Raw genomic sequence first — 144,179 nt, 5'->3', positions numbered from 1 at the left:
GGCAATTGGGGGAAAGGGTCATTGGGGCTGATTGTAGCCCAAGCCTGCAGGTTCCAAGTTGCTGGTGGGACCCAGAAGAGGGTGAGGGGTCTGGGCCAAGAGCAGGGCTGACCACTATACATCCTATAATAATGAGAGCCCCTTTGCCAAGGGTAGAAGTAAATTTGCACTAGAGAGGAAAAGTTAATTGGATGGAGTGAATGCTGAAATGTAATACAAGCCACCTTCCAAGCCTCCTTGTGAAAAGGAGCTGAGGAACATGAACTGCAAGGAGCCAGTGACCAGGGTCAAACATGATGATCTGCAGTTTTCTGAGCCTCAGCTTCTTGGCTACATTACTAAGTGAAGCCTGAGCTCTGAATATGGGCCTAGGAGACACGGGAGTTTTACTAGATGAAGATGTTTAAGGTTAGAGCAGGGCTTGAGATACAAGATCTGCATCTAGAACCTGACTTGAACTCCCTCCATATTTAGCTGTTTCTGGGTCCTGATGGGGCATGAGGACAATGCATGTGGTTTTCTAGGCGTTGTCATTCTGCAGAGATGGTGGTGGAGCAGGGGGTGTTTTGACAATACCATTCTGCACATTCTTTTTGCTGAGAAAAATAAGATTCACTGATCTCTCAAATGATTACATTAGCAGAAGGAGGTGCATTGTTCAGAGCTGGATAAAGGTGCCTAGTTCCGTTTAGTCTAAGAATCAGCTGAAGTCATCTTCAATGTCCAAATGTTGTTCCAGACACTTTGGCAGCAGCCTGGAGTCACAGAATTAAATTCACTTCTTATTAGGAACACATTCCACTTTTCCTCTCTTGGTTTTTACACTTGCAAATGTCAGCTCCTTGCCGTTCCCTATGCTGCGGTTCAATGCTTAATGCACAGTTTCACCAGGCAGGAACTGACGCAGCCAAGACAGAAGTGGAGAGTGTTAAACAAGAGCTGCCTGCCAGCTTTCAGGGAGAGAAGGTCACACTGTACCGCCATCACTTCTATGCACTACATTTCTCTTGTAAGCAGTTGGGCTGCCTGCCTCAGCTGATTGCCAGACATGTATGGGTAGACTGGGTGAAAACTATCTAAAATTCTGTCAGCTATGCTGCAGCCATCTGAAATCCCGCAGCACTGGCAATTTATAATATGGTAAATAGAAACAATGTCCACCACAGGGGAGCAGGGGAGCAGCATTTCTCACCTTTTGGGGTTGCCTCACAGCACAGCCAGATGGACAGCGTTTTAAGGATAACCCTTCAGTTGCCTCAACAACCAGAAGTCCTGTGGCACCTTATAGACTAACAGACATCAGATAAAAATATCTGTTAGTCTATGAGGTGCCACAGGACTTCTTGTTGTTCTTAAAGATACAGACTAACATGGCTACCTCCGTGATACCTTCAGTTGCCAAAACATCTCAATATTTGTAGCAAATACAAAATCAAGTAAAATGCACATGAAACCCCACATGCATTTAGGGGTCAGGACTTTGAACCAATTACATCTTTTGTAGGTGGTGCAAAGATGAGCATCCATGACATGGTAGCTATGCCCCTGGGGAAATATTTTCAAAAGTGCTTGTGTGACTTAGGAACCTGATTTTTAATGACATGTCAGATACGTTTACACTTAGGAAAAACTTCGTAACGGCCATGCTAATGGCCAAATCAAAGAACACTAATGAGGCACTGAAATGAATATTCAGTGCCTCATTAGCATGCCACCTCCACGGCACTTTGAAAGTGCTGCGTTTCGCTCTCATGCAGCTCGTCTGCATGGAGGTCCTTTTTGAAAGGACCCTGCAAACACCGAAATCCCCTTTTTCCTATCAGCTATCAGGGGATTTCGATGTTTACAGGGTCCTGTCCAACAGGATCCCCATGTAGACGAGCTGCGTGCGAGCGAAATGCGGCACTTTCGAAGTGCCACGGCCAGTGGCATGCTAATGAGGTGCTGAATATTCATTTCAGCGCCTCATTCGTATTCTTTGATTTGGCCATTGGCATGGCCCTTTCAAAGTTTTTCTTGAGTGTAGACATGGCCTTTATGTCCCAAGTCACTTTTGAGCATGGGCCTTAGTTGGTTTTGAAAATGTTGCCTAGTTCTAAGTGAAACACTGCCAATTTCATGTATGTATTCTCTTTCGAGCATCACCTCCACCCTGCACATGGTCTGTGGGTAATCTTACAATTACGTCAGTAGCATCCTTAAAATCTGTTGTGTCCTCAGCATGTTGAATTAAAGATATAGTCACTGAAAGCAAAGAATACATAATGCAGAGGAAATGCCAGGAAAAGATTTTAACTCGATCATCAATCTACGTCCGACCCTGTAGATCGTTCAGTAGCCCAGTCTTCAGCCACTAGACCACTGCACCACAGGTAATAAATGAGAAATTTCAAAGGCTATTGAACCTGGAAATTTCCACAGTGGGTCAGCACAAAGTTATTTGGCCCAGGTGTTTTGGTAATTGCATTACATTGGGAAAAATCCACAGTACATATCTGGCTTCAGACTCATCTGCATAGTATTCGTGCAGTGGGCTGTCATAGCAATACATAGAAATACCCATGTAATTTATTTCAAGCTTCTAAAACTGGCAGTGATAGAAGGCAGGATGCAGGAGTGTATGGGTTGGGGTTGAGAGAGCTGGGGTGAAGTTGCTTATGCAAATTCAATAGCTTACCAAAACCCAGACTCACTCAAGGGGAAGTCAAAATAGGAAATTTAGAAGATACTGCATTATTCAATGAAGACAATTTTTAACGTATATACACAATTTCTATTTCTCTTCCCCCCTGCAAATTGTCACTTGACACATGAAAAATGCAAACACAGAAAATAGCAGCTGGTGCCTTTTCAGCCTTATTACTTATTATTAATTATTCTTTTATTGCAGTGTGCCTCCTGTCAAGAACCAGAGCCCCATTGTACGTGGCATTAAGCACAAAAATGTGCCCCAGAGAGCTTATGTCGCTTGGAGGTTTTGTATTTTTATATATGTTTATACTGAAACATTTTTTTTGAATGCTGTCTCAGATATTTTAAATAGAGAGAAGGGGTAAAAATATTTTAAATAAATAAAGCTGAACAAACAACAACTAACTTCACTCTTTCCCACCAAAAGATTACATATCAATACTATGTGTCTACTTCGTTACATAGTATCTCTGAATTTCCCTCCCCCGCAAATACCTAGGCATTTGTATACAAAGACACATGGGAAGTGTTTGCAAACCATTTAGATAAACCTGGGCCCCTGAGTGAGACCCTTGACATTGACAGAAAAAACATTGTAGTTTTATGTGCCTGGACAGAAACTTGGCAAAATTTGGCAGTTTCAGCTGCATGCCATTTCTGAGGTTATGCAGCAGGAAGCTGAACTCCCGGGCAACATCTACACTACAGAGATCTTTTGAAAGTGTGTGTCCACACGCAAAAAAGTGGATCAAAAGAGCGATCTGTTCTTTTGAAAAAGAGCATCCACACAGCCCCTGTTCATTTGAAACAACAAGCCAGGGATTGAAAAATCAGGCCCCACGAGGAATGCTTTTCTGATAAAAAGGGCCTGCGGAGCATCTACACTAGTTTTCTTTTGAAAGACGCTTTTGAAAGAAGGCACTCTTCCTGAAATGGGAAAGGAAGAGCGATTTTGAAAGAAGCACCAATTGTTTCGATTTACTTTCAGAAGAACACTTTTGGTGTGTAGATGCTCTGTGGGATCTTTTGAAAGAGCCCCCTTCTTCTGAAAAATCTTTCAAAAGAACTTGCTAGTCCTGCTGTGTACACTGCTTGATTGATGCTGCCTGGTTTGCTGGTCCACAAGTTTTCTGCTATTTCAGCAACATCACTAGATAACACTTGCAGCCCTTCTGTGTTTCAGAGAATCTAAAACATTGCTATGAGCCAAAACCAAGGAATTTTATCTTTCTGGGCATGAAATAAGGGGTGGTGGACAATGACTATATTGTTTCTCTCTCTCGTTCCTGCCCACCCCCACCCCAGAAGATACCCAAATGTCAAGAAGTTTCCACAAAGAACTCTTTCTGACCACGTGACATTCTTGGAATGATATTTGGGGTTAGAGTAGTTAGGGATCTACCTAACGACTTCTGTGGAGGTAACTAGCTCCCACTATAGATTATTACCAACGCATTCTGTGAAAAACTGGCATTCTACAAAATCTATCTGCAATGTATTTTGCAACATTTTTAAACAGGCATTGCAAACAAACAATGTTCCAAACAAACATTCCAACATCAACATTCCAATCAAAGTTATCATATAGCACATGTTTATTTGGATTGTGTTAACACAAAATTCAGGCAATTGGAGGGGGCAAATAAATTCTCATAAAAACAATGATTTTTGCTGATTATGAGCATCTTTGTTAGATGACCAAAGGTCTATTACAAGCCCTGTCACAACTCTGAGCTGTTTCCACATTTACAGAAAAGAGGAATGATGCAACACTAATAATGACACACTAGGCATTATCATTATACTTCTTGCACTTGCTAAATTCATACATTTACTAGAGTCATAATTTTAACTCTGAATTGTGACAAAGGGTTAAAATTACGGGATTTCATTTGAAAGAACTCAGTGGGTGTGAAAATGGACCTCTTCATTAAAGTCTTTTTGAATTATTTTGTAATAGTTAAAGCCAGAGTGGCTCCACTCTTTAGATGCAATTTGGGAATATTTTTGTGAATACATGGGATGAGTTTGCTCAGAAGCAATTGTGAAATAATCATCTGTGAGTGTTTTGACAACTCCCTGCATGTTTGTTGAAATGCTTCTGTAACTCCCAAAATTTCTAGATTTAAGTACAGATAATTATTCACAAATCAACACCCTATTTAAAAATGTTATGATCCCATCAGAGACCCAGAAATAATATCACGCGATTTATATGACTGAAGAGCTTCAGATTAGGATCTCTTTGTCCTGTATTGTCATTGAAGACAGTAAGAGTGTATCCATTGATTTCAGTGGGCTTTGGGTCAGCCCCACAAAGACTAAAAATGGTTGGAGTGAAGAGTCCAGTAATAAGCCATGGATGAAATTTGTTTGCATAAGCCATTAAGCAAATCCTTAGCAATAACAAGCACATTCACAAACAATCAGGTCAGTTCACAAAGAGTTTCCAGGCAGAAAAGAGGGCTAAACTTACTGTGTAATTTATTCTGTTACAACAATGACATGCATTGAGTTGGTGATGAGACAGGCTGTCTTGGCAACTGCTGGTCCATGATTATGAGGACTTCCTTCAGCATCCCTGTAAGTAGCTGTCTTTCAGCTTGTTTGTGCAGCTTCTATTCGGTTGTTGTGCATTTGATTCAATTTACCACTTACAGCCATTACTGTGAGTCATGAACCTTCTTAATGTGAAATGTGAGACTCTTCCCTTAAAGATGTAGGCCCAACTGTAACCCTGTGCTGTCAGGTGAACTGCACAGCAAAGAAGCGCTAATACTAGTTGTCTCTGCTGCGTCAGTGTGCTGGGGTGTGTGTGTAGGGGGCATGCGCCCCTCTGTGCAAACAGAACGCAGCTAGGACTCTACAGAGGGAGAAGGGAAAGAGGGAGGCTAGGGAACCTCCAAACCACTCTGATTTTCTACCCTCATGCCCTCATCTAATGGCAAAACTGTCACACATGAGGAGCTTTGGAACAGAGCAGGACAAGATGACCTCCTAAAGTCCCTTCCAGCCCTAGGATTCTGTGATAAGAACCAATTGACATTCAAATCAAGAGAAGGAAGTGGGGATGGCCAGGCCACACTCTCAGAATAGCATCATCCAGCATAGTCTGTCAAGCTCTCAAATGGAACCCACAAGGAAAACACAAAAGAGGAAGACCTCGGACAATGTGGAGAAGATCTGCTGAGACTGAAGAACAACTGGGGTACTCCTGGAGTCAGCTAGAAGTTTTGTCCTGAGAAAGAGTGAAGAGGAGGGGACTTGTAGATGGCCTGTGCTCCACTTGGAATACAAGGGTTCAGTAGTAAGTAGTAGTAGCCCTCAGAGAGGAGGCCTAGAGCAGAGAGGCACCAGTTGTTGCATATTCGCTGAGGGTACATCTTCACCATAGGGAAGGTAGACCCTGCTGAGTTCAATTTAGTGCTCCTAGTGGGAACACACTAAATCGAACGTAGCTGCTCCAGCACCATTACTCATACCCCACGCCCCCGGTTAGGAGGAAGGGAAGTCGAAGGGATGGCACGCTCCCTTAGGGGAGAGGGCATGGAAGCCCAAATTAAAGCACGTCAATTCTAGCTACATCATTGACGTAGCTAGAATAGTAACATAGAGGAAGCCGTGCTAGCCTATACACTATCGAAACAAAAAGCAGTCAAGTAGCACTTTAAAGACTAGCAAAATAGTTTATTAGGTGAGCTTTCGTGGAACAGACCCACTTCTTCGGACCATAGCCAGGGTCTGGCTATGGTCCGAAGAAGTGGGTCTGTTCCACGAAAGCTCACCTAATAAACTATTTTGCTAGTCTTTAAAGTGCTACTTGACTGCTTTTTGTTTTGGTAGCTAGAATTGTGTACCTTAATTCCTTTTTACGTTGTAGTGTAGACCTGCCTTGAGCCAGCTGTTCAGCTGGTAGAGAGAGGTACCTGAAAAGGAGCATATGTAACACCACTGATTTCATCGAAATTACTACTGATTTACACCAGCATCAATGAGAAGAAACAGGCTCTCTATGCACATGATTTCAAGCCCACTTAAACTTCTGTGAGGCTTTCCCAGAAGAGGTGTGTTTCTTACTATTCAAACAGCCTGATTTTGGGTACTGCTGATAATATAGATTTTTATCCATCAGCTTCTCATGTGATCTTTCCCAGCTATGCAGCAATACCAGCAACAGCCAACATAAAGGGAAATCTTCAGGCAAAATTTCCAAGCTTGATTAATACTGTTTGTCACCCTGCAAATCCACTTGCTTAGAATACAGGGCAGTTGTTTTGGCTTTGGATCCCTCAAACAAAATCCGTCAGGTTAAATTGAAGCCACTGGAAACAGGGTATGAAAGCTTAATGAAATTCAAATCTCTGAATGAGTCCCCCTTGCTATAGTGGTTAACAATGGTCCTGTGCAGCTTTTGTAAAGAATTCACAGGGTTAATGACTAAAGAATGGAGTTCTTGTAATCAATATAGTCCTCTGGCTCTATTGATTGGAATCGCCTGCTTATTTTGCAGCTAAGATTTTTTAGCCATTCAGAACAAAGACACCCTAGGGGACCATTAAGTAAACAGGCATTTAAGACTTTTTCGTTACTAAGAAAGTAGTTAATTATTATTAGTGCCTAAAATTCTCAATTTAGACAGAACATCCCAATGACCATAATATCGAAGTAGTATTCTGTATGTTTTCTGTGAATGGAGGCTTATTGGTGACCACTTGGAAGTACGCACTTCCTGTACTGGGCAAGATCCTGAAAAGTAATAAGCAGAATGTTGGAACTGAGGGCACTGAGCATCTTTTAGGAGGATCTTGGCATTTGGCAGGATCAGACCCCGTGAGCAGGGTTCAATGTTTATAAGGTGATGTTCGCCATATAACATGAAACTACCAAGGAATCCTCATCGATCATTCATTGAAAATTGACATTTGAAGAGCCTGAGGGAGGATTACATGATCCTTAGATGTGATCAGAGATCGGAAAAAAGCTCTCCCCTCCCGTGGAAACACTTAACTAGTTTTCCTTTTTACCTCCCGGGAATGGAAAAAATAGCCTACTCGAAAAAAACGTCATCTGCCTAATTTTCAAAGGGAGTGTCAACTGCACAAATTAGATGTGAAGACGGCATGCTGAAGAGCACAGCACAGCTAAAGCAATATACAGTAAACTCTTTCATACATGGCAGCCCCGGGGCTGGGAGGTTGCCAGATATTCAAATATTCTGGATAATAGAAAGATATACCTAGGAATTCATAACACTAAAGAAAAACAAGATATCAGGAAACAAACAAAAATATATGCAGAGTACTTTATTTACCAACAACAGTAGCACTGTACACTGTAAACTTATATTGTATTTATTTGTATTTACTTTCACGATACTGTACTTATGGAAACACAACTAAAAGTTATTTATGGTTAAAATGCTGGTTACTTGAGAGTTCTGGATGATAGACTGCTGGATATGAAAGAGTTTACTGTACTGAGAGAACCAAGACGCCACTTGGAGATGTGCTTCCATATTGTTTTGATTGACTGATGGCTGCCAGGCCATTCCAAAGATTCTAATGTGTACAAACATCAATGTTAGTACACATTTCAATAGTGGGCTGTCTGGAAGTTTAGGGTCTCAAAAGCAGGCCCTCATTCACAAGATGATTCAGAATATGAATCAGAATATCAACCAGGTCACTGAAACTGGCTCCTCTGAACTGTGAAAAGTGTTGTTTGTCCAATGGTTTTGGTTCTTCTCCTCTTGTAGATCTCACCTCCAAATTCAGTTCCTCATTTTGGATTAAGGATATGCAGAGCTGAAGATGGGGTCCTTTGTTTACACTCTTGCATCTGTAAAATATTCCCAGTTTAGCCAATGACACAAGCAGCATGTTCACGGATATTCATGTACAGGACGAACCTCTCTGATCTGGAACTCTCTCATCAAACTCCGTAATCTGGCATGATTTTAGTAAACTGGATGACCGCTTATCATGGGTGTGGCCATGTTTCCCACACTCCCATGAAGTTTGTTTCCAGACTCCAGTCCTGGTTCTCAGTGTTCTGTGCAGTAGTTTAGCTGTAATTTACCCCTGAATGTCTCCCAAGACCCATTAAGCAGTGGAAGTGTTGGTAATGCTGCTAGAGAATATTGACCTCCTGTGGTCCAGCAAATTCTCTCATCTGGCACTGATTGGATCCCAATGGTGCCAGATTAGAGAGGTTCAACCTGTATTATGATTGCTTAGTCCTGAGGTTTTATTTTAAACTAAAGGTACATTCTTCGTTCTATTTGGAGGAGAAAAAAGGTGTACATAATGAGACTTCACTCAGGAGCTGGCTCGTACAAATCAGATACTTTATGATTTGATGTCATTACAGTTTTTCCTATTTGCTTTTCCAACATTTCTTGCTTGTTACCCTTAAAATCGTGAACCCACTGCATTGTACAATAGAGAAACCACATGGGACTGCCACTACCAGCACATGTGAGCTCTTTCATCCATCTTAAAAATTAATTAGCATAGCCTGCTGCTACCAGGGGACCCTGTGATAGAAAACCAGATGCGGTACACCCCTGCACATGCATTTATTCACCACTGGTGACACTCAGATAAGATCTAAATAACAGGTTTCTCTTTAACAACAAATTCCTACATGTAGGTGATGAAGTACAATTTGGCAATCTTTCGTAGTATTTACCACACTTGGTTTCCTTGATACTAACCCTGTTTGTACATTCTCTTCACCTTTCACTTCCTGGGATTTCCATGTTGACTCAGAAACATCATTTGTACAGTGAAACGGCTTTAGCCTGCTTGGTACAACTGGTTGGATTTTTGCTGGGGCTGACTTTATACTGCTACAGCTAGGTGAAGATGTTACCCTACCTGAATTTCGAACTTTTACATACAGATTCCAATTTCATCTCTGTGCCTGAGGACAGTGGCTGAAGTACCTTTGTTCAGAATCTCACTGCCTTTTGTATATATCTTATTAATTAAAGGTCTGAATTCTGAAGTTTTGACTCACGCATATTTTCTGTTTAGGGCTCAGTGTTAATGTTTCCTCAGCACAGGTCCTGGATTTGTCAGTGTAACAAATACCAACAGGCAAACCTCAGAAGGTACAGTACGAATTCATAGTGGAATGTGCCCAGTATCCGAGAGGCCTCAGTCTTGGTCATGGCTATGATTCCTTTGTGCTGCTCTGGTGGAGCAAAAGGAAGAGTAAACCTTGTTTTTAACTAACTAGCAAAGGATTCCCCCAGCACAGGGGGAGTGCCTGGAGAGAGGGCACATCTGGAGACCCACCGTACTTTGCTGGTCCCATGAGGGTGAAATTGCCCTGGAGCGTCACTGCAGGTGGTACAACTTAGAGCAGCACTGAGGCAGATCTAAACATTGTAGGGGCTGAACTGGTCTGCTGCTGGTGTTAGGATCAAGAAGCCAGAAAGGTGGCTTAGAGTCTTCTTTGCCATGCAGTCTCATTTAAAGATGAACTTGACTTGACCACAGCTGAAGATAGAGCCCAGAAAACCAGAAGGCAGAGAAGGTCATGAAGGAGCTCCCCAAAGCTTTCTGAGCCTCAAAACAGAATCAGTTTGGGGATACAGGCTGTGGTTTTGGTTAGCTCTGGGCTTGTGTTATCCCTCGTCCCAGTGTGGAAAGTCTTTAAATTATACAATGAAAGTAACACACTGGGCACACGTACATTTTTTAAGTCTTTGACATGCTCAGTGGGAAGTGCTAATTCTTAAGATATAAAGTGAGGTGTACCTTATTAACCACAAATCTCAATGTCCAGTGAATGTGCGTAATATTTCCAATTTCCAATATTATCTTAGTTTGTAGAAATAAGAGAGCTACCACATTATACCTTTGCATTCATAATAATGCAGCATTCTTACTAGGAGAAACACATCAGTGATCAAATTTCTATCTGTGACCTCATTCCTCTTTCATCAGCAACAACAGCTTACAAAGCCCAACCAAATAACAATTTACATAGGCTTGTATTCAAGCCTCAATGTTATCTGATTATTTTTAGCAGTGATTTTTATGAATCAAAGTAACAGCTAAGAAAAAGGAACATTCATTTTCAAAACAATGTGAGTTTCACTAGCATTTTAAAGTAGAACATTTCTCTGATGGCCTTTGATTCAATCCAGGCTGAACGAAAGACATTTCATCACCACAGAATGCATTTCTTTATTTGCTTGGATCTATGATTCTGTCAGTATTGAGAGAAAAGAAAAATCAATGCTGCACTATAAACCTTGGGCAGCCTCTGGCCAACGTGGTCAGCATGGTGTGAGCAAAGGAAATGGCAGGGGAAAAAATTGACCGCTCAGCAATAGTGTAGCACAGTAACGGACGCAGCTCTGGGCTAATAACAGCTTGCAATTACACATGGAAAGCCAAAGCTTGTAGGGCGTTCAGTACGAGGGGGATGTAATACAATTTATTGAACCACCGGTTAGAGTTCTGCAGATTCTCAATAAAAAAATAAAAGCTGTGGACCTGTACTGCTTAAAAGATAGACTTATATAGTGCTAGCAGGTGAAGGAGACCTGAAGAAAGTAGAAAATCCTACCTTTTTGTATCTTGAATAGCTTGCAAATGGGAGGACGCCACCTATTTATGCTTTCTAAAAATACACCAGGATCTCTTAAAGGGAAAGACAGGTTTGGTGCTATCAATATCTGAGGCTTCATTTATCAATCTCTGCACTCAGACACTCAGTACAGGGGTGCAGACAATTGAGCTATATCTACTCTTGCATTCCTCTTTTGAAAGAGGAATGCAAGTGTAGCTGTACCCTAGCTGTGAACTACGTGCTAGTTGGTTCTGTTTTCAGTATTTTAGTACTGGTGCATATATTACAGACCCCCTCATATGCTTTTACAGTGTATTTAAGTGTTTCATACCTTGTCATAAGGCTTAATTTAAAAGGGTCCTTCTGAACTGTGTTTAAACATGTAATAAGTATTTAATGAAAATGTAAAAATAAATGAAAGGAAGAGAACTGCTGGTAATCAATGCACTTCCATCCAGTTTTAAGGTGGAGAAGAATATCCAAGACTGCCATTTCCCTCTCTCTCTTGGTTTTCCCAGTGTACACGTTTATCTGGCACTGAGCTCATTACTAGCTGAAGCAATGTGCTGTAAAATGGAGTCTTTCACCTCAGGGTGTAAAGAGATTTCAGGAGACCCCATCCCCCACTTCTCTCTTTTATAAGCGATTGTGTGTATGAACCTAATGTCTTGAAGACACTCACAATTTTACCTGCTGATCTGGCTTTCACAGAATATAAATGGGCTTTTCACATATAAACAGCCTTTGAAACGTGCAAGAATCAGTCATGTCTCCTTTAACATATAAAAGAAGTATCTGAAGTTCTTTCATTGGCTATTGTACAGGTTGAACTTCTCTAGCTCAGCACACTCTGGTTTGGCAACATCCAGGGTCGGTCCAGCATGATTTTAGTTAGTCAGATGCTCGTTTACCATGGGTGTGGCCAGTTTTCCTGTGGTCTCATAAAGTGTTTACTGCCACCAGTCGTGGCTCTCAGTGTTCTGTGCTGTTATTTAGCTGTAATTTACCCCTAAATATCTTCTAAGAGCCCAGTAATCAGTGGTAGCATTGGTAATGTGGTAGAAATATTGACCTCCTGTCGTCCAACAAATTCTCTCATCTGGCACTGGTCAGGTCCCCAGGGTACCGGATTAGAGAGGTTGAACCTATAGTCAGGTTCAGATTAGAAGACAGAAGATCACTGAAATTGCTACGGAGCTTTAAATTTCCACACACCAAAAATGCCATATTCTGGGAAACATACATTAATGAAGTTGTGGGGTGAAACTTATTTTACTATTGAGGATGGCAAAAAGTACATAATACAGGAGAAAATACAAAGTTAAAACTGAGCAACTCTGAAATGCAAGGAAGTAACACCCCACAACAGTTTATACTCTGATAAAGAGGAAAGTTGCAACTAAACATTATTCTTAAGGACAAGACACCTTCTGGCTTCAAAGCATTATGGCAGTCCTAATGGCCATGGCTCTCTAGTTAAAGCTGAGCTGAGTTTTGCATATAGAACAGGTGTTAATCCTCTTTGTTGTATATAAATGCTTATATCAAATAGACTCAATAAAAATAATACACTGTGCCCACCTAGCAATATAATATTTTTTTTGTTATTCTCTAGGAGCTTAAGCCTGCTCTTCTAATGTCAATGGGAGTTTTGTCTTTGAACTGCATGGGAGTGGGATCAGTCCCTACTGCAGTACATGGGAAGGAGGTCGCATCCTTTTAGTAAACCTGATGGTTACAGGAGGAACACACAGAATAAACCATTGGCCAACAATAGGAAGGCCTGCAGCTATCAAAAAACAAATGGAGGAAGCAATCAATTATTCTAGTGAGAACCTCAACATTAGCATCCAGAAGGTGTGTGAGAATAGTTAGCTATATGCAAAACCCTCAACTCATATTAACTTGCATTGTGAACCTCACCCCAAGCACTTGTACAAATAAGCAATCACGTTACACACTTTGAAAAGAGCCAACAGCAGAATTTCAGCACCAACAGCTGTTCTGATAAATTTTCTCCATTGTACATCATTTATGCGGAATTAAGTAACTCAGAACAATCTCTGGTATGGACTATTTAGAAGTTTACTCCACAATGACACTTTCAAATGATCTTTTCAGCCTTTATCCAACGTTTAGAGTAATGTTCAGCAGGTATTTTAATATGCCTTTTCTTTAATTTTTTTAATATGGAGGATCCTGCACTTTTAAATATATTATGCTGATTTTAGATAATAGGCCCCCGTTATTGGGCTCAGATTATAAGATATATTATTTAAGAGAAACAAGAGTAAGATGAATGTCTGATCATTAAGTGCTATTGTCCTGTAAGGTGGTATGTATTGGGAAATAATGGTATGTCTGTGTAACTATATGGGGTCCTTAATTGATCAGAAAACTATATTGGATCATGTATATGAAGAAATTGGGTAAATATGTTAAGACTACAAATGTTTTATACACAGCACATAGATCTATATCAACAACTGCTTGCCAAATATACCAGGTGAAGATCTGGTCCAGAAGTTTTTTTCAATAAAATCCTGCTTTTAAATAATAATTAATAGTTTGCCCCTTTCAAAGTTTTGTACCTCATCCCATTTCCTCAGTGCAGTTAATGGCCCTGATCCTGCAATTTGTGGCTCTGTGACTTGACTTGTATGCCTGTGAAGAGCCCAAGGGACTGCGGATGAGTACCAGGTTCCACCAGAACAGAAATTCTTGTAGGATCAGGGCCTTAAGGGAATAACGAAACAATACCAAGATTAGCAGATGATTGACTTTAATGCATCTTTTCTCAATAACTATTCTAACAGAAATTTCCCAGGGAAAAAAGAGAAGTATTGCAATTACCACAGTTACGCAATTAGGAAAACTACCTTGTCCTTATACTGTCAGATCGCTGTACCTTATAGGCTGCGGCACGAGAGACAATAAAATTGTACATCCTGCTCTTGGGCTTGCTGAACAGCGTTACAGCGGCACAGCATTCTGTGTGGAAGCACATGCTGAGGTGGGGCTAGGACTGGCACAAGGCATCGCTAGTTAGCATAACAATATTGACGAGCCTGGCAGCAGAAGGGAATCTCTCTCCCCGGACGACTTCTTTTTTTAAGCCAAAAGGACCCGGGGTGGGGGAGGGGAGAAGAGGAGATGAATGCTGACCAACTGCAATGTCACCTGTGGAGAGCCATTAGCCTCTCAGCATCCAGCCCCCATTTCTACACGCTGAATCAAATTAATCTAACAAAACCAGATGACCTGTGAGCTCTGTCTGCCTTACAGCAAAGTCAAACATGAGCGGGAGGCAGAGAGGAGAGACATGCAGAGGGAAGGAAAACAAACAAAAAAGCCACACACTCCCTGCAGTCCCTCACCGTGGCCCTGTGCCCAGCCCTATTGTTTCCTGCCACATCCAAGCACCTTGCTCACCCTTTTTCTTTTCAGTTGGACTAACCCATTCCTTTTCCACCTTGATCTCTGTTGACCACCCCCACCTACACACACACACACACACAGCCCCTGACCCGGAGGTGTTAGCCACTCCACAGCTGCCGTTCTTCTCACATTAATCTATATGAATCGATGGACATTTCATTAGAGTAATCAAGTGTGGATGCATCCTGCATTTATATTCTGTTTCTCCCCCTTCTCCAACTGCTTTCACAGGCTAATTGGTCCTACAGAAAAGACTACATGGATATTTTTCCCTACAGAGGAGTGTCAAGTGCAGTTTTTTACTGCTGGTTGAAATACCTATCAATATAGCGTTCGTATAAAAGCCTTTGCCCATCAGGGCTGCATAGCTGATGATAAATACATTACGCACTCTCTGTTCTAATGCATCCTATTCCCTCTTTTACACCTTTGTCCCGTACAATGGCAGCATTTCTGTTTGTCTCACTCCAAGAATTCACCATTGCCATCCCTCTGTGTGTTTCAAAAATCATTGTCAGAGTTAATACTTATCTTTCAGGGTTTCTTCTTCAAATCCAAGCAGTCTCTTTGTTCAAAAACAATTATGTTATAGGAATAAAGCAGGTTATGTTATTAATCAAGTCTCCTTTTGTTTGTATTTGTTGTCCTGTGATATTTTTTGATGCTGGTGCTCAGGTGCCCATGGGAATGGCATTGAAACTGGAATTGGTTTCAGCATCCCATGCCAACATGATGGAGCAAGCTTTCTTATTTCCATACCTTCAAGAGGCAAGATAAAATGTAGTACTGGACAAAGGCTGATGGGAAAGATCAAATGGATAGAACAGCTGATGCTCTTAATTGGTGTTTATTACTGGAAGTGGGCAATTGGAATGATTTAGAGTAGCACAGCTCAGATCATCATTAGAAGTGGACAAGAAAGGCTGATATTCTCTCAGGCTATGTCTACACTACAGCGATCATTTGAAAGAAGTTCTTCTGGAAGATCGCTTCTGAAAAAACATCTTTCAAAAGAGCACATACACACACACAAAAGCTATTTGCTCTTTTGATAGAGAGTGTCTACACAGCCCCTGCTCTTTGGAAAGAACTGGGCAGGGGTTGAAAAATCTGGTGCCACGAGGACTGCTCTTCTGAGAAAAGGGCCTCAAGGGCATCTACACATGTTTTTTTTTTTTTTAAAAAAAAGCTTTTGAAAGCAGGCACTCTTCCTGACCCAGGAGGAGAAGAGGGCTTCTGGAAGAAGGGCTGCATTCTTTAGATTTTGGATCAAAAGAGCTCATTTTGTGTTGATACTCTGTGTGTTCTTTCAAAAAAGGGCCTGATTTTCTGAAAGAACTTGCTAGTGTAGATGCAGCTTGAGAGAAAAAAGTTTTGGGGAAGAAAATGAAATTTCTCACAAAAATCACAGGATGTCACATTACGGGCTAGATGTGAAACCTGAGAAAAAAATCTGCAAATCAGGCTGGGCTCCCTGTAACTTATTTTATGAACTAATGAGGGTTTTGAAAGTATTGTTGAGGGCATGATGGCGAGAACAAGCTGGGTGAATGAATGCAGAAACCTGAGAGAACACTATTTCCTGTATACTACACTAGGCTTCTGAAGTATCCATCAGGGATGGGGGCAAGATGGAGCGTAAACATCTCAGGGAGCGCTTCACTTCATGGCAGTACTTTTTCCCTCTGAGATTTCCATGGCTATGGTCTGAAAACTAATATACAACATGCACCACAGGAAACTTACACCACAGTTAATCTGTGGAACTCATTGCAAGGTCATATCAGTATGTCTAAGTATTCAGAAAAAGCAAGGCAGCACCTTGCACGAAGAACTGTGTCCTAGGGACACAATCTAGCACCTGAATATTTGAAAGGGCTCGTTAAAATTTAGTATTTTTGGATTTAAGGTGGAAGGTTCCACAGCACATTCACTTTCACAGATCAATGTTTTTATAGCACACTGCAGCTGTCTTTGATCTAAAACCCATTGCTTATTGCCAGGTCCAAGTGATTTGGCCAACGTACCAGCAGAGGAATTTCTAGGAAATGGAAATAAGTGTATTTTGAGTCAGATGCTTGTGTAATTTCTCTCCTTCTCTGCATTAATAGTTGTGCTCTCCTTTACCCATCTCTCTGCATGCTATCCAGGAAAGTGAAAGAAGCTTGACAAATTCTGTGCTGCAGATACAGACTTTTTATGCCACGTGGATGGAAGTGGAACATTTTCCAAGACAAAAAACATCATTTTACTTTAATGGCTGTGTTCGTTTCCAATGGAAAGCCCCAGGAATTAGAGCAGTCTTTAGCTACAGAAGTGGTAGAATAAACATAGCAGCAATGCAAAGGTTCTCTGTGTTTGCACTGTCAATATGCATAGTATTTTGCCCAGAGGAACCATTTCTAGGACTGAGAAGGTAGCTCAATGGCTATGATCTATTCAGTCTTTAGACTCTGTTCTTAAATGCTTCTTCGGAAACTAGCCTGAGACTGACAATTTATTTCCTATATGCCATCCAAGAACTCTCTGTTGGCAATAAAGTTGAGATGACAGTGGAGCTGAATTCAAACCCGTGACTTGCAGTATAGCTGAAATGTTCTGTAGCTCATAACCAACCTTCCAACTCATCTCAGGGGCTGCAAATATCTACTCTTTTGCTTAGCTACAGCCTCCCTTGCTCTCCTCCTTTCCCCTAACTTCAGAAATTTAGGGTTGGCTGAAAACACCCCTTCTTTTCTTTCCTGTCTCACAGCTGGCAAAATGCCCACCCTCTCTATAATAGGCCATTTTCTCAGATGGTGGCAGTTGGCACTAATACATTGATAGCAATAAAGCTTTGTCAATTTAAATCAACTAGGGATACTGTACAAAAAAGAGGACACTCATGTTGTAGGTATGTGTTACAGTATATCTAGTACATTGGTACAATGTGAGTTGGAAGATAAGAACTTAAGAATGGCAGTTACTGGGTCAGACCAAAGGTCCATCTATTCCAGCATCCCATCTGCCAACAGTGGCCAGTGCCAGGTGCCCCAGAGGGGGTGGACTGAAGACAATGATCAAACAACTTGTCTCCTGACATTCATCTCCAGCCTCTGACAGAGGCCAGGGACACCATTCCTACCCTCCATACCTGTTGGTACACTCCCTCTCAAGGGTGTCTTCTTTTTTGAAAGGTCAGATACAGTCACCCTACCTCAACTGAGAATCAGGTCCCAACTGCTAAGCTCTTTGCTGATGGTGTAAAATATTTGCAGAATGCTCAGAATATTTTGCAGTGACATGAATTTTCCATTTTGACTTCCTTCAGCTTCTCCAGGTCTCACACCAAACTTTCAGTTCTGCTTGGCAAGTAGCCTGGTATTCGCAGGAAACAAATGACTGCTTTTTGCTCATGGCCGAAGTCATGAAATTGCAATGAGGAAGAGCAAACCTGCTGAAGGGGAGTGACCTCTCCCAAATGCTCAGGAACAGGTCTTACACAGCAAAGACTAAAAAGAAAGTATGCATTTGCTTCTGTTGCCAGAATTCTGTCTCCAGGGAGCACTGCATCATGCAACATAAACTGCGTGAAAAGTTTGATGTGAAAGATGAAATGGGACTTTTGGCAGTTTTATGGAAAGATGAGCCCTGCCCCACCGCTCCCCTGAACATATATTTCACCCTAAGCAAAAATTAAACCTGTGCTGTTGTGCTGTTGAGAGGAAAGGGCTGCTAAAGGTCAGAGGGTAAACCTGACTTGCTGCGAGCACACATTTTTGCAAGCTGAATCTTAATCAAATGGCTAGCAGGGCTCCCCCTGAAACAACTGAGGAGAGCTTGGAAAGAGGAGCAGCTCCTGGTAGGAAACAAGGCGGTCAAAAGAAATACTAAAAAATTCATCTCAGAATTGATTCATTGGCTCTTTTTTCTTTACTTGTGCTCAGAGCGACTTTTCTCCCTTTCAGAAAGGGAGTCAATTTCAGAGATGAAGGGAGGGTGGCAGAGAGATATAGTAGTCGTAGTGGCTGTCAGGAGCAAAGCCTCTCAGGCCTTCCTGTTACAAAAGGTGGATCCCTTGGAAACTAGCTTCAGAGCATTTCATAGTGTGGATGTGAAACCATAAATTGCTTGGGCATTGGATCCACGAATTTTAGCAAACTTTGGAATGTACCTGGGTTGAATTTCCAGTGTAGACAGAAAAGTAGGAATCCATTGTTTGTGTGATGATTTGGGTTCTTCCTAACAAAAGCTTAGCATACTCTTCTCATTGGATTAGATCGTCCCCTTGTCTTACTTGGCTGAATGGAAAAGTAAGGCCCGCACCTCATCTTCCTGGCTCTGGGGCCAGCCCTCCTGTCCTGGAAATGCCCCTTCTCCTGCACAAGGTGTGAGAAGAGGACTAAATTGCAGTCATGCTAGGCCTACAGCAAATTTCTATGCCCACCCATGCAGATAAAGGAGGAATTGTGACATTGAGTGACACTTCCTTCATGCAACTGCTTCTTGGGGTGGAATAGTTGCACACAACTCTAGCGCAGTACTTAGCCCAGAGTAGCTTGCCTGCTCTTTGAAGTAAACTGTGGGTGGTCCTGAAAGAATGGGCTAACTTGATATGCATGGCCAGCTCAGGTAGTTAAGCACATATGAATAAGTCTTTATCTAAATATAATTCTGAGGGTGTTGTCCATCACCAGTGACCGTGCAGGGAAAAATGGAATATAATGTACTCCCTGCATCAGCTACGTATACTATGAGTAGCTGTGCAGAGGTGAGACCACTCTCCATGGGGCTGCTGCATCCTCTCCCTCCAGCACACTTGGGTGGGAGGGGGCAGAGAATTGGTGAGCCCTCCCTGGTTCCATGCTCCAGGAGATGGGAAGTGGATGCAAGGTGTGTCAGGTACAAAACCATAACAGGGTACATCTCCCTCTTGCTCTAGAGCACAGGGGAACTGGGAAGCAGGTGGTGGGTCACTCAGAATTTGCTTCCCAAACTGCTCCTGTGGAGCTGCCCCTCACCTTGGGCTCATTGTGAAGCCCCAGTTAAACCATGTCTCATTTACACTGGTACTAGCACAGTTTCTGCAGCGCTTGGCCAAAAGAATGAGAAGTCCTGAGGCACCCTATAGACTGAGAGATTGATTGGAGCATAAGCTTTCGTGGGTAGAGACCCACTTCACAGATGCTGTGCTCTCCACAATATAGCGGAGAGTAAAAATGAGGACTTCCTTGAGGGCTGTCTGTCTGAAGTGAGCCCCACCGTGACAGGGAGGGGATATAAGAGGCCCTCTGGGAGAGCTTCACCCATGGCCTCCTGTGACCCTCCCCATGCTACCTCCCTGGGTTTCCAGGCCCCAAGAATCACCCACTCCCCACCCAGCCCCACACACCCATCCAACCCTTACGCCCTCCACCAATGATGAGGAAAGTGGGGTGGGGGGCCAGGGGGGCTTATAGAACACAATATTTAGTGCACTTAATGCCTCACTTAATTAGAGCAGAAAACACACACCTTGAATGTGAACTGTGGAAGTGTCCAACAGGAGTAACTGTTTACATGTGGGGAAGATGGGGGAGCATTAGCTCTTGGAGTGGGTAGGCATCCACAGAGTCCATGCAATCCCCTCCCACCATAGGTCTGGGGACCATGTCAAGGCTGGGAAGAGGATGGGAGAACAGAGAGGTGGGGGGTGGGGGATTTGGTGGGCTGAGGGTCAGCAGGGGAGGCCTGAGGGCATGGTGGGGGCTGGCCTGGGTGGGGGAGTGGCCTGTGTGCTGATGGCAGCCATTATCCAGCTTGCCAGGTTGAGGTCCGCCTGGGGGAGGGATGACAAGGTGGGGCAGGGGGATGGGTGGGTGGGGGCAGCATGGACAGTGGAGGCAGGGGGCCAGCCATGGGTGTCTGGGCTGCCTGGGCCCATCAGTCACCCAACAATGAGGCCAGGTGGCCCACAGGCTTAGCCCAACTGCGAGTCCCTCTGCCGCTCATAGGTACACCACACTGCCTCACCCTGCACCTGCCATTCTAGCAAGTCATTGTGGGTGCTCACAGCACCTGTATATGCCCACAAGGCCTTGTCCTCCCCGCTGTGGTGGGCTCTGCAGTTGTATGGCTGCCTCCAGGCCAGTGATGTGAGCGGCCCCTAAGGGGGTGCTCAGGGGCTGGTAGGTGATGGTCCTGGCTCAGGGCTGGCTGGGCCTGGAAGGCTGTAGGATGGGCTGGCATGGGCCTTTGATGGTGCAGCTGTAGGGAGGAAAAGGAACATGGTGAGTCCCTCCTGCCATATGGCTCCCAAAGGCATGCCCCACCACCCACCATGAGTGGCAGCCCCTGCCCCCAGAACACATCTGCCCTACATGGCATTCAATGCTGAATGGGAATGTGGCAACCCTACCCAGTGCCCCTGCCCTCCGAACCAGTGGTTGTCTCACTGCTGGGGGTCCCAGCATAGGTGGTGAGGTAGCAGGGCACACAGCAGCCCTACCCCATACTTCCTGCATACTTGAGGGCTGGGGTGCTGTCCACTGGTGAGCCTGCATTCACCCACCCTGCTCCCATGGCATGGCCTCCCACCTGCCTGTTCACTGCAGCCTGGGTGTGTACCCTTGTGGTACTCACCTGATCCCCCAGACAAGCCTTGGGATGCACTGGAGGTTTCCTTGCTGGAGGGTCTGGAGTCCAGCAGGATGATCAGTGGCCCCTTGGTCGAGGGGTCTGAGTCCCTCTGGGCAAAGGGCACTTGCTGGAACTTCAGGTCCAGTTCCTGCTCATTCTGGGATGGTGGGGTCCAACTCACTGGTGTCCAGCATTCCCTTACAGAGGGAGCCACTGTCATCCCCCCAGGAGATGGTGGACCTCCTCATAGAAGGGGCATGAGGCTGTGTCTGCCCTCCAACTGCCACCTCACATCCCATGTCCTCATATAACCCTGGCAGAACTCTTTCACCTTTGCCCACACTTGTTCCAAAGTGTGGGCAGGGCAGCTGCGCTCTGCCAGGGCCTGGTGAAGTGGGCATAGCTGGGGCATTGTGCCACCTGGCTGCAGTATCCAGCAGCACTGACCTGTCACCCAGACTACCAGCAAGTCTTTGATTTTCACCCTGGACCATGCTGGTGCTTGCTATTTTTTTGGCCTGGGGTGGAGTCTGCGACTTCTTGGGGGATTACCTGGAGAGTCCAGGTTGGGGGGTGTCTTTGGACACCTGGGCCATCACTCTGGCTGCTGCAGGTGGGTGCTGGAGTGTGGCTGCAGACAGCATGGAGGCTGGGCTGCTTCCACGGTATCTACTTCCTGGAATGGGGCTCTCTGGGCCCCCTGCACCTTTAAGGGCAGCTGGAGGACCACAGCACAGAGCCCTGATTGTGGTGGAGAGAGCTGGCTGGCACCATGGAGGACCCTCTCTGCTGACAGAAGCGTCTACACTGCACTTTTGTTGATAGTACTCTGTCGACAAAGTGTTAATCCTCAAAGCTGAGAGGGATAACACTGTCCAGGCAAGTGCAGGGTTTTGTCAAGATTCTGTCAACAGAATGCTTTACGTGCGTAGATCCTCCTTGAACTTTGCCAACAGAAGGCCTCTTCTGTTGACAAAATTCTGTAGTGAGACCCAGGACTTCTTGTTGCTTTTGCAGATACAAACTAACATGGCTACTCCTCTGATGCAGTGCTTGGGTTTTTCATTGTCATATAAAAGCACCTGGAGGCACTTTCCTCACACTATATAAAATCAAAATAAATAATAACTACAAGTCTGCTTCTGCTGAATTTTGGATGACTTTTGGGCACGACAGCTGTTCATATTAAATACAAATGGGAATGGTGATTCTAAAGCATGATAATTAAGATTTTTTTAAAAAATTCACTCCTCCTGGAAGAATGTTTTATCTGGGGCACAAACACATTTCAGGCATTATGCAGCACCGAGAGACACAGAGGCACAGAATTACCTAAGCTCTGGGAGTTGCAACATCTAACATTTTCCTTTTTAAATGAAGATAACCATTAAGACTTGTAGAGAGACTCAGCACTTTCTCCATGCCTCCAGAGAAACAGAGAATAAGCATCCTGGTCTAATTAACTAAAGAATCACCTCTTCACAACAGTGACCCACTGTATAGCACTTTCCCAAAGGCAGTGGTGAGGACAGTCGGAGTGACTGCAGGGAGATAGCTGTTGACCTCAGGCCAGGGCAACTTTAATTTGCAGAATATGGCAGGTCCCATGAGTCTCTTCTGGACAGTGGCGCAATCAGCCTGCACTAGCAGGCTGCCTCTGTCCAGCTGCATCCCTTCCCTGCAGGACCCAAGGACATGGTTAACTAGGTGCTTCTGCAAAACAACATACCTTGAAATCACAAATTGGAAAATTAAGCAAGACGAGAATGGCTGTCTGTGTGTAGTACTTGCTCATATCAAAGCCTGGCAGAAACCTCAGGTGTTCTAGATGCGCCTTTTAATGCTGCATTATTTTTAGGGAGGGCTATTTGGAAATGTTATCTAAAATGGCGCTAGCTTTTGAAAACACATCTTGGCTACATCTACACTAGCATTCCTCTTTCAAAAGAGGCATACAAATGAAGGAAATTGAGAATGCAAATAAGGCACAGCTTTACATATCTAGCACCTCATTTTCATATGCTTTCAAAAGCAGAAATGCAGTGTAGACATGGCTGTTTTGAAAGAATATGCAAATGAGATGCTAGATTTGTAAATCTGTGCCTCATTTACATTTTCAGTTTCCTTCACTTGCATGTCTCTTTCAAAAGAGGAATGCTAGTGTAGACATAGCCCTTGTGTGGTTGTTTTATAAAGCAACTTTTGGAGTGTGCTTCACTTGAGTAATAAGTTAGCAAGTACTCAGCAGAAAGGAACTATGGATAAAAACAGAATTTCTCAGCTCAATAGAGAGCTGGAATTGAAAACCAACTAATGTTCAATAGGGGCCGAATTTGGATCTCACTTGCACCAGTTTGGTGTAACTCCTTTTACGTCAGTTGAGTGAGTTTTGGATTCCCATGGAGAGCTCACACTCAATCACCAAATGTAGGCTACGTCTACACTAGCACAAATCTTCAAAATGTCCAGGATCCATTTTTTTTTATGCTTCTTTCATGAAATACAAAGAAAAACATGTTTTACTTTAGAAAGATCAGGAATGTCAAGTGTGGTATGTGAGCTCTTACCATTTAATTGATGGGCAAGGGGTTAATACTGAACCTTGAACAGAAACTTTTTTTCACAAAAGTGTTCATTAAGCATTGGAGTTAAGGAAGTCCTACCGAGTCCAAATTCTAAGATTTAACCACAACCAGCTAAAATGTTTTCAAACACGACTGCTTTTGTCCAGACTAAAAATTAAATAATGTTTAATGTCATGATAATTTAAACACATTTTCTAACACAGTGAATTTCCTGGTATAGACAGGAACGTAATCCTTCTAGTTATAGGGAGATGGGCATTGCTTTGACTTTTTAATGATAAAAAAATTGAAGATATGATCTTCTTCTACCTTTAGAAGTCCCATGCTCCTTTGAGAGAAGACAAGATGCAAAGTTCATGAATATTACAAAATAGTTTGCTAAACATTTTTTACATTTAAAATTACAACAAAAAGAAGACACAAAAATATTTCTTCTATCACACTGTCGTCTTAGTCAAGCCAGAATATAAAAAAAATTAAATGGGCAACAACACAAATTGGAGGGGTTACTCAGATAGTGAACTCACTATCACCTATGTTCTACATGTGTACAGCAGCTTGTACAATGGGGTCCTGATCTGTAAATGCAGCTCCTGGATGCTGCTGCAATATACATAAATTAATAGCAATACATAACAGATTAATATAATGCTGAATACAGCACCTTTCAACTACCCCAGTTTGGTAAGGAGTGAAGAAATAAGAAGACATATTCCATGCTAAGCTAAGACTCCAGCCATCACTGACTTCAATTCCTCTAATGAGAACTTTTCTTCCTTGTATCTGTCCTGTATTTTAAGGCCCCCGATCGTGCTTCAGAAGGAGATGTTCAGAAGTCCTCTGTGAGGGTGTGCAGCCCTTAGGGGGAGACAGTTTCCCTTTTTCCTTCTTTATCTCTTTTTCTGTTCCATTCCCCAATCTGTTGAATTCAACCCCAGTGATACCCCAGTGTTACTGTGTCACTTAACACGAACCACCTTTTTTTAAAAACAAAGGAATGAACTATTTCTTTTCTTATGCGGAGCTTTACTGCTAAGAGCATTTCACCTTTGAGGAGTTCATGATCCCCACACCAGCTTCCTGTACAATGGATCTCAAGGTGCCTGTGATACACATGCAAATTGAAATAGCCAAGGACAGTGAAATAAACACATGCTTGATGCCAAAAGAGCATGTGAATTCACTGAAACATTTTTACGAACAGCATTGGGCTACTGCCAAAAAAAAATTATACTTCAGCTTTACTTATTGACATTTGCACAACAGCTGACCAGAACATGCAGGCACACAAAAAGAACACAGCTGATAACACCAGAAACTGAAATCGCTCTATTTATCTAAAGCAAGGTGGGAATAGCCAATAAGCCAGGTCCAGCATCTTGAGCCTTGGTGCCTCCTGTTCCAGCTGCAGGGTTAGAGCACAGCGCATGCTGAGTTAAGCGTGAGTGAGGTTTTTTTGGTTTTGCTTCCTACCTTGGGAAATGTTGGGTAACTAAGACTTTATTTTGCTTTGTTTTTGTTTTTTTACTTGGGTGGGGCCCTGGATTCATTTTTCTGTGGGTCAGAGGGCCCTGCCTGAAGAAAGGTTCCACACTCCTAATCTACGGCCAACACAACGGAAAAGGAATTTAGTGAAAAATGCATTCTAAGGAACACATTCAGGGCTGTTCAAAATCAAAGGTGGTAGAATATTTATGATTTTTAAATGGCCTGTACCTGGGGTCACCATTAGATCCCATCTGCTCTGTGAGGAATATGATACAGTAGCTTCATCTCTTGCACATCAAGGAAGTTGGGGTCTTCCTTGCATTTCAACAGCTGCAATGGATGCATAACTGGACTAATTGCTGATGTCCTTGTTGCCTGTCCTGTATTTCACCAATACACAGAATGAAACTCGATACCACAAATGTGGTAGTCATAGAAACAACACTTATCAATGTAAAGTTTTAAGAGTAAATATAAAATTACATTTGTTAAATCTGTTAAATCTGTTAAATTTCAGGCCATTCTTTAGTTCCAGCAGAGTTGATCATAAAGCATTGTTTCCTCCCACTCCCCAAATCAACAACATAGAGCTCGATGCTATTCTTCCAGACCTTTCAGTGTGTTGATTGTAACAGAAAAACATAATCCTCTGGGAAATAGGGAATTCGTTTAGAACTTGTACAGGAACTAAAGGCAAATGCCTAAAGGCAGCCTGATGGCGAACAAATAAAGACATTCTGAAGCAAAGGTTCTAGAAGGGGCAGTGGAAAAGATTACATTAATCCTTGTCCCATTACAGACCCAGGCTGGCCTTCAAAAAGACACTCTTGCGCTGAAGAGATGAAAATATTCCTAGGCTTGGATCTGTTAAGAGGCTCTTAGTAAAATGTCACTGAGATGGTTTAGAGAAAATGGATCCCCTTCCTTTCATCTCTGAGAGGTAGGAGGTGGGTTGGTGGTGGTGGTAGGGGCAGGGAAAGAGAGGGAAAGGGGTTTGAGTTTGCTAATGGCAACAAGAAAGGTTCTAATAAGGTAGAATTCACTGAAACAATTGCACTCAGAATCTTAATGCTCAGTCTTAAATTTATAGATTTTTACCAATCTTTCCTGCAGAGGGTTGGTGTGGCAAATATATGTAAAAAGCAGACATCACACCACCTGCTTGCTTTTGTGTATCATATATCCCTAGTCACAGACTAGGCTTTTCATACAGCCAATGACATTTTAAAAGGGCGTCATTTCCCCTCCCACTGATCAGATGATCCTATTGGTGACTGAATATTCTGGCAACTACAGCGACTTCTTCCATGAAAGCCAGTTTTAGGACAGGATTTTAGGGATCGTTAGCTGTGATGTGGCCCCTGCAAACAAAGAGAGCCAGATCATCTCGCTTAACTGGTGAGTGATCAGTGGGCCATTTTGGGAACCTCAGGCTGTGTTTGGTTGAAGAGCGATGGGTGAGTGGGTAGCGAATGGGCTGCAATCAAAACCCAGATTAAACAAACCATGGGAAAATATCTACCTGGAGCAAAACATTGTCTGGTGCCTCTTTACAAAGATTTAATCTGAAACTCTGAATCTATATGTAACCCATGTGCGCTGTATGTAACCCACACACCTTCTGGAGGTGGCATACTCCCTTTTTAGTGTCACAGACCACTTATAGAGAAAATGAGTCTGCTCTACAGCCTTAGCTAATAGGCTGTTGGCTTTTAGCTCATGTGGTAGAGGCTCACAGGAGGTCCCAGGTTCAGTTCTGCCTGTTAGCATTATGCAAACACCTTAGGGAAAATTGGAATCCAGATATAGATCCTGACCCAATAAATTCTACCTGTTTCTGATCATGCCTGATAACTAGTTCTAGTGTTATTGGCTACTCCTTTGCTCTTTAGCTTATGTTGAGCGTAAATTTGGAACAAGCAGAAGTTTCCCTCAGCCAACTAAGAGGATTTTTTTAAAGGAACAATGTGTAATAATTCTCATATAAAATTTAGACCACAAATTTACGCACCTGAGCAAAGTACTGCTCTCAGCCACTATTTTAGTATCTAGTCCTACAAGAGCAAGGACCAAAGATGATTCTGTTGCATTTGCCCAATGGTGGCTTGACACCACAGGATGCAAGCTACAGTAAAAATCCAATAGTTTGGCACTCCCTATAGTCCGGCATCAAAATGGCAAGAGCCTAGTGAGTGAGCCTCTGCAAAAAATGAGTCACGAGGCGTCCGTGGCAGCAGCCAAACCAAAGGAAACTGTAAAAAAGGGTTAAAAAAACCTACATCATTACAGTATACTGTATACAGTATATACAATAAAAAGTTAAAACACTTTATATACAGTGTGTATATATACACACACACACACGATGTATATACGTATACACTCTCTCTGTGTGTGTGTGGTGTGTGTGTGTCTAGTAAAGTCTAGTACTTTGCTCAGGTGTGTAAAGTCTATATAGATAGATACACAAACACACACACCAGCTTATAGTACCTCCTGACAGCCCGGCATATCTGATAATTTTGCATCACCACAGTCCCAAAATTCCAGATTATCGGAAGTCTACTATAATAGTAAGAGTCTGTTTGGGAGCTAGAATCAATAAGTGCAATGCTAAGACTCCAACCCAAATACCCAGTGACAGGGAATTTGACCAGGTGTTACGCAGAACTCTGCAGTCTCAGTTGGGATGACTTGGGGGTTGGGTGAAACCTTTAATTCCCATTCAACAGGGCTGGAAACCCCAGAGCTTGGCTTTGAGTCTCACCTTTGTACAAACCCTCATACTAAAACCAACGCTAAGTAAAAACCAAAACCCATTGAAAACAAGTAAAGCAAACTAAACCCCAGAACAGTTACAGAATGTTTTTAGGAGCCCAGGCAAGCTGCTAACAGGATGGGGAAAAGGGGGTACTTGCCTCGGGGCCTGGAGCTCTGGCTGCTGCCACAGCTACTTTGGCAGGGGCCAGAGCTCCAGCCCCTTTGAAGGGATGTGGTAGCACTGCCCCACTGCTCTGCACAGCTCTGAAGGTGCCAGAGTGGGGGTCAGTGGGAAAGTCTGGGTGGTGTTAAGGTCTGACTGCCCTTTTCCCCACCTCTTCTGGGGCATGGAACTGGGCCCCTCGCCCATCTTGCCCTGGGGCCTGTGGTGGCTGGTGCACATGCTGAGCTCAGATTGAATTTTTTTTTTAAAAAACTCTAACCAGATGAAATTGGCAGGAGAAAAAGGGGGCCTTTTGCTCCTGATGCATGTGAGGTGGCTGAACACAATCTTAAATGATGCAATATCTTTTGCTATTGCAAACAACTCTAGTTTAAACACATACTTATATGCATTTTAAAGTTCAAATTTCCTTATGCTCTTAAGGCCAAATTTTAAATATAAATAAAAAGAGAAGACTTGTCCTGATTTGCTGGTCCAGTCTGAGTTGCTTCCCCCCAAGTCACATGCCAAAACTTCCAAGAAAAGAAAATTTGAAAATATATAATATTTGTAGTTGGTTTAAGAGCTAGAATTGTCACACTCTGCAGAGAAGCTAAGGTCTGGATAATTTCTAAGTTAAGAAAAATAAATTATCAGAACATGTGGTTTTCATTGTTTCTGCCTTGCTACTTTGAACTCACATTTGACAAACTTTGCATTGGCGAAAAGACTAAAAGGGGAACAAATGTTTGAAACGTGAATTGAATCGCTTTTGTAAAGCGATCAATACAGTTATTTTTGCTATTGAGAATGATGCCAACCTCTTACATAATGCCCAAAAATACAGAGTGCTGTCCAAGCATTAACTGATCAATGATCCACTTAATGATTCAGGATCCCTAATTAGTAACAGAAAATATCTGAAGACCCAGTTGAGGCATGCTGCTGGGGGAGGCGGAGCCCCAGATCTGATGCAGCCGCCTTTGCGCTGATACTTTAGGCTTGTGGGGATCACCAGACACTCATGTGGAATCTTTGACAATCTTATGGGGGCATTAGAGTGAAGTGCTCAGGGTTCCCTCTAATTTTTTTACATCCATGTGCAGAAGAAATTCTCTTATGTGCACCAAGGCACATGTGGACACGTACCACCAGCAGAAACACATGCTGCCCACTGTGGGTGATCTGTTAACCAGCTTACAGGGAACACTGCTTGCGATAGGAGCTCCAGAATGGAAACTTCAGAGTTTTCACCTCCCTCCAACACCTTCATGTGGGTTCTCCCAGGCAGTGTGGGATTTGGCCTGTCCATACCTATTCTGATGACCCAGAATAGTATCCACCCAGCTTTTCCTTACAATAGTCACAAAAAATAAGTAACAGTGAATAGACACAGGATGCAGATCTACTAAATATTATTATTGGTATTATAGTAGTGCCTGTGAGCCTCAGTCATAGAGCAGAACCCCTGTGCTGGACACTACAAACACAGAACAAGAGATGCTCCAGGATCTGGGAAGCACTTCAACGCTACAGTAATGAGCACTTCAGAAAATGCTAACATTCTTGCCATTTTACCACCTGGCTCTGTGATCCTCTTGGTTCTCAGAAGCCAGTAGTTCTGAGACTTCACCATGGACACTGTAGAAGACAACTATGGCGCACAAAAATATAACATGTCAACAGCTGAGCAGAAATGCAGGCGAAGCTGATCTTGTTGGGACACCTGCTGGGAGAAGGTGAGACCGAAAAATGATGCCCAATCCCAGTGCTCTGTGAAGTTCCACAGTCCCACCAGGTGATGTAACCCTGCTCTGCTCCCAGTGCCAGTGGGGGTCTATGTTTGGTGGGGTCAGTGCTTTGCCCTCAGCTTTGCATTTTAATGCAGACAAGGACTAGCGTTTCATTCCTAAAAACTTTAATCAGAAAGTTTCAGAGTAGCTGCATCTACACTTGCAAGTTCTTTCAAAAGAAGAGGGCTCTTTTGAAGAGCCCATGGAGTGCCTACACATGAAAAACATTCTTTTGAAAGTAGATTGAACGAATGTGGTGCTCTTTTTGAAATTGCTCTTCCTTTCCAGTTTCAGGAAGAGTGCCCCCTTTCAAAAGCTTTTACACTTCTTTCAAAAGCAATCATGTGTAGACATGCTGCAGGCCCTGTTTTCCAAAAGAGCGGGGACTGTATGGATGCTCTCTTCCGAAAGAGCAGATCGCTCTTTTTTATCTGCTTTTTTGTGTGTGGACACTCTCTTTTGAAGGAAGTTCTTTCAGAAGAGATCTTTCAGAAGGGCTTCTTTTGAAAGATCTCTATAGTATAGACATAGCTAGCGTATTCAAATAATGGTGTTTTAGATTTCATCTATATTTAGATTGTTTCACAAAAAATACATTATTTTACTTGTTCAGAGTAAAGCAGGAATCATTTTTAGCAACAATATATACCCAGTTATCAGAATGCGATGAGAACAAAAAATTTTTCTCAATAGGCTACTATGTGATAGTATCAAATTCAGCTTATTGTAATGCACTAGATACACATCTAATAGTTGAACATCTTCCCCTGCAATCCTCATTTAAAATATATTTTCATGTAACTAGAGGTGGAACATGGACATTACAGAAAGCTGGTGCTAGACACGGTATAATTGGAGATAGCAGGTTGCCATTACTTGGTGAAATGACTTGCACAGATCGTTGGTTGGCTAGCTGATATTTTAGGTTTAAACAAGACAGACCCATGTTTGTAAAAGATATTCCCAACCTCTAGAGACTTGAGAGCCAAATTCACTGCTGGTGCAATTCCTCTGAAGGCAGCAGAATTTGGTTCAGATTCTGTGTTGTAGATCATACTTTGCCTCCTCTGAGGAATAGGCAGATATGACTTAGAAAGAGTTTGATCACCCTCCCTTCACTCTTGCAAGATGTGATCTTTGGAGTCACACAAATAGTGGATATCCCATCTAGAAAGCATCTTAGCATGGTGTATAATAGATTTGCATGTGGTGTCTCTCTCAATTCCAGGAAGCAATTGTACTGCCTTGTTTCTGTGTGCAAAGGGCTAAGAGGAGAACAGACCGATTATCTACAAATATCTGACAATCAAAGCTACTAAATATAGTTTATATCTTCATTCACTAAATCTGGATCTTTGGCCAGTAGAAAGGGCTGAGCAGCTTTTAAACCCATCTTTCTGTCATCACTCTTCCATGTCTGTAATGGAGATCTGCATTAAATTAGAGATGACTCTGAAGGGCAATTCTCCATTCTAAACATCTCAAAATATTTGGGGTGCTCAAAATGCAGAGCTGAAGGTTGAGTTGAATTTTGCATCTTGGGCCCATCTTTAGTTTTCATGAGGCAGTAACTGATCTGTATAGAGTGCTTATACCTCATATGGGGAATAATAGCATGCAGTGCCTCAATATTTTATCTGAACAGTTCCCTGTTTTTAATGTTTTATTAAAGTCAGCCAGAGATGTTGTGTGATGTTATTTAATTGCTTAGTTGTAGTTGCTCCGATGTCCAAATATCCTTGAGAAAGACACACTTTCAGGTTGGTTATTATCCAAAATGTAGACTTGGTTTTACCTTTTCAATTTAGTTTCACGTGTTAGAATTTAAATCTATGGTTGGGCCATTAGATGCCATTCATCTGTGAGATTAGTTCCATATTCTAGCTATTGATCCCATCAGAGTGAACATCTGTGGGATTTAGCCAAGACTATCTAGTGCTTTTCAGGGTCCCAAAAAAGACTTACTTTATTCATTCAAACCAGGAGTGAGATGGAGTAAGATATCTTCATTTGACCTGCTCTGAAAAGAAAAAAATATCAGATCAGACACTTAAGCCTCTTATGTGCATTGCATAAGTACACCTCTATGCACATATGGAAAGAAAACAGCTATTCTGAGCTACGTTTGTCTGACAGATATTCTATAAACAAAACAGTTTCTCAGTATTCTCGGTGCCTTGCTTCGCTGGGGGACTTAAAATATTATTTAACTATTGCAAACATCAGGCCAGCAAAATTGGAGGTTTGTGCTCTGTGCTGACAAGGATATAAAAGGACTGTCAATGGGGAAAATAATTTTGATTAGAGATTAATTGGAAGATATTACACAGGAAGAAAGGTTATGAAATGCTTCCATCTCAAACATTTCCAAAACAGCACCCTTTAAAATCAACGGGTTTAATCACTGAAAAAAAAATCACCAAAAATATACAAGAAGTGATTAGTAGGAAACAATTGGTACGATTTACAACAGCATTACCCCAGTTTCACATCATTGCAACTCCGCTGACACCAATCCCAATTTTTGTGTCACTAGAGTAATGTATGAAGACCTATATCCAAACCAATGGGGGTGGAAGATAGAATTACAGGCATTTTTCTGAAATTTCCAGAGCAGAACAAAATAGATTCCCTTTATTTTTCTCCGTAATCTAGACTACAAAATCACCCATATAAAGTCTGTACATTAGCGTACAAGTCTGTGAGAAAACAGATCTAGGAAACTAATACCCTCCTAAACCTATTGTACTGAATCAGAGATAACTAAATTTTCCTAAAAAAATTCTTCTGTGCTATTTCCTCAAAAGATTTGGAGAACAAGTTCAAAAAAGAGAACTCTAAGATGAATATGTACAATATTTTAGTCTCTTCCCCCATGTAATAAAGAGAAAACAAATGCTCTCACTTCTACAACTCTACCACATCAAATTAATAATGGAAAACATCACATCAGAGCAGTCTTTGTGCTCAATAGCCTGTGGCACATTTGGACTCATCAATAGATGTTCAACAATATTACAACTTGTTTAAATCTTGGTAAAGTAGTGTTATGTACTATTGTTATTGACTTTCTTCTTCTAATTATCACCCAAAGGTGACAGATGATAGTGCACTAATGACCACACTGTTTAAGAGCTGAATCAGCTTTGGATCTCAACTCATTATATCTTAGCAGAACTATAGTCGAATGCTCTAGCAGCTTAAGGCTCAGAGCCTTATCTAATTGTCAAGTATGTTGTACAAACCACTATGTGATTCGAAGTGTTTCTCCAGAGTCTCTAAGATTTAGGCTACATCTACTGAGATATAGATTCAATTTTATTAAATCTGATTCTATAATGCTGGGCTTTATAAATTCTATTTTGAGTATCCTCACCTCCCCACAAAGTTGAGTTAACGCTGCCACACAATCACCAAATGTCAACTGTTGCAGCAGTGCATTGTGGAAACCTATCCCACAGTTTCCTCAGCCCTGTAGCTTTCTGGTATTTTCGCTGTTGCAATATGGGAAAATATGCCCCACAAGTGGTTGTGGGTGTGTGATGTCATTTTCCCATTGCATTGCCCTCATTCCCCTCCCATGGAAAGCAAACAAACAATCTCTTTTTGTGAAGGAAAGAAGGAAAAGTAGGGAATCCCAGGTGAAAGAAAACCATATAGGCTGGCTTCAGAAGGTGACTGAACCACGTAAACTGGTTGCTCAGCTGGGGCTGCCCCTGTACACATGTGAACTGCAGAAAAGAAGTTTCTCAGCTTCTCACACACGCATGACCCCCACAGCCTAGGTGCTACGTGGGGCGGTGGGGCAGGGGCTGGCACCAGCACTGGAAAAAAAAATCTGACTCTCCTGCTATACCCTGTGCAGTGAAGAAGCCACCACCTCCTGTTGGAGATATTTTTCCATGGGTAGGTGGGATCTCCATGCTGATAATAAAGAAATTAATTCAAAATGGGCCCAGGTATCCATTTCAATTTCCCAGGTTTCCAGGTGCTGAATTCAAATTCACAGGCTTCCTGTTACATACTTCCTGTGCACCTGTAGAGCAGCGGAGATGGAAGTGACCAGAGCGGACAATCACGAGGCATTGTGGAATGCATATGGGACACCTCTAAAGGGCAATAAAATCAATGTAAATAATTGCCGTTTCCACACTAGCATTAGTCTGACCTTTTAAATTCGAAGTTGGTGCTACCTGACTCACTTTTTGGGTGTAATAATACTGACCTTAGTGCTCCCTAAAATCAACCTAATGGCATTCACAGTGAGGACAGTGACAGTGTAAAATCGAGCTAACTGTCTTGAAATTGACTTTAATGCAGACATAGATCTCTCAGTGCTGCCAGTGCACACAAGTTAGAATCAAAACTTTTACAAGCACACAAAGCTACAATGCAGTTGTCTCATGAAAAGGAAGGTTTTTGCAGTTTTTTTGTCATTATACAGGGCTCTTTCTTCCAAAAAAATTAACATCAAAACTCCCTTTGGCTTTAATAGAAGCCAAACACCTGTCTGGACTGGGCTGGTTGACTTCAGCTCCCACTGAGACAATTCCACTGTGAGAAGGGAGACTGTAACAATAATTCTATAGTGGACTTCAGAGTTACGTGAACTTTGGGCCAAGATATTTAATGTCGGTAGTGAAAGTAGATGGACTGGGATCTGTCAAAATGTGGCCTTGCTCACTCTTTGCAAAGTGATTGGCCCACATAACTGTTATTTCTACTTGGCAATTTTTAAAAACGTCATCCCTCATTCTGTGTTTTCTTCTGCTTACTTAACTTGAAAGCTTCTCACTCACACCCCCAGAAGTTGCTCCCATAAAAGATATTACCTCCTCAATCTTTTCTCTCTACTTCCCTCATAAGCTGTCACTGAAACACCTGATGTAACCCTTACCCATGTGAGTATTATAGAATGCTCATCTAAAAATGAGAATTACAGGGAACAGATGGGCCCCAAAACCTCTACTGATATCATTGTGGGACCTCCTGCAGCAAGCCTAATGGAGCAGTGCAGAATGGCAAGTCATCTGCAGTGGTGGGGACCTGTGATAGCCCAGCCCAGTAAGAGGCTCAGTTACAGCAACTGAGAATATGTTAAAGAAGCACATCTCTAATTCCCACTTCCTTAGTAGGGCTTTCACAGCAGAATTTAGAGTTGCCTCCACCTAAAGACTGTCTAAGGGAAGTGTTGAGAAAACCATCTGCAAGGTTCCTAGCTCCTTCAAAGGACTATTAATATATCTCTGCTCCTTCACTGTGTCTCCTCAATCTTGAGCTGAGCTTTTGCTTTAGATGTGATGTTACTGTTCAGTTATTTACTTGCTTTATTGCCTCAAACTCCCAGTGAAAGATGCATATATCATGTGGAATGGCACTGTCCATTCCCTGTGCCATGTTTGCATGGTGCCATGTCATGCTGCCAGTATAGCAGGTTGTAAAATGTCAGGCTCAAGAGCCCCTTCCAGAATATGACATCAATGAAAGATTTTCATTCCCAGTCATGGGGCCAACAGGGACCCAGGGTTTCCTGAGACCCAGAACAGTTTTATTAAAATAAACAAGATCCTTTTCAGAAAGGTAGACTCAAGAGAAAAAACCTAGACAAAGCAACTCATCAAGTCTTAAGAAAAACTTCCAGAAGCTGGTAAGCTGATGTGCTTTGAAGTGTGATCAATTGCACCAAAAGCAGTAGATCACCACACTGCACAGGATGATGGTGAGTTTGGCATCACTGAATGCACCAATTATGGAAATAGCTTTGTTAATATCTGTGGACTGATTCTCTGAAATTTCAGTGTTCATTTCTCATTTGGTGCTTGGTGGTGGGGGGATTCACCAATGGCTGTGAATAAGGTTTCAACACAAAAGCATGTGGTTAAGTATCATTTATCATTCTGGTTTCTGAATGTAGCACTATTTCATTTTGTTTGTATAAACTTAGGTTTTAAATGAGTACCCACAAGAATAATTTGGAACGAGAGAACTTTCCAAATCACAGCTAGTTTATTAATAACTAGCAGCAATTGAATATGTGTACCTGGAGTAATGTGCATCTCCAATTGAAGTCAATGTGAACTGGCTGGGTGTTTCTAAAACTTACTCCTGAATGAATGGCAGATGAAAGTTTCAGTGTGAGGGAATTAACAGAGCTGTAATCACCTGCTCATCCCTAGTTTGTATTTGATAACTATTTAGGTAACTCCTCCAATGGCACCACTCTGGTGACAGTAGGACCTCTCTGCTTAAGGGAAAAAATTATAGGCATGATCAATAGTTGGTTTATCCCTTCACCCTTGCTAGCTTGTCCATTAGCCCCAGTGTGATTATTTTCCATAACCAGCATTTGTTCAGCAAACTATTTTCTTTTCCAGGACATACATCATTCAAGAGCATAGATGCTACTTAAAGGACAGATGTACCTCACATATCCAAGAGGCAATAAAGTAGTTGGAGTGCCATTGTACATTCATAGTATATGAACTGGGGGGGTCATAGACTCCCCCTAGGGAAGTAGAAAAAGTCAGAAGTCCAAAGGAAACATGTTCATTTATTTCATATGAAGCTGCTGCTGGAGTTTTATAAGCACCATTTTAAGATCCCTTTCAAGGGAAAAGAGGCCACTAAACAAGATGCTTAAATGAAGTTTCTCGGCTCTGGGTTATAATGGAGCTGAATTTCTCACCCATACTAACTTCAGCAGGTACTTAGGACCAAACTGAGGCTAGAGAAAGCTTCAGAACTAAGTTACACTTGCAGGTTATAGCCAAGTTCCATTGCTGATATACTGACTTCCTCACCAGACTGAGTTTCTAACCAGTGCTACCCCCCAGGCTAAAGATAAGACTTTGAGCTATGCTAGTCCCTGAAGCCAGAATCAAGTCACCAGTAAAAAGGACATCTGATTACTCTCATCTCCCATACTGGAGTGAGCTCCTTAGCCCTAGACACTAGCTTTATAGTGTGCTAACCCCACCCCTAATGAGTTGTAACCAGTCATCTCCCTCCACCTGTCCCTAGTGGAGTCTCACAGCCAGCACCACAGATTGCAGTTTCTCCTAACTGAAAAAAAACCAAACACATTATTTCCAGTCTCTCTGTTTTCTAGATAAGGGCAATTAGAAGGAGGTAGGAGAAATCGAGCCTGCAGTTTGTACTTGGTAGTTGGGTTCTAACTTCTCTACATCTCTTTGGTATTTATTAAGTAATTGTAATACACATCACATGTGATACCCCTTTAACTCTTTCTCAGACAGAGCTTCCATGCAGTTTCTGTAGTAACAGGGAGATAGCCATGTTAGTCTGTATTCTAACAAAACAAACCAGCAGTCCTGTAGCACTTTGAAGACTAACAAAATAATTTCTTAGGTGATGAGCTTTTGTGGGGCAGACCCACGTCTCTCTCCAGATCTGAAGAAGTGGGTCTGCCCCACAAAAGCTCATCACCTAAGAAATTATTTTGTTAGTCTTTAAAGTGCTACAGGACTGCTGGTTTGTTACGCAGTTTCTGTGATAGCTTGCTCTGTCAGAAAGCACTTTTTCATTGTTAACTTGCCAGGAATTTAGGGAGATGTGCTTTGCAGAAAAATCATCTAAGAAAGTTAGCAAGAAATGAATAGTAAAAGAAAACTAATTAAGGCTGAAGTGATAGCATGCTAGCAAAGCACATGTGCTTACCATGCGCCAAATATGGTGGCTAGTGTTTAATAATTAGGTCTGGGGACTTTTGACTGAAGAATGTTAAGGGTTCAGTTCATTATATTGGTTAGAAAAAACAAACACAACCACTTTTTATTTTCTATAAAAGAACATTATGAAGCCACCCATGAACACAGGTGCATTATTCTTAGTACTGAAATAAGATTAGGAATCATTGCATCCTGCTATCCTTAGGTCCAAATCATTGGCCTGCTCTTGCCAATGTTTAGTAATTTATATAACTAAACCAATGACATCACTACAATGTTCTCATGCAGACAAATTTGCAGTTTTCCTGTTCAGTGTGTTACTGTGACAAGCACCATCTCACCCACCACCAGAGACTAAGCTGGGCACCCAGGGACTAGAAGTACGAGTCTGTAAACACCATGCTATGTACACTGGAGTGGTCAAGGTATAACACATGGCTGCGTCTACACCATATTCCCCTTTTGGAAGGGGAATGCAAATGCGGCCAATCCAAAATACAAATGAGGTGCAGATTTACATGTTGCTGGCCTCATTTGCATAATGGCAGCCACTCACTGTTCTGGAAATTCTGTTTTTGGAAAAAAACACCCAAGCAGTGTAGACAGGGTTCATTTGAAAAGAAACCTTGTTTTCAAAGAACCCTTCTTCCTGAAAAATATGAGGAAGTCCCAGCTGAATCCCTGACAAATTCTTGCTTAGATGACAACTGACACACCATGGATTGAACAGGGGACCTGGAGAGCTAAAAACATTAGTTTGTCCAGTTGGAGTTACAAGCTACTCTATTAGGCTGAGTGCTACAAATAGACCACAAGCATCTTTGGAGAGGCATATATCACGCATACTGGTAAGTGGGTTATATTGCCACAGAGGATGTAAGTTTGTTACAGTTCTCAGCGACAGCAGTTAGCCAATAGTTCAAACTCCATGTGGTTCTATGGACCTTGGTTCAACCCTAATTACAAGGAAAATAGGGGCTGTCAAATCTGCAGGATCAGATCCCTCATCAGGAAAGTGAAACTATAAGGCATACTAGAGACAGGTTTAGAAATTAGGGTTTACTATATGACCTGCTATCTAATAATTAAAGTCCATATTGCTCACTTGCTGGCAATGAGACAAACAGGATAATATGTCCCATAGTTCTAAATGTTTGCTTCACTGTATTTCAAACTTTTTGACCTAATGTGATTTTGTTCACTTTTCACTAGAGGCAACATTTGCCTCTGTGCAGAGTGCTAGTACAAGGCTTATATGTCACTTGAAACCCACTTAAACCTTCAAAAAAGGGCTCAAGTGGAAATTAAGTGTTGCAGAGGTTTTGTGCTGGCCTTTGGCACAGGGTTGAACTTCATCTTAAGTTCATAAATGTGTTACATACATAACCACTCGGTTTCCTCCTAAAAATGGATTGCTTTTCTGTAAAACATCACTGAAGACTTTGGAAAAAGACATCAATCTTCCTTTTCTCCTTGTATTCCGTCTTTCATTTAAAGACACTCAAGAGCTATGTCCTGTGAGCCCAGCAAATTCTTAGTATTGAAATGCTGCCAAATTTCTTTCTCTATTAGTTTATTAGCACAGCCTAGAGGTTAGTAGAACTAGTTCTAGAAACTCTGGAACGCTTGGGGGGTCAGGGGCTCAATCTGGAAAATAAAAAACTATCCAGAATGATGGTTTTGGAAGGATTGATCTAGAAATAGGAACTGCTCTCACATTCCTTTTTCTAATGAGCCCAGTGAATTTGAACAAAAATCTTGGTTTGGAATCCACCAAACCTTAGGTCCATTTGAGCCCAGATTCAAACTTCACAGATGGCTCTTTTGAATATAATAGCAGAGCTCAGATCCTGCTGTCCTCCCATTCTCAGGAACTGTGGGTCCTTGCAAACAGCTGCACAAATGCTGATGTTCAGACATTTCATAAATCACAGAGTTTTGCCATTAGAACACATTGTTTGCAAATTTAGGGAAGAAAAAGGATTATTTACGTTCAATCAGCAATTTATCTGCTCTTCTGCTTTTCTTTCCCCATTCATAGTAGATTTCTAAATATTCCTCCACCCTCATTTCTACATGCCTCATATCTAAAGCATACAGTTGCCAGCTCCATTCTTTGTGCCAGTCAATATTATTAATTACCGGGCCAGAAGAGTTGCTGTGGAGTGACCTAAAGCAGCCCGACCCACAGGAACTGAGCATTTTCTCTGCTGCACTCAAAGCTCCTGTCAACATTGGGAACCTGACCTGACAATTAAATCTGGGGTTTCTGTGCAGCAGTCCAAAGAACACCCACAAAACGAGCACATCATATTGTCATTTTAAACACAGAGGGGGCTTCCAGCTTTTTCAAACTAGCCTTGTACAAATATACTCAAGGGCAATTACACGTTTAATTTGCATGCCTGGCTGCTGCAGCTGTGCTCGCAATGCGTGTAACTGCATGTGTGAAGGGGCAGTTAAGTATGACTGTCCATACCCATAATTACCTGAATCTCATATGCAAATTTTAGTGCACAACTTTCACATACACTTTTGCATGTCAAGGTTTGAAATTGTGGCACCGAGACAGATGCTTTCATTGGAATTCACAACAGAGCAATGATTTATGCGTAAGTCATAACATTTTGGATAAAATTATGAATCAGTTTATCTCGAGTGTTAGAAACCTAAGGTCACTTTCAAATTCCCCCAGAAGCTCACTGTATTCTACACGGAGCAACCACATGTCATAATAAACATGAAGCTTGTAAACGGCTCAGACTGTAAATGTCAGGCGGCAAAGCTACCTTTAAAGATTAAATCTCTGCTCTCTTCGAAAAAGGGAGAGGATCCAAAACACTGAGCTCCTCATAAACAAAGTGAAGTTTACCTCCAACAAAACATATCTAGCAAAGCCACACTTGGTGCTTTGCAGTTGGAGTTGCCCTCGATAAAACGTGGGTGTCATTCGAAAAGGGCATCATTTCCAATGAATTCTGAAAGTGTCACACAGAGTATTGATCGATCAAGTCTTTCCGCCAGCGTGACCAGGGCCAGCAAAGAGCTATCCCTGTGATCCAATTTTCAGAGCTCACAGACACCTTCAGTCCTAGGCAAATGGCACCAGCAAGTGGCAGGAGGAGCTGGGGGAAGGGGGTAATAAAAGAGGGTGGCGGGAAAGCGAGAGAGAATCTTTGCACTGCAGTCTGCTTGTCTAAGCATTATATGTTCTTAGCTACAAGCGTGGCATTCCCATTGTGCAGAAAGGCTGCTATATTTCTGGCTTTTGTGTAACTAGCAATGCTGAGCCATTTGGAAGTCAAAAGTAGGTTCTTATCAACAAGACATACCCAGATAAGATCATATTCTTTATCATTACATTACTGTTTAAACAGTTTCCTGTTTCTGTGTATGTGTACATATAACGCAAAGATGGGCAAGTGCAGCAAAAGCTACAATATAATTTCTTTTTAAATACAAAAGAAGCAAAATCAAGGTATTGGAATATCCTGAACATCATAGTCTAAAATCTGTAGCATGTGCTACATATATGAATTTCATTACCTTTTCTCTGGAAGACTTGAATCTTTGAGACAACATTCCTGTTTTTGGAGGGTTCACAGTAAAAGTTTTGTGACTTAATAAAGCACTGATGACCTCTTAATGGAGGCAGGATACCACACTGATGGATGAAGAACCTAGACAGTGTAAGACTCTAGTTTAGAGAATGCCCAGGCAGGGTAAGAATTTACATAGCTAGCTTACTGACTTCCATACAAAATGGAGTAGTCTAAAAAGGAAGCCATTTTCTTACATTGAAAGAAATCTGGTACGATGTTCAAAAATGAACACAAGAATTACATCATGTATATATCCCCAGATTCCTCCTGTTACAAAGTCTGGGAAATGTACCTAACTCACCCGCTCCCTCTAATGGAAGAGATAATTTGTCTGCTTTGTTCTGCACTGATTTGTGGGAGAACGTATTCAGCACATCACATTACACCCTCCATTCAAGTTTTAGTGTTTTCTGTGAGCAGACCTGGTACAACAGAGGTCAGAAACCTCCAGGACAGATGCTGAGAGTGGCACATGAGCCAGTTTTCATTGGCACACAAGGTGGGAGCTCAGCCTCTCTCCTCCTCCCTCATGTTCAAAGTCAGGATGCCTGTGGATGTACAAAAGACCAGCTAATGCTACCAACCACCACCAAAATGAAAAGCTATGTGTCTTTATTTATTTATTAATGAAGTTGTGGTAAGTAGGATTATGAGTGACTTCAAAAAGTATCACTGGCACTTGTACTATGCATAGAGATGAAAAGGTCAAATTTTGGCACTCCGCCTTGGAAACGTTCCTGACCCCTGTGGTACAGGTATATAAGAATTCTGCCTTGGCTGAGTGTAGAGCAGGTAGAATCCAGATTGAAGCAATGTACTTATGACCAAAATACATGCAGTACATTGGGGTTTTTTGATGCTGTGAAGCTTGGCAGAGCTGTCTCTGGCATTTTACTCCTACCCCATCCTCTGTATTGGGCAGCAAGGGTTTGAACACCAGAAGGATGCCATCACTTTCATTGTACTTTACATTTTGGACCTTGGGCCTGAGCACTGCTCCCCTTAATTAATCACACTGTTCTTTGAACACATTCCTCACCACTGAAGCAGAAATCTATTAAAAGCAATCACTGATGCTGAGAAACTTTCCAGATAACCCTCCCCCTTGTTCTGTCTGTCGTTTTTTCTAATGCCATCTTCATATCAAAATGCTAGATTATATATTTAAGCTTTCACAGAACTTTCAGTATACACTCATCCCTCGCTATACGAGCACAATTGGTTCCCACCTTTCTGCTCGTAGCTGAAAACTCGTAAGAGAGACTCTAAATTCCCATTAAAATACATGTAACAGTCTCTGATTGGTTCCTAGTGCTCTTAACTCGGCAAAGGAGTGGCAGCATCTGGCACTGCTTTTGAAAGGTAGGTGAAACTTGGGTTGGGTGGGGTTGGAGAGGGTTAAAGGCTGGGGGCAGTTTGGGGCCCTGAGCGGGAGGGAGGGTTAAATCCTGGTGGTAGGTTGGGTCCGGGTTGTGGATGGGGGTACGTGTTAAGGCTGTAGTGGGTTGGGCCCATGGGATAGGTGGCGGGGTTAGGCTGCTGCAAGCTGGGTGTGTGGGCTGGCAGGGGGTCAGCTTGCGGTGGGTTGGGGCTGCAGGGCCAGCGTGGGTGTCAGACTACGGCGGATTGGAGCCGCCAGGAAGGAGGTAAGGCTTGTATTAGCGGGGGCAGTTCACTCATCTAGAGAACAAAGGTAGGTACATGTGTCCCTCGTTTAAGCGAGTACTCATAAGTAAAGTACTCATTTAACGAGGAATGAGTGTAATTTCAATTGCATGCATGTTATTGCGGAATAAAGCACTTGCTTGTTCACATTCGTATCGTATTTATATTTCATGTTGTGGTTCATTTTCAATGGGATGAGGTGCATATTGCATTGGTTACAATAGCCTGAAAGTCTTTGTCAGGTGATGTAGATTAAAGGACAGGGTAAGCAATACACTTCAGTCCAATATGCAATGGGGCAGATCCTCAGCTAATGTAAATTGTCAGAGCTTCATTGAAGTGAATGGTTCAGTGAAGTCAATTGATCTCTTGACAATTTACAATCTGCCCTCTCCTTCTTTCAGATGAACTGGTAAGAGATGAGTTCTTAATTCTAACCTATCCCTAAAGGTGCGTACAATGTGGTGAAACTTTGCTTTCCTTTAATGTTTCCAAAAGGCAGCTCCTGCAAAGAGCTTCCTGCAGCTCCCTGGAAGACATCACAGAGGGAAGTCGTATACATTTTTGGGGCTTGTTATTAATTCAATTATCTGTTAAGGTCTGGTTCTGTTTGACTACTCACATTGTGCTGCTTTATTTTGATTGGGCAGATATGTCCATTGTTTTCCAGTCCATGACTGGAGGAGTATTCAAACATAAAGGCTGTGGCTACATTGGCCCTCCCTTTTGGAAGGAGTATGCAAATGTGGCTGATTAGAAATGCAAATTAAGCATGGATTTAAATATCTCATGCTTCATTTGTATACTCATGTGGGATCACAATTCCAGAAGAGCTGATTTTGAAAGCCAAAACAGCAATATAGACAGGGTTCATTCAAAAGAAAATCCCACTTTCGAAAGCACCCTTCTTCCTAATTTGTTTTCAGAAAGAAAGGTGCTTTCGATAGCAGGATTTCCTTTTGAATGAACCCTGTCTACACAGCTGTTTGGCTTTTGAGATCAGCTCTTCCAGAATCCAGATCCCGAGCAAGTATGCAAATGAAGCATGAGATACTTAAATCCATGCCTTATTTGCATTTCTGATTGGCTGTATTTGCATGACCCTTCTGAAAGGGAGGGGCAGTGTAGCCACAGCCAAAATGTTTGTGTTTCAGAATATAAACATCTGCTTTTGTGAATATTAGAGCAAGCAGCTTTCAGGCTTTAACTAGTCCTTTTCACAAAGCCCTTTGCTCCGCTCACACAGGTCAGCAGCCGTTCAGCTTGATTATTAGGGGGACATAGCGGTAAAGCTCCTTCTTCTTCTTATCCCTGTCCTTATCCTTCACATGTATTAGTTTAGAAGGGGGGAATATCCATTTATGACAAAACTCCTCCCTTTGTGAATGAATGAATGAACGAATAGCTGGGGGTTTGGGGATAGTTTGCTCCAATTATGGAACTGGCTAGTTTTCAATGATCAAAAAAGTTTATACCAATGGCTAAATTTTTAGAGATTCTGAAAACCAGTAAAATCTTTCCAACTCTTCATCCTCCCACTAAATTTTTTTTTTGAGAGGATCTTTAGTAAAATAAATGTCAGATGCACAGGTGGCAGAGAATAGCATGTAACTATATCAGGGGTGTTTCAGCCAGATCAGCTCTGTATGTGGGTTTAATTTTTTTTAGCTCTCCTCCCTGCCACAGAAAGACAACAGTAAAATAAGGCATCATTATTATCTCAAATTTTAATGAAAGGTGAACAAAACTTAGGCACCATGGCGTGAATTAAAGGAAGCTATAGAGCCTCAGTTATAAATTTCCTGTCTTCACTGGTGTATACAATACACAATTTAATGTGAACAAAGGAAACAAGGGTTCTGACTACCTTTACACATTATGGCTGTGGCCACACTAGCCCCCTCCTTTCGGAAGGGGCATGGGAATGGGGGATTTCAGCAGATGCTCATGAGGTGCTGCCATGCATAAGCCCCGACTTCCCCCCAAACAACCCCACTTGCTCTGTGGCATTAGCGTGTGGCATCGCCATGGAGCCGCATTACCAGCTGGGCAGAGTGTAGGGCCCTGCTCCTCCTGGAGGAGATCAAAGCTACAGGCACCATCATTCTTCGTTACAGTCAGGCCATGCAAAGAAGGAGCTCCGTTTCTGCCCTGAAGCTGTTGCCCCTTCTGACCTGTTTCCAGAGAGCCAAGAATCTTCCCTGGACTCATGTTCTTATGGACAGATTCGACAGTGCTGCTTTGGAAACACAGGCCACCCGTGTAGCCGGGAGCTTTTGAAAGGACTCCCTGATTTTGGAAGTCTTTTGAAAGGCCCCTGGCTACGTGGGTGGTTTGCGTTTCGAAAGCGGCTCTTTTGAATTGCACGCAGCTGCCATTATACTAATGAGGCACTGCATATTCATGACAACCTCATCAGGCTCTGCTGAAATCCCTCATTAATATGCCCCTTCCAAAAGGAGGGGACTAGTGTGGCCACAGCCGATATGCACTGCATATACAAAGGCCTGAGTAGAAGCCAGATATGCCCCTCATATCATGGTGTGTGGTGTCCTAAAAAGCCTATGAAGGATGCAAAATAATATTCCTGTGTAGTAATTTTATGTATACAATGTCCCCTGCTGGGCTGCTCAGTAATGAGACATTGCATGACCACCCTGCTGAAAGTGTGCTAGTGATGGTTAGACAGCACATCTTTAAGGCACACCTGTTAAGAAAGAAGAATGAATAATGTGAGCCTAAGGAGACCAAAAGGAACTGTGCCGAACTTGTTATTCACTCACACTGAAAGCAGAGAACAAATGTATTGCTATCAGGGCCTTTGTGAGCAAGACGCGGTCTCAGTGACGGTAGTTTAAAAGCAGTCTTCTCTCAGAGATGAGGCTAAGGAGCCATTCACTAAGCTTGAGGAACATGCAAATACTTGAGGGGGGGCGGGGCTACAGATGTGGGGAAGCCAGAAGCTGCTCTGCTTGTCTCTCTGGGCCGCAGCTATGCTGCAGTGAAGATCAGCTCTGCCTCAAAACACAGTGATGGAAGAGCAGCCACAATACAGTCCTAAGTGGACAAACTTAAACCCACTCGCAGTCTGCTATAAGGACAACTGCTACTGCTTCTGCCTCTCATGAGTAGAAAGTCACTTGTGATAGCTTTAGTTATCCATCTTTGGCAGAGCTTTGGAGCCTGATGTTTAACACTGGTCATGAAAGAGTTACAACACAATACCCTGAACAGAAAGTGTTTTCAACCATATATGAAACCTTTTACATAAAGGAAAAGTCCAACTGTTGTGTAGAAAATCCCTTCCCGTCTTCAGTCAAATCTCGCTACTACTAGGCACCTAGGCATTTTTGATGCAATCTCCTGCAACCTTTACTTTAACAAAGTGGCACAGCGGGCACAGAGAAGGCAGCTGCCAGGACCTGGCTGGCAATCCACCCATGCAACAAAGTCCAAGAGGGGATCTCCTAGCTGCTAACAGAACTATTTAAAGTCATGCGCCAGCCCTGAATCATAAACTCAAGGTTCAAAGCATTGTTAGGCCGATGGCCACCTAGCTTATCTCAAGGTGATAGTCACCTCTGGCTTTTCTGCAGACTGCAAGACTACTGTCCATCCATCTCGAAGCAGCTTGACACTGGTTTCTCTACCCATTTTACAGCCAACGAACATTTCCTATTGATTTATTGATTTCTGTCTGCCTGGGGAAGGAGCTCAGAACAGAGTCTATGTGCTCTTGCAGCCTCCTTCATAGATTTTTTTCCTCTGGCCCCCTCCCCCCCTTTCTATCCAAGCTGTATTAGCTGGCTGTGGTGAAGCAGGAATTAGACCATGCGGGAGCCCAATTTGCTAGTGGCGAATGTGCCGGGCTCCAGATGTAACATCAGTTTTTCACCTCCCCACCCCTTGTACACATCATCCCTGTCTTTGTCTCTTTTCTTCCTTTTTCCTTCATGTTTTCCTTTATTCAGCCTTAGATTAAAAAAAGAAACAAAAACAAAACAAACAAACAAAAAAACCAGCCTCCAAGCAGATTGTAAGGAAGATGAGCAGTTTAACTAAGAACCTTTTACTTATATTGCCCTTTCCCTATTCTTATCTGATGTTGCAGTATGTGAGAATATTAGGCTCTGATACAGATATACCTATTCACATTGGAATACAGAGAATTGTCTTTGTTTCTGAGCCAATCAGAGTTCTAGTTCAATTTCAGTGTGATTTTAAAAATACACATACAGGTTGAGCCTCTCTCGTCTGGCACCCTCAGGACCTGACCAGTGCTGAATGAGAGAATTTGCTGAACGATGGGAGGTCAATATTGTCTAACAGCATCACCAACACTTCCACGGCTTACTGGGCTCTTAGAAGACATTTGGGGTAAAATACAGCTAAATAACAGCCCAGAACACTGAGAGCCAGTACTGGGGAATGTAAACAAACTTTATCGACCACAGGAAACTTGTTACAACCATAAGGGATAGTTCAGCTAACTAAAATCATGTCTTATTACAGTTGGTGCCAGACAAGAGAGTTTCAGCCTATACTTTTTATAAACATCACAGGGGAGTGAAAGGCTCAAGAGATTTGAATCAGGAACAGAGTATAAACTTTTTTTGAACCTTCTAGTTGCCAGATCAAACGCCTCCTGGGTTAGCGGTGACTGAAAGTCCTTACCAGTTGATGGCTGTTCAGTTGCAAGACAATTCCCAGTGTACCAATGTCCACGTGATATCACATAAGCAAACTGGGTTATCATTCCCAGCAGAGAGGCTAAAGGACTGAATGGACAGAGAGACTGAACTATCTTCTTGCCCATAGAAGGTTCTTCTATGTTAGGGTTTAGGCCATGTCTACAGTAGCGACTTACGGTGATACAGCTGTCTGATGCTGTAAGATTGCTTGTGTAGCCACTCAATTTGAAAGGCAGAGAGCTCTCCTGTTGTTGTAATAGAACCACCTCAAAGAGTGGTGGTAGCTGTGTTGATGGGAGAAGCTATCCTGCCAACACAGTGCTGTACACGCTACCATTTATGCGGGCAAAACTTATGATGCTCACAAGGGTGATTTTTCACATCCCTGAGTGACATAGGTGTTGCTGACATAAGTGGTAGTGTAGACATGACCTTAGTAACAATGGATAGTGCTGAGAAATTCTCTCCATCAGTGAACATAGTGTACCTCTCCCCTGGGAGCAACATCCATTGGTTCTACTCTGCCTGCTTCAAAGAGAGTTTTGAATGAATAATGCCTGCAGGATTCGGTTGTAGATTCCCATTTGGCCCACATTCAGTTCCCCAAGAGCTGATACCTGTTGCCTGTATTAAATTGACTCACAAGCAAAAAGAAAAAAAATTCTAAACCCCCGTAATACTTGAGCTTCACAATTTTTTTTTTGGTCCTCTATACTTATAAATGTCAGTCTGTATTGGAAATAAAATTGATCTGATGAAATTGGTCTGTCCCACGAAAGCTCATCACCAAAGCAATCATTTTGTTAGTTTTTAAAGTGCTACATTTCTGATGCTTTGTTTTATAAAGGAACACAGTGAGCCAAAAATTCCCTGGCCATTTGAATCATCTCTCACAACTTTTTACGTTCTTTCATAAGAAAAAGACTTTGCCGAGTCCAGAGTCAGTGGAATATATTTGCTTAACACTCTTGTAGGTTATATCTGATCCTATCCTTGAAGTATATAAACCACAATGGAAAAATATGCCTGAATAACAGCCACAGAGCATTACAAGAAAAATATATGCTCATACTTGCCCACAGTTTTATCACAACTGCTTAAACTACAATCGTTGCAAATCATGGATGCAAATTTATTTCTATATCATATTACCTCTCTGCACTACACACCTCTGTCTTTCCCATTTGTACTAGGAAATACACAAGACATCTAGAGGCATGTGTTTGTAATAAAGCATTTTCTTTGCTCTTTGCTAGACTGGGGAAGGAGCTCAGAACAGAGCCATATCTCTTAAGTTCTTATGAAATTATTTTTAATCTTTTATTTTTAACTGAGACTTTGAAACAAACTCAAAGAAATTAATATTTCTAATGGAATAAAATGAAGGGGTTGTGAGAAAGATTTTCCAGAAATACTCCTTTGTCTCTTCCTAAGAAAAATTGTGCAGGTTGTTGATGATAATTCCAGCATCTGGTGGCTGAGCGGAGGATTCAGTCAAGTGCAGGAGGGATTAGGAATTATCATTTGGTTTATTTATATAGTTAAATGCAGTTTGCTGCTAGGACTGTTAATATTGTTCTTGTTATGGTATTTCTTTGTCTCACTTTCAGCTGGAGGAAATTTATGCTTTTAGATCCACCTGAGAATAAGGTGCTGTGCAAATCCCACCTAAGATCCTAAGCTTATGTGAAAAATATCCAGGTCTCCCAGCAAACCAAAGAAGTAAAACTCTCAACAAAATCACACTTTCCTTATTTCCACAGCTGCTCTCTCCTAAGCAATTTTTATGGCTAGTCTAGGTCCATTAATTGCTATACTTTAACATTTGGTTTGTTGATTGCAGCATTTTTGGTAATGAATTAATTGCTATGGAGACTCTTTACACGTTATTTCTCTCCTAACATTATGACCCAAAAAAGAATGCCATGGGGTGTGTCTACACTAGGAACTAACTTTGAAGTTAACTTTGAACTTAGGCACTACATCAAAGTAGCCAGCAGAGTCTACACACATTTTCCCTTACTTTGAAATAGGGAGCCCAACTTCGAAGTCCTTACTACATTCCTGGGAATGGAGCAGTGCCCCATTTCAAAGTTTAACTTGGAAATAGGGTGTGTGTAGATGCTCAACTTTGAAGTTGCTTACTTTGAAGTTATTTTTGTAATGTAGACACAGGCATGGATCTGATTTGCAAAGTGCTGAGTGAGTGCCTACTGCTATCACTGACTTAGGCTGGAGCTATGATCACTCAACTCCTCTCAAATATCAGGCCTTGTTCATGGCTAAAGTGGCGATGTTTTCTCTATGAGAACTATTCAACATGTAGAACAAGACCCATTGTAGGGAGCAAAGTAGAAAAAATAAACTTTAAGTGTTAAGCTCTCCCAACTAGTAGGCTTGTGTTTGGATCTTGGGTATGGGTTCAGGACAATCTCGATTTAATGCTGGTGCAGAGCTTGGGAAATGTAGGCCTAAGTCTGATCCCACAGGATCAAGGATGTCTTATCCATGGGATAGTTCAGGGTGGCTGCCTCGGGCCCCACAGGATACATCAGAAGTAACCCACTGAAATCTGTGTAGTTACTTTACAATTATAATTACATGGAGAAGATTAGAATCTTGCTATCAGCTGCTTGATATTGCAGCCGGAGCACACCAGTAAGTGTACTGCAAATAAGAACAATTGCTAATCAGGAAAAGTGGGGAGCTTACAGTAGTCGGAAGTGATGGAGCTGTATGGGTCATGGGGACAGGCAATTAAGGAGATGGAGCCAGGAAACTGGGATGGTCTCACAATCTAGCTGGAGTGTAAGGAGGGAAGAGGAATTATTGTGGAGAGATCAGAGATAGGAGAAAAGGTCAGATGAGACCTCTAAAGGAACGGAATTCATGCCCAGACTTTTGGGGATTTGTACCTGGGACAAAAGCACACTGTGATCAGTGGACAGATTTTCACTGATTTCAGTGAACTTTCTATCAGACTTTAATTACTGCACTGAAACAGGGTGGAGTGTCTCTCTCTATCTCACTCTGTTTCCATAGCAAATTTAATTTCTGGGAATCCACTAAAAACTTTGCTTCTACTAAGCTGAGTTGGACTTGATATCTGTCAGTCAAAAGCTCATGGTCTGGAGAGGTAAATAATGGCTGCAGAGTTTCAGACTATTCAATAAACAAGATTGACAAATCCTGCACTCTTCTTACTGGGGAAGCAGTTTGTTTACCATGGACAATTCACCTGAACATGAATTTCCTTAGCTAAGGCTCAGCTGGCAGCAAATAGTGCTCTATGTGTGAACTTTTCCATTGATTCGCTCATTCCGTTTTTGTTTTCTTGATGGAAACAGCTGGAATTTGAGCTTCTTAGGAGCTACAATGAGCTACACATAACAAATCTCAACTCAGCTCTAGGAATGTGGAGAGATACAGCAAAAATAACAGTAAAGCTAATTCTGGAACAGAGCAGAATGAAATGACATACTGAATAAGTACTGTTGGCACAAGGTTTATTGGTCACACTCCACCCTATGATAGGTATCGCAGCTCAGATGAGGGCCTAACACAGCAGATCATATAAATGAACTTTAAGGCACAGCTTCTCTTTATACTTTCACAATTATTGCCTCCGTGAGGCAAAATCTCTGCCAGAGTTCCCCTTGGGCTGCATGCTGCCCTCAACGTACCTTGCAAGAGTCGACTGAAAAATGGAATTTTCACTCTGCAAGGAATTCCAACTTTCAATACTTGTTTTTGTCCTAAGCCAGGATGAAAAGTCAAATATCATTTTTTTCATGGAGCATAAAGCTCCAAAACAATTGACTGACAAATGTTGAAAAAATGTTTTTGATCTGAAAGAAAGATTTTGACATTATTAAATCAACACAAAACGTTTAATTTTGGGTCATAGTTAACCCGCGATCATCTGAGAGAGTTGTAGTTTGGGGTTTCTCTTGCCTTCATCTCCCTTGTGGGCCTTGCTTGATTGTCCACTTCTATCATGATGCACCAGGGTCTTTACCCATGGCTGAGCTGCCACAATGCATCCACTCACTCTCCTGGACCAGTGGCTGCACTGGGATAGTACATCACCCCTTCCAATAGGATGGCTGGACTGCCAGTGAACTTCTGTAACCACCCACAGATGGACTTGAATCTGGGACCTCTGGAGCTTAATGCATGAGCCTCTGCACTTTGAGATAAAAGCCAGCTGGTTCTCAGCAAAGACAGCCAAGGTGTCTCATTCTTTCTCTATGTAAGTGGTCTAGTTGCCACAACATGGGACAATGAACCACACACAGTTGGTGTGTGGGTTACACATGCTCTCTTCTGTGTGGCTTAGTGGCATTAAGACTGTTCCTGTGTTCTCCAGGTAATGTATTGCCAGCTGCCAGCTGGGCAGTGGACTTGCTTTCTGCATTTCAATTTCTTCAAGATCCTTATTTTGCTTCTACGTTAGTGGAAAGAGGGCTTTGTTATAACCATTTATATTTCCCTGGTTCCTGAAATTGTGGGCAGAAGACATAGATCAGACCCGCCGATACAAGTAATGTGAGAGATCAGAGACATAAATCAATGGGAACAGTCTGTGCGGGCCAAAGCACTAGGATGGAGAACAAACTGCTCCCTCACATTACCAAAGAATGAATGGGTAGTGGACATGCACACCCAGTTCTCTGGTGACTTTGAATACAGCATAACAGAAGAAATCATGTTATCAACTAGATCTAATAACAAGTACTAAGATTTAGAAGGTGCCAAGATTATTAACTGGATTGAACCACTCTGGGCACAATTCTTCAGTGAATGCTGTGGTCCTTTGAGTAGACCATTGACATCAATGAAACTATTGTCCGTGAAAAAGGACTTCACAACAGAGCCCTTACTTTCTTAAGTCACTCAAGCTGTATTTCTGGCACTTTATTCATGCCATCTGAGAAATTCAGTACAGAAACACCAGAAAACACTGAAAACAAGAAGATGCAATTTCTTGGCTCAAGACTATTTTAAAACAAAGTAACTGCTACATCTGCAAACTGGTAATGGTTTTGCATATACATTTATGTTGTCATAAACACCTAACACACTGATACCAAAGAATGACAATCAGAAGTCTTTATGATCAAAGTAAGGTGATATATAGCTCCTTTGTCAAAGGATTTCAGCTCATTTACGGAATTGCTCTATTTTATCCATAATGCTTTAAGAGGATCTTAGCTTGATTTGGTTTTGTTGCCTATGATGTATCTTCCCTTGCTTTTAGTTTTGCTGGTCCTTCTCCTATCACTCTTAAGCCGTGCGTACACGTGCACACTACTTCGAAGTAGCGGCACTAACTTCGAAATAGCGCCCGTCACGGCTACATGTGTTGGGTGCTATTTCGACGTTAACATCGACGTTAGGTGGCGAGACGTCGAAGCCGCTAACCCCATGAGGGGATGGGAATAGCGCCCTACTTCGAAGTTGAACGTCGAAGTAGGGCACGTGTAGACGATACGCGTCCCGCAACGTCGAAATAGTGGGGTCTGCCATGGTGGCCATCAGCTGAGGGGTTGAGAGACACTCTCTCTCCAGCCCCTGCGGGGCTCTATGGTCACCGTGTGCAGCAGCCCTTAGCCCAGGGCTTCTGGCTGCTGCTGCTGCAGCTGGGGATCCATGCTGCATGCACAGGGTCTGCAACCAGTTGTCGGCTCTGTGGATCTTGTGTTGTTTAGTGCAACTGTGTCTGGGAGGGGCCCTTTAAGGGAGTGGCTTGCTGTTGAGTCCGCCCTGTGACCCTGTCTGCAGCTGTGCCTGGCACCCTTATTTCGATGTGTGCTACTGTGGCGTGTAGATGTTCCCTCGCAGTGCCTATTTCGATGTGGTGCTGCGCAACGTCGATGTTGAACATCGACGTTGCCAGCCCTGGATGATGTGTAGACGTTATTCATCGAAATAGCCTATTTCGATGTCTCCACATCGAAATAGGCTACTTCGAAGTAGGCTTCACATGTAGACATAGCTTTAATCTGTCAGTTACAGTTCCTCTCCTTTCTCTTCAGTTACTTTCCTTGCAACCTATCGTATCCTGTTATATGAATGGCTACCACTGGTGATGATGTCCTGACAGATCCTCTTGTTCCTGATAATAAATGGTGTGTTCAGACATGTAATTCTGACCTTGTGTATAATTTCCCAGGGCAAGTTTTGGCAAAAGAAATGGTTTAGTCATTACATTAAAATGTAAGTCATGGAAATGACAACAGAAATAACAGAAATTCTCTACCGGGTTCTGTAGTATTTAAATTATCCCTCTGTATTGCGACATTGTGAGTTGCTGAATCTAGTAAACTCACTTATATGTACCCTGTTTTGTAAGGTAATATTTGAGCAGTTGTACTGTAAGGCTCTGTAACTTACTGGTGAGAGACATTGACTAATATGAAGTGCTGATCACCAGCAAAAAGCATTACAGCCTGCACCCTGCCCAACAGGAAAGATCCAGTGACACCAGACAGACAACTGTGGGATGATAAAGATGACACAAGGTGATTGTTGTTTTGCCCTCCTTCCCCCGGGTGAAGACAAGTCATGTAAGTGGATTGCTTTCAGCAGCTGAGCTTGCAGCTCACGGCATGTGTACACTTAAAATGTTGCATTGGCATAGCTGCACTGATGCACCTGCTCTTTAAATAAACTGACAGAAGTGATCTCTCCTGCTGGCATAGTTAATCTACACTCATGGGCTCCCCCACTGACATAGTGCTATCTTCAGGTGGGTTTGGTTGGTACAATTATGTTTCTCGGGGGTGCTGAATTTAGGGTAGATCAGACCTCAGAGAACAAGGGAGAACAGGAATAAGAGCCCCTAAGAGGAAGGAGCTCTATCTCTATGCTGCTTAGTGGCATAGACTATTTTAAAACAAAGTAACTGCTAAATCTGTGAAATGGTAATGGTTTTGCAAGGTTTACATACGCTACATACCTGTTCTGCAGTCTCATTAGAAAAGGTCACATGCTGACAAAGCAAGATTCTCAGCTGTTGACTTCAATGGAGAGAGATCCATTGATACCTGCTATGGATCTGGCCATTTGCCTAACAGAACAAAGGAATGAGTCTTAAGGGGCAAGGTTTACATAAACAAGAGATCTCCAGTGTTTAGACGCTTCCACTCCTTTTTGAAACTTAAGATTGGAACACTTTGTGAACATGTTTGACAGTCTGAACTTTGCAAATATCTCTCATTTTTGTTTCCTGCTTAATAAACCCTTATATAGTTCATTATAGAGTCGACTACACATGTTGTCTTTGCTGTGAGTACTAAAGGATAATTAACCTGAATTAAGTAACTGGTCCTTGGAGACTAAGAGTGACCTGTATAACACCAGATTACAAAAGGAGATGTCTGAACTGGAATTCGTTTGCAAGTGTGACACATTTAACCTGGGGCTTAACAGAAATCTGAAATATTTTACGCATTAAAAGGACAATTTTCCCACCATTGGTATTTGCAAGAATGGCACCCATCCCACTTACCTTAATTTACACTTTCCAGAAGTCCTATTATAATAGGTGAATCTCCCCAACTTTAGATTTTTTTTTGTTTTCTGTTTTTTTTCCTCCTTCTTTCTCTCCCCCCAGCTGCTATATATACACCCTGTTTTCTCATTTTTGCTCCAGAATCTAATGAAGTGGATTTTACCCAGGAGAGTTTATTACCTAATGAATAATATTGTTAGTATTTCATGTGCTACAGGATGGCTTGGTTTTTGTTTTTTGGTTTTTGTGAAGCTACAAGACTAACACGGCCACCCCTCTGAAACTGTACATGGTTGTGATTCTCAGTGTAAGGGACCACCTTTCGCAACGATATGCTCACCTGAGTGACCCGAAGGATCAAAGTAGCTGGCAAGACCATCTGTGACTCCTTGACTAGGTCATTATGATGCCAGAAGACTTAACACTTTAGCTGTGTCTACACGTGCACGCTACTTCGAAGTAGCGGCACTAACCTCGAAATAGCGCCTGTCGTGGCTACACGCGTCGGGCGCTATTTCGAAGTTAACTAACCTCATGAGGGGATCAGCGTTCAACGTCGAAGTAGGGACCGTGAAGACGATCCGCGTCCCGCAACGTCGAAATTGCCGGGTCCTCCATGGCGGCCATCAGCTGGGGGGTTGAGAGATGCTCTCTCTCCAGCCCCTGCGGGGCTCTATGGTCACCGTGGGCAGCAGCCCTTAGCCCAGGGCTATTTCGATGTTGGCTTCACGTGTAGACGTAGCCTTTATGATTAGTTGGTGAAATCTAAGTATAGAACTGACGGCCAATTTGGCGTGTCGCCCTGCTGCCTACCAGTCTTCCTGGAGGTTGGTACTCATGCTCTTGAGTCACAGTAGGTAGTTTTATACAACACCTATAAACATTTGCCAAAAACAAAGCATGTGCCCTCAACCTAGCTATACAGCCAACTACCTCAGTCCTGTCTTGCAGTGACAATGACACTTGCCATTCGCTATCTAGGTGTATTCTGAGCCCAGCCCATCTGCCTCTTACTGATGTTCTCAAATGCGGAGGGCACTACAGAGTATACATAGTATGTTCTTACTGACGTGTGTGTTGTGAGCTGCCTGCCTATTTATGTGACATGCATCTTATGAAGTGGGTATTTGCCCACAAAAGCTTATCCTCCAATAACTTTGTTAGTTTATAAGGTGCTACAGGGCCTCTCATTGTTTTGGTGGATACAGACTAACATGGCTGTCCGTCTGATACTTGCCTATGTATTTGTAATCCACTCATTTGCTTGATGGGGACAGATAAGTTCAAGTGGTACAGGTGTAGGGTGAGAGGATTTTTGTTTTCCCTGCTGGTATTTTTCCTTCTAGTAGTAATGCTTATTGTAGGTATTTTGAATGAGGCACGCTGGCCAATGACAAGTAATATCTGCAAAGCATCAGCTGTGTTTTTGCCCACAATGGCACCTTGCTCATTTTGATGTCTCCCTCCTTTCCTTTTCCACCTTTGCTTAGTGTACCTGATGCAACAACTCACACGTAGCATTGCTGTGTACCAGAATCAGCTTGGCTGCTTCTTAAGACTAATTCCTTTGCTCTGTTAGGCAAGTGGCCAGATCGATAGCAGGTATCAATGGATCTCTCTCCATTGAAGTCAACAGCTGAGAATCTTGCTTTGTCGGCATGTGACCTTTTCTAATGAGACTGCAGAAAAGGTACAGACCCATTCGTGTTGCACTGAGGCATGTATCAGTGCATAGCAGGTGGCATAGTGGTTTATTCTAGATGTATCTCTGACAAGCACAAGGTTATCCATTGTGTACATGGCTGTTCTATATTTTTTTTTACCCATCATATTCTTATGACTTTCATTTTCTGTTCTTTTTGTGTGATTCATGCCACCTAACACATAATAATTTTGTGATGTTCATCTGTGCCGGGTTTAGTGAAAAGTTACCATGGGATGAAGTTGGCACGCATTTATGTCCTTCACTGGTGTGGCAGCGGAGCTGTCAGAAATCATACAAACATATTAATAACTTTGGAATATCAAACAGAGGGACAGCAGGGTGTACTCTGTATTTTATACTTGCTCAGGAGTGTTTTGTTGAAAGAAGGACTTCTGTGCTGTACATCAATGAACAAGAGCTCATTACGTGTTTCTTACAAGATACAAGGACATGTCTTCTTCTTATCTCCCAGTGGGAGTGGTGACCCTAAAACACTACAGGCAGAGCCACATACTTGTCAGCTGGCTATTGAAAATGGTCGGTGAGCAAGGAAACAGAACCTCTGCTGAGGGCAGTAGAGGAGTGTGTGACACCCCGTGAAAAAGTAAAGATTTTAAATCAGGAGGGACTGGGACCAATGAGCAGTTCTACACCCATCTCTTCTTTTTTGTGTAACTCAGCGGTGTCCAATTGGAATTCAAAGACCAACACACTCGTGGTTGTCATCTTTCCATGTTCACCACATTAGATACAAAACTTTTTAGAGCCAGGCACTCCCAGTTTCTACTCCTCGCTGGCTCTAAATAAACACCCCCCCAGCCCCGAACCAGGCATTCCCAGTCCTCTCACTCTAACTGAATGCCCTCCCCTAGAGCCAGGAACCCCCAGCTCCTCCTGTTCTAATTCTATGCTGGCAACTCACCAGAGCCACCGGAGCCTCCACCAGAGCTGTCACCAGGGGCTGCTGCTGGGGCTGCCACTGGAGCTGCCACTAGGGATGTGGCTGCAGCTACCAAACACTTCTCCCATCAAACAGTAGGATGCGTGCGCAGAGCAGGCAGATGGAAATCCCTGCATATGGTTCTCAGGAGGAGCTGTGTTTAAAGGCTCCAAGAGCCATATGTGGCTTGGGAATCACGGGTTGGCCACTGCCATATTCGCCACAACTCAGTATCCTATTCACCACAAGTACCAACCGTATTGGACACCCTTGGTTTAACTCTCCTCAGGTGCTTCTGCCTTTGAAAAAAATTACGCTGGGACAGGCTGCCAGATTTTGGTCTGTTAAAATTTAGGGGAGATTGTGCTATGCTGAAAAGTGTGAATGGCTGCCAGCAGTCATACAACTTATCAGAAGTGATAGGTTTGCTAGAAACCCTTCATTCAGGATAAAAGGAAGAAGCAATTAAAAAACACTTTGTGCAGTGATAGATGAAGCAACAGAAGACACTGCCCAAGCGTCTGGGCAGCATGGCAAGGGCTGATCAGAAGCCAAGCCATTTTGGCAAAGGGGTTTCCTTAGGGACTAATTGAAAACACCAAGACTGGGGGATTGATTGATCGCAGCTGTGTACAGATGTGTGTGTGAAAATAGAAAGCCAAGCAAACAGAGAAGGAATGGCTCCAAAGGAGCAGAAACAGGGTTCCTGGGGGCACAAGACTTGCAGGGAAGGCAGGTCAGAAATTGGAAGCAAAAAACCTGCTCACTATTGTTTGTTTCTACCGCATTCAGGGAAACAGGATGTTGTGTGTATTCTTTGCAAATAAACAGGACAGCACCAAAAAATGTCTGACAATCAACCCAGGAAGAGCCACACAGACCTTCCTGTGCTAGCCAAAAATGGGAAACAATTGCCCTGGAAACCTGCTACCCTCATATTTTACAATGGGAAGGTCCATGTACAAGAGTGATGTTTTCTAATACAAGACAGTGAGCTTCTCTGTCACCCTGTTTGCACTTGTGAGAACTTCAGCATGGTAATGAAAAAAGTGAGGAAGAGTTTTTAAAATGACTAAAGGCCAAAATGTAATGGCTGCTGAATGCAGGAATAATGATGAAATAAAGTGGGGAGAAAGAGATCTCAAAATGGTGGACTTTCATTTGGTTATTGTTATTCTTTATGGGCGTGTCTACACCAGGAACTAACTTTGAAGATAGGCACTACTTTGAAGTAGCCAGCAGAGATTCCGCCCACATTTTCCCTTACTTCAAAGTTAACTTCGAAGAGAGCCCGATTTTGAAGTCTTTATTCCATTCCTGGGAATTGAATAGTGCCCTACTTCGAAATTTAGCTTCGAAGTAGGGTGTGTGTAGACCCTGAACTTCGAAGGTGCTTATTTTGAAGGTGTACTTCGAAGTAAGCAACTTCAAAGTTATTTTTGGAGGGTAGACATAGCCTTTCTGAGATATTGTAGCATCTAGGAATCACAGTCATCAACCAGGATCTCATAACACTAGATGCTGTATAAATACAGAACAAAAGAATGCCCCAAAGGCCTTGCAATCTAAATGTAAAACAAGAGACAATAGGTAGATACAACCAGATGTATGTGCGATAGGAGCATAAGGAAGCAAAGGCAATAATTTAATTTTAACAGACGAACAAATTTAATTTATATGCACACATGTTATATGAAAGGCTAGAACAGAAATTATCGACAATCTGAAGGAAAAAAAAGAAAAGTGCACATTCATTGATTCCAAGGCTGGAATCTAGTCTGACCTCTTTTATAAAATGGGTCACAGAACTTCACCCCAAACAAATCCTTGTAGAAAAACATCCAATCTTGTTTTAAAAATTGCCAGCAATTGCCTGTTCCCACCAAAAAATTTGATCAATCATTTCAGTTGTTAATTACCCTCACCGTTAACAATTTATGCCTTATTTCCACTTTGAATTGGCCTTGCTTCAACTTCCAGCTCGTGGATCTTGTTATACCTTTCTCTGCTAAGCTGAAGAGCCCATTATCTAGTATTTGTTCCCCATACATGTACTTAAAGCTTAATTAAGTCACCCCTTACTTTATCTTCATTAAACAAATAATTTGAGTTCTCTGAGCCTGTCTGTAAGGCAAATTTCCTTTAACATTCCTGTAGATCCTCTCAGTACTTCCTCCAATTTATCAACCCACTTGTACTGTGGACATCAGAATTGGATCCCGTTTTCCAGCAGCAGTCATCAAACATAAGTAAAAGAACCTTTCTACTCCTACGTAAGATTCCTGTCTAGGCCCCCAAGGACTGCATCAGCCCTCTTGGCTACAGCATTGTGGTGGGAGAGGCACCTTTGTCAACTACTGAATATTCCAACTTTGGAAACCCACTTGTGCCATACTACCTGTACAGCCATTTCCCTAAGTTCTAATTGTTTGTCCTTAGCCTCTGAGCTCCTTCAGACTAGGAACTGTTGATTCCTAAAGGCCTGGAATTACCAAGCGCACTGTGGACACTGCCACAAACAACAACCATAAGAAATGAAAGACTAAAGACAAATGGGCAAATATGAGAAAAAAATATATCTTTTAGCTCCTGGCTTCATCCTTGGAAAAATACCCTTCATCATATTCCCTAACTGAGCTTCAAATACCTGGTAGCTACTGAAGAGAAAATATGTTAATGAGCTAAAAGAACTTGCTGACACCTGCATTACCTATAGCCTATGCTTGAATAAATGCTGGGTCCTATAAATCTTATTAATTATTATCCAGCCTGAAGATTACTGTTACATAAAATAATCAAGAAGAGTAAATCAGGTGGCAAGATAACTGAAACCACCCACGTGGAGAATGACTGAGCAGGAATACCAGTGGCAATTCCACAAGTGCCTAGTTGTCCTTGATCAATGTGTGTGAAACTCCTCCCAGACAGAGTGCCAACACAACCTCCATGCATCACTTCAGTTCCAGTTAAGCCTGTATCCCATCCTCCTCCACTCCAGTCAGTATGGGTGGCCTGCCAGGCATCAGGGCTACTTGTTCTCTCTGGGAAGAAAAAGTGCCTGGACTGCTAAAATGATCAGCCTTCCAGTGAGTGACCACGGAGGTATGTGTATCCTGTCTTGTTCACATGTGTAGGACTGTGTTATCATCTTTCCTTAACAGAGTGCTCTGTACATCAACGTGAGATATTCTGTACCTGTGCAGTGACCACTGTTTCACATTACATAAATTTGAAACTATCCAGCATGAAAACTAAATAGAAAAATACTTCTTTCAGCCAAACATAAAGCCCAGTTATTGCCCCAGATTATCCTCCACCTTCAAATCTGTTCTTAACTCTTCATAGTACTAGGTACCATATTCCATTTTTGGTAACACAGTATTTTGTTAGGGATGGAACCCATGCTATTCTTGCTTTAGGTCTTTTGATTTTAGATGTGTGGCACATTAGGGAACAATCCAGGTTGTTCATATTTGATTTGATTTACGTAAAAAGCTTTTGAAAGAATGTGTTTTTTAACACTAGCTATTCTAATACTTCTTGTCAATCTTAAATAGACAATAATGGAAACACAGACCAGTTAAGATAACATGGTTCAAGCACAGTACTCTGTAAATCAGAACATTTCATGAATTCATATCCTTATGTTTTATTTTATTACCGTGAGATTATTTTTGCCAATGTCAACTAGGTGGATTGGGAGGGGGAAAGGGAATGAATGGTAATCCCTCCTCCACCAATAAAACAAAATCCTAATTTTCTGTCTTTTATCTTTCATGCACCTCTTTGGCCTTGTCAAAACATATCGTTCAGTTGGAGACTAAAAATATTTTCCCATCGATTGGGGTTATTGATTTTTTTAAATCTGTACTTTGGCTTAGAGAGCTTGGGTGAAGGGTGAAAGTTCACCAGCTTAGTCTGCCGTTTTATCTGGACAGCAAAAGAATGTATTGGCAGCAGATTTGATTTACCTTGTTGGTCAGCTGTACTCACTCCAACCATTGCAGACAACCAGCAAGCAGATTTTCCTGTCTATTTTATTGTATGGTGAACCTCCTGAAGGTCCAACCTTTCTATTGATTTATCTCTCAATTTCCAGTAGCCCATATTTTTGTTCTTATTAATATACATGTATCAGAAATCAGATTCTCTTCAAAGATGTATGGCTCATTTATGAGATTTTTAGCTAATACGACCATATGTTTTATATCATTCACTAATCATTCTGATACAAATGTAAGTCTACACATTTTAACATACCCTGACTAATAAACAAAAGTAAATCTAAAATAACATGGTGTATCTGATACTGTTGGACTAGAATAATACATGTGAACACAGAGGTTAATGAAATATAATGATTATGGTGTGAATTATTCTTTTCTCTTAGAATTCTTTGAAGGGGTTAACAAACATGCAGCATGGAGGTTAGGTCCATAAAAGGCTATTAGCTAGGAGGCAGGAAAGGTGTCCCTGGCCTGTGTTTGTCAGAGGCTGGAGATGGCTGGCAGGAGACAAGATGCTTGATCATTGTCTTCAGTCCACCCCCTCTGGGGCACCTGGCATGGCCACTGTTGGCAGACGGGACGCTGGGCTAGATGGACCTTTGGTCTGACCTAGTAATGGCCATTCTTATGTTCTCTAGATGGTTAAGATGCATGGTGGAATAGCTACTCATTTATTTTGTGGTTTTTTCAAACTCATATATTATGAAATATACACTGTATAAGTATCTCTTACATGTATATTTTCCTTTTTTCCATTTTGGGATATAGCGGAATATAGAAAGCAGTCACTGCTATTGAACAGGATTTGCTTGGTTGAGATGTTTCATATGTTCAGACTGAATTAGAGTATGTGGGGGAGAGGATGAGGTTTTCGCTCTAGAAAAAGATATTCTTAAAACCGTTTTGGAAACCATGTACACCCAACCATCATGATGGATCACAGGCAAGCAGGAGAACAAGAAAAGTCTTAAAAAATGTTTCCTCGATATTTGTTGAAAAATATATTTGGCATAAACATTTTCGGTCACTGTAACCATCATAAAAAAGGAAACCTGAAAGTTTTGATTTTTTCTCCCTTCTGTATCATAGGCAAGTCCAGGTTCTGGCTTCAGAAGATCAAGCTCTGCAGAGTCACTTTTATCTTCAGTTTCACTTTTGTTAGGAGATTTATGACCAACATCTCCTATGTTCTTCATTTTGATTTTGCTCCACAGTCAGAGCAAGTGTGTCAGTTGTTTTTTCCCTTTTTGGGCCCACATGAATAGTTATCATGCTGGATGTTATACCTCCGTGTACTTTTCTACTCCACAAAGCACATGAGCAACCTGTACCCTGTACCCTGGATTGTGTTTTACTTCTTTGTTGTTGTTTTGTCCTTTAGTGTCATTGCTCATCATGTGCTTTCTTTTACACTAATGGCTTAGGCTGTACAGCAGACCCCCGACTTATGTGGAGATTGTATTCCTGAGCAACCTCATGTAAGTCAAATTTCGTATTACCCAGGGGAGCCAGGAAACTGACCAGTGCTGCAGCTCCCTGCTGCTCACAGAAGTGGGCAGACTGACCAGGACAGCAGATCTTGTCAGTTTCCTGTCCCCTGTGAGTGGCACCTAACTGGGAGCTAGGCTCCCTGCCGTTCAGAAGCAGCTGAAGTGTTGGTCAGTTTCCTGCCTCCCTTAAGTGGCGGGCAGCCTGGAGCCAGGCACCAATTCCCCACCAGCCTCAATTGTGTAAAACCGAGATACGTGCAACTTGAGTGCAGGTCTCTTGGGGTTCTACTGTAGTTTTTTCCTACAGGCAATGGAAACAGATATAAAACACAATTGATCGCAAGTGACAGAATTATATGTCACACAGTCTATGTCAGTCATCTTCTCTAAGCCATGATCACGGGATTCTCACAGGTAACATATAACACAGTGCATCTGTTTGGCAGTAAGGGGCATAATAACCATAAATGAATTTTATATTTTCCTTTCAGCCACTATTCAGCAGACGAGTAGTGCTGGTAAGCAAGCATTTGCTTAATGCTTTGCATCTCTGAGGCCTGAGTTATCAACTGGAGCATTACTGGTACTATTATTAGTTGTACAGCTGAGTCACAGGCATTTTGTGTTTCTATAAACTCTTACTTGTTCTTAAAATTCAATTTATCTAATATACGGACAGCTTCTACTATAATATTATAAAGCAATTCTGCAGGGAGTTGCTAAATTTGTATCTCTTTCATATACCTAATAAAGGGAAAAACTAGGATGATATTTACCTTTTTGTTTGTCAAACTTTTTACAGAATGTGATTGCACACTATGTACCACTGCATCACAACAACCAGTGCCAACACATGCTATTTCCTTTGCCTTGGCAACAGTTGGAAGCTGGACATGACAATTCACACCATGCCAAACAACGACTGCCTGATCCCTCAGAAGGTAGTGCATTCTATTGTTGTACTATATGACCGGACTGTTGTGAGCAAGACACAAGAAGTCATTCTTCCACTCTACTCAGTGCTGATTAGACCTCAGTTGGAGTACCTCGTCCAGTTCTGGGAACCACATTTCAAGAAATATGTGGAGAAATTGGAGAAGGTCCAGAGAAGAGCAACAAAAATGATTAAAGGCCTAGAGAACATGAGCTATGAGGGAAGACTGAAAGAACTGGGCTTGTTTAGTTTAGATAAGAGAAGACTTAGAGGGGACATGATAGTGGTTTCCAAGTACCTCAAAGAGGGTTACAAAGAGGAGGGAAAACATTGTTCTTCTTGGCCTCTGAGGATAGGACAATGGGCTTAAACTGCAGCAAGGGAGGTTTAGATTGGACAGCAGGAAAGACTTCGTAATTGCCAGGGTGGTTACAAACAGTGGAATAAATTACTTAGGGAAGGTGTGAAATCTGCATTGCTGGAGATTTTTAAGAGCAGACTAGATAAACACCTATCAGGGATAGTCTAGACAGTGCTTGGTCCTGCTGAGAGGTCAGGGAACTGGACTCGATGACTTCTCAAGGTCCTTTCCAATTCTAGTGTGCTGTGATTCTATGATGCAAAATACAGCTATAAAATGCTAATGTAATATTGCAGTCTATTGAATGATATTGGGAATACTCTTCTGGGTTAGTCTAGCTCATCTGCAATGCTTCACAGAAGCCAAATTTATTGGTGAGTACTGATATAATGAAAGAAAGTTTCTCTGCATCTGGAATTTGATCCCAAATATTACATAGTTTCCTTTAGGGCTATAACAGAAATGTTATTTATCAATGTCCTTTTTTGCCCAAGTTTTTGGGACATTCCACAACATCTAAAAAACAATTTAAAATATATTAGAGTAATTAAATTAAAAGATCCCTGTCAAAGAGCTTAATTAATAAAACCAATCAAAATATCCAGCTGGGTGAGTAATAGATATGAAGTCAACAGTGGTCAAACTGAAAACACCTCTGGTTGAGGCTACCTTTAGCATACATTGAATCACTACATGTAAATACGCGTGCTAAGATTTTAAAATATGCTTAGGGGACTTAGGCACCTGAATTCCATTGCCATTAGGGTGCTTTAAGTGCTTAATTCTCTTGGGCTCCTTTGAAAAATCTCAGCCACGTATCTTACATACATATATACCACACCATGAAAACACAAAGATAGAATTTGCTGTGGGTATTGTAATAGAAGTTCAGTGACCTTTCTGCTTATGAATATTCATTGTACCAACAGCATAAAACATCAGCACTCATTATCCAATGTTAATTATAGAAAATATACATTAAAAAGGTCAGTGTATATCCTCAGACTCACTCTGGCCGTGTCTACACTAGCCCCAAACTTCGAAATGGCCATGCAAATGGCCATTTCGAAGTTTACTAATGAAGCGCTGAAATACATATTCAGTGCCTCATTAGCATGCGGGCGGCCACGACACTTCGAAATTGACGCGGCTCGCCACCGCGTGGCTTGTCCAGACGGGGCTCCTTTTTGAAAGGACCCCGGCTACTTCGAAGTCCCCTTATTCCTATGAGCAGATGGGAATAAGGGGACTTCGAAGTAGGTGGGGTCCTTTTGAAAAGGAGCTCCGTCTGGACGAGCTGCGCAGTGGCGAGCCGCGTCAATTTCGAAGTGCCACGGCCGCCCGCATGCTAATGAGGCACTGAATATGTATTTCAGCTCTTCATTAGTAAACTTTGAAATGGCCATTTGCATGGCCATTTTGAAGTTTTTGGCTAGTGTAGACACAGCCTCTGTGTGACAAAATATACTGCAAATGATGTGGCTGATTATACAGAAGCTTCTCTTCCATTTGAATTTGACAAATGCAAATGGATCTCCATATAGCTTCACTTTTTTTTTTTTTTTTTTTTTTTTAGTAAGTACAAAATTCTGTAGCCTGGAAATCATAAGGAAGGTGTTAGCCAGAGGTCTCTTTCCCAGGATCATGGGTACGTGCAGTAGAGGTCTGCAGCATTGCATGCTGTCAGTCAAAATTTTGCTAGCAGTGTCATCCAAGGTCAAAGTCCCAGTATACCAAAAATCAAAACAGGCACTGACATATCCACTTTTCAGACAGCGAGACGTATTCTTTCCATTGTTCCTGGGTAATAAGTAAAACTGCAATCATTGTCCAGGGTAAAAGAGTTTTATTTTAAACAGGGCTTCCAAGTGTTTAAAGCATAATGAGAAAACAAATGGAAATGATACTAGAGGTAGAATAGAAAAAATAGAACTAGGATATTTCATTTTAGCTAATGGTAGCTTAGTGGTTTTCAGTAATGGCTCACAGCAATGGAATCAGGCCATAGAAAAGCTATAATCTGCTAGAGGGAGTAGATCGTTTAGTGCCTCTGGGTTTTCTTTGCATATGAGACAGCATAGCTTGAGGCACTTGGAAGAAACCGATGCAATCTCTGAACGCATCTATTGATTTATTATTCAGACTGATATTTTTGTTCCTTAAATTCATTAGATCTGTTTAAGTTACCTTCAGAATGAGTACGGAGTTTGGCTCTGCAACATAGCACTTATATTTGAAACACTGGAGGAAACAATGCAGAATGTGAGGGATATACAGTAATAGAGGACCACTGCCTTACATTGCGCATTCCTCTGCCAGAATGTAAGCACTGATGAGGGTCAGGGAAGGTAGAAGTGGATTTCAACCTTGCTTGTACTGCTTTGCCTTTATCTTGAGGGATCAACTCTAGAGGAAGGAGACAGGGTCAGATTATGGTAAGCTGCTGCCCTAGGCATACCATGGCTTCTGCACTCAGTGTTCTCATCTTCCACCTGGAGAGGCAGGTGGACTCCATCCCAGACAGGCAGGATCAGCAGCATGGGGGTCCCTTCTTCCTGCAGCAGCAGGATGCTCTCTTCCCTTCCCTGGAAGGGCAGAGTGACAGCAGGGGAGACTTCCAGTATTCCTCCAAGCAAGTGTGGCAACTGCTCGGATGAGTGGGCTGGATGTGCTGCTTGCGTCTTCCTCCATTCACAGAGTTCACTGCTGGGGTGGTATTGGTATGAGCTCCCAGAGGAATGGGCTGTGGTGTTAATACTTCACTGAAAGGCATGATGCAGTTCACCTCTCTACCCTGCCCCCTTCTGCTCTTGTTTCAGGCTATCTGCGGACTGAGACCAATGTCACTGCATCAGTTACTCTCAGGTCACATTTTTAAGCTTTTCTTTGCAATCATGATGATTAGAAACTGTTTTTGAGTGACAGATGAGAGTCTGGTGTAATCACGTGACTACAGGAGCTGGAGCTGGAGACAATGGCATACAATGTTTGAATCTTAATCTAGCCCTAGCAAGAGATAAATTATACTTCACCACCACTCTAATCCGAGTCCTCTCCACTGAGAATGCCAACAATACTGCAATTTAGTGATAGTTGTACTGGCTTGCTGATTAACAATGGACTGAGCTCACTGACTCCTTTCAAATAGGCTAGTGCATAACTATTGGATGATAATGAGGTTCAGACCCTACCAATCTGGACTAAATGTTAATGCTGAGAATCCCATTACCCGTTTCCTGAGCCAGACAGTCTGTAAACGTGAATTCTTAAGCAAGAACAAAACTTTAAAACAAAGTTTTAGCTGCAAGTGATGACAGTTTTTAATTTTGAAATCCGAGCCTATTAAGGCAGAACTGGATTATGGGTGTAGTATTCACAGCTCACAGAAATACAAAATGTATTGAATTTTAAGCTGCATGGGCTGTTTGAGCTACCCAAACAAGAACCACTTTCTTATTCCAAACCAATGTTCAAGTGGTCCCTCAAGCACACATTTTAAGTGAGGCTCTCTACCTAGTTTTCAACTAGACCTAAAAAGTTTATGCTCAAAGCAGTTTTCACAAAAATATATTTTTGTCAACTATCTGATTTGCCATAAAAAACTGACTTCAATGTAATTTTTATCAATCATTCATGGAACTTTCTGATAGACAGGCAAAACTACCATAATGTGGGAGAACGTAAGAGCATAAGAACATATGAATGGTCATACTTGGTCAATAGTCCATCTAGCACAGTATCCTGTCTTCTGACAATGGCCACTGCAAGATTCTTCAAAGGGAATGAACAGAACAAAGCAATCATCAAGTTATCCGTCCCCTGTCATCTAGCCCTAGTGTGTGGCAATCAGAGCCTTCGGGATATCCAATGCATGGGTTGCATCCCTGATCTTCTGCTGATAGCCACCATAAGCATAGTTTGACCTCTGTATTTGAGGAAGCAGCTCCACTCATGCAAGGGGACTGCATGTATGGGGAGGAGCAAATTCTGTACCTGCCAAAGGCTTTCAGTTTGGGGGGCAATGCCCCCCACTCTGTCCATGTTGTCTTCCATGAATTTATCTAATTCTTTTTAAAATCCAGTTATAGTTTTAGCCTTCAACACATCCTCTGGTAATGAACTCCATCGGCTGACTATGCATCGTATGAAGAAGTACTTCCTTTTGTTTTTTTAAACCCCCTGCCTATTTACTTAAATTAGGTGACACCCTGGTTCTTGTGTTATGTGATGGAGTAAATACTACTTCTTAATTTTCTTTCTTCAAATCATTCAGGATATTTCAGTTGTCTCTTTTCCAAGCTGAACAATTGCAGTCCTTTCAGAGGGGCTGACAGCCACTGTAGGCTCCAGGACAAGGTGGAAAAGGGGAGCTGTGGGCCAAGGGTGTACTGGGTGGAGCCTAGGGCAGTCACGGTCACAGGGAGAGGCAGAGCAGCGGTGGCGTGGCACTTCAATGGGGCCTGGAACTCCAGCCACTGCTGCTGCTACTTTGTCAGCAGTGGTGGCTGGAGCTCTGGGCCCCTTTGGAATGCCAGGCCTGGGGGCAAATGCCTCTTCCACTCCATTGTTGGGCCTGGATTTTTAATCGCTTTTCATACAGAAGTCATTCGATACCCTAACTCAGAATTGTTACTCTGCTCTTTACTTTTTCCATTTCCAAGACATTTCTGGAGATGAGGTGAGCAGAACCACACACAATATTCAACGTGTGGGTATACCAGGGGTTTTTATAATGGCATTATAATATTTACAGTCTTTTTATCAATCTCCTTGCTTATGGTTCCCAACATTGTTAGGTTTTTCGACTACTTCTGCACATTAAGCAGATGTTTTCGGAGAACTGTTCATGATGATACCAAGATCTCTTTTTTGATTGGTAACAGCTAATTTAGACTCCATCAATTTGTATGTGTTGTTGGGATTGTGTTTTCCAATATATATTAGTTAGCATTTGTCAACATTACCTTACACCTGCCATTTTGTAGCCCAGTCATCTGGTTTTGTGAGATCCCTTTGTAACTCTTTGCAATCTGCTTTGTACTTTATTGTCTTGAGTAATTTTCATAGAATCATAGAATCACAGAGCTGGAAGGGACTTCAAGAGGTCACCAAGTCCAGCCCCCTGCTTCAAGCAGGATCAACCCCAATTAAGTCATCCTAGCCAGCACTTTGTCAAGCTGGGACTTAAAAACCTCTAGGGATGGAGATTCCACCACCACTCTAGGCAACACATTCCAGGGCTTCACCACCCTCCTGGTGAAGTAGTTTTTCTCAATATCCAATCTACTCCTTTCCTTCTGTAACTTCAGACCACTAGTCCTTGTTCTGCCGTCTGTCACCACTGAGAACAGTTTCTCTCCACCTCTTTAGAGAACACCTTGAGGAGGTTGAAGACTGCTATTAAATCACCTCTCAGTCTTCTCTTCTGCAAACTAAATAAGCCCAAATCCCTCATCCTCTCCTCATAGATCATGTGCTCCAGCCCCTTAATCATTTTCGTTGCCTTCTGCTCAACCTGCTCCAGCACATCTGCATCTTTTCTATACTGGGGGGGGTGGGAAACTGGATGCAGTACTCCAGATGTGGCCTCACCAGTGCCAAATAGAGGGGAACCGCAACTTCTCTAGATGTGCTTGAAATGCTCCTCCTAATGCACCCCAATATGCTGTTTGCCTTTTTGGCTACAAGGGCTCACTGTTTACTTATATCCAGCCTTTCATCCACTATAATCCCTTGGTTCCTTTCCACTGTACTGCTGCTTAGCCAGTCGGTCCCCAGCCTATAACAATGCTTGGGATTCTTCCAAACCAAGTGCAGGACTCTAGATTTCTTTTGGCCCAATCCTCCAATTCATCCAAGTCACTCTGGATCCTTCCTCTGCCCTCCAATATATCTACCTCTCCCCCTTGGTTGGTGTCATCTGTACACTTGCTGAGGGCTCAATCCAGTCTCTCATCCAGGTCATTAATAAAGATGTTGAACAACACCAGCCCCAGAACCAACCCTTGGGGCGCTCCACTTGAAACTGACCACCATCCATATATTGAGCCATTCACTGCTACCCATTGGGCCTGACCATCAAGCCAGCTTTCTATCCATGTTATAGTCCATGTATCCAATCCATACTTCCTTAACTTACGGGGAAGGATGTTGCGGGAGACTGTATCAAAAGCTTTGCTGAAGTTAAGGTATATCACATCCACTGACTTCCCCATGTCCACAGAGCCTGTTACCTCATCATTCAAGCTCATCAGGTTGGTCAGGCAGGACTTGCCCTTGGTGAATCTATGTTGACTACTTTTGATCACTTTCCTCTCTTTGAAGTGCTACAAAATGTATTCCTTGATGATCCCTTCCATTATTTTTTCAGGTACTGAGGGAAGACCGACTGGTCTATAATTCTCTGTATTGTGCTTTCCTTTTTAAAAGATTGGCACTACATTTGTCTTTTCCCGATCATCCAGAATCTCTCCCAGTCTCCCAGAGTCTTCAGAGATAATGGCCAAAGGCTCAGCAATGACCTCTGCCAATTACCTCAGTATCCTTGGGTGCTTTAAATTCAGACCAATGGATTTGTGTATATCTTGTTTTTCTAAGAAGCTCTTAACTCGTTCCTTCCGCACTGAGGGCTGCCTTCCACCTTCCCATATTGTATTGGCTAGCACTGTAGTGTGGGAGCTGTCCATGTCCGTGAAGACTGAGGCAAAAAAAGCATTGAGTACTTCAGCTTTTCCTACATCATCTGTCACTAGGTTGCCTCTCACATCCAGTAATGGCCCCACACCTTCTCTGATCACCTTATTATTGTTAACATACCTATAGAAACCCTTCACATCCTTTGCCAGCTGCAGTTCCAATTGTGCCTTTACTGTCCTGATTACTGGCCAGCATTTTCTAGCCGTCTATTTATACTCCTCCTCAGTCATCTGCCAAAGTTTCCACTTCTTATATGCATCCTTTTTGAGGTTAAGGTGATCAAGGATTTCCCTGTTAAGCCAAGCTGGTTGCCAAACATATTTACATTTCTTACTATGCAGTGGGTTTATTTGTTCCTGTGATTTCAGCAAGACTTATTTAAAATATTACCAGTTCTCTTGAACTCTTTTCCCCTTCATTTTCATTTCCCAGGAGATCCCGCCCATCAGTTCTCTCAGGGAGTCAAAGTCTGCTCTTTTGAAATCAAAGGTCTATATATTATTGCTCACCTGTCTTCCTTTTGTAAGGATCCTGAAATCTATCATCTTGTGATCACTGTAGCCAAGGTTGCCACACGCTTCTATTTCTGCTACTAGTTCTTCCCTGTTTGTGAGCAGCTAGTCAAGCTGTGCACAGCCCTGGTAGGTTCCATCAGCACTTGTACCAAGAAGTTATCCTCAACATTCTCCAAAAACTTCCTGGATTCTCTGTGTGCTACTGTCTCCCTACTAATGTCTGGATAATTAAAGTCTCCCATGAGAACTAGGGCTTGTGATTTGGAAGCTTCTCTGAGTTGTCTGAAGAAATCCTCATCTACCTCATCTCCCTGATCTGGTGGTCTATAGCTCACACCAACTACAACATCACCTCTATTGCTTCCCCTCTCTAAGCTTAACCCAAAGACACTCAACTGGCTTTTCTCTCTCCTTATACTGGAGCTCTGAGCAATCATAATGCTCCCTCACACAGGCCATTTCTACACAGGCCACTTCCTTCAGAAGTGGCATGCTAATACAGGGAGCGAAAGATGCTAATGAGGCACAGATGCAAATTCCCCATGCCTCATTAGCATAACTTCACATGATTTGGAGTCTGGAAGACCGTTCTTTCGGATTCCAAAATGCCTTGTAGAAGTGCGGCCGCTGGGATGCGCTTCTGGAAGGAAGTCCTTCTTCTGGAGGCCCCTTCTTCCTGAAAATTTTTGTAGAAACGGCCATAGAGAGCAACTCCTCTTCTTTTTCTCCCTGCCTGTCCTTCCTAAACAGTTTATACCCTTATAATTTTGCCCAGTCTGCAAATTTTTCCCCCCTCACTGTTTGGTCCCTTCCCCTGATCATTTATTAGACCCAGGATGGCTGTTTGGGGGAACCCACTATTTACTTCTTTCGTCTGTGAAAACTGACCATTTATTTTATTCTTTGCTTCCTTTGGCCAGTAACTGATGCTTGAGAGCACCTTCCTTCTTATCCCATGACTGCTTAGTTTACTTAAGAGCTTTAGGTTGCTTAAGAGCCATTTTTATGTAGGTAAATATTTTGTGATATTCATTTCCTCCAGGATGATAAATTTAGTTACATTATGGTCGCTATTACCAAGTGGTTTGGCTGTAATCACCTCTTGGGCCAACTCCTGTTCACCACTTAGGGCTAAACCAGATGGCTTCTCCCCTTTTGGGCTCCAGAACTAGCTGTTTGGACAAGCAGTCATTAATGGTATCTAAAAACTTTATTTCTGTCTCCTGTCCTGAGGCAACATGAGCCCAGACAAGTAATTAACTAGAGCGCGAAAGGTGAGGCTGAAACAGAAGAAAATGACTCCCTCCACAGGCTCACATCTGTAAAAATGTCACATGAAGGTCTGCTTAGGACTTGATCACTATGCCTAGCTCCCTGGAAACATTGTCCATTTCACTGACTTCCCCAACCCTAAACATCTCTGCCAAATGTTCGCAGTCATTGAGAAAGAAATTGCCTTTCCCTGCTGCTCCTCCAGATGGATAGATGCCTTCTTATATATTTCTTCTGAAGCTGTTGCTCTGAGGAATCATTCTGGAAACTAGTGGCAGGAGAGCCTGGACACAGATAGGTGGACAGATTTAATGTAGCTTCTAGATTCTTTTCTTAACTTTCTAGTTTCACTGGCAACTTCTTGCAATTGTGCAGAGATGTCAGACTTTTCTGTTGCCTCATCTGTTCTTCCTTATGGTGTGGCTGGATGCTGCTGGATCTGTCCCAGGACACATGAGCCAGACAGTTAGAAAGGGCAGCATTTGGAAAGTGACTCCTCATTTCGTCTCTTCCCTCTATAGCAACAGCCTGTTGGATCTTTGGACAGAGGACCCAAGCACTCCTGTGGAGGGATATAAAGGCACATGTGGAACTTTTCACAAGAGTAAACCAGATTGTGGATTTGCAGGTGTGAGGGAATCAAAGGAAGCCTCATAAACTGGTTTCATAAGACTGCACAGCTGGCATTGGCAAGATAAATGTTAATCATGAGAAAAGGAAAGGAAGGATTAAGGAAAGAAAGCAGGGCAAGTGTCTTGCAATAGGGAGGTTTGGCCATCCATCCAAGAGCTTGGCACCCAGCTAGAAGATTAAAAGAGCTAAAACAGTGTAACAAATCATCTGCCAATTTATTATGATATGATTACATATATTTCATGAGCTGTCACACGGTATAACTCCATTAATTAAAATGGAATTAATACAGGGCATCTTGCCATGGCTTGCAATATATCAGGGGATAATTTGGAAGATGACTCATGCCATCACTATAGGACACAATCAGAGCTGCTTACTGTTGAGACAGGCTGGCGGCATATTATTTGGCTGTATTCATAATCACCTGAGGCTATTTGTGGAACAACAGTATTATTTCTCTTTAATAGGTACAGTTATTAATATATAAGCACAATTAAGATTTTTAGTACAAACTGGCCACTCTTATTTTCTGTTAAACATTTATTTTTAAAATTCTACTGTTAACATACAAATAGAGAGGATCTCAGCTGTGGATTCTAGAATCACAGCCATGCATTGCAGAACGGGAAGAGAAGAGACACTTTTTATAGAGCATTGAGTACTAGTTGCACATTTTATTGCTCTGAGGAAGTATACAGGGACATTTCTATATGGCTGCATCTACACTAGCAAGTTTTTTTCAGAAAAGCTGAGCTGTTCTTAGAAAAAAACCTGTGGAGCTTCTACACACAAAGGCCATTTCTACACAGGCCACTTTCTTTGAAAGTGGCATGGCAATACACGGCCTGAAATATGCTAATGAGGCACAGATGCAAATTCCCCATGCCTCATTAGCATACGGTCACATGATTTGGAGTCTGGAAGACCATTCTTCTGGACTCCAAAACATCATGTATAAGTATGGCCCTGGGCGAGCTTCTGGAAGGAAGTCCTTCTTCCAGAGGCCCCTTCTTCCCGAAAATTTTTGGGAAGAAGGGGCTTCCGGAAGAAAGACTTCCTTCCGGAAGCTCCCCCAGGGCTGCGCTTCTACACGACGTTTTGGAGTCTGGAAGAATGGTCTTCTGGACTCCAAATCACATGACTGTATGCTAATGAGGCACGGGGAATTTGCATCCGCACCTCATTAGCATATTTTAGGCCGTGTATTACTGTGCAACTTTCGAAGAAAGTGGCCTATGTAGAAATGGCCAAAATGTGTTCTTTCAATCTGAAATCGAAAGAAACATGGACCCTTTTCCAGTGACCCGCTTCCTCTCTCAGATGAGGGAGAGCACCTTTATCTGAAAGACTCTTTCAAACAAAAAAAAAAGTGCATGTAGACATCCATGCAGAATGTCTTTCGAAAGAGCAGTCCTCATGGCACCAGATTTTTCGATCCCTGGCTCATTCTTTTGAAAGAGGGGGGCTGTGTGGATGCTCTCTGTTGAAAGAACGGATCAAGCTTTCAATCCACTTTTTTGTGTATGGAAATGATCTCTTGAAAGAAGTTTTTTCGAAAGATCTCTTCTGGAAGAGCTTCTTTCGAAGGAGTGCTGCCGTGTAGATGCAGCCTGAGTGAAAGGGAAAAGGAAGAGGGGTAGAAACATCATCTCTGAAATATCACTAATCACAAACACTCATTAATCATGAATCAGGCTTAAAAAATCATGAGATTGTCTTGAAAACCATAAGAATTTCAAAATTAGTCAGTGTGGAGTTCTTTTGATTTGCCTTCTGGTTTCTGGATCTTCCAAATTCATGTTCTCAATCTTTCCTTCACAACCATCAGGGCTACAAACCTTATGACACTCCTCATGAAACCTGAGAAACAACCTCAGGAAGAGTCACATATTTCTTAAACAAGGAGTTCTATCAGAATAAATAAAATGCTAATCTCTCTCTCTGTCTCTCTGAGGTAGGATATGTGAATTACCAGAGGAAAATAACAGGGACAAGAAGAAAATAAAATCAGTCCAGTAGCACCTTAAATTTGATTGATTATGTGGGTCAGACCCACCTCATCAGACAAGAAGTTATTGTGGAACAGTTGGTTGGATATGGGAAAATATCCATGTTCCTGGAGAAAAAATAGGATGTGTTTTTCACATAATTAAAATTAATGGAGCTACACCAATTTACCCCAGGTGGGGACCTGATCCATTAATGTAGTTCTGTTTAAAATAATTGAATATGGCACTAGTATATTCAACTGGTATGTTATGTCCACAGAAAACATACTGTAAACAGTATACATTGTAATGGCTAGAAGAGGATATGATCTCTGAAAACTAGAAACTGAGTCTGAAAATGAATTGTCACACGAAGACAATACACAATGAAATTGCAGGTCAGTGAGAAAAAATCTCATGGTTGATGGGAATATTGTTGAATAAGAATACATTTCCTACCTCAAAAAAGCAAAACAAGTTAGGCTGGAGAACATTCAGAACGATCACTGTAGTGAGGGTGCTAACGAATGGAGGGCTCTTACTGTTCTTTTGAAAAGTAGCATTCAAGAGGACTGACTGGTTCATAAGTTTGGTATTAAGCTACAGAGCTTTATATTTCTTGATCCCTAGCTCAATTTGGTCTTAATTAGTAGAGATCACAAGTGGATACCTCTCAGGGCGACGGTTGTTTTCTGTATGAAAAGAGATGCTGTCTCAATCCATTTTCTAGCCACATTATCTGCTGCACTGCTGGCCAAAATTGGTATCATTGCTAGCAGTCTTGCTAAAGAAAGAAAGCTTGAAGACTCAATGGAGAATGAAGTAGCCTCTCACCAAGAGAAGTAATTACCTCCCTGCTCACAAAGGCCGGTATGCTGGAAAGCATGCATGAGGAGCCTGCATTGCCGTGGTTGATGCTGTAAGTTTTTCTATGTATGAAAAGAGGCTGTCAGTCTCTAGGGTTGTCAGCTAAACACCTTTCATGTGTACGCACTTAAGAAAATTAAAAAATAACAATTAGGATAACAGCATTTTACAGCTAATAATTTGCATTACATCAGCTACGAGAGGCTGCTCAACAGACTCTTTCAATACGTCTATGTTCTCTGAGCATGTTTACTTTCTAAACTTAAAACCCCCACAAGACTTACAAAATGCAAGACATGAACACCACAGATCATATTCCATAAACTCTCAGTCGTGAATCGAGTGGAGTGACTATTCATAGCAAGTAATTTATCATACTAAATGCACCCCTTATTCTAATTGCAAATGATCTGTGAACAACCTTAATTTTCTTCATTATATTGGTATATAGATTGATCACCATGCATTCATAATGCAAACTGTCATTCACGGTGTGTTATTTGGGGTATATTTCTGAGTCACATTGAATTGTTTTCTGATGACAGAATGGATGCTGAAACTTTTATAAACAGAAAAAGTGCAATCAGAATGAGGTCAGGATAGCTGCACTAAAGTTTTCATTGCACATTTTTGCCCAAATATATTCCCATGAATACTTCCAAGAGTTTCACTTTCCTTCAGTTAACTGGCAAAAGAAAAGTCACATGAGCCAAAGTTCATAGAAAATTCATGAACTGGTTAGAGGTTAATTTTCATGTTTAGTCTGAATAAAAATTCATGACTACTTTTTTGCAATATTTGTCCAGTTCTAACCATGGCCTTCTGATAAAGAAGGTATCCGAAACCACAGCTTGATAGACAATCCAGTGTTTCTTACCTTTGACAGAGAAATTATTTTTCATTGTTTTTTCATCCCCCACTTGATATTTCACTGTCAGCATGTAAGTTTTTGGCACTGCAAAGGCCCACAGTTGATTTTTATGTAGTGATAGATAGTTACAATATTTTTTCTTTCCTTGTATGCAATTTTTATGTTCTCCTACAATCTAAACATGGTAATAATTCCCTCTCCCAATTTTTTCCTGCTGTTGCATTATGGGACGCATTGACAAAATTAACATGATTGGCTTCAGGTTCTTAATTATTATAAAAGCAACATGACACAGACTGCTGTGTGCTAAATGTGAAGTTCAAGCATTTATACAAGTATTTTCCTCAGTGTTACTGTACTATATTTAAAGCAAACTGTTTAGAAAGTGGAGTAAATAGGCTGTAGAGCAAGAGTTAACAACATTTCCTCTTGGGACCTGTCTATGTAAAGAATAAAATTGTCAGACACATAGAAGAACATGATTTGATGGGCAAAAGTCAGCATGGTTTCTGTAAAGGGAAGTCGTGTCTTACTAATCTATTAGAGTTCTTTGAAGGGGTTAACAAACATGCAGATGGGGGGATTCAGTGGACATAATATACTTAGATTTCCAGAAAGCCTTTGACAAGTTCCCTCACTGAAGGCTCTTATGTAAATTAGGTGGTCATGGGATAGGAGGAAAGATCCTTTCATGGACTGGAAACTGGTTAAAAGACAGGAAACAAAGGGTTGGAATAAGTGGTAAATTTTCACAATGGAGGGGGGTAACTAGTGGTGTTCCCCAAGGGTCAGTCCTGGGACCAATCCTGTTCAACTTGTTCATCAATGATCTAGAGAAAGTGGTAAGCAGTGAGGTGGCAAAGTTTGCAGATGATACCAAGCTGTTCAGGACAGTCAAAACCAAAGTAGATTGTGAAGAACTTCAAAAAGATCTCAGCAAACTGAGTGATTGGACAGCAAAATGGCAAATGAAATTTAATGTGGGTAAGTGTAAGGTAATGCACATTGGGAAAAATATCTCCAATTACACATTCAATGTGATGGGGGCAAATTTAGCTACAACAGATCAGGAAAGGGATCTTGGAATGATAGTGGATAGTTCTCTGAAAACATCCACGCAGTGTGCAGCAGCAGTCAGTAAAGCAAATAGGATGTTAGGAATAATTAAAAAAAGGATAGAAAATAAGACAAAGAATATCTTACTTCCCCTCTATAAAACTATGGTACGCCCACATCTTGAGTACTGCATGCAGATGTGGTCTCCTCACCTCAAAAAAGATATACTGGCGTTAGAAAAAGTTCAGAAAAGGGCAACTAAAATGATTAAGGGTTTGGAGAGGGTCCTGTATGAGGAGAGGCTAGAGAGACTGGGACTTTTCAGTCTAGAAAAGAGGAGATTGAGGGGCGATGTGATAGAGGTATGTAAAACCATGAATGGTGTGGAGAAAGTGAATACAGAAAAGTTATTTACTTGTTCCCATAATATAAGAACTAGAGGACACCAAATGAAATTAATGGGTAGTAGGTTCAAAACTAATAAAAGAAAATTTTTCTTCACACAGCGCACAGTTGACCTGTGGAACTCCTTGCCGGAGGAGGCTGTGAAGGCCAGCACTCTAACAGAGTTTAAAATAGAGCTTGATAAATTTTTGGAGGTTAGGTCCATAAATGGCTATTAGCCAAGGGTAAAGTATGGTGCCTCTAGCCTGTAGTCAAAGGCTGGAGACAGATGGCAGGAGACAAATCGCTTGATCATTGTCTTCGGTTCACCTCCTCTGGAGCACCTGGCACTGGCCACTGTTGGCAGACAGGATACTGGGCTGGATGGACCTTTGGTCTGACCCAGTACGGCCATTCTTATGTTCTTATGTGGACAGGCAAAGCACTCTAGAGATGTGTGATTTGTCGAATGCTCTAAAATGCTTTGTTCTAGCAGTCCCGTGTAGACCCTACTGAAATGCCCTGAAAGATTACTTGAAAGGGTTTTTTTTTAGCATGCCAGCAGGGCCTACCCAGGCAGTTAGAATGCAGCACATCAGAATGTGCTATAGTTCACACCCCTCCAGCACTTTGCCGCACTGGGTAAATAAGCTCACATTAAACTCGCTCCTTTGCACTTCTTCTGGCTGTACTTGAGGGGTAGCTAAGGACTCCTTGTGATACCAGAGGAATCCTCAAGAGCTACAAAGTTGGCATAGCTGGCTCTATACCATCCATCTCCAGCCTTTGTGGGACTGGGACATAGCAGGTGGGGTGGAGGCGGGGCATGACAGTAAAGGTGGTAGGGTAGAGCACACAATGTTCCAGTAGATTCTCAGCAGGTACAGAGGCTCCCTGCAGCGATGTGACTTAGAACAGCTCTGAGGCTGATCTAAGTTATGCCCTGATTTTTATCCATTCTCTTTGATTGCATAATATATGTCCCTGTGCTGGTGGAGCTCCACTGTCCTCACTGTGGTTGCTCCACTTATAGTACACCAGTGTGAAATCAGTATCATGATCACTGTGGGATTTAAATAGAGTTTTTGTCTGAATAAGAAAACAGCAGATGCTGCATATTTAGAGCTGGATTGAGCATCAAACTCTGGCCAGTCTCAGCACTGTGAAAGCCCATAAAATTAAATTTAACTTTTTAGTTCTATAGCTCTTCAAGAATAATACATTAATATTTCTGAACTGGGTTGCTTTGGTATTAATCAGATATTTTGGATCCTTGAATAATACATAGTAGATTGTCTGGAGCTGATCTTTCAGGGCTGACACTTCAGTACAGATATTTAACAGTTCTAAGGGTTTGTCTATATATATGAATTTGCATCAGGTAAGCCTAAAAGAGTTAAACAAAACAAAGAAGCAGAAATGTAGCACTTCAAAGATGAAAGCTCATCACAGAATAAATCATTTTGTTAGTCTTTGAAGTGCTACATTTCTGCTGCTTTGTTTTGCTGGAGTACAGACTAACATGGCTACCTTTCTATTATTAAGGCCATGTCTACACTTGGCCAAAATTTTGAGATGGCCACGCTAATGGCCAAATCGGAGAATACTAATGAGGCGCTGAAATGAATATTCTGTGCCTCATTAGTATGCTGCCGGTCACAGCACTTTGAAAGTGCCGTGTTTTACTCGCGCACGGGTCGTCTACATAGGGGTCCTTTTCTAAAGGACCCTGCAAACATTGAAATGTCCTTGGAATAAGGGAATTTCGACATTTGCAGGGTCCTTTCAAAAAGGACCTCTGTGTAGACGAGCCATGCGTGAGCAAAACACAGCACTTTCAAAGTGCTGCAGCTGGCAGCGTGCTAATGAGTCACTGAGTATTCATTTCAGCACCTTGTTAGTATTCTCTGATTTGGCCATTAGCATGGCCATTTTGAAGTTTTCCCCTCGTGTAGACATAGCCTAAAAGGGTTTAGTCAAACTGGTCCATCTTTTATGTGTGTGCTTATGTAAAAGTGGTTACACCAGGCCTGTAAATGTACGGCTTTAAGCTAGATCAGTATCTGTATGGATGCACACACAGTGTCACCAGTTTTGCTAAATGAATAAAGAAAACACACCTTATGCAAAACTATACTTGTATTTCGCATGCAGACTAGGCTTCTTCCACTCCCGGGTGCCACCACCACCACCGCCCACTTCCTGATGCCCTGGCCCTGAAGCATCTATGCTTACCTCCTCTTAGGAGCCTCAGCCCTTCAGAGACCCTTTCTTGCCTCCCCATCCCATCCCTTAACTCTCCCTGCTCTACTGGTGAGCCTCACTCTCTGCTGACAAGGTCATCCTGCTTCTCAGCCAGTCCCTGGCACTGAGAGGAATGGCTGTGGTTTCAGCAGCTGGCAAGCAAGGCCCAGCATGCTGCATGCAACATTCTTGGCACACGGAGCAGAAACAGCAGTCACCCGCAGTATGCCCTCAGCCAGGACATCTGTGGCCGCAAGTTGTACCTGCTTAAAGTGGTTGTGCCCGGGGACAAGTGACCCCTTTAGTTCCATAGCCTATGTGTAACTCCTCGTTCTTTGCAAATATTTCTCGTCCCAGACCTGACAAACGTACTCCACCAAACATGTCTTATAGTGTACTTATCCCTAAAGAGTAACACGTAAGGTGTCCACAGCGAGCTCATAACTTGTCAAGATTCATCCTCTTGTTGAAATAATACATGGGCAATATTTAAGAAAATATGTATTTCTAATGAATATATGCTTTATGGACTCGAAGTACATACCAGGCACCAGGATATAATTTTTGTCAGTGATATTCCATTTGGGTAAAGGGGAATCCATATTCTGCCCTGTTTGGCTGGTGATGCAATTCAAGACTTGATAGTTCAGACATGTGCAATGCTAAGACTTTGAATGGGAAACCTCAGAGACAAAGATGAACAATCAAAACCACTTAGAGTTTAAAAAGAAAACTTGAAAACAAGGCAAGTGTTAATCCTGTGTGTGGAGAAACAAAATGCTGTTTTTAGTACAGGTTGAATCTATGTAGTCCAGCACTCTCTCATCCAGCAACATACATAGTCTGGCATGTTTTTCGTTAGCTGGATGAGTAATTATCACGAGTGTGGTCAACATGGTCCCAGAAAGTTTGTTTACAACCATAAGTCCTGGCTCTCAGTGTTCTGTGCAGTTATTTAGCTGAAATTTACCCCTAAATGTCTTCTAAGAGTCCAGTAAGCAGTGGAAGTGTTGGTAGTGCTGCTAGACCATACTGACCTCCCGTGGTCCCACAAATTTTCTCATTTGTCACCAGTCAGGTCCCAAGGATGCCAGATTAGAGAGCTCCAACCTGTATAACGCAGAGGAGGAAGTAACACTCTGTCCCCATTCACTGAGGAAACTCCATGTGGGAGCGGGAGGCTCTCACGAATATTTGGATCTTGGTTCTTGAAAAACCAGCCAACTCAGTAATAGACAAGTTTGGTGAGGGGAGGGACATCAACGTTGGCAGATAGGGAAAGTAACTCTTGGTAAGTGTACACCAAAGTGCTCACTTTTCATTTTGTTTTGTATTTTAACCGCATGTTTCCATCACTCCTTCTTTTTTCTTTATTATCTTTATTATCACATATCAATCTACTCATGCTCATGAGTGATGTCTGGTTTAGTGATTTAAGGTAAAACTGAGATACACTGTACCTTTGGGTGCAGAGCATCTGGAATTCCTATGAGTAGTCAGCAGCAGGGGCTAGATTTCACACATAAATCATTCAAATGGACCTGGGGACTGGGACACACCTACTTTTCAACCAGCAAGGCAACAACAGGTCTCCCAAAGCTCAGAGGAGAGTGCTTGATGGAATTTTTTTTATTTTGTTTTTAAAAGTACTTTACACCCTTAATAATCATACAAACCACTGTCATGCTTTATTATTTACTATATTTATGTAACATAGACATGTACTGCTCATCGGTGGCCAGGATCAAACCTATGCCTTCCAGCATTTAACACAGCAAGATAGATAACGCCCAGCCAGGCACAGGCAAATCTCCCTGATGTTGAAGGCAGAAGGCAACAGGATGACTCAATCCTGGGTACCATCACACCTCCTTAATAGCCCTTACATCTGTATGAGACCTTCTTTGTAGTAGATCATGTACCATATGCTAGCATAGACATATCTCATAATTTGTTGTTTCTATGGATAAGAATGATTTACTCTATCTCTAGGCAAGATTTCACAGGCTCTGGTGAATTTTCAGTTTCATTGAGCAACTCGAGTACCATAATAGCTTTGAAAGTACTAGAAGCTGGGCAGCCAGATTGAAGACAGTGAGATTATTTAAGAAGCTGAGCTGTTGTTGTATATTCGGGTTCTTTCTTCCAGCAGAAAGAGTTCATGATCTCTATACTCTGACTATTGACATTTACCTGCCCTTTCTTTCATTCCCAATTCTTTTTTTTTGCTGTCATTCATGACTCTGATTCCAAAGTGACCTATTACCTTTTGTCTTTTATTCCTGTACACTTTAGCAAAAACATCTTTTATGTTGATGTCTGCATTCATCTGTCTTTTAGATTCCTCTAGACCGTTATACAGTTTTGACCATTCTTTATGAGGAATGACAACTCAGCTGTGTAGATACTTCTAGTTCCCTACGCAGCTCATCCAGTGAACCTCATTCCTGACCTATAATATCTCATTGTTCCCTGTCAGCCTTGAGCAGAGACTGAGGACCCTGAGGCACTTTGGCGAGGTTCACTAAATGCTAGCATGAGATCACTGTGCACATTCACACCTATAACTTAAAGGCAAGATCTGGACCTGTGATCCAGAACTGAAAGATTCACACACCTATCCTTAGGATTGCTTAACACAAAAATATTTAGAGAAGGTTAATCAGAAAAATATCATCAAGGTGAGCAAATCAGAGAGCAGAGGAGCAGAAGGGGGAGAGGGGGAGTCAAGAATTAGATAAAGCCCCTCCTTCTGCCTCTCTGCTCTCTGATTTGCTCACCTTGATGATATTTTTCTGATTTGTCAACCTTGATTACTATGTTTGATTCTCTGTGGCCTAAATATTGAGTCTGTTCTGGTATGGCTATGGTCTGAAGAAGTGGGTCTCTCCCACGAAAGCTCATCACCTAATAAATATTTTCTTAGTCTTTAAAGTGCTACTGGACTGCTTTTTTGTTTTGCTTGGGAAGAGTGTTAAGAAATAGATTAAATCCAGGGCTGAACTGACCCAGTTGCTGAACTCTTACTGTGATGCAGATGACTCAGTTTGACTCCCTCTTCTTTTGTCTGGGCTGCAAGATTTAGGGGTATTATGGTTGCTTAGTATGAGTTTAAGCCAGTACAGTCAGAAGTTTAACCAAACAAGTCTAAGTCACCCGCCAACCCGTACCACAGTCTTAGCACCTGTTGCATGGGCAACTGGGCCTGCAGAGATGAGAGTGAAACACTTTTGCTCACATAAGATGTGCAGGTGAGTGGTAAGTTATCCAATCTGCATGTCTATCAAGACTATGCATTTTTACAGATGTAGGAGTTACATATGTGCGAAAGTCATGCAGACCTTGCGGGCAAAGCTGAAAGTGTTACTCATAGTACTAAAGCCTTCTCACAGCTCTACAGTCAAGACATAATGTTGCAAAGGACACCTCAAAAAAAACAAACACAAAAACAAAAACAACCCCCCCCCCCATATCAGCAATGGTCTGAGTAACTGTAACAATACTCTGCAGGAACGTTCCTTGTTTTCCTGATTTAAAGTATTTTTGTGATGTCACAAATTAACGGCATCCATTTATGGAAGAAATGACCTTGAATCATTGTTTCATCTTAAGAATTGTAATGTTGTACTCATCTGTTTACAACCTCAAGGATTACTGAAAATGAAAACAAACTAAGAAAACACAGACCATTGACCAGAACAAGATCTGCCAACGTTTCCTTCTTTGGTCTTTACAAAAACAATACAACATGAGTATGAGGTGTTGCAGCCTCCTGAGCATTCCAATATTATGTTAAAAATCTACTTTGCTCACCTGATTTACATACTGCATGTTGAATAGCCCTTGCAAGGTATTGTGCTTCATAGCAGACTTCGTATTTGGAGAAATGTAGATTAATAATACTCCTTGCTTAAAAAATGAGCTTCAATATTTGTGCGAATCATACAGTGAAAAAAATCGATGTGCTATCGACTGCTGAGGATGATCACATTCATTTTGCCCTTTGTGGTTGGTGAAATCCATGCTGCAATTACAGAGACAGGCTGGCAGCAAAGAGCCTCAGTTGGGCTTTCAGCTCTACATTAATCCAAAACTCACCATTTTAATGCAGATATAGATTGCCATGAGTCAATAGCTGACTACTTGAATTGTGAAGTAGCAGTTCCATGCTATATTGTCAGGCCTGGCTGTTATAGCATCTTCAAGTATTTTGAGATTTCAAAGTGTTGCTCTATGAAGTAAATAGCACAATGGACACCAAAGTGGAGGGATACTGGTGTTCTAATGCTTTTAAAATAAACGTTGAGACGTAAAATAGAGATACAATGCTTGTGAACATGAAAATAATCTTGAACCATTTTTATACTGTACAAAACTGCCTGCATACCTTATTCCGAGAGCTCAGTTTAATGCTATACAAATATTGTATGACGTGGAAAAGGCCTGTTCACTGAGTTTTTGTAATTTAGGACCAAATTCTGTTCTAATTTGGACTGTTGTAAACTCCGAGTGAGTTCACTGAAGTCAATCACATCAGTCTAGATTTACAATAGTGTAAATGAGATCAGAATTTGACCCCATGAAAGATTTTGTTTTCAGAGGTCAGTCTGTACTTTGCACCTGCTTTTATTTATATGAAAAATTAGGGCGGGGGGCCCAACTAAATTGAAAATAGCCCTTCAGTAATGAAGAGGTTGCTGCAGGAAGATAGGATTGTAGTTCATGTACAGCAGCTCCCTTTCACGTGATTCTGTGAAGCTGAGCTGTTTACTCCTGATGCAGTCTGTTAACATCTTCACCAGCAATCACGAAATGCTGAATAACAAATCCGTGGCCATCTACAGTTTTACAGTGCATGCCCTAAGCTTGATTCAAGGTCCATTCTTTCCAGTGGGAAGACTCGCACTGACTTCTATGCCTAACTGGAAGTTCACCGCAGTATAGTGCACAAACTTGTTTGAAACGAGAATCTTCATAAACACTTTGCAACATGGGGCCGATGATGCAGAGCTGAGAAGGTCTGGTTCCATGGTGTGCAGCAGGGGGACAGGCGCACACAGGCTACATCTATGCTATCCACTAAGCAGCAATGCCTCAGCTCACGTGTACATACTTGAGGTAATCCGGTAAGTGCTAGTATGAGGATAAATCGTAGCGCAGATGGCAGAAGCAATGGCATGGCTGACCTGGGCAGAGTAGAAACCCAGCTTAAAGTGGTGTGGATGTACTTGGTCCAGCGCACCTGTACTGCCACTGCTCATGCTACTGCAGCTGCACTCCCCTTTATTCTAGTGAACCTGCTGTCCACCGACTGTGAATATGCATATGCAGTTCGGGGAATCACAGCCCGTCCTGCAATCCACCCTTCTGAACAGCCACAGAGTTCATTCACTGTAGGGAGTTTTGCCAGGGACAGTTTGTGCCATTACATCGGAAGTGGGCAAATATTTTGAAAATTAAAGGGCCAATGTGTCAATCCAGCATTTAGACACTCTCCCCTTCGGCTTTGACATGCAGCGTCCTCATCTCTTGCAAATGTGTTCGCAGTTCCTGGGATGCAGGTGGAAGCAAGCAAGGAATGCATTGGGCCTGCACAGGGAATGACTGAGCCCATGACACGCAATGCAGCATGTGAACCAGCCCTTGCTTCTGTGGGTAACCTGGTTGTGCAGCAAAATTTCCTGTGCATTTATGGCCATTCAGAATATATGATAACACTAATACTAAGAGGAGATATGTAGGGCATTGCCCTGGATCTCTTACTGCAGGATCAGGTGAGTACAATAAAAGATGGCATTTTTCTTTGGTCTTGTTTGAAAAGTATGCTTGTTTCATGTTGATAAGCTGTCATGTGTGTCCAGATTCTTAATGAAGAGCACTGCTCAGACTGGGCACCTACAAGGCTTTAGGAAGGATGTGAAAACAATAAAAGAAGATTCATTCTGGTCCTATGTATTGGTGTCCTGTGTGGCTATCGTGGCACAAAATAATCTACCTTAGCTGTCTACCTTTACATGTTTACAGGAAGTTGAGAGACTGAATATATAGACTTTTGCTGATGACCTGCGGATGGTGTGTTCTGTTCTTTGAAAGTCTAATAAAGTTCCCAGTTTAACACCAAGTAACCAAAATGTTTGTGAATTGAGACATGAAATATTTGCTGTTGGGAAATTCATATGTCCAAATGTCCACCAGTTTGGAATTTTGGGGGATTTGTAACAACAGTAGCTTGCTCTACAAACAGTACTGCTCTTTTATCTTATTTCACCAAACAAAACCTTTTATGTTTCGGTCATTTTAGATATGTCAGCTACTATTGCTGTTACTAATGGACTTAAACTATAGGGCTGAATCCTATGCACTTTTGCCTCCCACTGAAGCTGATAAGAGAAGAGAGGACACACTCATGTGAATAGTCCTGCTGCCTTCTGCAGGGTGACTTGCATGAGGAATAATGCAATTAAATAAGGTTTGCAAAATCAGGCAAAGTAGAAAATAATTAGTATCGTTAAAAACCCACACAAAACCTCTTGAACCATGACAATTTAACACTCAAGAGCATACTGATAAATAAAGGACACGTGCTTTTGAAAATAATTGAAATACATATACATAGGTTAACTCTGACATCTTGGCTGAGCAGTATTTTAGCTAGAAAGGTCCCTGTGAGCCAAACCTTTGAGGTGCTCAATATTTGTTTCCTTTGTGCCCCACAGATTAGACTCAAAAGCATTCACTGCTCACTGAAGTACACCCCCCTCCATATGTGCACTCTCTGCTCCTATCACTTCAGGTACAAGGTGATTTTTACACTTGTTGTGAGGCATTGTACTCCAGGAAAGTTAATTTCAAACATGCTTCAGAGAAGCTAAGGCTGTCTTCAACAATCCCCACTTGGCATAAGAAAAACCTAATAAACACTTCCTGTTTACTCTGTTTATACAGGGCTCCAGACTATAGATTACCTTTTTATTGCTCTTTGTTGTAAGGCTTTTTTCCCTTTTATTATTAGTTTTAAACAAAACAGGAAAGAAGAGAAAATTGTTATCTTCCCCGTGGACATTTGCAGGCCTCACAATGCAAGTTTAACTGCAGACATGGGCTCCTTGGGATTTTGAAATAGTTTTCACCAGGGGTGCTGGAACAATTTGTATAGTGATTGTACACCAAACAGTAAACGCTATATATGACGCAAACACTTCAAACCAGGGGGTGTGGCAACACCTCTCCAGCACTCCTTTTTCCAGCAAATATGGCTTTCCCTGTTTAACGCCACTACTCCTGAGGTATCAGGTAATATTTACACTTGTACTTGAGAAGATGACCTTTCTCACCAATCCATCAACAGATGTCCAACCAAACCGTGCAAGCATTTACCAGAACGGGATGCTGTATTAGAGCAAATGTTGTACCAGGGCCAAATATAGATGTAAAATAACCTCTCTGCTCCCATTTGAGATTCCTCAGTTTATATGCGCCAAGTTCGCATTAGCTCTTTTGGGCAAGGTACCAATATGGTGCTCATATTCAACTGCTATCTGTCCAGCTGTTTAATTTATGGATACACTTAAATATGTGCAGTGCAAAGAATGGTAGGAGACCAGCTGCCTAGCCTCATTCCTAACTGTTAATCTGGTCCTCTTTTGATACATTTATATTTTTTAATATTGGGAGCTTTTGATTATTTTTTCTAGATGACAGTATTTTCAGGTTTCAGTGCCCTATAGTCCTGTAAATACTTCTACTTAGTTATCCAAATGCGTTAGCCCTGTTTTAGGCAACCTTTCCTGCACTGACTCACTATAAAATTTGATGTTAACTTCAGTTTTATAATTCACTTAAAAGCACTTACTGGCTGCAGCTGTATATACTTTTGTCACCACTTGCCCTCGGCTGCTCACTGAGCTGAGAATTGTCAGGCTGTCTGATGCAGCCTGAGGTCCTCAAGAGAAAGGGCTTAATGTAATGCTGTCCCACGACTGGAGCATGCACTGACTATTCCTGTGCCTAACTTCGATTTAGAATGTATCACTAAACTGTGTGTGAATTGCATTTAAACCAAAATAGGCCTGGGCTGTAAAATTTGGCTCTAGGCCTGAATTTCCCCAAAGTTTGAGACTACTACATGGATTCAGGATTAGGATTCGGGATCCATTTTTACTTTGAAAATATTAATGGTGTTGATATACTGTAGTCAGCAGCCATGGATGTCAAATTCAGGCGAGAAATTGGAGAGCTCTTGTGTGGGGATGCTAGGCAGCGCAAATGGTATTTAGTTAGTCTATAGAAAGATAACTGCAAAACTCATATGTATCCAGCAACCAGAAAAAAGTTCTTTTTATCTTCTTCTCAGCAAAATCCAGTTTCTGTTGCACAAATGCTAAGTAACATCCAACCCTTACAGCTGCGAAGAATAAACATCCCTTTCATTTTTAATTTACCCAAAGCCCAACATTTGCTTGCACTAGTCCTCCCTGAATTTTGAGCATATCAGTCTGAACGTGTAACTTATTCATAAGGGTTTATATTTAAATTATAACTCAATAAATCTGTGATGACCCCCCCCTTTTTTTTTAAAGTAACTGAGATGAGACTTGGAAAACTGCATGGTGTATATTTGCATGACAGGCAGCCTCCCATGTTTTACCCTTGCTTTTGCAGACACGGGACTCAATCTAAGGTTACTAGTTTCCTGAGGGACTTGTCTGTGTCCCAAATCTGTATTAAAAGTTGAACTCTAAAAAAAGGATAGAAATTGATGTTTCAGTTTCAATATTTTAAACATTTTTTTTCTTATAAATTAACACACTTCAGATTGAAAAATAATGTTGATGAAAAACAGAACTTGTTTAGGAAAGGGACATTTCAATGGTTTCAAAAATGTTTAAGGTTTTCTTGTTTTTAAAAAGAAACCTCTTTTTGTTGAACATTTCCTGTTTAGTTCAACTCTGCACTTTTAGGAGATAGCACATTAGGTGATTAGGCTCCAAAGCAGATACATGCATGCCTATTACAAAATACTGCACATGTATAGGAATATGTCCCTCTGAACTACTTCATACTATTTTTTTCACACAGGAAAACATAATCGCAACAATAGATCAATTGTGACTGTAAATATCTAAATATGTCCTTTAAAAGCCAAAGGAATGTCAGAAACAATTTATTTGCAGCCAGTGCAAGCTGAGACATTAAGTGGCAATTCGCCTTCCATTAGCTAAATCTGGCAAATATGCAACTGTTTAAAGGCACTGTCAATAACCATTGCACAATTAAGTATTTGTACTCATGCCTTATTAAATTACCCTTTTCAAGTAGGCATAATAAACTAGGAGCTCACTGTACAGATTTTCATGGTGAAAGTCCAGTTCAGTGGAAAATTTATTTAAAGAGAATGTAGTCCTGTGAGTAATGAAGTGAATGTCAAATTTTTGGGGGCAAATGAATCTGAGTTGTCTTAAAACTTTTTTTTTGGCGCCTCAAGCTAAAGCTGAGAGTTGCAATAAAACATCCATTTTGATTTAGAGAGTTCCAGAATAAACTTGCAAACTATAAAGTTTTCTAACAGCAGAAGTCTATCAGAAATCATCACCTATGTGCAATTACAAAAAAAAAAAAAAAAAAAAAAGAATCCAGGCAGAGAGCTAATAGCCTGGACGTATGGTCAAAATACCACTTCACTTCTGTGAGTTTGACTGTGACTCTGACTACCCACCACACAACCCTTGCACCCTTGATGGGCTACCTGAACCTCAAGAGCTAATCACTCTGTCTCTCTCTCCCTCCATAGAAGAGGGGCAGGGTGGGAAATAGGAAGATCTTTGGCTCCCCTAAATCTTACTGTGTCAGCTCAGTCTTTGATGGTGGGAAAAGAGGGACTTACAGCTGCTCTAGTAAACGACCAACCGTCAAGAGAAAAGCAGCAGCAGTGGAGCAATTGTGACTCGGATATAGCAACGCCTCCCAGGTCTACTCTTGAGATGGTGCAGCTCATGCACTAGCCTTTGCTGCAACTAAAGGAAGAGTCTGTATCAGGAGCATTGGAAAGGGTGTATAATTTAGGAATCTGAATTCAACATAATGAAATGATATCCAATGCCACTAGCTAAGAGTTGATTCATCTGTAAAGGTTTGAATGGATAGTGCTGACTTTTTTAGACATTTTTCATGTGGTAGAATGAAATCTGTGCAAGTATGTGTGTTTGGCAAACTGCAAATAAGGGATTAGATTTTGGTGTTACAAATGGGAGGCCAAGATGGAAAGGGGAGATGACCCTTGCTTTTTAAGTATATGGTAATTAATTGGACATCGTATTAATTTAGATTACAATTAAACTGAGAGACTAAAATATTTCTCTTTGAACTAAAGGGTGAAGCCTAGGAAAGGTGTCTAAGGGGCTAAATCAGCCATCAAAACACTACTCAAATTCACACCAGGGGAGGAAAAATGAGAACGCTACATAAGAACGTAAGGAAGGCCATCCCAGGTCAGATCAAGGCCTATTTAGGTCCATTTAGCCCAGTATCCTGTTTTCCCACAGTGGCCAATGCCAGGTGTCCCAGGGAAAATGAACAAAACACATAATTATCAACAGATCCATCCACTGCCACCCATACCCAATTTCTGGGAAATAGAAGCTAGGGACACCACCCTGACAAATGTGGCTATAGCCATTGATGGACCTATCATTCATGGATTTATCTAGTTCTTTTTTGATCCAAATTAGGTTGTGTCTAATGTGCATATTCACAAGGATAATTTGCATGTTCGTGGGAGAAAACAAGCAATGTAGATGTGGTTGTGCCAGCAAAAACCCCCTTTGTTGGCCGTCCCTTATGCCTGATTATTTCCAGGCATAAGAGGCTGCCAACAAAGGCTTTTTTTTTGCTGGCAGAACCACAGCTACATGGTTCAATTTCTGCTGCAAATACACAAATTAGTCTCATGAATATGCACACTAGCCACACAAATATGCAAATGACCCACCATTTCACATTTTCGAGACTGCTTATTTGCACCAGACTGTCAGCACTATGGCTTAGTGTAGACACAGCCTTACAGTCTTGGCCTTCACAACATCCTCTGGCAAATAGTTCAACAGCTTGACTGTGTATATAAACCAGCTGGCTATTTGTGTCAGTCAGTGACCTCTAATTTTTGTATTACGAGAAGGAGGAAATAAGACTGACTTTATTTTTCTCCACACCAATCATGAATCTGTTCCATAACCTAATCATTTTTGTTGCCTTTTTCTGAACCTTTTCCAATTCCAATTTCATTCTGTTCACTTTTTTGACTTCTGCTGCACATTGAGTGGATGTTTTCAGAGGACTATCCAAGGACTCGAAGTGTGGTGGTAACAGCTAGTTTAGACCTCATTTTTTATGTGCACGTGACTTTAAATGTGCAGCAAAAAAGAAATGTGTTGGTGAGGTGGCTTATGGGCCATATCAGGACAAGGTTCGCAAGCAAGCAGCTGTCTTTCTATCCATGGACATTCCTGCAGATCTCAAGGCATCAGTGTGGAAGACAGACCCAGTGCCTTCATGCTGTTGCATGGCTCACTCAAGCATTGCTCTTTCATTGGTTCTCTGTCCATGCCATCATCTAAACACTCTAGCTCCAGCCAATCTCTCTGTTTCTCAAGGTATGCAGAAAGCACTAGCAGTGTAGGGTGTGTGACACCGCACACTGTATTCTTCAAAGTGATGTTATGATCAGGGTAATGCCAGGTAGCTAGCACCAGGGATTGAACCTGCAAGTGTAGGGCCTAAAGCCTTGTGCTCTACTACATGAGCTAAAGGCCAGCTGCTTCTCAGCTGATGCTGTAGAGCAGAGACTTCACTTACCCTAGTATGAGGTCTCAGTGCCTCTGGGTACTACATATGCAAGAAGGATCAGGTAAGGTGTCATTGGAAAATTTATAATTTGCTGAATATGATCATTCTGTTTGGTATGAATGTATCATTTTTGTATCTAAATCTATGAATATTGACTAGGGAAACTGTAATTCAAATAGGCTTACTCTGGAAAATGTCCACAACCAGCTTTTCAAGTGCAACATTGAAGAAGACAGATGGGGCTGTTGGCCCATCAGCAAATACAATGGACTATGGAATAGCTCAGCCTTCCCCTGGGCAGTTAAGGCACCCTGTAAGCAATGGCTGGTATAAAATAGCCAGGGCATGTGATCAGGCAACACGATTCTGGAATCGCTCTTGGGATGCCAGTAGTTTTCCACACACTAGCGACTAGTTTTGGAACAAAGGATTCCTGCCATATGCTAAAACTATAGAAGTCAGGGAGTGACATCATCAAGGAACAAAGACTGAACAAAGGAAGTTCTGGCCTCAGGCTAAAGAGATTTCTTGACAGTGTATGAAAGTGATGGAGTTTGCAAGCTGCAAAGCAAGTGCAGCTTGCCCTGTTAAGAATCTGCAGCCTGTTTGTATAATCTCTAGGTTGGGACTGTGTTAAGTCATATCTCATTTATCAAATACATTATATTTAATTTGCCCTTTTTGTTTATTTGTGAGGTAATCTGCTTTGATCTGTTTGCTATCACTTCAAATCACTTAAGATCTATCTTTTATAGTTAATAAACTTGTTTTTTGCTTTAGCTAAACCAGTGAGTTAGTGTGTGTGGGAATCATAGCTCAAGGGACAAAGGCTGTGGCCTATTTCTGTCTGCACTGAGGGAGAAGGCGAACTTCAGGAGATTACACAGTACAGTTCTCTGTGCAGTTCAAGACAGTAAGGGGATGTGTGCCATGGGAGGACGGAGTTGACTTAGCTCAGTGTTCCCTGAAAGCTGAGCATGTGGGTGGCCACCCAGGAGAGACTCAGATGCCACCCAGCTGATTAGCAGACTGTGGTGCTAAGGGTGGTACACATTCACACATGCCTTGATGCACATAACAAGTTTTTTCCACCCAGGAATGTGAAAAAATAAAGGGAACACTGCCTTAGCTGTAGTCTTTCTATGAAGGGGCTGGTCACAGTGGCAGCAGGTTTGTATCCTTCTTGGTGGTGCCCAGAACAGGTCCAAGTCCTGCCTTCGCACCTGCTTTGTAAGGTGAAGGCTCTGGTTCTGGGTTAGGGCTGGGGATGAGGATCTTGAGGTGTGGGAGGGTCCCAGGGCTTGGGCAGAGGTTTGCAGTGTGGGTTCTGAAATGGGGTTGAGGGGGTTGGGGTGTTGGAGGGGCTCAGGGCTGGGACAGAGGGTTGGGGCTGTGGCCAGAAAGGAGAACTTCTTTTCCCCTCTGTCCCAGACCCCAAGAGTCCACTCAGAGTTGCCTGCTGTGGGGGAGGTGCCATGAGTTTCCTCCCTTCACAGACGCAGCAGTCACCCTGTCACCAGGACCAATTCTTTATTGCCAGGTGAAGCAGCTGGATGATATATACAGAACCAGCAAGTGGGGTCAGGAGTTACTCTGAGGGAGGCATGCAGGTACAGGGCAAGAGAAAAGAATGAAATCCCAACATAGGTGGAGCATTAGCACCCAGGCCCGTACAGCTGGCTTCCCCTGGCTGGTCAGAAGACCTGCATATAACTGCAGCTGGATGTGTCTCCATCTGTGTGAACATTGTGTGGAAGCATAGGACCAGCCATGGGTCTGCAGCTTGTCACTACAGCACAGTGAGAGAGGGAGAACAGGCTGGTAGGTCAAAGGGCTCAGTAGTAGTCCAGTTCCAGGTGGCACCCTGGGGGGAACCTGTCTCTGGGTGATACTGAAATAGGCAGTAGTAATGCCAACAAGAATTTCACAAATACTGCCTCCAACAGGCAGTGGAAGTCCAAATTCTCATTGTTCAAATGGCACTATGGGCTTGCAGAAGGGTGCTAACTCTCCTTCAACTTGGGCTCCCTCTGCCTATTTCCATTTTTGACTGGCTACCCTGTCTGGCAACGGCCCAACTAAGGTAATCTCCAAACACAAACTAAGGTCTGGTTGCAGCACAGATACTACCACAGAACTTGAGTTCCAAAGAAATATGGGTTTGAGTCAAACACATGGTTCACCTATAAAAAGAAGAGTGAGAGATTATCTGGATTATATGGAGTTGGGGAGCCCTACTTGTGAGCCTTCCCATGGCACTAGGTTGAGCAGCAGTCAGTGCAGAGAGGAAGTAAACTGCTTTCTGAAAGAGGGGAAGAATCCTAGGAGGGGATCCATAAAAGGAATTAGGAGTTACAATGCCTAGCATCAGAAGGCCTACATATTAGGGCATCGTAGAATCACAGAAGACTAGACCTGGAAGGGACCTCAAGAGGTCATTGAGTCCAGTCACCTGCACTCATGGCAGGACCAAGCACAATCTTGATAATCCCTGACCAATATAGATCTAATCTGCTCTTAAATATCTCCAGTGATGGAGATCTCACAACCTCCCATGGCAATTTATTCCATTGCTTAACCCACCCTGAAAGTTAGAATGTTTTTCCTCATGTCCAGCCTAAACCTCCCTTGCTGCAATTTAAGCCCATTGCTTCTTCTCCTACCCTCAGAAGCCAAGGAGAATAACAACCTTGTAACAACCATTTAGGTATCTGAAAAATCACAGGAACAACATGTGACCCACAAAACCTAGTTAAGCTCCTGGACTCCCTATCTTCTCTTGGTGGTCACTCGATAATGAGTAGGATGTCTTCATAGGATGACTATGAACACGCTAAATAAATAAATCGGTCAGGAGAGTTCTCTATCCTCTGAGCTATACGGGGCTGCCTCAGTCTCACCTGTTCAAGCTACTTCACTGGGGATTCTGAAACTGCTGGAGCTAAGCCCTGGGCCCAGGGTACTCCTGTCCCAGAGGGGTGCTCTGAGCACTGCACTACAGTCATAGTCACTCTGTCCCTGGCCCAATGACTAGTTAAACATTTATCTACAGTGGAAAAGTCACTCTGCGCACACCTACTGACTCAGGCCCCTCACATGACTGATGAGGCTGAATGACTGTCTTCCCCTGATTGGAGGATCACTCGAGGCGTAGGCAGGAGTTAGGCACCCATGTGAGTTTAAGTGCCTATTGGGTTCTGCAGGAATTTTGTGGATCATGCTGGAGCCTAAGGACTTACGTTCCTAAGGCTGGGGTTTAGAAGGAGAGAATTAATTGCGACTCTGTGGCTTGATTTACACTAGGAATTTAGGTCAGTTTAATTATGTTAGTTGGGGGTGTGAAAAATCCACACCCTGGCTGTGTCTACACTACAGTGATATCTTCTGACAAAACTTCTGTCAACAGATCATGGCCACACACGTTCTGTTAACAGAACAGATAACCAGAAGCACAGCAGACAGGGCTGCCCAGTGACCAGAAGCCCTGTCTGTTGATAGAGGGCCCCCTGGAGCATCCACACAGCTTTTTTGTTGACAGATTCTGTCAAGAAAAGGGTTATGACTCATGGGGGACAGGCACATGGCTGTTGACAAAAGTGCTGAGTTCTCTCGACTGTATGTTGACAGAATGCATTTTTAGTGTGGACGCTCCACGAGTTTTGTTGATAAAATTGGGGATTTGTTGACAAAACTCTCTAGTGTACTTGTAGCCCTTGAGTGGTGTAGTTAAGTCCCTTGGCAGCTGTCTCTAAGTTGATGAAAGAATTCTTCTGTTGGCCTGGCTACTGCCTCTTGAGGAGGTAGATTACCTATGCCAGCAGGAGAATCCCCTCTGTTGGCATAGCTAGAATCTATACTGAAGTCCTGTAGTCGCTATACCTCAGTGGAACATCAGCAAACACATATCTGGAGTGAGTCTGGCTCCTCTCCGTGTTGGTGTTGTTAAACTAGGTGTTATAATTATAAGAAAGTATTTAGTCTTTAGACTTTACTGAATGCCTGGACATTGCTGAATGCATTAATTTCACTTATAACATCAGAACTCCAATTGTATAGTAATATTTGGGTAGTTGTATAATGAACCTCTGTGACTATGTACCTCACCAGAAAGGAGAGAGACAACAATGTGTGTGAACTGCTGATCTCCAACAGACAACGTTACATCCTACCCAAAAGGAAAAGTCCATTGATACCAAACAGACTATTGTGGGACAATCAAGAGGACAAATGACTTTGTTGCTCTGCTCTTCCCACCCCATTAAAAACAAGTCATGCAAATGAATTACCCCCATCATTTGAACATGCAGATTGGAGCCCAAGGGAAAAGGTAAATAAAAACTGCCACCAAGAAGGAACTGGATCTCTATGCTGCTTGGACTCTGGACACAAGGTTTACTTGGCATAAGCAAGAGATTCCCCAGTGCTTAGCCTGGGTTAGCCCTAAAGAACTAAGAGTTTGCTGATTACACAAATTTCTATTTCTTTTTGAAACTCATTTTTGCATATATGTTCACCTGCCTTAATCTAAATCTAAATAAATCTAGTTTCCTTTCCTGCTTAATAAGTGTTTATATAGTTTATTATAGGACTGGCTATAAGCATTCTCTTTGCGGCAGTTTCTAAGGTGTAATTGTCTTGGGCGAGTGCCTAGTCCTCAGGGACATGGGGTAACCTGAATATTGCTACAATTCTTGGTGTAAGGGATTATGTAGCACAAAGGTACGCTCACCTAGCTGGCAAGAAAGAGAAGAGTACCCAGTGCGAGTGGCTGAGACTCCATATTTAGGGTATTACAGTGCCTGAGTGCTTTAGCCTTGATAATTGGTTGGTGAAAAGTATGTATAAAACTCAAAGGCGATTTGGGGTGTTGCCCAGCTTCCTAGCAGTCTGCCTGGAAGTGGGTACCCGTGCTCTTGAGCCAGCTTTACAGGGCACTTCACCTAAACTTTGGGCAGTGTACAAGTATCCAGTTATCCACCTTGCTCCATGTTCAGTTGTAGTTCTGGATTCTGGACAAAGCCTTGACCTGTTTGTTATTCCAAGAATTGTACACATGTGCTGTCCCAAGACCTCAGCTGTGTTCATTGGTTCCAGCTGATCTCACCCAAAGCCACGTATTGATATCTGAGGCCAGAATTTGGATCATTGTGATTAACCAAAATGTCTAAAATGTAACATAAAATAAGCTTTTTTCTCTTATTGAACAGCTTCCGTCTATCATTACTAGCTATTGTATGATGCTTTTAAGACTGGTGAGGATGCCAAACCCACATTATCATATATAAGCTTTTAAATTTATTCTTTTAAATTATGACTTAGTATATTTAGTCAGTTTGCTTTATTTCAGGCATTTATTTAAATGGTTTTCATTGTCTTGACATTTTATAATACGTTCCTAATATTCTGATTATTGATTTTAATACTGCAATGGTATTATTCATGGTGACACCTATTGGAAAGCAAGCTTCAGTTATATCAATAGACGCTATTATTATAACATTGATAATATTAATATTTGATAGTGGCATAAAATGTGATGCATAGGCAATTAACTCATTAATGTAGATATCATTAACCAAAAATGTCAAAGTTGTTTTAATAATTTTTTAAAAATGTGTTGTCTGTACACAAGTTCTGTAGTCACTGGTTCAGTAAGTTTTGCATTTTAAAATATTGAACATGCACAAAACTTTCCCCAGGAACTAAAGATTCTTGTGCCCTCTTTAAAAAATAGAAGATGAGCTTTTCTGGCTCACAAGCTACTGTTGATCTAGAACATAACACCCGTAATAGGTACAGTACATAAAACTCATTATATAATATTCCAAAATAAGAGATTTAACAAAACATAACAATGCCTTTTTGCTTGTTGCTTAGCAACCAGCATTGATCTGGCAAAAAGTCACATGACTTAGGAATTGCTAGTGGCACTATAACTCCATCATTTTTCTTTTTCACACTAAACCGATGAAGGTTCTATCAGGACAGCTATTAATTGTTTCTTTTTTTCCCCCTCTCCAGCTGCTTAATTATATGGAAGAAACATATCTCTTGCTGCTAGTAATATTTGGGGGCAGAAGGGCATGGCAAAGCTGAAAAATTTAACAGGCATATTAAAATAATATTAGATACAAAGGAGATACTGTAACAACACAGAAATGTTATTTTATTCATAATTCACTAGTGTTGATCTGGTCATCACAAAACAAAACAAAACAAAACCCTCTTCATTCTTTTTATAGGAACAGAATAAATATTTTTATCACATCTGCGATGATGTACAATTTGCAACAATCTTTTTAAAAATTACAGGCTAAGAATCCTTGTGCTTTAGATAATGTGTAATACACCAACAAAATGGTCATGTTTGTATCACTTCAAAACATTAGCAGTTACAGTTGTTGATTGAAAACACGTCGATCTTATATATAATATTTACAGAAAATACTGATCTTTGAAAATCCTCTTGTCAACCTGGAATCACACAGCCTCTTATATTACCTTGTTCTTGTCCTTAATGGTGACCTGTAGTGAACTCTGCTCTCTACTTCCATATGATCAACAGCCTTCCTTTGTTAGAAGCAGCTGATCAAACAGTAACATTGGGCTCATAGTGTTTCCCTCTATAGTATTTCAAAATCTTTTACAGGAATTACACCAAAAACACAGGGAATGCATGATAGCAATGACATTAACAACATGATGTATGTGTATCTATCTGTACTTGAGTCCTTAAGAACTTGCATTCTAGTAATCAGATAGTTGACCACTCAGCCAGTACGTCTCTAAAAATAATAGCACAATTATTTTTAGACAGCATGCATTCAAGAAGAGTAAAATATGCATCCAACACCTAATTTGACTCTTTGCATTATTTCGTCCAAAATGAACACTCTGGTGAAGCTTGGGTGACATTTGTCCTCTTAAGAAGTGAAGAAATGTTACCCAAATGGAGTGGGTATCCAGTTTCATGTTCTCTCTGTATCATATTCAGATCTGGTAGACAGGATTTGATGCTGTTTCCCATAATGCCTTCATGGCTTTTTCTGTAAAAGCCTAACAAGGACACAGCATCAGAGACTCTTTAGTGGCTAATACTGACCCCTCTCTCTCTCACATTACAGCTCCAAGTGACCATTTTCATGCCAAAAGGTCACCAACATCCTCATCCCTATGGAACCAACGTGCATCAACCTTCTAACCTTTGCCATTGAGAGATGATAGCTATTTGGGCTACAATCCCTTCATTACAGATGGTCCATATTTTATATTTAGCATGGGAGGTCAAATTTGGGAAAGCAATTTCTCTTAAAGCTAAGCGTTCCAATAACCCAAGATCTTCTATTGGCTTATGGGTGAGTAGGCAGTAATAGGTTTAAGGGAAGCTCTAGATTTTCTTCTCAGAGGGAGGGGATTATTCTTGTCAATCTAAATTTTTAGAATGGGTTGCTACCATTGTTTATTATTCAATGAGCTCTTATTAGATTGTATCTAAGCATGTTGCAGGCAGCAGAGTGTCCTCATAAGTAGGCTTGCAGGCTGAATCAATATCTCTAGACATTTACAGTCTTCTCGAAAAAGATTAAACAATACTATATATATTTGCCTTTAAAGCATGCTGCCTTTAAAGCAGGTAGGCAATTGTACAAAAATGACAAAAGCATTTATCCATTATCATTATTGATAACATTATCTATAGTGCACTAATAAACCAGCTGGCATTTTAACATAAAAATCACCTTTGGTGGAAATATTCCAACATTTCATGACAGCTTGCTAAGAATCTTAGCAAAGGCAGCACAATTATGAAAACAAAACAAACAATCAATTCCCTGCTGTTTGCTAATATAAATATGACTACAATTTATTGGAAGGGGAGATTTTTTTCCCATGTAAAAGTTTTTAAAGTGGTACAACAATATGTCAGTGTTTTCAGGATTGGGGTCATATGTACTTAACTTTATTCACTGGTGCCCTAAATCAGCGAAAACATTTAAGCACAAATTTAAATCCATTCTTGCTGAGCATGACTCTTCAGTGTGTACTTAATTGTCTGGTACATGGGACGACCACATGCAGCAACTGAGTGCAAGGTAATAATTTATTTGGTAGAAAATATCCATGACAGTGATAGAGGTTTCTAGCTCCTGAATGCTGCATTCTGTTAACCAGCACAAACTACAGGTTGAACCTCTCTAATCCAGCACTCTCTCATCTGGCAACATTCATAATTCAGCATGATTTTAGCTAGCCGAACAATCATTTATCATGGGTGTGCCAAGATTCCCCTGGTCCCAAAAAGTTTGTTTACAGCCACCAGTCACTGGCTCTCAGTGTTTTGTGCTGTTATTTAGCTCTAATTTACTCTTAAATGTCTAGAAAGAAAAGGAAGTGTTGGTAATGTTGCTAGACAATATTAACCTCCCATCGTTTGGGAGTTAGTTGCCGCACTAGAGAGGTTCAACCTGTACTGCAGAAGGCCAGAACTCTCCTCGTCCCTACAAATATAGAACCCAAGACAATGACCATTTGGCAGCTATTTGTGAATAAACACCTTAAACCCTATTTGTTGCTGTGGTGCATGAGGTCATGTTAACTGCTATATGACAATATTCAGGGAGCTGTCACTAAAACGTTTCCAAATTCTGGATTTCTATGTGATTGTGTTGCTTGTTATCACCCTGTTAAAGATGTTAAGTTATCCAATCAGGGAGCAGAAACAATACCACACGGCCAATTGAATGTCATGATTGACTTGCAATACTGGCTTCTTATCAACTTCTGACTGCAATTGAGTGTTATTGACCTTAATCCATGAATTCTATGGGTATGTCTACAGAGCATTTTGGAGTGAGCCTTCAAGCCTAGGTCGGCAAACTCAAGCTAGCAGGGCTCCCACTAGTGTTATAAAAGTAGCTATACAGACAGGTCTTTGAAGTAGTGGATTGGGTTAGAACGTGGGATTTGAAACCAACAGAAAGCAATGGGCTTAGGGACTTTTTTAAAAACCTTTTATTCGGGCAAAGTTACTTTAAAAAGTTATCATATCACATCCTACATAATTTATTGAGAATCAGAGCAATTTAGGGAACCTGGCTAAAAAATCTGGCTTGCTGGCTGTGCAGTTTTCATCTTCTGAGTACACTAAAAATGGTGACCACATTTCTAAATACCTCCCTTTTTATCACACACACACACATATATATATATATATATATATATATATATATATATATATATATACATACATATATATATACACACACTAGATGTTAAAGCTTTTCCACTACAAGGATAGCCCATATTTTGCTATACCACTATTCCATAGGTGATGTCACATTACTGCAATACCATGAAAGTCTTGCTTCTAATAATAATAAAAAAAGAGATTAATTTGTTGTTCTGTTAAAAATGTGGATCTTTTACTAGAGCATTAAGTAAGCAGGGTAGGAGCCCTCTAGAAAGCTGGCATTTCATTGTAACATGACTTTCTTACAACTTCCTCACCAAACTGTATAATTCCTTGATGCAACCACCACAGCTGCAAATATGTTTCCCTTTCCCCACAACCTCTCCAACAGAGGGCCTTCCCAGTTACAAAAATATGATGGACCTTAACTTGAGCCAAATGCCAGCTATACCGCTATGTTTAGTGCAAGCCCTGCTAACATGAATGTACTGATCAGGGCTGGGAGGTTCACTCCAGAATCTGTGTAGACATACCTTGTAAGGTGGGGCTCAATCTTTTGGGAGTGGAGACCTCTTTGTAACAGATGTACACACAGTTCAGGACAGAGCTTTCTGGCTGAAAATTGTTTGTCTAATGTACTCAGCACACATTTACAGTGAATAGATCCCAAGGAAATAAGGAAAGGTCCACAACTGATTTGTGCAATTCCAAAGGCCTAAATTCCTCACCTTTAGTTTGATGAGTACTATTTGACTTGTTCTAATGCATATATAATAATTCTTATGCAAAGTCCATGAATAAATATTTCCACAGAATATGAGGAAGAGACAACCTGTGTATTTATTGGAGTGACTGGCTTAGTAGCTGTATATTAGCACCAACTGTGGATTATCTCGGGTCCCTGTTCCCACAGTTTCAAATTCTGGCACAATCAAGTCAGCGACTCATCTTTTTCTATTTAATAAACTGGATAGATGAGAACTGAAACCCCAGGGGTGGGATTCTGTGCTGTGCTTCTCAGAGGTGCAACACAGAATTTGCAGCTGAATGGATGGGGGGCTGTGGTGGCTTTAATTAATGTTTACTCCCTCCTGATCTCGAGCAGTCCTGTGACTCCTTGAGAAATCTAGACAGCCCTGGAACATATCTAAATGATGGCAATGTTCTGGATCTTCACTGTGCACTGCAGTACTCTGTTTGGGACCCAGCAGAATATGCTCTTCTCACTCCCTTCATACACCTGCAACAAAGCTTGGCGGAGGGTCCTTGAAAAGCAACCTTGTGATGCCTGCAGTGTGTGAATCCTCTTCTTCTCTCAAACTGAAGGCTGAGTGCCTTCATGGCACTCCAGTGGGAGCAGGGGGGCAGACCCTTACACAAAGGCTTTTGCAGTTACATATGGAGGGTATGGACGTCATGACCCTGGGAATTAGCCCTGGTGTTCTGAGCCTCAGTGACCCCCGTTCAAGCACACACACAATAGTGCACCGTGTCTTACCCAAACTGAGTACTAGCTCCTACCCTGAAGGTGGCTAAACAGTAGTGAGCATGCAGTAGTTTGTGAAGAGCTTTGAGATATTTTGGGATAAAAGGCATAGAATGCATCTCAGTTGCTATGAATTATTAAGTATTATTACCTCAGTATTAAGTAGCCTGGCTGTGCCATCTTCTGCAGGCATGTGATTGCCTGACCTCACTCCAGAGGGGACCAAAAGGGAAGCATATGTTATTCACCTGCTGAACAGTCTTAAGGCCATCTTGAGGCATTAAAAGCGAAGCTGCTAGGAGTTCACTTGACAGTGTCTGGAAACAGCTATGGGTAAAGAGGATTACACTGTATAAGCTACACATGCATAGAGAAGGGGCTGCTAGGTTAATGGGTGATGCTGATGATAAAAGAAAAATGTGGGCTAAACCAATCCTTGGCATACCCACACTGAGGCCACATGAAGAAACTGAAAATCTGGCAATTTTGGGCTGTATTTCAGGCATTTTTTACATCACCCTCCCTGCCCCATTTATTGACTTGCTTCATATGATTCCTCCAAGCAGCTTATTTTAGATATTTCTAGGGTATTTTGTTTGAGACAAGGAGGCAAATGATTCCTGGCTGGTAACTCCACCGACATGCGTGGAATTACCAACACCGAGGAAGAAACGGGTGCTTTATTTGTTCACCTGTTTGTTTTATTATCAACAGGCATGATTCAGCAGTGGACTGAATAGGGAAAATCTTCACATGGCATATATTGCCACAACTGATCCATGACACCAGCTTAGTGTCTGCCTCTAGGAGTTTGAGCCCATTCTATACAGGTTCTATGAAGAACGTGACTGCCCCTATGCAGAGTGGCCACGATAGTGTACAACGTACAAATGGTATTCATCTGTGTGATGTAGATAAAACAAGCACAGTAGGGTGTGGCTTTATTTGCATAATGGGCTCCCACCTCAGAAGCTACAAAGAGACCTTTCCTCTAGGTGATTCAGCATCTCCACAGCTGTGCAAAATCATTGTCAATTTAAGAGGCCAATGATAAAGTCAAAAAGGAGTTTGTTAAGCTGGATACTGCAGGTCACCAGAATGGGCAGCTGGCTTCTTGTTTGCCCATCTGGGAAAAGCTGTAGCTCCACCGTTGTGGGGACACTGGATGTGATGTCACTCCTCTCTGAAAAATTGTCTTTTACTTTCTATCATGCTTCTGTTGAGAGGTGAGTAACCTGCCGCACATCAATATGTCTGAGCTGGGGCAGACTGCCTGCTGGCTGGAGAGCAGTATTACATCAGGCTTCATCTGGCAGAAGTGGGGTGCTTTCATTTCAGCAACGAGATTATGCCCTGTTAAGTCCCTGCTAAAGAATAACAATGGCCAAAAACAGGGATAATTTATCCTTTGCAGGACCTGAATATATTTCACCCGCTCCAACTGACTATGGGGACTGGCACCTGCAGCCATACTAACAATGAACTGCAGCAGCATGTAAATTACACTCCCACTTCCCTTAGGCTTGTTTACATATCAAGATCTGAATACCAATATAGTTAAAGCAGTATCACCACCGCAGCGTGATTGCAGTTATAAGGGTATAAATGTGAATTTGCACCTGGATAGCTATTCCCAACTGGGAAGGGGAATATGATATATTAGTGGTTTTGTAGTGTGTAGTGAGTCAGTATGGCCTCCCGCAGACTCAGAGGCAGATGAGGCTGTGAAGAGGCCCTGGTGGGTGGGCCCGGAGCTAGGATACCAGAGGCCCGCCCCCTCAGAGGGTGGAGCCCAGGGCTAGAAGAGCCCAGGGCGGGGCTCAGGGCTCATTAAAGGCTGGGCCTCCGGGCAGGGAGGATGCGCCTGCCCGAGCTCCCCGGCGCCCAGGGCAGAGGGCCTGTTGCCGCCTGGCTAGGCCGGAGGAGCAAGCCCCCAGCGGCTCGCAACAACCCCGAATCCAGATGCCCCAGGGGGACTACCCAGACTTCCCAGACCTGCCAGGGCCCTCATGCTGGCGGAGACCCCCCGCCTGGGAAGAAGCCCCAGCGGACCACTGCAGCCCTCAGGCCCAGGATCGCCGCGGGTCCCCCGTGCTACCGCCGCCCGACTACCCCAATGACATTGAGATGGGTGACTGGCCAGAGCCCCTGAAGGTGGATGACCTGGAGGAGACCGACCTAGAGGGACCCCCTGACCAGATGGACTGGGACCTTCTGCCAATGGAGGTAGAGGTAGGAAGTGGCTCGGGGAACGACGCTCCTGAACCCATGGCAGTGTGTTGCGGCCTGGATCCCCACTGCTGTGGTTGTATGTGAGCGACCCCCAGGGCCCCGGGCCAGGTCGCAGTGGAGTGGGAGGGCCTGCGACCCCCTACCCCCTCCTTGACAGGGCCAGCCTGCGCTGGGCCTGTGTTTAAACCTCCTTATCCTGCTGCCCCGCCCCAAACTGAGGGCTGGGCCGGTGCTTAAACCTTGGGAACTGCTGCCCCGCCCTGGACTGAGGGCTGGGCTGGGCTTGTACTGCTATTTTGAACTGCTGCCCCGCCCTGGACTGAGGGCTGGGCTGGGCTTGTATGGCCATTGTGAACTCCTGCCCCGCCCTGGATTGAGGGCTGGGCTGGGATTGCACTGCTATTTTGTACTGCTATTTTGAACTGCTGCCCCGCCCTGGACTGAGGGCTGGGCTGGGCCTGTATTGCCATTGTGAACTGCTGCCCCGCCCTGGACTGAGGGGCTGCGGCCTGTATTGTATTGCACTGGGAACTGCTGACCGCCCCAACTGAGTGCGGGCCGGTGTTGCAACCCCTCTTTGGTTGCCGACCACCCTAGGCCAAGGGCTGGGTGGTCTAGGACTTCCTACATAGTGATATAACTGTAACAATGTCCATACTAGGGAATGCACAATTACAAAGGTAAAACATCATAGTCCCCTAACCAGCATAGTCATACTGGTATAAAAACTATACATAGGATCAGGCATATATGCCCCAGGTGACTATTTCTGCTTTGTCTACATAAACATGCTTACTTTTTACACATCTACTGAATAAAGCAGTATTACAGCTAATTAAGAACCTGATGAAAAGTGACTGTCCTATAAATAAGACTCAGTCCTACAGAGTAGCACCTCAAGGCATAAAGCCAGCACCACTGGCTGTTTCATTATAACATGTATTCTGGTGTAATCTCTTTTCTAGCATTTTTGTACAACACTTCTAAAAATTAAAGCAAAATTCAGCTGAGTATGATATTGCCGTTGGGTACTCCGTTATCCAGGGGATTGGGAGGTTTCTTTAAATACAATAGGAATCCTGGGTAGAATGACCTTGAGGGTCCTTTTCTTGCAACTCAATACTTCAAATAAATGACAAGGAGCCAGTGCAGAGGGCAGTAAAATAATCCAAACCTAGTAATCATTTCCAACAATCGGGCCTGATACTTATACCATGTTGGTGTCTGTTCTGTCATTGACACTCAGGGGATTTGTGCAGCTAACTCCCCCTGACAGAGATATGTGCTAGAGTTGGAGCCTCACTGGTAACTACAGCCACCACTCCTCTTGCAGGAACTGCTTTTTATCCTGCTTTCCTGTGCACAGTGGCACCTTCTTCAAGGCAGTGATGTATACACAGGCATTTGAAAGCTGAGTTCAAAAACTACACAGCACCAACCCCAGTGGCAGTTTATAGCTGACTCCTTCTTAGGCCAGGTCTACGCTAAAAAGTTAAATTGAACCAACTAGATCACTCAGGTTGATGGAAGAATTCTTCCATCAACCCGGCAACAGTCTCTTGTGGAGTTGCGTTACCCACATTGGCAGGAGAAACCCTCCTGTCAGCATAGGTGGTCTCTACACTGAGGTGCTGAAGCTGTAGTATTTCCCCCAGGGACAGGCCTTTGGGATTTTTAGTCCTGCAGGAAGCTGTAGATTGGAAGATTTTACAGAGAGGATCTCTTCATTTTTAGACTGTATTGTGTCCCCACCCAAACAAAACATAACGAGAGAGCTAAGAAACAAATATTTAACACATTGTAAGCATAATTCCTGAATTAAAATTTTAGTGGTGGAGCACTTGATCTGAGCCATAAATGCTTAGATTATACATTTTGAGGCCCAGGGACCACCACTTTGTTCTGTGGAGTTCTGGTCTGCACCTAGAGTTCCTAGGTGCAACCACAACACAAATACTGAATAATAATATAGTGAGGAGGATTATGCTTGGTTCATATTATTTTTATATGTATACTAAAATAATCTCTTAAAACAGTACAGCATAGTGGAGAACCTTTATAATATGTGCACAAACTAAGTCCCCTTGCAGAATTTGTGCTATTACATACTGTAATTCTAAGAGGTTAATATTCATATGATACCCCTTGAAGGCATGAGGGGTGTAGACAGAAGCAATTTGTTTACACAATTGTGTTTTGCTTGAAAGCAAATTACATTATGGGATATTTGTCAAAATTGAATTACTGTAGTGCAAGCTAACAATTTTCCAAAGACACTGTGACATGAGCACAAAGCGGCCTATGTCAGTCAGAGAATCTCTTGATGTCTTTTCAACCGAGGAGCTGATCAATTGAATTATTTATCAAAATGATTAGACAAAAACGTTTCTTAGAAAGTTGAAAGTCACCAGACAATGGCGACAAGCTTAAGAATGTATTTATTTGGTGGACTGATCGGGGGGGGGGGAGATTAGAGGAGTAAACAAAAAACAATACTACTGATCCTCCTGTGCATCTAAACTTAAGATGGCATAATTTAAAAATAATGCCCCACGATGAAAACATACCATGTCCTTAATGTTTCGAGAAATAGACAAATCTTCAGCTTAATTGATGGTGTTGATTTTGTTATTCACCTGACCTACAGTCCCAATCTTCAACTACAATCTGGACTTTTGTTCTTAGATCTTTCTGTACAATCATCATATCTAAAAGGGTTGCAGCCAAGTGCTGCACATTATCTCCATAGCAACACTAAAATGCCCATTCCATGAAAGAAGGGGCTAATTCCTCCAGAGCTTTAGTTTGCAGTTGGGAGCCAAATCAAGAAGGGTGGTTGTGCAGAATCAGCTGCATGATGGAAGATGTGATAGAATTAAGCTAGGACACAATGTGTAGTTTAATAAGAGCACGAGTCTGGAGCTCAAATTCTCTTTTTTTTGGAGGCTCCCTGAACAAGCAAGGAATATGACTTGGAAATGAAGGAAACAGAATGAAAGGGATGAAAAGGAATGAACAGGCACCCCAATACATAGCCCAGGGGCGGTCTCTAAACTTCTGGAAGATTGGTTAAGAAGATGAAGTAAGTTCGCATTTGTAGGAATTATTTCTATAGTATTTTTCTGGTGTCTGAGCATTTACAGTATCCCCCCTCCCTCCCCTCTTTCTGCTGTCCGATATAGTGGGAAATTTATGTTTCCTACTCTGTACACCTTTTGCTAGAGCCAAAAAAACAAGTCTCTCTTACTCTCTGCAAAATAGTTTGAAAAAATGATAATACACTTTTGTTCATATTTTCTTGTGGAAAAATATTTTTCAGCAAAAGTACTTTTGAAATGACATTTAAAAATTGCTTTGAAATGTTCAATTCATTTTGGCGGAGAAATATCCCCCACTCTGTCCCACTTTTTAAAATGCCCCCTGCACTCTTTCTTCCCAGAAAAAGGGAAGTGGTAGTAAGAATGTGAGGAAGCCTGGAGGGAGGGGAAGCCCATTTTCAACATTTTTCTTTTTTTTTTTACTATTTTAAAGAGAAGGTGAAAGCAGAGGGAACAACCTCTCTTGTTCTGTTAGCATGTTTTTCCCCTGGACAAAAATTGAAGTGTTATGTTGTGTTAATTTTTCTCACCTAAACAGAAAATAGCAAAGGTCATTTTTAAAGTGTTACTTTTACTTTTAGGCATCACAAAGCAACGTTCTCACTTTTAAGCATTAGTGATGAAAGGAAAATATTTAAAAGTTAATGTGCCACTTTTTTTGCCTTTTTTTTTTTTTTTTCAAAAAAAGTTCCCTCTTCTTTCCTCTACCTCCAGTTTTCTAGTGTAAAAAAGGGGAGGGGAGTTTTTAAAAACTAAAAGAAAATGGACATTTCCCCACAATTTCAAAACAAAAAAATTAGCAAATTTTGATTTCCATGAAACGCTATTGATCAAGGAAAAAAAAATGTTTGCTCAAAACTGCTTCAGCCAGATCTAGTCAGAAAGGAATTGGATCTCCCCGACTGGGGATTCCCTGCTGATAAAGCTAACGTTCTTAGTTACTGTATCACTCTCTCTACTGGGGGAGAGAGAGCAAAGGACACAGGGAGTCAAGACGTGGTAAGTATGTTGTCCTCTGGCAATCCCCAGCCAACTGACCACTTCCTGGAGTCCACAGCCAGGTCCATATACACTGGAGCTGTCCTGATAAACTAATGTATCCCCAGTAAATTAAACACTGAGTCTCTTCTTCTGGCATGAAGAAAAGCGATTAAAGCCTCCATAGAAAAACCCAACTGTGTAGCTTAACAGAAGCTTCCACCTGCTCGCTCACACAACTTCTGTGTCTCACCATTCCTTACCAGAGTATAGACTGATTTCAGAGTCAGATTTATGCACAAGCAAAGTAAGCTACAGTTTAGGGACTCAGATTATAAGGGACCTCTAAATAAAAAAAACACAATAAATTACATTTTTTTGTAATGTTATGGGACTTCTTAAACTTGACATAGTTTAGGCCCTCAGCATGTCTTCATCTGGCCCTGTCCGATCTGTATTTCCAGTGAGATTTTTTTTTTTAAATAGGAGTGACCTTGGAGATATACACGGGACAAGGCACAAACCATTTCTGCTAATTTCATTTTGTGCGAGTTCCTTGGAGTCATGAATAAGCCAAGACTAAAGCAGAAAACCGAAGGGCCTTGAACACTGTGTAGTGAGTGAAGGAATGAGGGTACAAACGGGTGCTGAATTTCAGGAGTGGGGTTGTGTGTGTGGGAGTTGAACAGGGACCATGTAAAGAAGTTATCTGAGACTGTTTGCTTCTCCCCAGTCTTTTCTATGTAGCTCATTTACTTTGTAAACTCTTCAGGAAAGGGACCACATATTGCATTGCAGTCTGATTGGCTACATCTACTCTATAGCATGATCTCCAAAGGTGAAAGGCATAGTTTCAAAATTTTTGCCCCATCTCCCAGTACCACGACACCTGCATGTGGCCTGTGCTCCCCCTGGAGAAGCAGGTTACCATTGCAAGCTGGAGCTGCCCACCCTGCACAGCGACCGGTCTGTGGGTCACCAGTTCAGGGTGGGCAAGGCGACCATTGGGGCCATCCTCATGGAGGTAAGGCATGCTTGGATCACACACCTGCCACAGGGAGGTGGGACGGGGCTCCTGGGCAAGGGGGACCCTCTGGGATTGGGTGTGGGGGAGCCCTGGAGCAAAGGGGGGCATCGGGGTGGGAGCCAGGATGGGGGGCTTTGGGGCATGCTGCTGGCCATGGAGACAGTGGGGTGGCTGGTGCTGCTGAAACATTGCTGGATGAGAGTGTTGCTGGAGGCTCCTGTTCTCCCTGCTGCCAGCATGCTCTCAGTTCCTGCCAGGGCTTTCTGGGTCCCTCTGTCTTTAAATGTGGCCAGAGGTAGAGACCATAGAGCCCCTATGGTGCTGGCAGAGGCATCTCTGCACTCCAGTTGGCTGGTGCCATGGGGGACTGCCCTTTCAAAAGAGAGGCCCACAGAGCAGCTACACATGTTTTCCAAAATAAGGCGCTTTTCCTGACCTGGGAATGGAAAAGCACTTTCGAAAGGCGGGCTGCATTCTTTTGAAAGAATGTGCTTTGCGTGTAGACGCTCTGCAGGATATTTCAAAAGAGCCCCTTCTTTCAGAATATTTTTGAAAGACCTGCCTAGTGTAGATGCAGCCATTCTGATTGGAGGATTTGGGCCCCACAACAGCAATATAAATCTCATAATTAGCTGCATTAGAAGTGAATGCAAACAGGAAAAAGAACCTGCCCAAGGAGATGCTGCAGCTGCAAGGAAAGAAGAAGCTGCACAGGACAAGGCACAAATCATTTCTGCTAATTTCATTTTGTGCGAGTTCCTTGGAGTCTTGAATAAGCCAAGACTAATGCAGAAAACCGAAGGGCCTTGAACCCTGTGTAGTGAGTGAGGGTACAAATGAGGGTGCTGAATTTCAGGAGAGGGGGTGTGTGATGAAGAAGAAGCTGCTTTATTATTATAAAGAAGAAGCTGCTTTGTTATTGCTATACTTATAAGATGCTTAGTGCAAGCCAACACAGACAGTATCATAGAGTGTCACTGGAAAAGTACATGAGCTTGAAGATCTTCTCTTAGAAGAAGTGTATGGTTTGCTGCCAGGCAGCATTCTGCAAGCTCACCATGGCTTTAGGAATAGTACCTCTCACAGCAGTTCTTTCATCAAAGTACTATCTTTTGAAAAAGACTTGCATTCCAATAGCCTGGCTCCTACTGTCTGTCTATCAGGAGACTGGGCATGTTTACAGTATATTAATTAATACTAATATAGCAATAAAGCTACCAGAAGTTACTTCTGATTGAGAATGCACGTACCTGCTTAGTTGCAGGGAACATACAACTCCTTCTCGGCAACAAATGTGCTGACATCTAGTGCCTACTGGGGCAAGTCACGTTGTTATTGAGTTTGTAATAGTTTGCATGTGGGTCCACCATGTACGGGGTTTCTACTTGTCTCCTACTTATTAGCAGGCTCTCTGCAGGGAGGTAGGTGCAGGATCCCTTCATGTTTCTTTATTATCTATGGCTCCAGTGGGTGCAAAGGGTTAGGCACTGTGCTAAAACTATACTAGAGCACTTCCTGAGAAAAAAAAATACCCCTAGCAAAGCTCTGCCAGTGCTCTCAGTGATGGGACTACTTTTACAAACAGTGCTGCAGGTGAGCCCAGGAGAGCCACCCAACATAGCGAAGACAACACTTGTACCATGTCTACAAGAGCTTCTCCCCCAGCAATAGCACTGAGAATGTTTTCAGGGAAAAAAAAAATTAGTGTAGAGAAGGATCTCTGCAGAGAAATCAGGCAGGTGATTTTACTCCCTGGCTTCAGAGATCTGCTTGGATGTAGCATTTCCTTTAGAAGAACAAGAGTCCTAGCACAGTTCCAAATTTCTAATGCTCTTCTTTCCCAGTCTCCACTATCCTCACTAGTTGACCCCCCTCCCACCTTCCCTAATCTAACTGAACTAATTAGCACAAGGGTAACCCATATGATTCAGAGCCACCACTTTGTTTTATTCACCGCCCCCTTTTGCAGGCTCAGGTGCATCAGCAATCACATTCAACTCCTAGCCTTTAAGGTCAGATGGAACCAGCGTGATCATCTACTCTGACCTCCTGCACATTGCAGGCCATACATTCTCACCTGTGCAATTGTGGAATAGGCCCATAATCTTTGCCTGAGTTTCTGAAATCCTCAAATCATGTAAAAACTTGAGAATCCATCATTTTCACCAGTTGAAATCTGCACGATGTCCATGCCCCAGGCTGCAGAGACAGGCAAAAAAACCCCAGGATCTCTGACAATTCTCTGGGGAAGAATTCCTTCCTGATCCCATATATAATGATCACTTAGACCCTAAGCATGTTGGCAAAACTCTTGCCCCATCTTCATTTGGAGATAGTCAACCCCGTAGGTTGGGAACCCAAAGCTTAGCTGTGGGCTCTTTGTGAAGCTGTTTCTTGCCCATCATGTAACCTAGATTTAACTGTCTGATGGCAGTGAAAGGTCCTCCACTCTGAAAGGGCATTCTTTGGTGTAACGCGTAGCTGTGCTGACCTGACGGCTAAAGGGCTTGGTGCAAAGCCTATTTTATCTTTCTCCTCTTCTATCAGGCCATTTGTAGGGGGTTCATCTTTGATTTGGGTGATGTGGGCAGCGCCTTCTCTATGCTTTGATATAAATAGATTTAAACTGTATGGTACATTTTATTACATGCCATACTGGTGCCCTGAGAAATGTCTGGGCACAATTTCTATAACTCTAAAAATAAATAAATATACTTCCTTGCCTACTCAATCAAAATATGTCACGGACAACTAAAAGATCTCAAATCAAATATTAATGCATAGATTTCTCCAGCCATTTTGTAATGCTTCCAACTCTTATTTTAGTCCTGTGTTATCAGCAAGTATCAGTTTCCTGATGTCATCAGACTACTCTAATAAAACTGATCTACCTGCAAATGTCTAAGTACTCTAGAGACAGAGAAGTCTCAGCCACCCCAAGTACATCATGGCATCTGTGAACAAGACAATACTTGCTGACTCACAAGTAGGACATTTATTTACTGCAGGCACCGCTGTTCAGACAAGGAGGGGACTTGTATGTGCTCTTCTACAACCTGGGCCAGGTGTAAAGATTCTAAATAGTTTCACATCTGTGTCAACAAGTCTTACCATCTGTATTGTACAGAATTCCATTCTTTTAAGCTGTGTCTACACTATAGATTTTTCTCGACAAAACTCATGGAGCATCTAAACTTAAAATGCGTTCTCTTGAGAAACTATCAACAGCATGTGGCAGTTTTCTTGGGAAAGTTCTGTTGCTCCCGTATGAGGCAGAATGCTTCTGTCGACAGAATCTGTCAACAAAACTAGTGTAGACACACCGGGGAGCCCTCTGTCAACAGAGAAGCCTTCCAGGTCACTGAGCAGCCCTGTCTGCTGTGCTTTCGGTCAGTTGTTCTGTCAAGAGAGGGCCAGGCAGGCTGGCTGCTCACTGTTGACAAAGTGGATTGCTCTTTCAAGCTGCTTTTATGGGTAGGCACAATCTGTTGACAGAGGTTTCATCAGAGGGTATCTTCTGACAGTAACTTCTGTCAACAGATTGCTGTAGTGTAGATGTAGCCTTGCCATTTTGCCCCCTACACTGCCTTTTCAGTAGGCTTTGGATCAGGCTGAAAACACTGCTGTAAAGTTTTATGTGTTCCAGAATTCTTATGCTGAATATTACATTTTCCAGTATTTAAATGGCACACACATATAGACACACACATACTGAGCTCAACCCAAAACATTATATTAAGACAACATAGATAAGATTGTAAAATTCAATCATTCAAATGGTAGAAAATGCTAGAATTAAATCATTTTTGCTGTCTTCATTTTGCCACTCTGTAAAGGTAGAAAATGCTAGAATTTAATCATTTGTGCAGGCTTAATTTTGCCACTCTGGAGTGCTTACATGTGGTGGTACCATTCTCTAAAAAGTGTCTAGAAGTTATACATTGCAAGTAGGAAATGTATTTCACGTTTCGTTTTGGAGCGGGTTATAATTTTCTTAAATAATGTATTAACAAAGTTCTGCAAACACAACAGCCAACCTGAAAAGTGAATGTGGTACTTGATATTAAATAGAAACATAAGAATTATGCTGTCATAAAATAGCTCCTGTCATGATTGTATAAGTTCTCAGAGTCAAGGATTGCTTCCCAAAACATTGTACGTTGATGTACTGCGATGTAGTCATCAGGCCCTATTATCTGATGACTTCAAATAGTTTGTTAGACAAAAAACAAACCTCCAAAACAGGTTATAAAGTTTCCTTGTCAAAATAATCTATAAAGACACTGTACATCAATTTTTATTTAAATAAGAAGGACAAAAAAGTAATGATGAGGGATACCCATAGCCACCGGCAGGGTCAAGCATTGGCCCCTTGTTTCTCAAGATGCATATTAGGCAATACAAGGATTATTTTCATATCAGAGTTCCCGTTCTCGAGAGCTGTCATAGTATCCATGATTGGTTAAAATCTCTTTGTCTTGGTCATAGCTAATTGTCCCATGACCCAAAGATTCAGGGGATATGTTAAAATCCGAATGGAAATCCCTATAACAGAAGACAAAAGGAAATCAACACAGCTCTACAGCTCAATGCAGAGGGGAAATTAATTTCTTCTTTTTTTCTTTAGCTATGTTTACAAATGAGTGTGGGGAAAGGCAGCAAAACGTCAGCTCAGAGATAATAGTATCAAACACATTTCCTGGCTTTGACCACTTATGTCTTTCCCTAGGGATATTTTTACTGGTATTTTGTCAAACTCTAAAGCTATACACTTCCTGTTATGAACTGGTTAAAGAGTCAAATTATAATAAGCTTATGGGAAATGAGAATGCAGAGAAATGGCATGCACCTCAAAAGAATGTGAGAGAGAGAAAGGCAGAAGGAGTGAACCTCTCTCAACAATTATTTTTATGCAATGCATTTATTTCTGTCTTATAGCACCTACCTTGTACCCTTCCCATAATCAGGGTCACTGTAGGAATATAGAAATGAACAGCTGGCTCACACAGGCAGTGCACCAGCTTTTAAACAAAATCCCCATGTAGTGTATGCATCATCTTATCCTTTGATTCCCAGTTAACTCTGAGCCATTTGTACTTGCATTAATGGGCACTATTCATGTGAGTGTTTTCAGTTTTAGGACCATGGCAATGCTGCATTCTGAGATGGATTTCTCTCTAAAGCATGATGATGAAGCAGTCCCACTGACTGCCTCTTGCCAAGAAAGGCTGAGAAAGTCATTGATGATAGTTAGCAAGTAATAAAACCATTAATGATACATTGGAAATAGCACATGTCCAATAAATAATTTTCCGGGAAACCGATGACTGGCTCAGATAGAAGTCACACTTATTCTGTGAAAGACATATTGCACACATATGTTCCCAAACCTCACAGTGAAGTTGTAGAAGCAACAATCTTTTCGTTGATTGAATTTTCACTTAATGTAATTTCATTGGAAATTGCAGATGGTGTCATCCAGCAGCTCGAGGCTAAAAAGGTGCACTTTACAAACTAAATGAAAAATGTATTAAGTTATGATAAGCGATCAAAGCAAATGGAGGTGAGAATTTTACTGTAAACATGTTGCTGCATGAATTCAGGACAGTAATATTCATTTTATCCATCTTCCTACTTTAGGTTTTAATCATGCTTTGGGAAAGCAAACAATGTTGTCATGTGAAGAACGTTGTATGATGGATACTGAAACATTATGCTGACTCAGGTTGGAGAAAGGAGATCAAATAGCAGTAGCAATTTGGAAGTAGGTCATGACAACTCACGTATCCATGGGCTACTTGGAAAACATTTAAAAAGAGAGGAAAATATCAAGAGATTCTGAGATCTGAAAAAGTATGTTAGAAAAGATACTAAGTGTAATAAAAGGTCTGAGGGATTCCCTCGGAGGAAAAAAAAAACCAACAAACAAAAAACCATAATGGACACAATTGGCATAGTCAGTCTCGACCTGACCATAATGTACCGATTAGTACTGTTGAAGATGTCTGTGTAGTGTCTGTTAACATGAACTAATATCTTTGTCTCCTAGTTTCTCTCTTTCTAGTGATGATTTCTTAACGGGTATTAAATGTTCTGGATGTCAGATGTTTGGTGCTGAAAATTATTTAGTGATATCTCAGTTGCCACTAATCTTAGAGGACAATCTGGCATGGTGTCCCTTGTGCCCAGCGTGCGAGAGTGATCTAGTGGTTGGTGAAGTTGAAAAGATTCCTTGTAATTTGGATCAAACCCAATGCGATTCATGACTGGCATGTGTTATAAGCCTTAACCTACTGTTTGTTTTCAATATGGGCTACTTATACTGAGCTCGATAGAGAATGTGCTTTATTTGTTCTGTCTTGGGAAACTTCCAATGAACAGTTATAATACTTTTCCTTTGTGTAAATTAGAAACTAAAACCTCATCAGACAGGCTAGTAAGAAATAAACAAAACCTCTTTGTGACTAAATGGAACATTCCCCTCCCCCCACCTATTCACATCATCATTTTTGCAGGAGGGAGTTGTAAATCTTATGATTATCCTTGCATACAGATGTGTTATTTATTCACCCAGTTAACAGTCATTTCCTGTAATCAGTATAAGCTGATCAATGTGCCCTAATGAGAATGGAGCCAGGAGCTTCCTGGCCAAGGATGAGTCTGTGTCTCTTCTAATCTGCAGACATAACATATTGGAAGGGTACACTTCTAAATTCCCACATGCTCGACAACAATGAAAATGTCTTAGGACTGTGCAGCATTCCCCTGTGCAGACAGAAGACCAAACTGCAGAAGATTTATAAGGAAAGCAGTGCCTGGCTCATTTATGGATGCAGTACTGCACCACGCAAGAACATTTTATGTTTCAAAACTATGGTTTGATAATGATTCAAAGAAGGTATTCATGTATTGGGCCACATTGATCACAGGGTTAACAATTACTGTTTTACTCTCGCTCCTGTTAATATCCACATTTCATTTCTAGTTGTTAAAGTTTAAAAGTAGACATGCAAATCATCCCTGACTGGGAGTAAATTGGCTGTACATATACAAAATTACTGGTCTTCATACTGTAAACATCATTATTACATACACACAGGCCAGGTACTGATGTTGAGTGAACGTGATACAGGGCAAACCAAGGGGATTTAAGGGGAGGTCAGTCTGTTTTATTCCCTGTGGAAAGTCAACCAATAAACAAAGGGAACAGAAGCATTTATCTAAAAAAAAACCAGTTCCTTGGCTTTATATATAGAGAATCCAACAGACCATCTTGGGGTTAAAATGGTGCATCCTTCTCAGGGTGCTTTTATATGGTTTGTTGCTTTTAAATGGTCGGAGATGGACAAATGGCTCATTGAAAATAATTAGCTACTACAAAAATGCCTGTTGCTTGGAGTCTGAAATTGATAGATCCTAGGTAGGAACTAGTGCCTTTGTCTGTTTAAAGGAGATATACAAATAAAGGAATAATAATTTAACAATCATGCTGGAACATGCACAATAGGCACCTGCTAGGATTTTTAACAGAGCTGCATTAAACTCTGTGTTTTTATGCTATCACTGCATGTTCTCTCAACTGGTGCCTGACAAACATAGGGACTGCTGGTGCTAAGGCAATTCATTCAAGTGAATCTATATTTATCATCCTTAGGACTGGGGAGGTGGAGCAGGGTGGAGAAACTACTTTGCTTTACCCATTGGGCATAATAAAATGGTAAAGGTGGAGGGAAAATAAAATCTTCAATTTTTCATGGTCTCCACATTCTTCCTCTGCTCTTTAAATGTTAAAATTTCAGTTTTGGAAAAGTTCTATTTCTTCTCTGGAGCCAAGAGCTACCCCCAAAGACTTCAGAACTCCCCTCCTCCCTTCACTTAAGTATGGTGAGAACACCACTGCATAATTGGTCTCGTTTACCTGTTAAGGCCCTGAGCCTGCAAGCACTTCTGCAGGTGCTTAATGTTACTCTCATGAGGAGCCCTGTTGGAATCAAGATGACATCTGGAAGCTAAGCATGTGCATGAGTATTTGCTGAATCTGAAGTAGTAATATAATTGAGCATAAGCAATTTCTTTTCTACTTTACATTTAAAACAAACAAAAATTAATCCAAAAAATACAATTGGTAATGCATTATTAACATGGTTCCATAGTTAATCACAATGGATTAGGAAGCACAACAGCTCAGAATAAAGTTATTCTGTTTATATTGCACAGGATTTCCTCTTTCAGATTAAATGAAAGGCTTAATATAGTACTGTTGATATCCTAAAAATATACCATAAATTATAAAATGTCATCAATTAAGTGTGCTAAGTGCAACTTACTTTTGGTATTTCCTTTATGTTTGTGATCTTGGTGGTGCACCTATAACATTTAATTAGCAATTTTTTTATATTTAAATTATCAATGGTTAGCCATTTTTACCTGTCTTATTTACAAAAGCCATATTGCTTCCATAGGATACTACTGATGTATTCTCTCCGGTTTATTATTCTGTTACAGATTGAGCAAATGGAATTAACCTGTAACTAGGAAATTAGAAATCATCCTTTGCCATCAGTTACCATAAAGTTGTATTTGAAATACTTCAGTTTTTTCTTCTAAACGTAGGACACTACTATGGTCTCCTATATGCTCTTAAGGCAACTATTCATATCTAAAAATTATTTAATGCAGACTACTGAATCTAATGTTCATCATGTCCTTGTACAGGGCTTCAGTGTACATGCAATTCTGTGGGCTGATCATGTGCCATACTCACAAATTTACAATTCCACTACAGTTGTGCATATGCCAATAGGGCATAAAGTCATGCACAATAAAGTCCTTTTTACTCCTCCTTTACTGCTGAACAAAATGCAGTGGGCTCAAGTCAGTTACAAAAAGAGATTTTGCGGCTTCAGGAGAACAGAAGCATCATGAAACTGCATGATTCTGAAATTACAGATATTATTCCCTATACACAATAGTAAGTACCCTTACTACTGCCTGATTCTGCCAAAAATTTGCTGAGTACCCAGAACCCCCATGATGTCAACAAGTGTTATGCATGTGCATCACTTCTCAGAACTAGGTCCTATTGCAAAATATTGCTGCATTTCAGAATCCATCACAATCCTTTCCACAGTGTGGTATCTATGCTCAGTTGTCAGTATGGTAGCTAAACTCTTAGGAATGAGGTTTGACCCACATTAATAATTAATACATGAAGGCTATGGTTACACTACAGTGATTTATCACCACAAGCCACAGTTGGAAGAGATTTCCCGACAAAACTTCTGTCGACAGAGTGCGGGCACACACGAAAGCCAATTGGAAGAGTGCTCCGCTCTGTCAACAGAGAGGCGGGACTGCCTGGCCATTCTCTCAACAAAACAGGTAACTGGAAGCACAGCAGACAGGGCCACCCATTGTTCTGGATGCCCTGTCTGCTGAGAGAAGTGCCCTCGCAGAGCGTCCACACAGCTTTTTTGTTGACAGAATCTGTAGACAGCAGTGTCATGCTTCCATGGCTGACAGGCAGAATGCTGCTGACAAAAGTGCTGAGTTTTGTTGACAGGCTGTTGACAAAATGCCTTTTGTGTGTGGACGCTCCACCAGTTTTTCAACAAAACTGGGGTTTTGTCATCAAAACTCACTAGTGTAACTGTAACTGATGAGGCTATATTTACTTCTTTGCTAATATATGTATAAAGTGCTTTAAGATCCAACTTCGGAAGGTGCTTTGGGAATGCTGCATATTATATTAATTATTATCAGTGCCTTTTTTGTGCTGGTACTTGCTGGTACTGAGTACTGGCACCTTGCCAACCCCAGCAGAGGGCCTGGCTAGCATGGGCAGGGCTGGGAGCAGTCTGAGCAGCAGCTCCTCTTTTTTTTTTTTTTTTTTTTTGACAAAACAAGCACTTATTTTTATTATCATAGTTTATTTTGCACTTATGAGCCAAATTATTGATATTTTTTCTGGTCATAAATATCCAGCTACATGTACGCAGGAGAAAATGCTAGAAGATATTACACATTCTTTATAAGAGGATATTTTTTCAGTAAATGAAACTTGGTCCAGCTCCTGTTGAAGTCAATGGCAAAACCCCTTTTGGGCTGAATAAGGGCAATATCTGGCCCATTGTTTTCAGGATATGAAGTTTGTTTCAGCAGTAGTAATCTTGATGAATTCTTACATGATCAATCAAACAATCCAGTAGGATTTTACTAGTTTGCCAATGAATTTTGAAAAGCTCTCAATGCAGTTTGGAGTGCAAACACAATTAGATTTGAAAATTATTCAGGAATCATTTTAAAGTTCCCCTGAGGTTGCTGTGTTAACCTAAATGGATTCTATCAGAATTCAGCTGCTTCTGGGAAGCTTTGATTAGAAGGCAGGTAATATGACACTTATTCCTACATGAGCATTTTTGCACTGGTCTAAATTATAACACCATAATAAACATTTAGTAACACGCACGTAAGATAATGAAAAGGGTTTCATTATTATTATTAATTTTAGTTTTAGAACAGTTCTCCATTTACAGGTCCACTTCAGTTCACTGTAAGTGTCCTTAATCTTTATACTAACTGTCCCCGGATTAATTCTTCACACTTAAATTGTGTGCCTATGTTGTTGCTATTTCACACACTTTGGATTCGCCAGTTCTGTCAATATCATTCTCTTCAGTTGCACAAGAGTAGAGGGCAGGGGGTTAATTTTCTTAGTGTTGAGATACAGTTGTTGGCTCAAGAAGACCAGGATAAACTAAAATTAGAAATGTGCAGAAAGATAGAAGAGCTCCCACCTATGGTTAATACATCTGTCACAGTCCTTGCCTGTGAGAAAGGAGTTAAATGCAATTGTTTTAATGTTAGGATTTCAAGATGTCATGAATTAAATGTAGGTTCATTTAAGAATATGTATACATATGTGTCATATATACTCCTCCTGTATTGCTAACTGATTAGTAAAAAAGATGATAAATGGCGTCATTTTCAAGTTTTTCTCTCCTTGCTATTTATATCTGGTAACATTTTAAATGTGTCAGGAAATGTATAAAGAAGCTACTTGCCATTGATTAGCAGTGCACACATTTTTCATAAAGTTTTTGTTGTGGTGGTGGTGGTGGTGCTAATCATGTTTGGAGACATTTCCCCACAGAGAACCACTATTTCCTACTAATGAATAAGCTCAGAGCTTGTGAGTTCAAACTGGCAAATTGCCACCACACATTTATTATCTCTGAGCTGCTGTATGAAGAATCAAACTCTATAGCTGGACAAGGAGGAGGAGGGAGGGGAAAAACAGACATCACATTTCAAATTTTGGAAAAAAGAAAAGCCTTTGTGGAATCTGTAATTTGGGAAGACACGTCTTTGGGAGTTCCCCTGCTATTGAGTTTAAGGACCAGATACTTCGCTAATTAAGATCCAAAAAAAAATTGAGGGTCAGATCCTTGGCCGGTATAAACTGCAATATCAGTTGACTTCAGTGGCATTATTCCAGTTCATACCAGTTGAGTATCTGACCCACAATTTCTTTTGGGTCTGAGAAGGAACTATGAAGTTCTATTGAGCATTTTTTTTTCATGTGTGCTCAAAGGGAAGTGTTGTAAAATTATTTAATAGAATGGGAGATTTTTTTTTCCTGCCATGTTTTTGATGAAAATTATTTTTTGTTTTCATCTCTCTCTTCTATTTTTGGGTTTCCATTGGCTAATAACCCCCATATGGTTTCTAAATAGCAAAAAAGCTCACATTTTCCACTTCCCTTACTAATACCAGGAATCAGATATGCTCTGTAGTCAGGACCTGTTATACACACTAGCTACGTCTACACGTGAAGCCTACATCGAAGTAGCTTATTCTGATGTAGTGACATCGAAATAGGTCATTTCGATGAATAACGTCTACACGTCCTCCAGGGCTGGCAACGTCGACGTTCAACATCGACATTGCACAGCACCACATCGAAATAGGCGCTGTGAGGGAACATCTACACGCTAAAGTAGTACACATCGAAATAAGGGTGCCAGGAACAGCTGCAGACAGGGTCACAGGGTGGACTCAACAGTAAGCCGCTCCCTTAAAGGGCCCCTCCCAGACACAGTTGCACTAAACAACACAAGATCCACAGAGCCGACAACTGGTTGCAGACCCTGTGCATGCAGCATGGATCCCCAGCTGCAGCAGCAGCAGCAGCCAGAAGCCCTGGGCTAAGGGCTGCTGCACACGATGACCATAGAGCCCCGCAGGGGCTGGAGAGAGCGTCTCTCAACCCCTCAGCTGATGGCGACCATGGCGGACCCCGCTATTTCGATGTTGCGGGATGCGGATCGTTTACACGTTCCCTACTTTGACGTTCAACTTCGAAGTAGGGCGCTATTCCCATCCCTTCATGGGATTAGCGGCTTCGACGTCTCGCCGCCTAACATTGATGTTAACATCGAAATAGCGCCCAACACATGTAGCCGTGACGGGCGCTATTTCAAAGTTAGTGCCGCTACTTCGAAGTAGTGTGCTCGTGTAGACACAGCTACTTATGCATAAAAGTGGAGTTCCTCCAATCATCACGTTTATCTATGGATATCGTGAAACGGGGTGAGGCCAGTGCCTTCCCATGCTGGAGGATAACAATTTGAAGCACCTTTTTGAGAATGCAGTAGTATTTTACTTGAGGCATAATTTCATGTCATTTTCGCTCTATTCTAAGCCTAAGGATGTCTTTGGCACGATTCATTATTCCTTATATTAGTTGGCTGCAGAGCTCCACTCCAGAAATGGAGTTGCATCTATCTAGCTTGTTAAATGCTTTGGGAGTCTTGGAGGCTACGCCACCCTAGCAAGGTCTTTCAAAAAATCGGGTCCTTTTTCAATAGAACACACAGAACGTCCACACACAAAATGCTCTTTTGATCCAAAATTGAAAGAATGCGGCTCTTCTTCTGGAAGTCCTCTTCTGCTCCCAGATCAGCAAGAGTGCATCCTTTTGAAAGCTTCTTTAAAAAAAAAATGTATAGACGCTCTGCAGGCCCTTTTTTTCAAAAGAACAGCCCTCATGGCACCAGATTTTTCGATCCCTGGCATTTTTCTTCAAAAGAGCAGGGGTTGTGTGGATGCTCACTATCAAAAGAGCTGATCGATCCTTTGATCCACTTTTTGGTGTCTTGAATCACTCTTTCAAAAGCAGATCTCCCAGAAGACCATCTTTCAAAAGATGTAGTGTTGACACTGCCAGAATGAAAGCCATTATAGCACTGTAAAATAATAAAAATTATTCAGTGGAAACTCCTGCCAAAATTCTAAAAAGATAAACTGTAGAAAATGTATTTATTTTCTTTTGAGTTTTCCATTGGTACCTTTCTGAAGCCCTATACTCATTCTAAACAGACACCCAAAAACATTTAGGGTATTTAAATAATGCATGTACTTTAATTTCCTAAGATGAAAGTAGAATCCCATAAACTACCTACATCAAAAATGTATACGTCAGTACTATGATAGGTACTTATGATGGGGTGTACCTACCTCGGTCTGTCCCTACAAGGGTTAATTGTGCATTGCAGGCTGGGGAAGTCACACCCCTTTGCCCCTCCTGGGCATGCTCAGCCTGCAGGCAAGATATAAAAGGAAGCAGCACAGCTCTGGCTGGGCAGACTGCAGGCTTTCTCCAGGAAGCTGCTACAGGTCCTGACCCCAGAACCAGGACATGCAGATCTCCAGATAGATTCTAGGATATCTGATGAGCCCAGAGGGGAGACTGCACTGTCAAGAGTTATGCTGCCTGACGACCCAAGACACCATGAGAATCATGGTCCACTACTAGCAAAGGCAGGAGAGGAAGCAGCTAGGGAACTTAAAGCTTTGCTTTGGTGGGTGGACCAGGGACCAGTCAATGTGCTTTGTGAGGGTCCCTGCTGATTCAGTGGTGAGTGACCCCATTACTGCCAGGTCTGTTGGGTAGGACGCAGAGAAGAAGGGAGAATGGGAGTTTTCCTATTTTAGGTGTCCCCTCCCTCAGTGGTTCCTCACTTCCCCAGAGAGGAATAGGTTACAGAGGGTTAGTGGAATGGTGACACAGCTAGGAGTCAAGCACACTGGGTTCTTTTCCTGGCTTTATCACCATCCTGTGATGGGACTTGGGGCATCCTGTGATGTGACTTTATTGGCTCTGGCCCTTGGGCCATGCAGCACGTGCAGAAGGGCCACAGTATTGTCTCCAGCCACCAGGACATACAACAATACTTCATTGTAAGGATCATTAGCACAGGAAGTAACTGACTGTGGTACAGCCTCTAGCTTTTCTTTTGACTGCATGTAACCTGACTCTCTTCTCTGGGGTGACAATCCCTAAAACTCTTTCTATTTTACTATTATTTTAGAATTGTTGATTCATTAATGCATAAAATCAGGGGTCAGGGAACATTTATCAGATTGCAATTTCTCTTATAAGCTTAAAAATTTTGGTGAAATGTGAATGTTGTAAGATGCAAAATATAAAATCCTCTGGAATTTTTCTTTTCTGTTACTTTATGTTTAGAGCTCCCTCTCTGGTCTCTCAGGTTCCTGTACAACCATCTTTCTTTCTACCTTTATTTCCTATTACTCTCATTCTAGTGTACTTAATTCCAAAGCTCATTTTCTCAATCTTCAAGCCCGCTTCTCTGAATCCAATTTCACCCATGCTATCAAAAGTGTTCCTGATATTACAGTAATTCCATTCTGCCCACCACGTACAAGCAGCTGAGCATATGAAGAGGAGATGGGTCTACATGCAAAGGAAGGTGTGATTATAGAGTGTGTCTGCCTAGCTATAATATATTGCACAGGTAACGGTGATAGTTTAGATATGGCAGCGTGCTAGTACAAGATTACTGGGCATCTTGGGTACATATTCCGGTTAGTAACCTGTGCTGCAACATCTACCCTACTGTTGCTACCTGTGCCAGCTTTAATCAAGCTAGCATTCACACATGCCCAGGTAGATACCATTTGCCCAGACAAGCTTGCAGTCTAAATAGAACTGACAGACAAAAGTTGGGAAGGAACCAAGCAGTGAGATATGACTTGCCTGAATTCTCTAACAGGATGGTGATAAAGCTAGGAAAAGAACCTACAGCACCTGACTCCTAGGTGTGTCACCATTTCACTAACCAAAGTTGCTTCTACCACCCTCACTGCTAGACTCAGTCCTTTCTCCTCCACCTTCTCCCAAAGGGTGCTGTTTCTGCTGTACTTATTTAACATTTAGATTTCAGTGGCATTTAGAGACCTCAGCTACAGCTACTTCCCGTTGTGTTAAGTTCAGAACATTAAATGGCATTCCTTAATGCAAAGGCTCTCTGCTACAAGTCCCACCTTGATCAGTGTTCTCTCTGATCTTTTCCATTCAAGTGCGGACTTTTTTTCCATCCACATGTGGAATAAATTTTATGTGCACCGAGGCATGTGTGAATTTGAACCACCCATCAAAACAAAAAACCTAGCTGGGGTGCTCTGCTAATCAGCTGGGTGGCACCTGAATCTCTCCTGAGTGGCTGCACACATGCACAGTTTACAGGGAGCATTGACCTTGATATAAACTACACTCAGTCCTGTTTAATCCACATTTCCTCGCCTCATCTTCGCCATCCACAAATGTGTGAGTGATCATGCTTTACAAACCTGGATACACATCATAAAATGAATGTTAAGATCAGATATTTAATAAATATAAATACTGAGTTGTACCATTGTAATAACAAAGAATCCTTACTGCCTGGGCAGAGTCACGTGATATGGGTCAGGATTACAAAAGGTTAAATCACACTACGTGGGCCAACATACACTTGACTCAGTGACTATTTTTATTACAGCCAGTTGCAAAATTTGCAATTCACTTTCTCTTGGTTAGCAACCTATGTCATCCAATCATGGAACAGATGCAATAGCACATGATTTATGTAATGGACACTGTGCTAACTGCAAATCATGACTCTTTCCAATGCCACTGCTTTCAAACAGGTTAGTTATGCTGCAAGAGAATTTTTGAATAATTTTGAATAAAACATAAAATCCAGAATTTCATGGTCTGTTGGAGGATAATTCACACATAGAAAACATGAAAAAATGGAAAAACCCTATCTGTTATTCCCTTCTCTACTCCAGCCGGAAACCTTATGTCATGAAACCTCAGCAGATGGCTTAGAATATGGTAAGATAATAAATTACAGAGGTAAATCAAGCCATGATTTCATATAACCTTCAGTCTTAAAATAGATGCAAGCTTTTGTTGGGTGCCAGGATAGCTAAATTTAAACTGTGTAATACAAATAGTCAGTATAATCAATTCACCAGAGAAAGAACGGCATCTTATCAACAGTATTCTGCACATTTGTAATTGGATTCTCGGAACAGAATGGAGGGGTGGAGCAAGGAACAGGTGCAAGGTCCAGGTTAGGGATAGGCCAGGAATTAGTTCTCAGCTAAGTCAATCTGAAAACTTGCAAGTGGTTCTCATGAGATTTCAGGTCACAGTGGTAGGTGTTTCATGAGATCAGTTCTTTCGACAATATTTTATGTGCAGCAAAAAGCAGAAGCACACAGGCTTTTCTCCAGCCATGAATCTAACCTAGGACCAAACCCACAGGGACAAAGTTGGGTTCTGTGATTGATGCAGAATCCTCCCCACCACAATTCAAGAGGAGTCTAGTTTTGGCCCACCTCTAGTATGAAGAGGATATAATGTGATCGATTTCACTAATGCAGGCAGAAATATTACAAACACCTGATCCAGGATAATTTAGATTGCAAACTCTTTGGGACAGGGTCTATCTTTTTGTTCTGTGCTTGTACATTGCCTGCTCCCTGACTGGGACTTCTAAAAATCAAACAATGAAAAACCTGTCTCCACTCTTCCTGCTCCCTCCCACAGCTTGAAACTGCAAATCGGCTGTTCGTGGTCTGGAAGAGAAGGGAAAAGCAGGAGCCGAGAGTGAATCAGCAGATTGATGACTCTCCAAAAGTGCTGGGAGGGAGGAGGGGAGCAGGAAGTGTGGGTCTGCAGGGCCCCAGTGTGTGAGAGGCATAGGGGAGAGAAGCAGAAAGCGTGGGCATGGGTGACAGGTAGAATCCCAACGGGCCATGGGTTGCAGGTCACCCACCACTGCCAGTCATGTGGCCCAGAGAGTTGAAGCAGGGCTGCTCATGCAGCCCACTCACGGGTCTTTGACGCCCATCGCTGCTCTGGACAGTCCCTGTAGCAGTTCCAGTAACAAATGGTCCAGTTCTCTCTGCCACTGCCCTCTGGCCCCTTTACTCATGCTAAACAGCACTTACTCACTGTTCCATCTGATCCCAGACTGACTTGTATAAGTGAATATTGTGCATTGTGAACAGAGGTGGTACAATCAGGCCATAAACATGGAAGGTCCCACAGCAGAGCTTTCTGAGTGAGGTCAAAGGCCACGTTCAGCAGGCCTTGTTTACTGGCTGGCTTATTTCCTTGATATTTTCCTGTAGTCTTCTTCACTATACATTGAGATATGAGTCAGGCACTTGACCTTTGCCTTCAATTTAATTAAATGCACTTCCCCACCTTTCTTCCTTATGCCTGTATCATGAGCTGTACAAGGGTAGACAAAATACAGTATTGATAACATGGGAAGGTTATGGAGCTCAAATGGAAGGTCTGGCTAGTTGTCTTTAATTAAAAAAGCGTTAATACAGGGCAATATTCAAGCTTTGAAGCTGAAGACATTAAAATAATTAACTAGCGATATCTCAGTTTGTGAGGCTTGAAATCTCATACAGAAAAATAGATTGAAAATATGTTCCAGTGCTGTAATATGTCTACATGAAGGTGACCTTATTGCAAGCAGTGGTGGAAAGCTGCAAGCTTCCAGGAGCACATGCATGCATACTACATTCTCTGGCCATACTGCACATACTCTGTACTGGCACATTCCTGCAGGTCTTCAGGTTTGGGCTTAGTATGTGTAACATCCCCTTGCCATTTAGATTCCTTACTGGGTATTCCTGGCTCCAGTATGAGGCAAGGCATTGAGAGTGGGATTGGCAGCAGTACTGCCTGTCCTAATGCTGCTGAACATGTGGGGTGTGCAGCATGCCACCCTTTGTCTTGAAAATATTTTCTATGGCACGATGAAAAACATTCTTACCTTGCAAACTCCCTGAAAACAGAATATGGAGATGTAACGGGCCAGCACTCACCTCCCATAAGCCCCTTCCTCCTTCTCCCCCATCCAAGTGCATGTCTGCACTCACTGAGTTTAAACCCTCTTTGGCAACTCAGTCCTCCAGCCAAGTGACACACACTGTGTCAAGCACACAAGCCCCTTTGGGTTATGCCTTTAGCAGGGGCCCTTCTCAGCACCCTGTTGTGTCCTTGAGTTGAATTCCTCACTTTGAAGAGAGTGGACCCCACAGGGCTTCCTCTCCTAGAGACAGCATCCTAGCCCTTACTTCAGTGCTTTATCTCAGAGTCCCCATGTATACTCCTAGTCTCCAATAAGCTCTCCACATGGAGCTATCTGCAGTGCTAGTGCTAGTGCTAGTGCTAGTGCTAGTGCTAGTGCTAGTGCTAGTGCTAGTGCTAGTGCTAGTGCTAGTGCTAGTGCTAGTGCTAGTGCTAGTGCTAGTGCTAGTGCTAGTGCTAGTGCTAGTGCTCTTTCAACCAACCCATCCACACACCTTGAAACCTCCATAGCTACTGACTGTTTTCTGAGCCTGCAGCTCTTTTTATAGGGCCTTCCTGGCCCCTGATTGGCCAATTCCTTACAACTGCTCTAGCCTACCTGGAGGACTTCTCTAAGGCCTAGGGTGGAGTGTGGTAAGGATACAAGCCTCCAGTGGTGGTGGGGTGTTATGGGCCTGTTCTGCCTGTCCCAGAGGGATTAGGACATTCATTCTTCTGAATATGAAGATGAAAGGAAAAGCCAGAAACTCCAATTTACAAAAGAGGTCAGGAACAGACACAATCTTGCCTGCCAAAGGCAGTAAAGGGCAAGGGAAGAGCCTTTTTTTGCTTTTTCTGTTCCATCAGGTAACAATCCACAAACTGGTAATCTCTGGTGAAACTTTACTTTGAAGTTTGTTTGTTTTCTGGAACTCAGCCCCCAAATTCAGTATGAACCAAACAATGCTGAACTGAACTTCTTCTTCACACAGGTTCAGATTGTGATTCCCTTACTCTCCCTAAACAGCAACCAGTTTTATGAGTACCGCTGCTGAAGTAAACAGAATTTTTCAACATAAGAAAGAGTACCAGACTATGGCACAAAGTGTTTTACTCTCCGCAGCTGTGCTAACTAATACCGTTCATGCTGTTACATTCAGAGCTGCAACTAAGTTTTTTTTTTGTCTGAGGCAAAATATTATTTATGCAGCCTCTCCTCCAAATTGAAAAAAATGTCTCTAGTTTGCCAAATTTTATTTATTTTTACCTCAAGAAAACATCACAAAATTAGTGTAGTAATATAACAAAAATATATTTTCAATAATATTAGGAACATATTTTACATTGATCATTAAAATCAATAAATAAAATGTGGTTCTCAAGAAACAATAATGTAAAGGAACATATGATAAGTGATGAAACAATTCTAATACTTATTATAAAGTTAATCTATGCAGTTTTAGTGAGGCAAAATTGTAAAATAATGAGCTTTAGAAATAAAATAATAGCTTTAATAACTCTAGAGATCTTATTTCCCCCATTCTGTTTACAGTGCTGGTCACATTCTAGAGACAGAATGTCTGCTTTTAACTCTAGGCTCAAGTGCTCGCACACGTTTTTTTTTTTTTTCTGTATGCAGACCCTGTGTAGAGGCAAAAGAAGCTCTATGACACTCCTGACTCATGCGCAGGCACCAACCACAGTCATAATCTCTGCATTTTACTGAGTGCGGGTACAGCATATGGCCACACCCTTTGTTGCGCTAGCCAGGCAAAAGTGGTCCCTGGCCCCGCTTTCATTTGTATTGGCCAGCTGGGCAGTGAAGAACACGGTGTCCATTCCCTCAGAGGTGCAGCAGCAGGAACATGTCTTGTATGTGCTACCGCTCTCGGAGTGATTATGCCTGCCTGAGCTGCTGCTGAGATGGAGCTGCTCTTTGCTGCTCTCCGTGCAGGCCTATGGCTAAATGACTCAGTAGAGCTCTAACGACATTCCATTCCTTGGTGGATCTTTGCAACAAAGTGACTCTTTGGCTGTTGATGGTTGAGTGTCATTGCCACAGAGCCTTTTCCAGGCAGGCACACTTTTCCTCTCATGCCACTTGAAATGCATGTGGGAAAAAATAAAGACTAAGACACACTGTTTTTGATGCTTGACTCTCAGGCTCTAAAACTCTTTACAAATGCTTAAAGGGGGAACTCTTCGTCCACAGTCAGTGAGAAATAAGAGCACACTGTTACAGGTGGCTACTTACACTGGCCAGTGTTTTTTTTTTTTTTGATGATACTTAGATATATTTGCATTTGATTAGAAGTTTCCTCTCGCTCCTGGCAGCCCTGGGCTTGTGACATCACAGCCTGTTGCCATGGAAATGGTTGTGAAACCACAAACTGAAAAGTACGATTTCAGTGTAAGGAGAAGGTGATTGGAGGGGGAGGAAGCAGAGGGGCTGAGAAAATTTGTGCAAATGACTGATGTTATTACTTATTATTGCATCACTGGAGCAGCCAGAAACTCCAAGTCTGGACACCTATGGGGCTGTGTGTGCTGAGTAGTCGACATACTTGTAGAAAGATATATTGCCCAAATTCCATTTCCTGCTGACTCCTTGTAATAAGAGTGTATCACAAGAATGTTGGTAGGACTTATTTTTCATTTCCTGATGCCAGTCACATGACATGGGTCAGAGTTCCAACAAGTTAATATCTCTGTCACTTAACAAGGGTCCTTTTCCATGGACTCTGGGGGTCACTTTTTTACACATAGTGCTTATGACAGAGAAACCAGATTCCATACAGTAGAACCCAGTGATAAAAGATGAAAAAATGAGCTAGTGTTTGAGAGAAATGAGAAACCTAACAAATCTGCAACTAAAACATCAATGTTTTATTCTAATATTTCTCCATTCTGTTTAATGATGGTATTTTCTGAGTTTTCCGTATTTTATGTGTGAAAAATCCAGATATTCTGAAAACAAAATGAGAGAAATTGTGAATTAAATACAGATATATTTGCTTTTTAGGATTAAAGTGTCCTATGGCATAGCTTTCTGGAGAACATAAATCAGGGTCACAGTCAGAAAAGACGCTGGTATTCTACCCATAATACCAGAGTAATTGTATTGTTTTACTAAAATTATCTCCACAGTCAATACTGACCTTTAAACTGACCATTAGATACCAGAGTCAACATGTAGGGACATGAACAAAAGGAAGTATACAGTTTCCTTAGATTTAGTGGGTCAAATTTATTCCTTGGGGTAGTTGCACCGATATCAGTGGAATTACAGCATTGATAAACTTGGTCACTTAATTAAGCCTGCTTCTCTCAGGCAATGTACATCAGTTAGATTGTAAGGTTATTAGTGAAACTAGATCTGGTGGGAAATTTTTAATTGAAACTTTTTTTAAATGAAACCCCACCATTTTAATCTAGATCAAAAAGTACTCAATTCAACAAAAATTTCTATGGAAAAAATTGTAAATGAATTTTTTTTGTTTGTTTTGGAAATTTTTGAATTGTTAGACTAGAGATTTTCCAAAGGTGAATTTTCATTTCATAGGAAATTTCAAAAATATTTGTCTTCATTCTGATGTGGAATCAAAACTGACTTCAAAATATTAGACTGTCATGGAAAAAAAGAAATTCTGAGGGTTGAGCAGTTCTAAATGAAACCATAAGAACCAGAATGCTTTTATTTTTAAATGACTGTTTACATTCTGAAGAAACTGCTAGAACATTGGGGAAAATATTGGGAAATCAAACTCACGAGGAGCACCTAAGTTATAGTAAAATGTCTTTAGTCATTAATTCCGCGAAGTTATGGTCACCAAGTTGCATTCAGAATGGAAAAATCCAAACCGTTGTAGCTAAAATAAAAGCACTAGACTGTGTATCTCTAAACTCCATTGTGATTTCAGCCTCCCAGAGTACAGTGGCAATCTCCAGGATTTTGTCTTTATTTATCAGACTGCATAATCTAATTATCTCTCATTAGTCCAAAGCTGATTATTTCATTTATCTTTGTAAATGTGACAACAAAAGGCTCTCTTTAATTAAGCAGATCAGCAATTAGCTGTTGTTTTATAGGCAGTTTTAAACATCCCTGTACAAATAGCATGCAGCATGATTGTAATCAGAGGCTTAGGGAAGAATTGTGCATGAAGACGTGATTTACCACCCCATTTAGTTTAAGGGGAATTCCAAAAGCAAAGATTATGAGATATGGCCAAGATGCCAAGCAGACTGGATGTAATGAAGCAACATTGGGGCAAAATTCATCCTTACCAATTGGATCTGTAGAATAGCTTGCTGTAAGCTGGCCCTCACCAGTGTCTGACTTCTGTATATACTAGGCAAGGGTCATTCTGCTGTCAATGGTGAATGCGATTCAATTCTAAGAGGATGAAACAACCAGCATGCATATCATTATGCTTGAATTTACAGTGATCTGCCCAAATAGGGCAACAAGAACCATCAGCGGCAAGCTGCTTTGAAGAATTGCTGTCCATTTGTAAACCTGTTGTTGATCCCAGTGAACAGTAAAGTAAATATGAGAACAATCAAATTTGACAGACTTGGGACCAGCAAAATCGGTTCAGCATTAATGAAGCAAAACTGCAAGGAGATCGGAGGGGAATTTTTATTCCAGAAATCTTTGGATGTATTCCCATCCTCCATTTCCTCCCTTGCCTTCCCCTTGGAGAGGCATGCCCCATCTTTGGAGCCAGTGCCAGCTGTTCCTATGGTCCTCTGGCAGGACTCACACAAGGCTCTCAAGCCTTGACTGCAGATTTTATATATGAGGCAAAAACAAACTTTTTTTGTTGGTTATTTTCATTTAATCTGTTCCAAAGTTCTACCTCAATTTACTTCTGTGAAGTGAGGCGTTCCTCGTGCAGTTCTACAAACAATGTAAGAGTGGGTGTGGCATTTTCAGGATACTGACTGTGCCAGATGGAACAGAGGAAATACTCATTTCTCTAGCAAAAAGAAGAGGATTTAATTTAGGAATCTCAAGTTAGTCTGAACTTCAAGATTTAAATGCTGAAGCAAACACCAGGAAATTAAATAAAACATCCATACCAATTGATAGAGAAAGACAACTGATTTCCATGCAAATGGGGTGCATAAGTAGTATTTGTAAGTGCTAGTATTGTGTGTTACTCCATTCTGTTTTAAAAGTCAGTTTGCAAGAGAAAACTGTCAGTATTGTTAATATAGTGAACTTCCTTCCTGGGACCATGCTTTTGACCTGTCCTGCTCTAAGTATGCAAAGCGACCTTTAAAAATATAGCTCCAGTTTCTTAAGCTGTTTGTGCATACACAAACTTTTTCATGTCTCAAAAACTACCAAGTAACATTTTCTAAACATTTGTTCTCTTCGTCTTGCAGGATAAATCCAATTATGTTTGATATTATTTTGACCTTGTTATTGGATGGAGGCATAAGTATTTTAACAAGAATGAATTGTGATATCACCGTGATATATGCTAGGAGCTCTCAAGTTGACAAGGAGGCATTGGAAACACTGGAAGAAACTCTACAGCCCTCATTACAGTCCTTTAGCCCTCTTTAGATTAGCAGAAAAAAAAATTCCCTGTAGAGGGCCTATGTTTGCAAATGGCAAGTGTAATAGGTTGGAGTGGTGCTGCATTATTAGGTTGTGTACCTGCTGGTAATTGCTAATTAAGACTAGCATAAAAGGCTAATGGCAATTCTCTTCTGCTTGAAAAACAAGAGGTAGAAACCTTGCCTGAGCAAACTGAAGATGTCTGTACCATTCCCTGAGTGAAGCATGAAAAGGACATAACCTCTCAACTGTCTGCTATGAATTTTAAGGACTGCATCCCTAAAAACCATAGATGAATGAAAAATCTAGGGCATTTTATTGTGCACAGGGAATTCACGCTACTTCGGATGAATCAGATAGTGGAGCTCTCCACCCAAATGCAGAGAAACAGGCAGCAGGAGCCCAGACAGTGAGTTATTGGACAGCAGATGCAACACTCTCCTTTAAGCAGCAATATCGGGGAGAGAGTCTGATGACTCATCTGAGCACTTTCTCTAATTGGGATGAGCTGAAAATGCCCAGTGGCACAGAACTGAGAATCTGTATTAGAAATGAAGGAAAGAAAACCATATACAGTAACAAAGGAGTTTTAGAAAACTTATAAGAAACAGCTACTGAGTGCCTAGTGTATAACCATAGTCGATCTTTTATGGTATAATTTCTGCTCTTGATATTCTAAATGAAACTTGTCTGTGAAAATGTTGGTGTGATTTTGTTTTGTGTAACTGATTCTGACAGCTTGCTTCAAAAAAGGAGCCTGCCAAAAATTAGTTTTCTTTCTTTATGTTGTGGTTGGTCTCGTAGCTAGCACAATGAAATGGGCATTGGGACTCCTTCATTTAAGCTTTATTCTTGCTGTTCACTTCCTGATTGACACTGGGTAAATTGCTCACTTTGCCATGACCCATTTTACCCTTACATACAGTGGACACAATGACAAGGAGCACTGTGTGGTTTAACTAACTTATATTTGTAAAATTGCTCTGGGATCTTCAGAGGAAAGTTGCTGTAGCTGTGGGAAGCGTTATTGTTATTTACTATTAGTAGTGTATGCAATATGGAAGGATAGGTAACTTGCTCATAGGCCAAACAAAGTTAGATTTTTTTTTCTGCTTATTCTTGCAAAGCACACATTTGCTGTTGCAATCAGCTGCCTTAGGTAAATCCGTCTACTGTGTTTGAGATATTTCCTTTATTTAAAATTAGAGACAGAAAAGATGAAGGGGATAAAAACTGTTCTGTCATCATCTGTCTATTTGTAGTTTAGTGGCCCCTACAAATCCCAGTCATGGACCAGGTGCCCATTGTGCAAGGTGCTGGATAAATACAGAACAAATGATGGTCCCTGCACCCAAGGCTTACCATCTAAGTAATTATATACTATTGCCAAAAGAGGCTGGAGAGAGGGGAGAACATAATTACCACTCAAAAGGTAAATGGAAAGCAGCAAGAGCCAGTTATAGGGAAGCAATCCAGGGAAGGGCTGGATGGGGCCTGAGCCAGGTCATGGTCTGGCTCCATGCTCCCGGAAGAGGCAGGGTCTCAGGTGGAAGGAGTGAGACTGGGAAAGCCAGCCCTCAGCACCACCCAGACTGCACCATGCTATGCCCCCCATCGAAGCCCTAAGAGCCACCTGGAGCTCTGAGGAGCTTTGCACATTAGGGCTCTGGCAGCAGTTTAAAGGGCCTGGGGTATAGGCTGCTGCCACTCCCACAGTAGTAGCAGTGGCAACCGGGAACCCCAGGCCCTTTTCAATCACTAGGTCATAGGGCAGCTTCCCCCTTTGCCCCTCCTCAACCCCATTGGTGGGCTTAGAAGCAACTTTAGCTTACAAGAAGCACCCTCTGGCTACGTCTACACGTGCACGCTACATCGAAATAGTCTATTTTGATGAATAACGTCTACACTTCCTCCAGGGCTGGCAACGTCGACGTTCAACATCGACGTTGGGCAGCACCACATCGAAATAGGCGCTGTGAGGGAATGTCTACACGCCAAAGTAGCACACATCGAAATAAGGGTGCCAGGAACAGCTGCAGACAGGGTCACAGGGCGGAGTCAACAGCAAGCCGCTCCCTTAAAGGGCCCCTCCCAGATACAGTTGCACTAAACAACACAAGATCCACAGAGCCGACAACTGGTTGCAGACCCTGTGCATGCAGCATGGATCCCCAGCTGCAGCAGCAGCAGCCAGAAGCCCTGGGCTAAGGGCTGCAGCACACGATGACCATAGAGCCCCACAGGGGCTGGAAAGAGAGCGTCTCGCAACTCCTCAGCTGATGGCCGCCATGGCGGACCCCGCTATTTCAATGTTGCGGGACGCAGATTGTCTACACGTGCCCTACTTCGACGTTCAACTTCGAAGTAGGGCGCTATTCCCATCCCCTCATGGGTTTAGCGACTTCGACATCTCGCCGCCTAACGTCGATTTCAACTTCAAAATAGCGCCCAACACGTGTAGCCGTGACGGGCGCTATTTTGAAGTTGGCGCCGCTGCTTCGAAGTAGCGTGCACGTGTAGACGTGGCCTCTGAGTCTATTATTATCATACTGGGCTACATGCAAACAAAACTTCTTGCCTTCAGTATGAATATGAACAATCCATGAAACCAGAGGTAGCACTTACAGAGGAAGGAAAGGCTGCAGCTGGAGCCATTCAGCTGCAAGTCTGAGCCTTGCACCAACACAAACAGCATCACCTCCATTATGCAGAAGAGGAAGCAACTGCACTTCCCCATCCATGGCTCTGTGCAGCCTCTTACTTCTGTGGGCAGTGCTGTCAGGAGAGAAGGATTTGGTTTGGAGGGTAACTGGCACCTTCTTTCCTCTTGTTCTGCCACCCCTACAAGTCATTTCATCATTGTCACAAGGTGACTTCAAAGAGACTGTAACAGGCCTGACTCACCACCATGCGGCCTCCTGCTGGTCACACAGGAATTAGCTCCTCCAGCCTCTGGAGCACCCTCTTCTGGCCAGTGTCTGACCTGCTGCTGCCAAACTCTGGGCTCCTCACCTTCCCAGGAACCCCAAGCCTCCTATTCCTACCTGGTCTCAGTAACCTAATGCCAGTCTTCAGCTAGCCCACTTGTGTCCAATAAGAATTCAAAGATCACCATACTTGTGGTTGTTGTCCTTCCATATTCACCACAGCTTCCCCCCACTCTAATTAAATGCCCTCTCCTTCCTCCACAGCCAGGCACCCTCAACCCCCCATTCTAAATCAATGTTGGTGACTCACCAGAGCCATCAATGCTGGAGCTTTTGGAGTCATTTCCTCTGGAGCTGCTAGAGCCTCTGGGGCTGCTTGGCCAGAGCTGATGGGGCCACCAGAGCTCTAGGGCTTAGTGGGAATGCTGAGACCACCAGGGCCACCATCACTAGGGCCACTGTGGCTGCTACCACCGCTAGACCTTCTGGGGCTGCCAGGGCCTCTGAGGCCACTGGAGTGGCCAAGGCTGCCCCCACTGCTGCCACCACATGCTTCCCTCACCAAGGTGGGGTGCATGTGTGGAGTGGGCAGACAGCACCCCCCCATATGTGGCTCTAGGAGGCCATATGTGCCAGAGCCAGAATTGCTACACTGCAGTGTCCTCTTCACCACATGTGGTGAGTAGCGAATGTATTAGACACTGCACATCTAGTCCCTTACTCAGGGCAAATTGCAGTCTGAAATGGCTGCGTATCATTGGCAAGGGGTTGGACCTGCTGCCTTTCACTGAATGGGCTGCCTTTCTGCAGCCCTAGTACTGTCAGGCCTTGTCTCAGTCCCTGCAGCCTGGGGCTTGCCTGGCCAGGGCTCTTATGGGTCACCATGCCTTCCCCTTGCATTGTTCTGTCCAAGATCCCCAGCAGTAGCAGGCAGCTAGGTCCCTCTCCCTCCAGAGATGGAACAAGAGTGTTTTTCAGACCCTGACCATCCGTCTTTTTATATCACCCTCCTGGGTTCTGACTGGCTGCCACAATCTTTCCCTTAGTTGGCTTCCAGGACAACCCTTTCTCCAGCAGTGCAGGGCAACTGTCCAAAGATTTGAATGATAGGTAAGGGCAGTAATAAGTAATGAGAATGAAAAGTGGCATGAGCTATTCCCAGATGTCCCTCTTACTGCTTGTTCCTTGCGAAAGAACAGTAACTACTGAGCATTGAGGTAATGCAATAATATTTCCTTAAGCCATTATTTGCTTCAAAGTCAGAAAAAAATGGAGGCAAAATCAAAAGTCAAAACAATGAGCTACCATTATGGAGGTCAGGACATTGCCTCACTTTGAATTGTTCTCCCAGTTGATCTACAAGACACAATATCCTATCAATTTTGCAAGCTTGTGACTTCTGTAGCTTGCTAGAGATGAGAAATAAATAAAATAAAAAACCTTTCCTCTGTGGCATATTGCATTAGAACGGAGATTTTCTTTTGAAGGAACAGATGACCTAGCTATGGATTTCTGGAGGTAAATTATTTTTATTCATAGAATGGCAGCACCTGTTAACTTAAAATTACAAGTTTTTCAGAAGCCTAAATATTCCCCTCTTTTAACTTCTGACCATTTGTTGGCTTTTATGCCTTTGATGCATTTCCTCCTCTCATAAATTGCAAATGAGAAATCTGTTTGAAGTATGTGAATTTCACTTAAGTTATGCCAGTCCACTGGGAAACACAGGCATACTGAAAGGAGAACCAAACTTGCACTTTTACCACCATACTTTGCCAGAACTAGCTACAATCCTGTAGTTGCTGCTTCCTTTTTGTCTTCTAATTGGAATCTCCAAAATCTTTCAAATACTCTGAGCACTGTTATGAGTGCAAAGAAAGGGGCAGTGGAAACAGTGAAAAGGACAATAGGAGATTCATAGATTAAATTTGTCCCCTCTTATGGTGGGGGAATAGAAACATATTCTTTAAAAAATCAGTTGTCACATCTTTATAAGGATGGAGTTGGCACAGATGGATACTCTATAAGACTTTATAAAGGCACATGTTCGTACTGCATAGAATTTGTAAAAGCCCTATCAGTGCTTTGCTCCATGCAAACTTCTGAGAAGAACACATCCAGGCTAAGCACTACAGTAGCAAAGCACTGTTCGGAGTTGAGTAAGCATCTTAATTCTCATTTAATATATGACAAAACTGAGGGAAGGAGCAAGTAAATGGCTTGTCCAAGGTTACTGTGATTGGCAGAGTTGGAAAAGAACCCAGACCATCATTTCTCTTCCTTTGCACCACAGTCCAAAAGGGGTGCCAGAAGACCCTTGCCCTCCATCCAAGCTCCTGACAAGCCCAAGTGAACCTAATGGAGAAGCTTTTTACGTATATCCTGCATCCTCCACCATGACTATCCAGGGGAGGTAGAGATTACTTAATTATGTGCCACCCTAGTTGTTTCATCATCTGTTAGGCTAAAATTGTGTCCTCAATGTTTAAGAATTGCGTCTTTGTGGACAACTAGACTGTAAGGTTGCATCTATGCTTGCTTGCCTTCCAGAAGGGGCATGGCATTGAGTGGAGTGGAAGATGTAAATGAAGGGTGGATTAAAATATCTCATGCCCCATTAGTATATTCCCATGAGATCTCGCTTCCAGGAGATCCCCTTCCTGAAGTGAAAGCTGCCACATAGACCTTTGGAAGGGAACAGGGGTCCTTCTGAAGGAAATCCCCCTTCTAGAAGACTCTTCTTCTGCAAATGTTTACAGAAGAAGGGTCTTCTGGAAGGAGGATTTCCTTCAGAAGGAATCCCATTTCCTTCCTAAGGAGACCCGTCTACATGGCAGCTTTTGCTTCCAAAAGGGGATCTTCTGGAAGCAAGATCTCACAGGAATATGCTAAAGAGGCATGAGAAATTTCAATCTGTGCATTGTTTGCATCTTCCTCTCCACTCATTACCATGCCTCTTCCAGAAGGGTGGGGGGAGCGAGTGTAGACATGGCCTAAGGATACGTCTACACTACAAAGTTATTCTGGAATAACTTATTCTGTGGTTATTATTCCAAAATAAGTTATTCCACAATAATGTGTCTATATCACAGGTAAGCCCTGGAATAAGCAAAATTTATTCTGAAATACTGTTTAGGCACAATAGAGCCTATTTCGGATTAGAAGCCCTGGAAGTACTGCTATGTCTACATAGCAAAGTTATTTAGGAATAGTGGCAGTCATCCCAAAATAACTTTGCTGTGCAGACATGACAGCAGACATAGCTTAAAGGAGCTAGCAATAGATATAAAAGACGCTTTTACCAAGGTCTGGCTCCTTTTTAGTCCTGTACGGCATTTGTGGTGGAATACAGGTGGATATGGAAAGGAATGCAGGTGGATATGGAAATCGAAAAGTTTTGTCTGCCACTCAACATTTTAGTGCATCTCCAAAAGATGTGGTTCTGAAAATACGTTCTTTTCAAGGGAAACTTGTCCTGGCTCTCCCTACATGAGACTGAAGAACAGGTAAGAAATTTTTGCCACCTTTTCACTTCCACTAAAGGTGCCCATACCATCCATATGGCAAAATCACTAATATCCATTCTAGGAACCAAACCCCCTAACAAAGCTGGCATTTGGAATGAAAGTCTGTGAGGTTGCCAAGTGTCCCCTGAGAAGAATGTCCCTGCTAGGAAACTTTAAGGAAGAAAATAAACCACCACCTTAAATCAGCCCTCCTTTAAGTAACAGGAAGCATTTTGCAGCTTTCAGAGTTTCCGGAATAATCAATGTGTGAGATATTTTATGGACACATGCAGGATAGGACAGTGTGTACATCTTGAATTTCCTTGCCTATACAGCCTTCAACTGTCTCAGCAAGTTTAAAAGAGATTTCAGATTCATGAATTCTTAGACAAAAACCCCTCCTATCTTGCCAACCCATTTCTGGCAACTAGACTACTCCTGCCATTGTTAATAGAGTCTGGACATGGCTGGGTCTCATTCTGAGGGACAGGTAGAGTATCCATCTATGTGTACTTTGTCCTTATGAAAAGATCTTTTTGCTACTTCTGATATTAATCTTGTGATTTCCCTATGGTAGTTATTATTATTGATTTTGGTGTATATAATGTACAATTATAATAAAGTCCTGAAAAATCAGGGGTCAAATTCTTCCATTCCTTATATTCTGTGCCCTCTGCTAACTTTCGTGCTGGGGTACAAATGCCCCTGTTAGTCTAAAATGATGCATTCATTCCTTGTCTTACAGTGTAGAGAATAAAATTGGCAAGCAGTTTACGTTTCATGAATAGAAATGTGTAGCCTCAATATTGTACATTATACTGGAAAAGACTCCCAAAAGGCACTGAGGAACAAGAGGAAGAGATTTGTCTTCTTGGAAAACAGAAACTTAAGGAGAACAGACTACAAAAGGATGAGAAAGTCACTGGGCATGGCACAGAGTTTACTTCACTAAATATTATTTTTATCACCTTTGAAATTAAAGTTCAGATTTTTTCACTGTATGCTGTCACCTCCCAAGTGGTACTGACAGCCACCACAGGCTCTGGTGCAAGTTGATGGGTGGGTCTGGCTCCACGCCCCCCAAACTGGTAGGGCCCAGAGCAGAAGGTGTGGGGCCATCTCACTGCCACAGACCATGGCACTTACCCTGGCTCCCTACTCCTTCACAGCTGCATGCAGCTGGAGCAGCAGTTCAAAGGGGCCCGGAGATTTAGCTGCTGCCAGAAGAGCAGTGGTGGCCCTTGGAGATTTTGGCACCTTTGAAATGCTGACCCTGGGGGGCAACTACCCACTTTTGCAAACATCACCCCTTGGCAGCAGGCCTGATGCTCCGCTATCCTCCTGGGGTTCTCTTGTACATTATTTTCTATACTACTTTGTGTCAGCTAAACCATTGGATGTGAAATCTAAATTAAGTTTTCAGTATGAACTACAAGTTTAGTGAATCCAAATAAAGGTCTTTAAAATGTCTCTAATATTTTATATTCTCTCTCTCTTTTTTTTTTTTGAAAAAAGCAATTTGGTTGTTTATACTCTAGAATCCATTGATATCTGTTCCCCTGTTTTTATGCTGCACTTTTCTATGATGATATTCTCATTCCTGGTATTTACTTTTTCTGTACATTTAAAATCCCATGAGGCTTTCCCTGCTTTAGAATCATGGTTCCTTAAGCCCTCGTGGTACAGCATTGCTGCACCTCCCACCTGGCAGGTGAATCTGAGTTCAAATTAGCGTAACTTACGTAGTCAGGGGACAGAAGATGAGATTAGAGTCCCTCAGCCTCACTTCCTGGGGTTAGTTCCAAATGTACATTTTTGAAGTTATCCAGAGATAGATGCTGTAAATATTAGCTCCTAACACTTACAGTGAAGCTGCACTACACCTATCAAGGCCAAGTTAATTTGTCATATGTCAATTCATTGTGCATAAATGGCAAATTTTTCATGTGATTGAATTTTTCCAGCTCTCAAAAGGGTTGGTTATAGTAGCTCCAACATACAACCGAAGCATGCTACCCTATTTAGTCCCTGATCAGGGCAGATGAATTTTTAAACTGCTGTATGAATTTTTGATATAATAAAGATATTTTTCTGGAAGTCATATGACTTCAATGTTGTAATTGACCTTCACAGTATTGATTTCCACCCCATGTCTCTAAGCAGACCAACATGATTTTCTGCACTGCAATTGCTTCCACCAACACCAACACCACAAAAAAACAAACAAAAAAACCCCAAAACAAAAACCCTTCCCCAAACCAAGCATACCTTTTCCCCCCATTTATCATCATTCATATGATCTAAAATGGCAATCGGGAGTAGAATGTCTAGATAATGATATCATTGTCTAAGTGAATTGAAAAAGGCAGTCACTGGTGTATGGACGGATATTAATATCAGTTAAATGCCAGGAAGAAAGGTCTGATTTCCATACTTCAAATGTCCTACGGATGTAGAAATCCTCTTTGTCCTCTTTGCTGGAAAATGGCCTTAAATAGTACTGCAGTGGGCATAGTATAAAAGCATGGTGAGTGAGGTAGATAATAGGTATGGTCACTTGCCATTGAGAGCAGGATCAGGCCCCCAGATTTTGATATATGAGTCACTTAGGATTAGATTTGCAAAGGTATTTAGATACCTAAATGAATTTAAAACTGCAACGCATACATTTTAGAAGCATGTTCAAAATGATGTTGAATGGAATTTGTTAGGGGAATATTTAAATTTAATATGTATAACACAGATGCAGACATATGAATATAGTGTTTCGGCACTAGAGATGAAATTTGATGCTTCAACATCTGTCTCTTGTCCTGATTTTTTTTAAAGAACTCACCTTCTGTTTGAATGAATTAGCACTGTTACTTGTGCATATTATCTCACTCCTCAGGAGTGGTCATTATAAGGAGAGGCAGAGGCTGAAATGT

Source organism: Carettochelys insculpta, chromosome 12 (assembly GCF_033958435.1).
Source record: "Carettochelys insculpta isolate YL-2023 chromosome 12, ASM3395843v1, whole genome shotgun sequence".
In the NCBI taxonomy this organism is placed as follows: Eukaryota; Metazoa; Chordata; order Testudines; family Carettochelyidae; genus Carettochelys; species Carettochelys insculpta.
Note: the sequence above shows the minus strand (reverse complement) of the source record.